Genomic DNA, 141,373 nt, shown 5'->3' with positions numbered 1-141,373 from the left:
GACTCCATCCGAAACAACCAGGTAGGATAGTTTGTTTCATCAAGAAGAATGTTTGGTAGGAAAACTGTGGTTGATTGAGTGGTATGAATCTGATTTGGAAGAGTAGATGTAGTCATGGTTGTAGGTTGTACACACTAAGGTTTCAATGTATGGATCTAAGTGTAGGCAAGTGTATTAGCAAAGTTATAGCTTAAATTGCAAAGTTAGGGTTTCTCAAGGAAACTTGTGGATCTGAACGAATCTATCAACTGTTATCAAGATTGCAAATATCAACATGCTCATTATGAAAAACCAAAGCTTCGAATTAAGAACAAGTATGAGTTGCAGCAGAATCACATAAACTTCGTCAAAAAAATTTGGACTAGAAAATCTTCAGAATCAAAGAACGAACTTATCTGAAACAAGAACAAGCTCAATCCGAGCTTTGATGCTCCAAGCTCAATCCGAGCATAGAGTAGTGAGATTTGATGCTCCAAGGTCGCAGCCTGAGCTTTGATACCATGAAAACTGAAAAGCAAGCTTGAAGATGAAGCAAAATAGAGTGAAAAGAGAGAAAGCTCTCTAACTGTATTATACCAAAATTGAGTTGTTGAGATCGTTACAGGGTTTATATAGTAGCTGGAGGATAAGAGGGATAAAGGACACGTGTCAGCTCATAACACATCCTGAGCTAATTACTAACAGAAACTTAATTAGTAGAAAACACGTGACTAATCCTAATTAACAGAAAACACACAAAAGAGGACTAATGAGTTGTGGTAATCATGCTATATGGTTAACACTTGTGATAACAATTACCCTACCCAACAATTCCAAATATATTCCAACAATCAAGGGTAATAATACTCAAAATTGGGTGACTCGAGAACCACAATCTAAGAAATCCAAATTGAAATAGAGATATGCAATGGGTAAATTCCACCATACTCATGCCATAAAAATAAAAAATAAAAAATAAAAAAGTAAGTCTTTCTCATTTCATTGCATATTCCAAGTAACTTGCTGCAGGAACATATATGAGTACGAGTACTTGGTTGGTTAAATAATAGTGCAATGGTAATTATCACAAATGAGTTGACGATGATCGATCTTCCTCCAATGGGATCCTCTTAAATTAAAACAAGAGCTACCCAACTTATTTAAGTATATATATGCTGGTGCAGGCACGCGTTTTCACGGCCGAACATATAGTAGAATTTGGAAATGCATACTTAATTCATAGATATGGAAAAGGCCGGGGCCTGCTTTTATTGGTTTGATTATACGAAGAGTTATGCAGTCGGATAGAGGGGATTGATAGCAAGGCCGCACATACCCTCTGGGGCATTAATGTTTCTACGAATTCTCATATATCCACTTTCACCCCAACGCTGCCCCCATGAGTTCTTTATTAACCAATAGGGGGTTCCATCTTCAATCGTCCCGTAGCCAATGACCGTGACGGCGTGGTCTTGCTCCGTCCCACAATTGCCGGAGAACACCCCACTGCCGTACATCTGAAACTCTTGTCCATAAGCAGAAATGGTAACCGATACTGGTTGCATGGCCACAGCCTTCTGTAGATCGTTTTCACTTCTGGAAGGGACGCGTTCATAGTTAGTGATCCGTGCTGCATGCTCACTTTCCTTGTTAGTATCGCATGTTCCCATGTCTGTTGCCTGGTACGGGTAAGTTTCTTCTCGAGCGAGTCCTCCGTTTTGTACTACGTAGGAATAGGCGTATTCTAAGTAACCACCCTTGCACCCAGTGTTCTGATGATTGCAGTCCACAAGTTGCTGCTCGGAGAGTGAGATCAATTGGCCTGTTTTGATTTTGGTTAGCCCTTCCACAGTTGCTGCTACTGCAAATGCCCAGCAAGCACCTACATGTATATATACAAAAGTTAGTAACAAGGGATAATATATCATCGATCAAGGAGGTTTGACGTATGCATGGCTTCATATATATGCATGGTGTGATTCACTTACCGCATTGACTTTGATACTTTATGGGGGTGACAGCTTGTTGTTCCCTCCAGTCCACGGTAGTTGGAATATCAGTAGCAGCCAAGCTTTGGTAGCTAAAATTGGATGACGTTGAACTTAAGCCGGGGGGGGTTCTGTATCCGGTATAATGTCTCCGGAATTCTTCGTTGGTCATATCCGCAAAGCTGTTGATGTTCAACTTGTAAGTCTTATTCCCTTCATTGTTGAACTTCTCCACGTATTCGACATTCTTCCTGAAGATGCCGAAACGCCTTTCCTTCTCAGCCGCATTGGGGTAAACGCGTCCATGCTTTGCCATCCATTGCTCATGTTTTTCTGCAATGGAAGATTCGTACAATGCATCGGATGTGGCTTGAGAAGCCAAATTCCCTAAGATGATGAATATGGCACTGATCACATGGTTTCTTTTGAAATCCATTGTTCGATCACAAAGCAGTACTGAATTACTGTAACAATGGTTTCAAATTTTAGCTGTGTAGAAGCAAGCATACTATCGTGGGATTTATATAGGGGATAACCATCTGTCTAGCTATGTGTAATTTTGACGAATGTAATTCTAGATTGATAATTGGGAACGAGGTTTCCGCCCTACCGTCCAAAGTTGATATCTTTTTTCTTAGTCCAACTTGGCAACTTCTGCGTGAAAACTCAAGCGAAAAAAACTTCCGTGTGAAAACTAGTACCAATGACTTCAAATTGATGGCGTCTTGGCATTGATTTGCGCAAAATATTCTGACGACCCTACAGGCTACAGGTCTTCCACCAATGAAGTAGTCCTTACTTCATTACCTTTTTTACGTGGAATTGTTGCTTGTTCATCAAACTTCAACATCCATAATTAACTATAAGATTCTTGATGCGATTTTGAGTTTTCGTGGTGGTGCAAGACGTTTTTGAGTTAGACGTCGCTGCTAGCTGTCAAAGTCCCCAAGGTAATGAATATGGCAATAAACACAAGGTTAATGCGTTGAAAAGCCATTGTTCACAATTTTAGTACCGGACTACCGGAGGCCGGGTTACGTACGTACCTTTGTAACAATGGCTTGTTTTATGAAGTGATTGGCAAGCAACCTGTGAAGAAGAGAGTATTATAGTTTACATATGAGAAACCTAGCGTGTGAGCAAGTTGATGTTTTCGTTTCTTATGTGGAAAATTGGCACAAATTTCTGTATACTTCTAAACATACAAGTGATGTCTTTTCAATAAGTACAAATTAAAGTCCAAATTTCTGTGCTCAATTTCTAAAGACTTGGAAGTTGATGTACTCCTGCTAATCAAGACTTGGCGTCTAGTACGTGACTATCTATATATTGCCTGTAATTCGGTTTAGTGACTGCCTCTTGGTGCTTCTGGAGAATGTGAGCTCCATATTTTGTTATTGCGCTTTTAGCGTTAGTTATATATATATATATATATATATATATATATATATATATATATATATATATATCTGTGTGTGTGTGTCCATATATATATATATATAGGATTTTGCTCAGGAACGGAGGTCCGTTCCTTAACTAAGGAACAAATTTCCATATTTTGATCATTTTTTATTATATATATATTTGCATTTTAACCGTTCAGTTTTTAGGTCCTAATGTATAGATCACTTTTGCAAAATTTCAGTCAATTTGATGATTGTTAAGGTATCCAAAACTACAATTTACATGAACGAATCAAATCTGTCCAACCTGAACCGTTCGTGTTTATAATAGTAAATTGCAATTTTGGATGCCTTAACGATCATCAATTTAGCTGAAATTTTGCAGAAATGATCTATACATTAGGACATAAAAAATGAACGGTTAAGATGTGAATATGTGGCGAAAAGTGGTCAAATATGGAAATATGTTCCTTAGCTAAGGAATGGACGTCTGTTCCTTAGACTGACTCTGTGTGTGTGTGTGTGTGTGTGTTTGGCTCGACCAAGTTTGGCTAGCAAATAGTCTTTTTTACAAATGTGTGCGCCATGCCAGCACCGTGGGGTGTGATCATCGGGGCGTCCTTTAACATGACTTTTTCTTCAAACGCTGCAGACGAGGAGAGCACTAACCTCATTACAGGGTTCTTTCTTCTGCCTTACGGATAAGGACTTTTGTTGTGATCTTCTGAATCACCGAATCGATACTCAACATTGTAGGTTGAGCGATACTCAACATTGTAGGTTGGGCAAAGCAATCACCGGAAAGTAAGAGAAAGCACAGGGTTTGCTAAAGCATAATCTTTAGCTTCGCTGGGTTGTTGGGGCGTTACCCTAGTTTCATTGATTTCAACAAGATTGAAGGCCGGTTGTTCCATAGAGACTTTGAGTAATCTGAGAGATTAGTTGATTGAGACATTGCCGTTGTTTACCCTTGAAACCTGGTATATATACCTAGGGTTTCTGTAGTTCCTTGCCATAGAAGAATTATTGAATGAATATTCCTAATTGGTTTCTGCCACTTAAATCCTATAAGGGCTCGTTTTCCTCATGGACTCTAGAATGGGCGAAGTTGTAACCCAAAACCATAGCAGACTTATTTTTTTGCCTCAGGTATCGGCCCGCTACGCTTAATCCTCTGAAGGATATTGCCAAAAATACTTTGGGCTCAAACAATATATATATATATATATATATATATATATATATATTGTCAATGGCTCCTTTTAGTGTTGTAATCCTACTTGTAACACTTCCATTCCATGCAAGGATTCAAATTTCAATTTCGGTACTTCAAATTTAAGGAAATTTGGGAGAATTAAAGTTTTGATTTTGGTGAAAGTTTCCGTTAAAAATAAATAAAAAATCATATTAATTGTATTTATAAAATTATATTTTTAAATGAAACGTACTTTGACTACTTTCACATAGACTAAAATATCTTATAATAAACCTATTTACAATGTAACATCTCTAAAGTTGTATATCCATAATAGAATTATGATATTTAATATGGATGAATAATTAAGTGGTAAGTTGCTAAACTAAAATTATCATCTATGCGACTATATGTAATTATAAATGCGTTGTATGAATGTATTTAATTCTTTTGTGATGGCTACAAACCCCATGTGAGGCTTGGCCATCACGTCTTTTTCACTAATAATTATAAAATTGTTTAAGGACATCTAATTTATGTGTCTGGCCCAAACTCTAGTGAATTGTTCAAGTTGTAATAGGGTTGGCTTGGGGAGGAAATGAGGGGCGGAAGCTTGAGGAAGAAACGGTGGTGATGGTGATGTTGTTCATGGCAAGCTAGAACTAAAAGATTTGTGTGGCCGTAACATTGGAATTTGGTGCACAATTACTTTGAAGAAATAGTGAGGTATTATTGTTTTGGTATATGAAAGATAACCGGGCATACAAAAAGTAAAAGAAGATGATGCGAGTACTTGTAAGACAATATTTTGCAACTCCTACATTTTTCTTTTTTATTCCTTCGATAGAAGGGAAGATAAGATTGAAATCATACAACATACAGGTATCACAAAGCAAAGAACAAATACAGAAACTAGAATGTAACAGAAAATACTGTGATAACGTGGAGTGCTTGTGCCACATTAAAAAAACAGAGACCTGGTTTGGGCATTTTCAACCATTATTAATTGATTTTGATTGTGAATCTCTAATTACTTCATTATGGCATCAGAGTTAGTTTGCTCACGTTTGAATACTCAATAACCAAACGTACTTCAGGTTACTAAATATAAATTGTTCACGTGTATGCCTTAAAACTCATCATACGTAAAAGGACATGCGAGAATGTAGATTGTTATCCATATTTCACTATGCCAATAACCTCATCAGACGACAGAGCTCAGACGACAGACAGGTTGGTTTCTGTCGTCTGATATAATTTAACGACAGACAGTGTAAAAACTGTCGTCTGAATATAGCAACATACCATGGTAAGTTAGTTTTGAGAATTAAGTTTATTTTCAAACAACAGTTATCTGTCGTCTCGTCAAAGAAGATAAATTGATTTCGTTTTGGGTCGTAGCTTCTTTTTTTTGTTTGTATTCAGACAACATATATCTGTCGTCTTGTCAAAGGAGTAAATTGGCTTTGGATTTTGTTGGAACTATTTTTAATGATTTCTCTCTCCCCGACAAATTTATCAAACCAAAAAGAATGGTTTCGCGCTGCACAATTTTCAGATTCCCTCCTCATCCAATTTTCAGATTCCCTCCTCACCCATTCTTTGTCTGACCAATAAAAAAGATAGAACACTATTCCCTCATCTCTAGAAAAACACTCGGCTCACTCGCGTTTTGCTCTCTCTCTCTCTCCTCAAATCTCTTCTTTCTCTCCTCCCAAATCCTTCCTCTTCCTCGCCTTCTCCATTATCGATATCGCCATGACCTTGGCTTCACTATCGGCCTCTTCACTATCCTCCGACACGCACGTATCCGGATAACACTGTGTTCAACCTTATCGCCAAGCACCATCGCTGGGACGACCTCCACCACTTCGACTGTAACCTTGTGAAAGGCAAGATCTCATACTCGATTCAGCGGGCGTTGACAAGCAGCCTCTCAGCTGTGCGCGAATCCAGTTGCCCAATCTTTGGTATCCATCTGATTTAGGGTTTCTAATCCATGTTATAGAATTTTTTTTTTATTCAAACTTGTATGATAATTTCAGTTGTTTGGATTCCAAATTTGATTTATGGGTTTCGTCATTCTTGTTTCTTATTCTTAAATTGAGGTCTGATTCATTCAATTTTGACTTGAGATGGCTTGTTTTCAAGATTTTTTCAGTTTGCAGTTTTGCTTTAAAATGAAGCTTTTTTAGCCATCTTCTGTAGGTATTCTAAATTTCCTTCTATGTTATTTATTTATTCATGTAAAAATTCACTTTTCATATTATTTATTTGCACATTGAAAAGGGTAGTGAACCCAACTCTCTATGCTCAACGATATGGGTATACTGAATGTGAAGTAAGGTTATTGTTCTTCAATGAAATGAATTTGATTTGAAGTGGCCTTCAAATCTGGGTTCTTGTACCGTCTTTTCTATTTCTTTTTTTTAGGTTTCACTTTTTCGGTTGGGTTGGTTGGATCTTTTTGTACAAGTTCAATCAATATTTGCAAAGATCCTGGTAATATTAGTGTTTTATTTTTATTGTCTGTGAATTTATGCCAGTAATAGAGATTTTGGTGCTTTGCAATCACAAAGTTGTAGAGTCCAAGAGAGACCACCCATGGTTGATATTGTTGGGTTGATGATTGATATATGATTCTTTTTAAACCGCAGGATCATGTGGCACAGCAGAAATCTTCAAATAAAAGTGAACCGTATGACATTGCTATTGTTGGAGGAGGCCTGGTTGGCATGGCCCTAGCTAGTTCCTTGGGTAGTTGGTCTTTTGTGTATGTTTTCATCACTTCAGTTGTTTTGTGTGTTGTGTAGTCTATTGTGTTAGATTTGGTAGGCAAGTTGTTCTAATAATCTAGTTGTACTTATGGTTAATATCATCTCACAACTTCATGCTCGTGAATTTTTGGCCTATATGTGCTTGTCTTTGAGATTCTAATGTGTATTCTGACATTTAGAGTGGATAGACTGATGAACTGGTAACAATTACTTTTGTTGCGCAGTTTGTTATCTGCAGATTTCTACAGTGACATACTAATATATGTGTAAGTCTTGGTTCTCACGATTACTTTCGAGCATAGTGTATATGTATGCTTATTCTGGATATGAAACAATTTATTTTTATCTTCTCAGCGATTCTGTGTACTTAGTGGACAATTGCCCCCATGATGACTCTTCCTCGGATGCTCTGTTGTGGTAAATTATTTATGTTATTAGTTTATTTTGGTTTAGTACAGATTTTGCTGCACTGGTGCTTACTAGATTCATGCTCGCTACGTGGTTTATTTGTTGTAGTGACATGATCATTAATTCAAATATGACTAACAAAAAAAGGTCTTGACCATTTTCATTTGAAGCATGTAGGAGCAGTTACATGTTGTAATGATAAATTGATGTAGTAGTAATAAATTCATGTGGTCCATAGCAGTCTACTTGTTTTATAGCAAGAGGAATATATGTTGGTTGATCCACTCTATTATATGGGACACTGCAGGTCAGGAACGTTACCATAGCCGGGCTCCCATGTATTACCACTGTGCAGCTGCAGCTGTTGGTCTATGATATCACAAGCAAACAAGGGTACTAAATTGCTGTGTCCTAAATACGAACCCTACTTCTGGTCAAATGCAAACAAGGGTACTTTTCTATTCTCATTGCTGAGAATTGGTATTCAAGTTTATGAATTTCCTGCAAGGAAGGTAAAGTTTTCAATCAACATCTCAATTTGCCCAGATAAATTCTTTATCAGTAATTTCTTATTTAGATTTCATGCCTTTGTTGTTTAAGTTTACAACTTTGCCATTAATGCTGTGGATTTTAGTTTCCAAATGAAATCCCAGATCCATGTTAATCAAGTTTCTAGATCTTTGGTTAACTTGGTAGCTTAATTTTGCAGTAATGGCTCCTGGGAATTTTGCAGCTTGAATCTTCTATTGCATATTGTAAGTATCTTGTAATTTCAGTTTCGTTATTTGCTTGATTATTGGGATTTTAGGATTATTGTATCCATCAAATCATCAATTGGGTGACTGTTTGAGGGATTTGGGTTATGCCTTATTAAATCTTGGGTGATATTCAATTGCGTAATGGTAGTGGGTATAAGCATCGAAGTCTCTATAGGTTCAAATTTTAATTGTAATCAATTTGTTTTAGGGCATTGAGGATTTGAGTAGATAATTGGAAGAGGGTCTGATTGTAATCAACTTGGTTTCTGTTCAAATTTTGTTTGTAGTTGTTTTGCAATTCAGGAATTAGCTCTCGGTAATCTCTGTCTTCTAATTTATATTATGATATATGAATTCAGGAATTAAAATTGTGTAATTCTTCACAAAACTGTGTAATTTTTATTATGATATATGAATCCAGGAATTAAAAGTAGCGTAATCACTGATTTGTTCTTCTCACTCTTGTAGCTGGATTTGCACTTGGTTATGTTTACGGTGGCTTGGTAAGTTTATATACCCAATTGGTTCATGATTTATCAACTAAAATTTTTTAGATCATGAAGATATGCACTTTCAGAACTACTTTTCTACAACTGGAGTAAATATATATCTTTTGTACTATATCTATGGTGCCAGATAGTGTTTCTTTGATGGTTGACATACTCTTGCTAAACTATTATCTAAAGGTACTAAATGATTACCACTATTTTTCTTTGACTCGATGAAGTCGTTTTTATTTTACCTCGGAATAAGTATTTGCCTTCTTCATTTCTTCAACATGACTTTGTTTTCAGGCAAGTTCTGGAGGTGGTAGCTAGTTGTGACAGTGACATAGTTCAGCTGAGATTTTGGTAAGACTTTGGTAACAGCTATTCGATATATGTGATTTTGGATTTGAGCTGTTCACATTTGCATTCTAAAGCACAAATATTTATAAATTGATCCACATGGTGGTGGCTTCTTGGTCAGTGTGTGTCTTCTTGGTGGACTAATGGCTCTGGGATACACAATTGCTACTATCCTTAAAAGAAGCAGTCATGTATTCTTCAATGATGGTTTGGACATGGGTTTACATGAGGAAGGATGATGGAGATTACACAGCAACAAACACATTACTTTCTCACCCCATTCTCAGAGAGGTAAGAAGGCACTTGACCTTGAGCGTGGAGGGTTTTTTGCCCAACTAAATGAACGGCTTTTGCTGCTATTATCGATCATTTTAACCCTAGCAGAGTAGTCAATTTCAGGCTGGATTGATTTTACTTTGTTGAAAATTTGGAACAATGGATGTAGTTTGGTCGCTTGGTGGCTGATTGAAGTGGTAGTACAATTTTTGCAGTGTTTATCAATGGATATGTTGTTAGTGGTTTCCAGGTTTTTGATGAATATATGGTACAAAGCGATTTCCAGTTTCTATATGAATGGTATATTGTGGTTTATATTTCCAAGTTCTGATGAATGTATGGTACATCATTGTGGTTTCCAGGTTTCTGAATGTATGTTGCTTCATTAAAAAAAGAACAATATATTGAAGCCAAATTCTGTGGTTGTAAACCAAATCACACAACATATAAAGCATAACAACTGAACATCGAACAACAGAATTCAAGCAAAATTCTGTTGTCTGAAACAACCATAATCCATAGATAACTCACCGTAGATGTTGTTTTAATAAAGTTCACACAACAGATTTGCTAAAGAAACTCAAAATTCTACACATTCAGACGACATTTTATTGTCGTCTCACATTAAAACAGACAATAGATTATTTGTAAAGTCTGTTGCTAGAGTTTGACGACAACAACATTTGACTGTCGTTTTATTTTATATCTAACCACATATACTTACACTTTGTGCATATTTAGGCACACTCAGACGACAGATTTTTTTTAGGTGTCTGTCGTCTGAGTCACCTTCTGACGTCGGGCATTGACCGACGTCTGAACGCCAATCAGATATCAGCTTAATAGACGACAGATTTTCTTCATATCAGACGACAGTCAATGTCTGTCGTCTGATGGGTTTGTTGGCATAGTGTTTGAAAAGTTAAATCTGCAATAAAATTCAAGGTTTGGGTCTCTCTAACTATTGTCAATTGATTATGGACGTGTTTCTTGCACGTAATTTACTATAACCTAAGTAATTTTTCTTTGAAAAGAAAAAATCTAATAAGTGAGATTCAACTAGTTTGAGCTTAAATGCTCGATTTTAGGTAATAATGCATGTGTCGATCTGTAATAAGGTTAAGCTCTTCTCATATTAAGCTCAATATGCTCAAGCTAACCCTCTCCTTTAAATCTTCTGGATCTGCCTTGCTTATGAGCGTTCGAGTATGCAAGCACCATTTGTGTCAACTATCAAAGTATGAATGGCAATTGACAAACTGATCACCTCCTTGTGTCACTACTAGAATTTTCCTCATATACATCGGCCAGAAACCGATGTAAAAAAAAATTTGTACACATGTGTTAGTGGGTGATCTAAAAGACATATAATAATAAACATCGGATTATGTTCTAGAATCTAGGGGTCGTCAACGGGCCGGGCCTTGCTATATTTTTAAATAATTGCGGGTCTGGCCGGGCCGGGCTTTATTAAAAATCAAAGGATCCAAGCCCGTCCATATAATGCGGGCTTTTTCGGGCCGGGACGGGCTTGGCCTTGTGGGCTTTTTTGGGCCGGGCCTTGCGGGCTTTATTTATAAATAAATATTTAAAGACACAAGTATTTTTTTTTTTTAATCAAGCTTTGGAAATTCAATGGATAAATGATAATGATCAAATACAACCAAAGATAACAGATCTATATAACTATATTGTACCCAAAAAAATCTATATTTATATATAGATACTAATTTATTGATAAATAAATTTTTAAAGACACTAATTTTTTATAAATCTATATTTATATATCATACACATCAAAAAGCAACCCCTATCAATTCAAAGAAAATGTAAAAACCGACTGTTGGATGAGTTTATTACAATAAATTATGAGTATGGTAAAAAATTTAGCCAATTTCACCATATTTTCGAATCCGATCGGATTGGTCAACCGTAGTCACTTATATGTTTTATTAGTTGACAGATGGTGTGGCAACCGCGAAACGTGCTTATTTTTTCACATCACGTTTGTATATATTCAATCGATGGATGTGCGTGGACATAAGATAAAAAAAATTAATTTTAATTACAAACACATTGGACTATACTAATTTTATTCCTAAAGTTGTATGACTTGTACATTGCATTTAAATGGTTTAAGTTCATTCTAAAGCAACCATGAAGTGGAAAATGAATTCGGAGAAACCAACCGATTGATGGAGAGATTGTAATGTTTTATGGTGGTTGTAGAAAATCCAGCCAATTTGGTTCTCGTTACGAATTCGATCAACTAGGTCAAACGTAGTTACTCTTATAAACCTATATTTATATATCATACATTCCAAAGAGCAACCCCTATCAATTCAAAGAAAATGGAAAAACCGACCGTTGGATGAGTTTATTACAATAAATTATGAGTGTGGTAAAAAATTTAGCCAATTTCACCATATTTTCGAATCCGATCGGATTGGTCAACCGTAGTCACTTAAATGTTTTATTGGTTGACCGATGCCGTGACAACCGCGAAACGTGCTTATTTTTTCACATCACGTTTGTATATATTCAAATATTCAATCGATGGATGTGTGTGGACATAAGATAAAAAAAAATTAATTTTAATTACAAACACATTGGACAATACCAATTTTATTCCTAAAGTTGTATGACTTATACATTGCATTTAAATTGTTTAAGTTCATTCTAAAGCAACCATGAAGTGGAAAATGAATTCGGAGAAACCAACAGCTCGATGGAGAGATTGTAATGTTTTATGGTGGTTGTAGAAAATCCAGCCAATTTGGTTCTCGTTTCGAATTAAAACCTATATTTATATATCATACACTCCAAAGAGCAACCCCTATCAATTCAAAGAAAATGGAAAAACCGACCATTGGATGAGTTTATTACAATAAATTATGAGTGTGGTAAAAAATTTAGCCAATTTCACCTTATTTTCGAATCCGATCGGATTGGTCAACCGTAGCCACTTATATGTTTTATTGGTTGACCGTTGGCGTGACAACCGCAAAACGTGCTTATTTTTTCACATCACATTTGTATATATTCCATCGATGGATGTGCGTGAACATAAGATAAAAAAAATTAATTTTAATTACAAATACATTGGACTATACCAATTTTATTCCTAATGTTGTATGACTTGTACATTGCATTTAAATTGTTTAAGTTCATTCTAAAGTAACCATGAAGTGGAAAATGAATTTGGAGAAACCAACCACTCGATGGAGAGATTGTAATGTTTTATGGTGGTTGTAGAAAATCCAGCCAATTTGGTTCTCGTTTCGAATTCGATCAACTAGGTCAAACGTAGTTACTCTTATAAACCTATATTTATATATCATACACTTCAAAGAGCAACCCCTATCAATTCAAAGAAAATGGAAAAACCGACCGTTGGATGAGTTTATTACAATAAATTATGAGTGTGGTAAAAAATTTAGCCAATTTCACCATATTTTCGAATCCGATCGGATTGGTCAACCGGAGTCACTTATATGTTTTATTGGTTGACCGATGACGTGACAACCGCAAAACGTGCTTATTTTTTCACATCACGTTTGTATATATTCCATCGATGGATGTGAGTGGACATAAGATAAAAAAAATTAATTTTTGTTACAAACACATTGGTCTATACCAATTTTATTCCTAAAGTTGTATGACTTATACATTGCATTTAAATTGTTTAGGTTCATTCTAAAGCAACCATGAAGTGGAAAATGAATTTGGAGAAACCAACCACTCGATGGAGAGATTGTAATGTTTTATGGTGATTGTAGAAAATCTAGCCAATTTGGTTCTTGTTTCGAATTCGATCAACTAGGTCAAACGTAGTTACTCTTATAAACCTATATCATACACTCCAAAGAGCAACCCCTATCAATTCAAAGAAAATGAAAAAACCGACCGTTGGATGAGTTTATTACAATAAATTATGAGTGTGGTAAAAAATTTAGCCAATTTCACCATATTTTCGAATCCGATCGGATTGGTCAACCGATATGTAGAATATATATATGCACATTAGCACATATTTTATATAGAAGTATAAGAACTTCCACACACACACACACACATATAGTCATATATATATATATATATATATATATATAACACACACACACATATAGATATATATTTGTGTGTGTGTTTATATATATATGTGTGTGTTTATAAATATATATATACACACACATATAGATAAATATTTGTGTGTGTGTTTATATATATGTGTGTGTGTGTGTGTATATATTTATAAACACACACACACACACACATATATATATCTATATATATGTGTGTGTGTGTGTTTATATATATATAACACACACACACACATATATATAAACACACACACAAATATATATATCTATATGTGTGTGTGTGTGTGTGTGTATATATATATATATAGACACATATAGATATATATATATATATTTGTGTGTGTTATATAAATAAATATATATATATATATCTATATATATATTTATTTATATAACACACACACATATCTACATATATATATATATATATAAACACACACACACACACACACACACACACACATATATATATATATATATAATATTTTACGGGCTTTTACGGGCCGGGCCGGGTTTTTGCTGGCTTTTTGCGGGCCGGCCCACTACCCACGGAGGCGGGCTTTTGCGGGCTTTTTAACGGGCCGGGCCGGGCTTTTAGCCCTCAGGGCCGGCGGGCCTCCATCGGCCCACTTGATCCGCAGGCTTTTTGATGAAGCCTACTAGATTCGATGTTAAACTGCTATTATGATCACAAATTTGTGTTTTTAGATATTGTTAAACCTTCATATTTATGCATTTAATGCTTAACGAAATATAAGTCCAACAACACTAGTATTCATTTTAACATCGTTACTCATTCTAGAAACGGTGTGTTATATTCTCTTACATATCAGTGTTTTTGAAGTTTGCATGCTGTTTATAAGTTTTACGGGTACTTGCCATATATCACACTATTTAAGATTGAATCTACATTCTTTTGTATTACACGACCGATGTTCATTAATCTATTAAATATCGTTTCCTTTTATGAAGCGATGTCCATTTTTCTATTAAACATCAGTTTTTGAGGTTGTCACCGATGTTCATACTTATACTAGACATCGTTTTTCATTTAATAAATCGATGTCCATTGGATTGTTTTACATCGTTTCTTACTTATTAAGTCGATGTCCATTGAGTTGTTTTACATCGTTTCTTACTTAATTAATAACTCAATGTCCATTGTGTTGTGTTACATTGTTTCTTACTTAATAATTCAATGTGCACTGAATAAAGAAACATCGATTTTTGTTTCCAATCTGATGTATCATCTCTTTAATGACATCGTTGTTGTAGTTTAATACTGATTTAAAATACGCGTATATACATCATGTCCTTTATAAATTCAAAATTGGTAAGATACCAATATGAACTCATTTCAATTACAAACCAACAATCACAATTGTAACACCATCCAAAGGTTTTGCAAAATTATAAGCATCAAAATACCTAAAACTACTAAGCTTCTTGTTGAACTTAAAGAGTTATACACAAAGCTAGTGACCAAAACTTCTGATCGAATCATATGTGTGGTAATAACTACCATCCTCCTTGCTTGTAACATTCCTCACCAAAAGACAGGTTGAAAGACTTGCACATATAAAGACACGTTCAAATTTATTTTAGGATCCACGCTAGAACACTTCTAGCTGGAGCAGCCCCATTCTAATGCTCCTGCATAATATGTATATATCAATTAGATGGAATTTAATTTTTCTAGCTGGAGGTTTAGCCATTGTTTCATAGTACAAGAAAATGATTACCAACTCACATAAATAATTGTTTGACACCAATTTTAACTTTCAAGTATGCAATGCCTGACAATGGTACTGCTTGAACTCTTAAATAAGTAAATTCTACATCTTAGAGGTTATGTAGCACAATTTCAATTTAGCAAGAAAATATATCAATATAAATTTGCTCCAATTAAACAAGACCATAAAACTTATAACTATAGACTCACCTTGAGTAAGAGACAGTTGGAAGTAATTCCTTTATAGCTTGGTGAAACTTGTGTGTTAATGACAACTAATTAGAAGGCCAGCTTAAAAGGCGTATTCATAATAGTAGCTAGTAAGCATAAGCAAAGACTGGTAATATTGTTATTTATGTATCAAGTAACCAACCACCAACTAGTTAAATAGAGATACAGAACAATAATAGAACATCATTAAATTCAGAACACTAACACAGTGACTAAATTGAGAACCCTTTTTGTAAAGAAATAATCTACATTGAACAAGAAAGAATGTTTGAAATTGTAAGGCAAGTACTGAAGAGAGCATTGCTCTTCAATTAATCAAGTAATCTACAAACCAAGTAGCTTAGTAATAGTTTCACTTTTTCTTGCGTCCATATATATAAACCTTGTATGTCTTATCATATACCTGCACATCAGGCTGAAGTATAAGATGATGATACCTTGATTATGATACTAGGGACGGTAAGTACGTAGAGGACAAATTGTCCCAGTCAACCTTCTTCATGTTGAAATTCCCAGCTCTGGCAATAGTAACTGGGGCAAAAGGGCCAAACTGGTAGCTCTTTGTATTTTCTTTCGAGTCCTCTGAATTGTTCCTATCAACCTTACGTACTATGCTCTCACGTTGCCGTACTATACTCTCACGTTGCCGTACTATACTCTCATGTTGCTTTTGTTTCTGAGCTTCCAATTTCCCAGCAGTAGAAGATTCTACTTTGCCTCTCTTACAACGTTTGTGATAACTGTTCCAAAGGCTCTTTTTCTAGACTCGTCTGAAGCTGAGCTCGTAGCATCTTTTCCTCTCAATCCCAACCATTTATCTGTAGGCTTCCTTGTATCTACTGCGTGGGTCTACATATTTTTGAACAAGGGGCACAGTTTAGCTTGGCAGTACATTATACTAGCTGTTTAAGAGATTATGAATTCTAATATTTCTCTATCACAAATTCTACAAGTTTTACCTTTTCAATAAGATTCATGGAGGACGAAACATTTGCAATATCATAAATCCGCCTTACTTTAGCTGCTTCATCAAGTAGAGAAAAGGCAAGAGTTTCAGCTCCTTAAGTAATATGTCAAAAAGATTCAAGAATAAACAAAAGCAAGTATAGATTTCTTACTTCTCATTACATATGCATTGTGTGCATCCCCAAGTAATAACCTTGCAGCTTCATCAAGGGAGATGGATTCTACCTACAAAATTAGATTACTACCATAGTCATCTAAATAAAAAGAAAGAAGTAAATAAGTGGCAGTGGAAACAAAATTGGACATATTTGTCACTAGAAACAGAGGCACAGGTTCTTAAGAGCATATAATACAACTATAGTCCGCTGGTTTGCATGTTGCCAAACTCCACCACTCTGCTCTTCCCCAGCAGTTGAAACAGTAGCCCTGGACTTAACAGCACAAACAACACCACCGCTATCACCACCGGTCCCCAATCTGCCATTACTACTACTGCAGTCTACTTCTTGATCACTTCTTCTGTGTATAGTTGATCAGTTTGTGTGTGTAGTGAAGTTGTCAACTTAGGAACTAAGACTTAATGTTTCTCTCTAGCTAAGCTAGCAAGTTATATATACTGAATCTAAAAGTACAAGGAAAAATGTGTTGGCAATTGAGATACGGAAGGAATATGAAAAAGAGAGAGCAATCATAGTATTAGTGTAGTAGAAGAAATCTTCAACTGAAATAGTATAAATGTGTGTGAACAAATAGTCGGTGGCTTGTGGTGGGATGCAAAAGACACATGGGTCAAAGTAACATGGTCTTGAAAATGAACCCTTTAAAGTTTAATTAACAGGCGTTGAGAGTCCTTATAATTTAGACAACGTTACACACAGAGTTAACTAATCACTCTTTGTAATAATCCTCTGTTATGTTCTTCAAATGAACCATATAATGGTACCAAAAAGAATCAACATCTTTCTACATTCCCTTTTCTCAGATCATTTGAGACTCAAAATTCAAAGCACTAACAATAAAGATATACCAGTTTTCGAGTTTCCTGAAGATTTGGGATTGACACCGGGGTTCTCATTCTGACTCCCGGTTGCATGACCACTCTCATCACCTTCCTCATCATCTGAACCCTGCGAACACTCTCATCACCTTCCTCCTCTGTAACCAACGTAACATGTGGCTCGATAGCCTCAAGTGACTTGAGTCCTTTCCGAAAGAAGTTCAACTGAATACAAAAATAGAAGAGTTTCTGGAGTGTTAGTTTTGCATCAAACTATTAGAAGAACCGGAGGTGATGACTTTTAAACTTGTTGGAGATAGAAAGAAAACCTGAGCAGCATGGTGGCGAGCTGCTTGTGTTAGAATACTTTGGGCTTGCCCTTGCTTCAGGGACTTCAACCGGAAAACACACAATGTAGCTTCCTCATCATATTCCTCACGAGCTACTTGCAGTTGCTGCAAAGTAAAGCTTTTGCCCTTCCCACGTTTTGATTTGCCTTTTTCTTTCTGTTGTGCTACTTGCAGTTGCTACCTCTCTGAAGATACTGTGCCAAACCATATTCAGAAAATTTTTACTTCAAATAGGTAAAAAAAGAAAAGAAAAGAAAAAGTTAAAAGAGAAAGGAATACACCGTTTCTCATCACATTATCGCTTCATTTCCTACATCATAGAACAAGAAAGGGACATCTAGTTACTTACAAGCCAATGAACAGAAGGGAACAAATAATAAGTAGGTGTAGAGAACTGGGACCTCCAGGAAGGCAACAACTCTAAGGTGAAAAAGGGCACATTAGGCATTCCTTGACTTTTAAAGCCTACATTTTCATATTACCAGTTAAAGCGTTTGAAAAGTACATAGCCAAGCATCGACCTAGCAGATGGCACATTATGCTCACTGCTTATTTGGCATGCCTAGCTCATCACTATGCTAATCAATTAGTGAAGGACCTGGAAGATCCCACCAAGTTAAATGGTGGCTTATGCAAGTCAAACAAGGTTTTGGTGCAGGTGTGGATCCACTAGACACAAAAAAAAAATCCTTTTGATTTGTAACACATACAGAGTACTTAATGCACAGCAGAAATACCTATCATAAAATTTGAATAATCTGTGTTGCTTTTTGACAAGCATCTCTTTTTATTTGGGCATAGTACGGAAACAAATGAGAGAACGATCACAAATTTTGAGTTTATTATAGTTATGGACAACCAAACATCAACTACCAACAAAAAATTATTACAAAATTGAACTGCAATATGAGGAATCTACCATAATATATTCCAGAAAATCTAATAAAATACTGAAACCAAATCGTATTGTGCTATTCACCCCAAGAGAATCACACATATTCTGCTTCTAAAACCCAAAATATGCCCTCAATATATAGACCAACCCCAAAAGCCACTCTCCGTGTAAACCCCACAAAACCCAAGACCTCATTCATCAAATCTACAGAGCTAAGCAACTATATCACACACTTGCAATTTGAAATAAAATAAACCCAGTTCCAGACTGAAAGCAATCAACCAAAACCAAGTCTAGAAACCAAAACCGAGCAAAGAGACCAATAAACACACAAACTTGGCAAGCACAACTCACCAAAATTTGAAGCTTTAAGCTTCGGACTATCAGAAAAAGAACAGAGCAAAACAGTATCACAAACCCAAAAGAACGAGGCTTTATACAAGCATTGAGTCCTTGAGAACCAAACCCACCACCAAAAAACAAAAGTAAACCCAAAACCTAAAAACACCCACCAAATACTTGGAAGAAAATTAAGAAACAAAAGCAGATCGGTGATTTTTTTTTTTTTTTTTGAATAAGCAGATCGGTGAATTAAGGACTCACAAATCCTTCGAAAACATGCATTGAACAAACTCGTGAATTACCTATGAAAGAAAAGCTCAAATTTTCTCCAAATCACCGGCCTCAAACTCGGATTATGTTCACCGTCTTCAAGCAGAGGAGCTGGTCCGACGCAGAAAAGAAGGAGGACGAGGAGGGTCGGGTTCTGGTTGGAGCTGGAGAACGAAGAGGAGGACGGTATTAGTCGAAAGAGGAGAAAGGGAGGTTTGGTTGAATAGTGTTAGGGCAAGTTGAAGTCAATGTTAGTCCAAATATGTCCAAGTGTGGGAATGAGTTTTTCCTTCCCCGCGCTTCTTAAATTTTTTTTAACTTAGCCGCTCAACGTTTTTCTGAAAATTCAAACGAAAATTTTGTCACCAGCTAATTTCAAAACCGATGTCAGTTATATGCATACAAATCGGTTTTTGAGGTATCGATGTTAATAACATTGTTTTACATCGCTTGTATTTCTCACCGATTTAATTGTCATGATGTCTATGAGCATAATTCTAGTAGTGTGTATAAGAGCAACTTGTACCTCAATGTCGGTGAGATCTTCTTTCGAATTCAGGGACGCCAAAAATTGTGGATATAGGACTTCCACTGAGACTATCAGTAGTCCAGTACCATGAACACTCCGGTCCTTTCAAGAATCCACGAGCGCGATACCTTGTCATTACGATGAGATTTGTGGAGTCCACGAATTTGACTGGTTACATGACATGTCATTAATTCTAGAATTCGATTTGACGTCTCCATTACCAGGATTCATAAATTCCAGAGGACATTTCTGATAGCAAACATTGAAGGAAAACCTGTATACATGAGTAGATCACTTCTGAAAATTTATTCCAAATCGCTAATCGTTAAGGTACCGAACTAAATCAAATTAATGAACGAATTAAATCTGTTAAACATGAAACATGAATAGTTCATGTTGTAACTAATAAATTGTTATTATGAATGTCTTAACTATTTTTAATTTGGCTGAAAAATTGTATAAATGATCTACACATAAATATATAAATATTTAACAGTTGATTTGCATAAATATGATCGAAAAGCGGGTCTAACACAAAAGTTGTCAACTAGTCCTCATTTTATCCAATTAGAATAAACTCCCTATTATATAATAATAAAAAAGTATTATGCAGTCACACAAGCTATTACTATTTATCTAATGATTCTACATATATAATGGCATAAACCCAACTGGGTTCACAAGAAGTGACAAGAGAAAGTGCAGATTTGCTTTAGTAGATATCCTCTTCAGACATTAGAACATGCTTGGATCATGTCTACACAAATGGAAGCGGGGCGGCGAGCAATGACACCAAATGTGTGCCACGGTGGAAAATATGGGTATGTATATTTCCAAACTCAAGGGTTTTCTTTATAGGGTTGACTTTTGAGGAACAGTAAGAGATAAGTGAATTTGATGACTGAAATCAAATGCACACTTCTAAGTTGTCATCTTTTAGTTTTGAAATTTAATGCATATGACTAAAATTTATCCGACCTTTGTAGTCACTTAAAAATTGTCTCTTAGATGAACACTCTTGTTATACATTTTTATTTAAGTCAACTTGTCCACATTGGAATAAACTTCGACGTATTTGGATTTTTAATCCAACATGCAATAAACTTTAGGTTTTAAGATTTTTTTTCCATACAATGTGGGGTGGGGCTCTAATGAAGACCATTAAAATGAGAATTTTTTTAATTAACAATTGTGAGACCCATTTTTTGATCACATTTCGGAAATCAACTGTTAGATGTTTATATATTCATAAGTAGATCATTTTTGTAATTTTTCAATCAAATTGAAAATCTTTTAGGCATTCATAATCATATTTTATCATTTATGAATATGAAATGTTCAGATATGACAGATTTGTTTGTCCATTGATTTGATCTAATTTAGTACCTTAATGATACGCAATTTGGAAGAAATTTTTGAAAGTGATCTACTTATGCTTACCTAAACATCTAACGATTTATTTGCTGAATTGTAATAAAAAAAGAGAGTCACACAACCGTTGATTAGAAAGTCCTCGTTTAAAAACCTCATAAGAGTCTCTCCTGTACAATATGATCCAATGCTCTCCTTTAAAAATAATAAAAATAATAAAAATAATAAAAATAATAATAATAATAATAATAATAATAATAATAAAAAAAAAAAATAATAATAATAATAATAATAATAAAATAAAAAACTGATCTTGTCACCTTCACACCCAAAAGATCTTGTTGCTCAACCATGGAGGAACCTATGAATACCCTCGTCGCATACCAGCGAGACCAAGGCTCGCGTAGGCATGGAGGTGCAGTCGGACGACGAGGGAGAGTGAGGAAGACGAGGAAGGCAAATTAAGGTCTCGCTTGAGGCGCGTTCAGTTTAGGTCTTACTATCCAAGTTGCATGCTTAGTGGGAACCATAGGTGAAATTTATGACAGAATTTTGTGCTTTGTTGATTGAAGAAAGATTATCGAAATTGATACATGGAAGCTACATCACGTGATTGTAATGGTTGCAGATATGTTCATACTTGAGGTTCTTTCCAAATAAGAATATCTGAATGAATCACTGCATAGCCCGAAGGATCATAAATCGTATTTTTATTGATATCGGTAGCTATAATACTGGCTCTTGTACCAAAAAATGAAAAGAGAAATCAACGAAAAAGAAAAAGTACAATAAAGGAAAAAGACATTTTTTATCATATCAGTTATAGTAACGTTTCAACTTAAATACGGTATTTGTGACAAATGCCTTATTCTTTCCACTGTCCCAAGATTACCATTAAAAAGAGCCCGCTAACTATTTTTGACGATCATGGAAGCAATCTTTGAATCTGAAAAACCGTTAAACAAGTTGGATTGCATTGAGCATTTGAGCATTTGAGCTTGTACTTGGAGAGCTAAATTGCTTGCAACATCAGTTTAGCTCCCATGTTGGGTTTGCCATTATTTTCTTTCGAGTATCAAAAAAAGAAAAAAAAGAAAAGAGAAATAAAAAAAAAAAAGAAAAAGGCAAAGACTGGTCATTGGTAATAGCAAAAACGCTGTCGTTTCCCGTTCAACGGGAAAAGCCAACGACACTAGTTATATAAGCACCATTGTTGCTTCTGGGTTCTGTGTCTGTTCGACGTTTAGCATCTCTCTCTGGCCGAGAGATTCTTTGCGTGTCTCAAGCAATCCCAGCAAACTGTAAATCACTTCTCTTCAAATTACTTATTATATTTTTTATTCTTCAGTCCCAATCATATCTTTCACTGCAAAACCCTAAGATTCTTTCTCAAATTTTTAATCTTTTTACAGGTTTAAGGTGGGCTAGGGTTTAGGGTCTTGAATCGGATTGGCAGATATTAGAGTAAATTCCCAGGTACCCAATTGATATCTTTTCCCTTAATTTAGCAATGTTTGGTTGCTGAGAATTGTCAGGATCCGAAAGGAATTTAATTTGATCCCACAGTTGAAACTGTATTAATCTGAATTCAAGAACGAACATGGATTTTTTGATTTTGCTTTTTATCCTAAGGGTTTTCATTTTTTGCTTGCGTTTTTGTTTGGGATTGCAAAAATGGTAATTTTCAAGGCGGTTGTTCACTTTTTTTTTTTTTTTTGATAAGGGTTTGTTGATTTTAAAGTGGAAAATAAAGTGGCTTTTACCTGTTGCTTTGTGAAGAACACTAGGCTTTGTTGTGAAGTTAATTGTTTCGTGAATGCCAACTCGACAATGATTGTTTTTACAAGGTGCTTAGGTGGATTATATTGATGCACTAAGCATGGGATTTGATAATGAGTGCATACTGAACATCCAATCTCTTGCGGGAGAGTACTTTTGCCCGGTCTGTCGTCTTCTTGTCTACCCAAATGAAGCATTGCAATCACAGTGCACTCATCTATACTGTAAGCCCTGTTTGACATACGTCGTGAGCACTACCAAAGCGTGTCCATACGATGGCTACTTAGTGACAGAAGCCGATGCGAAGGTTCTGTGATCTATAACTGTGGTTGTAACTAAAACCTTTGATCTTTGTTGTGTGTTGGTTGATAAGTTTTTTTACTGTGACTTGATTGTGCAGCCCCTCGTTGAATCAAATAAAGCGCTCGCTGAAACCATAGGGAAAATAGCAGTTCATTGCCTGTATCACAGGAGTGGGTGCACATGGCAGGGGCCTTTATCTGATTGCACATCTCATTGTTCTGGTTGTGCCTTTGGAAATTCTCCTGTAGTCTGCAACAGGTGTGGAATCCAAATTGTGCATCGTCAAGTGCAGGAACACGCACAAAGTTGCCCTGTGAGCATTCCTTCTTTTCCTATTTTGCTTCAATTTTCTTACCGAAGGTATGAATTGTTCTCTAAAATTTGGAGTTTTGATATTAGTTTTGTTTTTTGCTAAATGATAGGGTGTGCAGCCCCAAGCACAGCAGGCAGAGGGTGTTCCAGACACTTCAGCCTCTGGCACAGCTGCTACTGCCAATCAGAACCAGGCTGCCACTCAGACAGGTACAGTGACGTCTCAGACACAGGCTCCCCAAACTGCAAGTGCCACTATACCTGGAGCTGATTCGAATTCTCAGGCTCAAGCTGTTGTTCAAGTTGCTGCTCCGACTGCTGACCAGTGGTATCAGCAACAATATCAGCAGTACTACCAGCAGTATCCTGGATATGATCCATACCAACAACAGTATCAGCAGTACTATCCCTATCAGCAGCCAGCAATTCCACAACCACAGCAGCCTTTGCAGGCTAATCCACCCTATGGGACTGTTCAGCCTCAACCGCAGGCATACCTGCAACCTCCGCTCCTACCTCAACCTCAACCTCAACCACAGACCCAACCATCTCAATCTCAAGCTCAACCCCAACCACAAGTTCAGCCCCCAATTATGCAGGCTCCTATGGCTGCTCATACTCAAAACCAGACATCAGTCAATCAACAGCTTCAACTTCAGCCTGCTATGGCACCACATTCACAAATTCAGGCACAGTCTTACCCATCAGCTCATGGGCAGGCTCAACTTCCACCTCAAGCATATTTCCAAGTCCAAATGCCTCAATATCAGCAGCCACAAGTTCAGCAGCTTACACAGTCCCAGCTTCAACAGAATCCCCAACTTCACCCGTCTCAGCCCATGAATGCTACAGTCCAGTCCCAGGCACAGCTCCCATCATCTAATTCATTGACTGGCAATCATTTGTTCCCTCAATCTCACCTTCCTCAACCAGTGCTTTCAGCAGCCTCCCAACAACGTACTATGCAGGTGCAATCTCAAGGAGTGCCCAACTCTCAGTCGCAAAACCATGTTCAGACTCAGATTCAGTTCCCTCAGCAACCCCTTTTGCGACCACCCCCGTTTCAAACAATAGTTCCAAACCAGCAGCAGACAGCCTTGTTGCCTTCACCTAACGTTATCTCTGCACAACAGCCTCCAGTTCACTCCTTTGCTCAACAATCTGGAATTCCTGTTCTCCAGCGCCCTGCAATGCAGCCAGTCCAACAGCTAAATCCTCAGCAATATTTCCACATACAACAGACACCCCCCACATTGTCGCAATTACGTCCCCAGGGCCAATCTCAATCATTCTCACAACATATTCGTGCCTCGAACCAGTCTCAGCAGAATGTTGTATCGTCTCAGGGCATGCAACATATTCAGCCCTCAAATCTTGTGGGACGACCTATGATGCCAAGTCATGGTGTACTACCTCAGCCATATGCACAAACAGTAGGAGGAGTTCTGCCAAGACCAATGTATCCTGCTCTAAACCATCAATCTACAAATCAGAATAATATAGGCAGAACCAACAACCAAGTGCAACTGGGAGCAAATTCAAGACCAACAATGACCGCAAGGCCAGCAGAGAAAGAAGCTGAGTTACCTGCTAATAATGTTGCACAGAATTTGGGTGTATTGTCTGCTGTAGGTGCTGATTCCGAGGTTAAAACTGTGAAATCTGAGGTGGATATGAAGTCCATTGATGTTGGAAATAAACCTTCTTCTGAAGATAGAAGTTATCAGGGTAATACATCTGCCAAAGAGATTCCGGAGTCTAGGGGGATGTTGGGGGCGAATGGAGAGTCTGAAAGTAAGCCAACATTGAAGGAAGAGGGTGTAAATAGTACTTTGGAGGATTCAAGTAATGATAAATTGGGTGAACTTGTAGCTGAAGGTGCAAAAGATGTTCCCAGCAGTGGCATGAAACAGGGGGAGCGTAAAGAAATGCCATCAGAAGAAGCACAACTTCATGGAGTAAAGGATCAAAAATTGCAAAAAGATGCTAGTGGCACCGAGGAGGGTTCCCAAAGTGTTTCTACTTCTTCAGCTCCTATAGGTCAAGTACAAGCTGGCGGCTTGATGCAACCTTCATATCCTGGTTCTGCTATACTCCAGCAAAGGCCAGGTGCACCTCCTTCGTTACAAGTGCCTTCTTCAGGGCCTCCACATCATATACCGGGTTCTGGACAACCCTTAATTCATGCAAGGCCTCAGGGACCTGGACATGTGCCTGGGCAGGCTTCTCATCTATCTGAGCATTTTCAATCACCTAGGGGAAACCTGGGATTTGCAGCATCATCTGCAAGTGCAAGTCAGCATGGGCCTTATAACCAAAGCCATGCGCCTCCTCATCCAGGGGCACCCAGAGGTCCACCATTTGGAGCACCCCCTAGTGCTTTTGATTTTCATGGGGTATAATGGCCCGAGCAGCACCCCATGGCCATGAAGGTCAGAGGGGTCAGCAGCGGCCGGCTTTTCAGATGGAACAGGGAGCAACTGGACAGTCATCCTCAAACATGCTCAGAATGAATGGAAATCCAGGCTTCGAATCCTTATCAACTCCTGGGTTGAGGGATGAAAGATTTAAGGCTTTGCCGGATGGGAGATTGAATCCCTTCCCAGGAGACCCAACTCGTGTGATTAATCGATTAGGGTTTGAAGATGATCTCAAGCAATTCCCTAGGCCTTCTTATCTGGATTCTGAGCCTCTTCCAAAATTAGGGAGTTACTCCTCTAGAGCCTTCGATAGGAGACCTCTTGGAGTCAGTTATGATACTCGTCTAAATTCAGATCCTGCAGCTGGCTCTGCTCCAAGGTTCCTGTCTCCCTATGGTCATGGTGGATTAATTCATGCCAACGATACAGGTGGTCACCCAGATTTTGGTGGACAGCGCCTTATGGATGGTTTGGCTCGACGAAGTCCAATCAGAGATTACCCTGGCATCCCATCTCGTGGATTTAGGGGATTTGGCCCTGATGATTTTGATGGCAGGGATTTCCATCGATTTGGTGATCCGCTTGGCAGGGAATTCCATGAGAATAGGTTTCCTAATATGCAGAGTCATTTTCATAGGGGTGAGTTTGAGGGTCCTGGTAATATGCGAATGGATGATCGTATGAGGAACGATTTGATTGGTCAAGGTGGTCACCCTGGTCATCTGCGGAGGGGAGATCATTTGGGTCCTCATAACTTGCCTGGTCATTTGCATTTGCGAGAGCATGTGGGTTTTGGTGTCCATCCTCGACATGCAGGGCCTGGGAGCTTTGAATCATTTATTGGCAACAGGGCAAGTCATCCACGTCTTGGCGAGCCTGGATTTAGGAGCAGCTTTTCACTGCAGAGATTTCCAAATGATGGAACTTATACAGTTAAGTATTTACTTCAAGTCATTGGTATGTTTTGAATGTTATTTCTGTGAAGTGATACATGACTGTATTAATATTGTATGTATTTAAAAGGTCATTGGCTGTATTGTATTTGCTGTTTCCTTCAATATTTTGACACAATGATATTATCAGGGAGAGCTAGAGTCTTTTGATCACTCAAGGAAAAGGAAACCAGCCAGCATGGGATGGTGTCGTATCTGTAAAGTTGACTGCGAAACAGTTGAGGGCTTGGATGTGCATTCACAAACAAGGGAGCACCAGAGAATGGCTATGGAAATGGTACAAAGTATCAAGCAGAATGCCAAAAAGCAGAAATTGTAAGCTTTCTGTGCATCTTTTTTTCATTTTTCGATTACCTCTCTCTCTCTCTCTCTAATCTTGTTTTGCTTTATATTGCAGAACCTCTGGTGATCAGTCCTCGGTAGAGGATGCAAACAAGTCAAAGATTTCCAGTTTTGAGAGCCGGGTTGAAAAGCATTGATTGATGATGGTGTGTTGCAAGTGTGGATCTTTTTGGTTGCATTTGGGTGGGGTCCTGTTAGTTTCTTTGGTTTTATTGCGATAGCAATATAGGTGATGCACCCTTCCATGCCTCTTTTTTCTTCTTTCGGGGTGGTTTATGCTAGCTTTGTCCTTTCAGGTTGCTGCCATGTTAATGGAGATGGTATTTGGAACTGAAGTTCAATGGCAGTTAAGTTTGTTGGTTTTTGACTTTCCAGCATTCTATTTTATCACTAGGATTGTTTGTGTTAACATTAGCATTATAAATTCAGAAGTTTCATATTGCTGTTACTTTCTTTTCCATATGGTGGTTGAGATGGCACTTGATTTATAGAGATTAAGATCTATGATTTACATCGTCTTATATGCTAAGTTCATTCAGGTGTTTAGGGCAACCATGTCACTTGTTTATTTATTATATTTTCCTCGACTTGGCTTAGCTAGTGGTTTTCTTCTGGGTTTAGAATCATCAGTGGTCACAATACTGCCCTTGTTTTTCACTCGAATGACGTTGAACCAACTAGTTAGGAGCTTGTCTTAATTGGAGAGTTCTTACTTCCTGAATCTACATATTCCTACACTTTTGCATCCCGTTTAAACCTAGTTTTTGTATTTCTTACTTGGAGCTTTTGTATTACACTGGAATAAACAGCCCGCGTAATTGTTCATTCTTTTTTCTTATAGAAAACGTAGCTGAGACGCATCAACTTATTGGCATCTTTCTTTTTGTCCAACTCGTTTATCAATCTGTTACTTTTGTTTCTTAGACTTATTATGTTGAAAAGGTGGAAATGTTCTTAATGTAATGATTTTTAGAATGAGTGGATTCTGGAACGTTCGTGACCTTTGACTATTTTAATGAGAAGTCGAGATGATGGAAGATGGTAAAACCTCTCATGAATCCATGAATACTTAGCATGATAACTTTGCAGGTGCTAGGCATTATCGCTAAACATTAAAACTCCCTATAATGTACTAAGCTTCTTCTTTATGGTATATAACTTTGTACTATCACCATTATTGACATTACATTAACAACATTGCCTATCAAGTTTTAATGTTTAGGCTGGCTGACTTGCTATCATGCATATTGTAAGTAGAGATATTCAGATATATATATATATATATATATATATATTTAATTAATCAACTTGATATTTGGTATTTAACTTGTACAAAATAGAATTGACCATTTAAAGTAGATTAGTTATAAGTCATGTTATATTGTAATTGAAGAGATAAAAGAGGTTCTGTAAAGGGGATAAAAGTCGGCAACTAATAATTGTCAATATCTAGTAAGGAGTTGTTGCGAAGTCAATTATTGGAGAACATCTAAACTATGTAGATTATAGGGAATTTTGCACGTTAAATCCCCAAAAAAGTGAGGAAGAGTTTAAGGAGTTGGTGTATTCTAGAGACTGTTCCCGATTTCACTTGTACTACAGCACTGTATTCCATTTTGTTATCTATATAAGTTGCCTGTGAATCAACATTTCTTTTGCTCATAAATTGCACTATCAAACAGATATCGGTTCTACTTGTCTGAAGGTGGTGAACACAATTTAACTATATAAACCGTGAATGATAATTAATTCTTCAGCTTAGTTGTTGTGCTGACTAGTGATATTGGATAGGGAGGGTGCCTTCAACATAGGATTAATCAATTCTACTTTTTCTAGGGCAGACATATAAGCTGCTGTCTAGTTGCTGTAATCCACACTAGATAGAAAAAAGAGATGCATGCATAAACAAGAAAGAGAAAGCAAGCAATAGGAATGGAGTTAGGTAGTGGATAGAGGAGTTATCGGGCAATGAAGCCCGATAATAGGCTAATAGCAATTTGATTTTTCTGCCACTAAAAAATTCTCTTAATAGGGTATGTACAGCAACCCATACATCCGAGCCGTAAGGATACATAAACAAAAGAGAGATAGAAAGCAATAGGATCATAATTAAACTGTTGTTAAAAAAGTTATACGGCAAAGAAACCTGATAATAGCAATATGATTTATCTGTGATTGAGAAACTCTCTTAATAGGTTATGTATATACTAGGTTACAGCAACCCTTGCATCGTAGCCCTAAGGATTACTTAAATAAAAGTCTTTTATCAGTCCTCACATGGCCTTCTCATGATCATTCAAAACAAAGTGGGAGATAATTATCAGCTACCAATTAACATAAAACATAAAACATAAAAATCAACCAAGACAAATAACATTTAGCTGAAAAGTGAACCCAAATAACATTTAGCTGAAAAGTGAACCCAAACCAGCTAGAACCTAAACCAAGTTTGCTACCTGGCTCCTTGTAAATCCTCCTGCTTCTTAGCTCGTAAGTGGAGGTTATTAGGTTTACATACAGTGAAGGCGTCCTGAGATACAGTTCCATATGGAGTTCTATTTTTAAGTTGATGATATTTGCCTTTGCTGCTGACTTGAGCATCAATTTCATTAAACTATCATATCATTATTAAGCTTCTTTCATTGATTTTATCGTTAATTTATTTTTTGGTGCACTTTTTTTTTATTTTTTATTAATAGATCTTTTCAATTCGACCCGTCTTTTTTCGGCGAAGCAGACTTCATAAGGGCTGAAAGTTAGCAGAAAGGTTTACTCTGTCATCTGTTTTTTATGTGGTAAGATTGTTTTCAATCTACAGAATTTGTTTCTGCAAAATTTGCTTCTTAGTATTGATTTTAGTAATTTGGTGATATGTTAGGGATTCTATCTGTTTCTACATATTTATGATTGAGTATACTGCTTTCCATCCCGCTCTAGGATAATGTCGGAAACCTAGTAGGCTTTTAACTCCTGTCTATCATCACTAGTCATACTAGATACTAGCTTTGAGAAGTGATAGGTCCGTTTGATTCTAGGATGTCTTTGATGGTTAGGAATCAAGATACCTCTTAACACGTTTTTGTAGTGAGTGTTTGAAGGCCATTTCTCTTGGATTATTTCAATTATGTTGTTTTTGTTGCTTGGATGATGTCTCTATGTCAGTCTTTTAACCTATATGCAATCTTATGCTCTTTTGCTTTGACTGCAAATTCACTATCTTGGACTATGCAATCTTCTTGATTATTAACATCTTGAATGATATAAAACAACACCAAACAGATTGGTTTGTGCAATATCTTGGTCTAGGCAATCCTAAATTCTAGATTATCAATGCCTTAGATATTATGAATTAATGGGTTAAGGGAACCTAGATCCCCAACGCTAAATATTTCGTGAAAAATTCAAAATTTTTATTAGGCCATTTGTTTCTAATATAAGAAGGTAAATTGCTTCAAATCACATCATAATAATAATGGCTATAAACTTTGCCTTGGAGTTTTGAAAGAATCACTTATCAAAGAGTGATACATGTCAATAGATCTCAAATTGAAATGTAGAATCTCTAGACCCCAAATTTAACAATAGAATCTTGGTTCGAAACCTTTCCTTGCTGCTTGTTACATATAATGCTCGTCTTGATGCTGAACTTTTTTGTTGTTGCAAATATTCATATTGTGTGTGATTATGGGGGAGCCTTTCTTGGTGTTGGCATCCTATTCTGAAACTCTAATTATGATTATTTTGTTTACCGAGTTTGTGGTCCTTAGATCATTTATTTATTATTTTTGTATGGTGTTTATGTGTAGACCTGTGACTAATGTTTCGATATCCAAATAGTCCCATTATCAGCCATTAAAAAAATGTTAAAAATAATGTTAGTATAGGAGATAAGCCTCATGGTTAAAATCCTTGATGGATCGTACTGAGTGGCCGATCAATAGCCCAAATGAGAAGAACACTTTTTATGATCATTCTCTTAAGGACAATACTCAAGGAAAAGAGATGAGGTGAACACTAGATTATTCAATAAGTTCCGGATGAAGTACACGGAGGGTTGAGGGGTAGAGATCTTTAAAAAGTTCAAACCTATGACTAGAAAATTATTGGCAATGAACAAAGTGGATAAATAATATTTATAAAGACTACATAGGGATGCAGTAGCTGATACCATGGTTAATGGTTTACATGGGTTGGGTGGACATAGTGACTGATTGATTCCTTACTGTTAACGTCAAAATATAGATTGCTTACTGTTTCAGCAAGTGTAGCTAGCTTATTCTTCAAGGGTGTCTGTGGGTGGTCTCGGCGGGTCTTGGCGAGCTGTAATGAGATGGTTCAGCTGTGGATGTTCCTTACCTTCGAAACTTAATCCCTGTCAAGGCCCGCGCTTCTGCTGCTGCTTTAATACAATCATTTGAATCTGTATGTTTGTATGCATGTATGGAAATGATGTAATTGTGGCCTTCAACGACGGGCTTACTAGCAGTATCTCCATGAGATAAAACTTTTGAGTAAATAAATGAAATTATTGCGGAAACAATGTATCTAATTTTATTTATTGGCCTTTTTTCTTTTACACAAAAGGGTGGCAAGAATTGCCTTTTACCCTCCAATTGGCTTACTCACTAGGACACTCGAAAGGTCGGTATTTCAAAGAGATTAGTAATTTTTGTAGTTTAATTAGTCTGCTGAATTTAACAAATAAAAAGTGCACTTGCCGGCATGGATTAGAAGTTAAACAATTGCGAGGCGCTATCATATCTTATGTTGCTACTCTTGAGTCAAAATATGGTGAGAGTGACTCATTAGGGATCTATTCCGGTTGAGTGGGTACTGAGAACGAGTCCAAACCCTTGGTAAGTATTTGAGATGAAAACTCCTTCCACCAAATGCACCATTGCATTTTTAATCTCTTGACTAAGAACGAGTGTCAATAATTTTTTTAAAAAGATCGATAAGTTGACTCATTTCTGACTCACTAAATTCACGCATTTTCTTTCCGACTTTGCATCTCGAGCCAATATAGCGAAAACCCAACGACTCAATTTTTACCTGGATAAAAACTCAAATGACCGAATTTTTACCTCAGTAATAAGGCTGGAAGTGGTTGGGTTTAGAATCTTTTATAGAATGCGACCTCTACGCAAAACCCCCCTGTCCTGCTGCGCTGTACCAGATCAGAGGCCTCGCTTTTTCCCCACGGAGCACGAGGTTTGTACAGGCTTTTAATCTCGTCGCCAAACCAGATCGGCGGGGGCAATTCCGTCCTTTTCCCCCCATCCCCAATCCGGATCGTAGACCAGTGGGTCAAATTGAGTCCAGCTGTCTCCGTAAATTCTAAAAATTCAAAATCGCCCTAGAGAGCGCAGAGCGCCCCCCAACAAACCGTTCGTTCCCTCCCCACCAGACCTGACGTGGGGCACATCCAACCGTCCATTATCCCCTGGCATTTCAAAATTACACAGAAGCAAAACCCCAATATTAGAAAATTCAAATGGAGCCGTTATAGGGTTACAGCTCAGTCCCTCTATATAAGGCCCCCCTCTTCCCCTTCGACCCTACTCAAGTCTCTCATTTTTCGCCCTAGTCTCCTCTCGCTCTCTCTTTCTCTCTCTAGATTTTCCGATTTCTCTCTTTCTCTCTCTACGAAAATGCGAGAGATTCTTCACATTCAGGGAGGCCAATGCGGCAACCAGATCGGAGCCAAGTTCTGGGAGGTCGTCTGCGCCGAGCACGGCATCGACCCAACCGGAAGATACACCGGCGACTCCGAGCTTCAGCTTGAGAGGGTGAACGTCTACTACAACGAAGCCAGCGGCGGGAGGTATGTTCCACGCGCCGTCCTCATGGATCTGGAGCCTGGGACCATGGACAGCGTCAGATCTGGACTCTACGGTCAGATCTTCCGTCCTGACAACTTCGTCTTCGGTCAGTCCGGTGCGGGAAACAACTGGGCCAAAGGTCACTACACCGAGGGGGCTGAGTTGATCGATTCGGTTCTTGATGTGGTGCGAAAGGAGGCCGAGAACTGTGATTGCTTGCAAGGTATGAATCCGTTCTAACCAAACCCTAGTTCTTCTTAGTTTACGTGTAAATCGAGTTGTGTTATATGGATTTGGTATATTAGAGAGTTTTGGTGAATAGAGATTGAAGAAAACCCTAATATTAGTGAAATGAAATGTAAATGCGGTGAAATTTTGGGGATCTGTTAATTTAAGTGTTTTGTTAGTTGATTGTGGTTCATTTTCATCAAAATTAAGTGGAAGTGAAGTGAAATTGTTCATTTACATTGAAATGATGTAAAAATGAAGTCAAACTTTGGGGATCTGTGTATTTAAGTGGAAATGAAGTGATATTTGGTGGATCTGATGATTGAAGTTATTGGTTATTTGGTGCAGGGTTCCAGGTGTGCCATTCTTTGGGTGGTGGTACTGGATCTGGAATGGGAACACTTCTGATTTCAAAGATTAGGGAGGAGTACCCAGATCGGATGATGATGACTTTCTCTGTGTTCCCATCTCCCAAGGTCTCAGATACTGTTGTGGAGCCTTACAATGCTACTTTGTCTGTTCATCAGCTTGTAGAGAATGCAGATGAGTGTATGGTGCTTGACAATGAGGCTCTCTATGACATTTGCTTCCGCACGCTTAAACTCACTACCCCCAGCTGTAAGTTCATTCTCAATCTCTACTTGGTTGTGGTTAATTATTGTGAAACTATTTGTATGCTCGAGTAACTGTGAATCTGAATTTGTGCCATCAATGTTCATGATTGATTTGTTCGATTAATTCTGTAAAAATTTGTGAATATATGCTTGATGTAATCTGGATCCAAGTGTGAGTTATAAAATATTGTTTGTACATTGGTCACTTTATTAGTTGCATAGTGGTCCCATCATGCTACTGAAATTTGATGGGAAGAGAATATAATTTTTCATTTTAACCCTTTTGCTACCTGAAGGATTCATTTGTCAAGGGAGCAGTTAATAATAATTTGGATTATTTCTGTTTTGTGAAGCATGATTTGGTTGTGTGTGCCTTTGATTCCACATGGTCTGTCTCTTGTTACTACTGAAGTTGAAATAGTTGTTTTCTTATTGAGTTGAAACAAGTTTCTGTGAGCAATGAATGCTGAAACTCTTTTCTGAATGGTCTCAATGATGTACTTTGTTTGGCTCGAGGTATAATTTGGTCGATCATGTGCTTAGTTCTGTGCAAGTTTAAAAATGAAGCTGAAATTGTTGTTTTCTTATTGAGTCGAAACAAGTTTCTGTGAGCAATGAATGCTGAAAAACTCTTTTCTGAATGATCAGTTGAGAATAATGTGTGCATGATGGTGGTTGTGTAAATTTTAGAGTTGACATCTTGAAAGGAATATGAAAGCTGACTACATTTTCTCTCTACTGTCATTTACAGTTGGTGATTTGAATCACTTGATCTCTGCAACAATGTCTGGAGTTACATGCTGCCTAAGGTTCCCTGGACAGCTTAACTCTGATTTGCGCAAGCTTGCTGTTAACCTCATCCCCTTCCCTCGTCTTCACTTTTTCATGGTCGGTTTTGCTCCTCTGACCTCAAGAGGGTCTCAGCAGTACAGAGCTTTGACTGTCCCAGAACTCACCCAGCAAATGTGGGATTCCAAGAACATGATGTGTGCTGCTGATCCCCGACATGGAAGGTACCTCACAGCATCAGCCATGTTCCGTGGTAAGATGAGCACCAAGGAAGTGGATGACCAGATGATGAATGTGCAGAACAAGAACTCTTCCTACTTTGTTGAGTGGATCCCCAACAACGTCAAGTCAACAGTCTGTGACATCCCACCAACTGGTCTCAAGATGGCATCAACTTTCATTGGAAACTCTACATCCATTCAAGAGATGTTCAGGAGGGTGAGTGAGCAGTTCACTGCTATGTTCAGGAGGAAGGCTTTCTTGCATTGGTACACTGGTGAAGGCATGGACGAGATGGAATTCACTGAAGCTGAGAGCAACATGAATGATCTGGTGTCAGAATATCAGCAGTACCAGGATGCCACCGCTGATGAGGACGAGTATGAAGATGAACAGGGAGAGTATGAGGAGGAAATGTAATTCTATCAAGCCCCTTCTTTTAATATCAAACTTCTAGTAGTAATCTTTTGTTTAGTATGCGAATGAATGCTGGTTGAGTTGAGGGGACAACTTTGAACATCAACTTCCAGTTGCTGCTTTTGCTGTAACTTGCTTATTTCGACATTGTGGTATTGAGATTTGCTTATCTAGCAGCTTTGATATGATCTTTACTGGTTTGTGACTTTGTGCAGCTTTTGGTTTTTACTTGTTCCTCTTTTGGTATCTGTTTAGCTGGCTTGCTTATATTTTCCCATTCTTATGATTTGTGCTTCTGCTTAAAATGAAATCAAATGTACTTGCTTCCCTTCACATTCCTATCAAATGTAATTCACTGCTTCTGGTTCTAATCATCTAGTGTGATGAGAAGAGTCACTTGTTTCTGATTTAACCCACTCACTCTAGATAACCGCAATCGCACCAATCTCTAGATTAGATCCAAGTCATCTAACATTGGGTTAAGAAATTATACACGAGCTTGTACTTGGAACTCCAAAAATCGCAAGCCCTACTGGAATTTTCTATGTTCTAATCTGAAATTTGACATAACAAAAAATTGGAGGCCTGTAGGGTTGAAATTTACAATCCCAATTTGCTAGTGTACCACCCATACAAGTTGCCTTCTCTAGGTTTATCTTTTCGCCCCATCTCCCTCTTCCCTCATCTATCTTTTGCTTTAACAGACTCATTTCTTTCTAAAATATGCTCGGACCTCTCAAATATACTCCCAATAGAGGATTCATTGTTTAAGTAAAAAAAATAAAAAAGCTTAACATATGAGTTTCAATTTTTACGTCTTTGTCAAAATTTAAACGTTTAGTTACCGTTCGTTCCCTGGCACATCTCTTTATCAAGATATTTCTAGTATTTTAATACATTAGGTTTGAAATGTTCTATAATCTTCAAGGAAATTATTAGACATGATTGCCAAAAATAATTAATAACAAAGATGTGACACAAAGAACCCTCCCTAATAAACATTGGGGTCCACATTTTGTAATTTCTCTAGTTCCTTCATTTGGCTGGTGCATGGTCTATTACCCCACCCGATCACAAACGCAACGAAAATATCTTAATTAGGGACAGTATTGCACAAAAAGAATAGCATACGGGGTTAATACCAAAATAACAAAACTCACGGGGTCATTCCGAAATAATACTAAACCCCTTAAACCATTTTCGCCTCCTCCCAAAATCAAATCGGAGCCGTAAGCTGGAGAGTCGAAAATGGCGAGCAGTCTCGCACAGAGGGCATTGACGGATCGAACAGTAGGGTTATTGAGGTTCACGTCGAGCTTCGTCAGAAGCTTCAGCACCGCTTCGCCAAACCCTACTGACGCCGCCGCCGCCGGTTCTTCTCCTCCGGTGGCCACTAAGCCGAAGAAGAGAAAGAAGAAGAACCTGTTCGAGGTGGCACAGTATCTGCCCAATTGGGGACTTGGGTACCACATGGCTAAGAGCCACTGGGTCGGCGTCTCGTATCAGATCACCAAAATCAATCTTTACAAGGTTTGTTTTATTGCTGGGTTTTGAGATACGATTGGGGTTGCGATTGTTTTGAATTTGATTGATTGGGTGTAATGTGGGAGTGTAAGTTGGTTTTCCCTTTTTTTTTTTTTTGATTGTTCAAGGGTTTAGGGTTTATGCTGGTTTTTCAATTTTGACAGGATGGTAAGCATGGAAAGGCATGGGGAGTCGTTCATAAGGAAGGTGGGTTTTACATTTCATGGAATTGGCCTTTTTTTTTTTTTTTTTTTTTTTTGTGTGCTCAGTTTTAGTTTTATTTGCATTATTAGATAGGATTGGTTTCGATACTTATTCATTTAAAAGTGTCTAGTGTGAAGAAGTGACTCAAGGGAATTATAATTGTCTACCAGTTGGTTGGTTTTGTTAGTGGAAGTAGCAGGGTCTACTCGATTAGGCTTACTACTCTGATCAATGTTTGTTTTCTGATGGGTTGTTCATGTCATTTTGATCCTCTATGCACCATTTGTGTGGTGGTGGCTGAATTTTGATAATTCACTTGTGGTATCGCTTAATAATTACGTTTGTTTGGAACAACGTGTCCTGAATGGTTGGGAATTGGTGCGTCTAGGTTTTGGTCCAAAGAATTGTTTAGGAAAATGGTTAGATATACTTGCATAGGAGATTGAACATGCATCTTCCTGGTCAGAGTATGTTGAACTGTGATTGTGTGCATGCAACCTAGCTTTAATTATAGGTGAGAACTTTGTAATTGATAATGTGATATTGACCCTCTATCTACCTCCCTAAGTGCTTGAACATATAGATGTGATGCATATATACATGGATTACCTATATAAGAGGTTCCTTCTTTTTAGAGTCTTGATTCTTTATTTCTTTTAAAACTGTGTAGACTTGTAGTTGTGAAAAATCAGAACTGCTCAAATAATGTTCTCTATTTTTTTTTTTTTTCTGGGTTAGGCTTTGCTATGAAGTTAATATAGTAGAATATGTTGCAGGCTTGCCAGCTGCAGATGCTCCCAAGAAAATAAGTGGAGTCCACAAGCGTGGTTGGAGGTACATTCCAAGCTTATCTAAGTCGACTGAAAGTGTTCCAAGTATGACTAAACCAACAGAAACTGCTCCAGCAACACCTGAAGTTCAACCAGCTTGATGCATTTCCTCCTTTTTAGGGATTGTGTTGCCTGATTTGTAATTCTCTGATGTTATTTTGAATTTCTTAGTTGTACCTCCATTGGGAGAATTTTGCTCAAATATGGTAGTTCTTAATTTCAAAAATCAGTTTGACTAGATTTGATACTCCACTGTAACATCCTTGTGTATTGAAGTTAGAATAAACTTTTCACTTTTTGGAATTTCAGCAATTCAAATGGAATTTTTATCAAGAAAAAGATTGAGCATGACTGAGTTTGCTTTCTGTGTTCCCTGTATTCTTCTTGCATATTATTTGAAAAATCTGCTTGCATTTCAGAGTGGTTGTTTTGTCAAAACCATGTTAGCAGCCTTGATTTTGGAAGTTGCTCTTTTGGCTTTCCTCCCCCCTTCCCCCTTTTAAGGGGAAAAAGGTACAATTAGTCTTCTGGTATGCATTCAACTAGGACACTGTCTGATTATCTTTTGAAATTAAGGTTGCTTCTATTGTATTGATAGTTGTGTTCATGTAGAACATATTTTTATTTATTTTTTGATTCACATGTAGGACATATATTGGCACGGTAAGATAATGGTATTGTGTGATGTGACAGTGGCTTGCAGTTTCTTGTATCTGATACAGTAACTCGATTTTATTTGATGCTCTGTTGCAATTTTGGCTCATATCTCTTGTAACTTTGACAAGGCTAGTGAAGATGGGTAAATTGATTCTGTTAACTTGCATCCATCTTTCAACATCCAACATCAATTTGACATGGACACCCGTCAATTCAGTTTGTTTAGTTTCACTTTCAGATAGCATAGTTGCTGATGTTGAATGATCGATGTGAGTTAACAGAATCAAAATTACCGTTCTATGCTGCAATCATGTGGGATTCTGTTGTTTTCCGTCTATCACAATGAGGACCTTCCTTTTAGGACTTCAGATATGCATATGTATGATGATTCTATCCAGGGTGGCTGCTTATGCTGGATAGTAAGTTTTGAGTATTGATGTTTTCTGTTTAGTTTACTGTCGTTTTCAGACCTTCCATTTAGCACTTCAGATATGCATATGTATGATGATTCCATCCAGGGTGGCTGCTTATGCTGGATAGTATTTTCTGTTTAGTTTACTGTTGTTTTCGGATCTAGGATGAGCTTGTGTAGGTGATTGTATCCTGGGTGGCTGTTCATGCTGGTTAGCAACTTGGGGTAGTAACATTTTCTGTTTAAGTTCAAATACAGTCATTTTCATGCTCTGTGGCAATACCATGACATGTCATTATTCAAAGGCTTGTTACTCACTCCTAGCTGCTCTGTGCAACTGATAATCTGCTTGAAAATCTTTCTAAGCAGAAGTTCGTAGTACTGATCATGTCATGCTTTCTATGTCAAATCCTTCATGGGGCTGACCCTCTGATCGTGTTATGATAATTCAGGTTTTATGTGCTTGCTTGTTCTGACATATAACCAAATGACAATGAGATTGTGAAGGAATATTCGCCTGAAAGATTCATAAACCCTCATAACAGAAGTCTATTATTTGGTGATGGATAATTTTTCTACCGCGAGTATAATGCAGTTCCTTCTTTAATAATTTTTTTTTGCAGATGGTTATCGTTTAAATCTCTGCAGATTTAGTTGGTCCCTGTTTACCTATAAAAACTTGAAAGCAGACCAACCCTTGTGGCAATGATGCCAGATTATCTTACACCTATAAAATCATCCGAATAAACATTCAATAGTGGAAGATGGTCCTCATTGTTATTGTGATTTATAACTCGAAGAGCATGATTATCTGTAATAAGCCAATTATACTAATATTCTGTGAGAGATCAAATCAGAATTGTAAGAAAAAGAAGAAAAGAAAGAGGTTCTTGTTCCAAATGCTTAAATTCCAGTTCTATCATGTCAAGTAGATAAAAGCATTCAACGTTTTCGCTCTGGTTCTTGTTTTATGTAGGTGTATTTTTGCTAGGTTAAGAACTTAAGATATATCATTATCTTGTTTGCTTATAACTGATTGAAAGAGAACATGTATATTTATAGTAATAAAATGTGGTACCCCGAGGCTCACATTGGTTATCTTTTGGTCTATACCGACACTATGGATTTGTTGTCTGGTACTGTATTGTGGTTTATTTGAATTTTCTGATCCACATGCATTAAAATACAAATCAACTTAAAATAAAAAACATAAAGAAGAAAAGAAAGATGAGCAATTATTTCTATTTTCATTCTCTATTACATTGAAGTGGAGTTTGCATTTTTTTTGGTTATACTAGGATATCTCCTGCCCGTAGGCAAGGACTAATCCCTGGAGCCGGATTGGACCCCATTTTGAGAGGAAGCTTAAACACTCCAACGGAGAAAAATATCTTATCAGTTGTCACTGTATTAAATGTTAGTTTCCGAAACAAGCGAAATTAAAGTCGGTCTTTCAAGTTTCAACATCATAGAGACGTAGGGTAAAATGCTACAAAATTAGTAACTAATTGATATAAGTGAAGGTTTTGGAAAGGGTCACACACAAAAAATTCTTTCTTTTCTTGTGTCAGTATCAATGTGCCCACCCACAACTGGTAGCCATTAAAGACCTTGCAAGTCTTTCATTGTTTGACCTTTAATATTTCCCTGTACTCTGAGTTCTACCCTACCAGCCTCCTCATAATTCGTTCTATTATCTTTTCTGCTAAGCAGTCACCTCTTTCTTTTCTTTGTTTCTTGCATTTTTCTTTTTCCACAACAACATTGCTCGAAAACTGACATACATGTTTACACACAAAGACAGTGATAGAGGTTGTGATCGAGACACTTTTAGACACAGACATTGATTTTTACATTAAAACACAGAAATCAAATGCCACCTACTCCATAACCCCACCCGCATTATTCTCTTCACTTCAAGACCCCAAATGCTCTTCTTCTTCTTCTCCACTCAGATTTTCTGTCTGGGTTTTCACCAATGATGTTGGCTGTTGTTGAAGCTGCGCAGAGTCACAGGCATTCTGTGAGTGACGTGTCCGTTTCGGATGAGTCCACGTTTGATTCTTGTGGGTCGGATTGTTGTTCTTTGGAGGGTGTGGATTTGGAGAGTGGGGTTTTGGAGCTGAAGAATAAGGTGGTGGTGCATTTGAGTAAGGTTGAGAGAATTTGTAGAATTTGCCACTTGGGTTTTGAGGGTGGTGGGTTGGACTCTTCTGGGCTTCCAATTGACTTGGGATGTTCTTGCAAGGGTGATTTGGGTGCTGCTCATAAGCAATGTGCTGAGACTTGGTTCAAGATCAAGGGTGATACGTGAGTAAAGTTCTTGTCTTTATGTTAAATTCTTGGTTTTTGTTGCGGATTCTAGACACCCATTTGCCCCTAATGAAGGGATTTGGCTTGTTTTTGGTGGAAATTTACTTCAATCATGAACCTTAGGACTATGTTTAACTTTCTTTAGCTGAATTCTCAGTAGTCTCTGCATTGTGCATTTACTTACTAAACCATGATCTTACTATAAGAACCCTTTAGTTTTAAAGAATAATACCAAAAAATATCAGAACCTTGCTAGTCGTCTCTGAGTTTAGCTTATTCAAATGCATACTAGTTTAGTAGTTTCCTTTCATGTAATACTCACCATTGTTCTTGCTCTTTTGCTACTTACTAGCAAGTTGAATGAGATGGAACTAATGTAGAATAGAAGGCATATCATAGCTATCTAGAAGAAGAAGAATCTTGTGGTCACTATTTGACCCATCCAACCTAAAGATATGGATCCTTATGAGTAGTTTTCATATCCACGTGATTAGTTTTTAGTGCAGACTGGAAAGTATGGGGTCCAATGCAAACTAATTGACTTGTCTATATGCTAGAGTGGAGCTCCATTAGCTGTCAAGAATTCTCTGCTCATATAACTCTCTGCCAGTGTTTAAAAGCTTCTGTTTTGTACTGGTCTGTCCCTGTTTCGTATAAAGAACTAAATGTCATGAATCATGATGCATTGAAGTTCAGAAGTTGAGTTTGCTTATGACAATGAAGAGATAGCTATATGTGGAGTTCCCCTTTTGCTTTCTTACTTATAACTGGGCAAGTGATAACTTTGCTGAAACGCTTAGATCTTGCATACTATATCATCTCCAGAAGAGAGGGAGGCACTGTTTGGTTAAGAAATCAAACTGAACAGATCAACTTAACATGAACTGCTGACAAACAAGAGAATGCTACTTTTAATGTGCCGAGTTGATGGATGAAGAGAAAACATCCAAATTCTGATAACAGGAAATGTAGCTTAATAGGCTTGCATGACTTGAAAACACCATAAGGTAACCTTTAAATGGAGATGGTTAAGACTTGCTTTATTAGGTATTATATCTGTTATGTACATGAATAACCAAGATTGAGTAATGGATATGCAGAGAAGGCATGCCAATTATTGTTTATTTTGGCCATTGTGCATGCTAATGGACTGACATGTTGATGACAGCACATTGATAGTTTTGTTGAATCACTTTTAGTATTTATAGCCCTCATCTTTACTGTTGAGTTTGTGTTGTTGACTATACAATCTACTATTGCTTGTGACTATGCCCATTGTATAAATCACCATAACCTGCCCTCTAAATCTTGCTTTCTTATCTCAATCGGTCTAGATTGCATAACCGACTCCATTGAATTCATATTCTTGCTACATTGCATACCTGACTCCATTGAATTCATATTCTACATAGTTTTGCTTCTATAGTTAACAAAAGTAGTTTCGTTTATTTTCAAGAATCTGCGAGATCTGTGGTGTCGTTGCATTTAACATAGTTGGTGAGCAGATCAACGAGGCAAATGGAGCCATCGCCCCAACATCCCCTTCAACACAACCAGCAGCATCTGTGATCATGGTTGAAACCCAAACCATGTGGCATGGCCGCCGCATTATGAATTTCCTGCTTGCTTGCATGATCATTGCCTTTGTTATTTCATGGCTTTTCCACTTCAAAATACTATAATGAACACCACTAGGGAAAACAAAAAGGGCTTTCCTGTATAAGTTAGAGCCCCAGTTCTCTTGGTGCTTGTACTTCTACTTTGTCTCTTTACCCATTCCAACTTGGCCCTACATTCATGTTTTGAGGGCCAATTCCAAATTTGTAGGTTATGTAATGTAAAGGGTTCTGCCTGACTATCAAATAACAAGTTATATTATTTTTGTAGTAGTGGGTAAGAGGCCAAGAACCTGTTTTCCATCTTCATTCACCCAATGATGAGCTCAGCTAATTTGGGCATGTAATGTTATACTTGTCTGTACAGGTGACCCCTTCATTGATTTTAAAGGTAAATTAAAGCATCTAATTCCATACGTTACTCATCAATCATAAGAATCTCTCACAGCTCTGCGTGTATTAGTGATAAACAATTATGTCTATCCATCACCCATCATCCTTTGTTCACAAGATTAATACTACTCTTCACAAGATTGTGACATTTAGTTTTATATACATCCAGTTTTGTCAAATAAATGGTATCTCATATTTACCGTAGAGCCGAGCGACCATATAATGATTTGATCTAGTAACATAAGTCTGTTTGTGTATCAGAATATAATAAAAATTAAAAGAAAAAAATTAAAGTAAAAAGTAGAAAACAAAAGAGGCAAATATGAGCGGAAACTGACCATGCAAGTTGAATGAATGTGAATTGGATAAGATCTAACACTCGCGGATGATCGAGTGAAAAACAGCTTATGAAAAGATCTTTATTTAAGGGCAAAATACTGTTTAGTCCCTGTAGTTATAGGGTCTCGACGTTTCAGTCTCTGACGTTTCAATTTCATCTAAAAACTCCCTAAACTCTTAAATTTCACCCAATTGGTCCTTGCCTTTAACTTTCCGTCAAAAACTTCGTCATCTTGCTGATGTGGCACTCTTTCTACAGTAAAATAACTATTTTACCCTCACTGACCAAAAAAAAGAAGAAGGGCAAAATACTATTTAGTCCCTGTAGTTATAGGGTCTCAACGTTTCAGTCCCTGACGTTTCAATTTCATCTAAAAACTCCCTAAACTCTTAAATTTCACTCAATTGGTCCTTACCGTCAACTTTCCGTTAAAAACTCCGTCATCTTGCTGACGTGGCACTCTTTTTATTTATTTATTTATTTGTTCTCTTTTATTTTATTTTATTATATTTCTTTCTCTTTTCTTTTTACCTCTTCTTCCTCTTCCACCTCTCTCCTCTTCGGTAGACTTGTAAATGGACCGGATTTGGATCGGATCGACCTAAATCCAAATCCGTTTACTAAAGAAAAAATTCAATCCAAACCCGCTTCGTTAACCCCGTGGATCATTGATAGCTCGATCTAAATCCGTATCCGCCGGATTAACGGATACCCAATCCGCTAATCCGACCCGTTTATTAATTTCAAATGTTTTAAAATTTTTTATAGTAATATTAAATTTATATCATGATACCTCATAAGATATTAATAAAATATTAAAACAACATGAACAGTATCACAAAAAGTAGAATTACATTATCAAAATTCTTAATGCTTCTTGGAATCTTGGGTGATGGACTGTTGTCCCTTAGATTGCTGCAAAAAAGGGTGATTGGGAGGGGTGGTGGTGCTTGCTGGCATGACGGAGATGATGGATGGATGGTGGAATGGCCAGCACTTGCTCGGAGCGGCGGGCACGCCAACAATGGTGGGCCGGCAAGGTTTTGGCTTGTGAGATGGTGGCGCGAAGATCACAATAGTCTGCACTCTTAGCTTGGGTTTGCAGTGAAGACGAGGACGGAGACGAGAGAGGGGAAGAAGAAGAGGTTAAAAGAAAAGAGAGTAATAAAAAATAAAAAGAGAGAGAGAGAGAGAAGAGAGAGAGTTAAAAAAAAAAGAGGTAAAAAAAAAAGAAAGAGAAAGGAGAGTTAAAGAGAGAGAGAGAGAGAAAGGAGAGTTAAAAAAAAAAGAGAGAGAGAAAGGAGAGTTAAAAAAAAAGAGAGAGAGAGAAAGGAGAGTTAAAAAAAAAAGAGAGAGAGAAAAGAGAGGTAAAAAGAAAGAGAAAGGAAAGTTAAAAAGAGAGAGAGAGAGAGAGAAAGGAGAGTTAAAAAAAAAAAAAGAGAGAGAGAAAAGAAAGTTTAGAAAAAAGAGTTAACAAAAATAGGAGGAAAAAAAAAGAACAAATTAAAAAATTGAGAAAAAAGAGTAAAAAAAAAAAAAAGGAGAAAAAAGAGTAAAAAAAACAGAGATTCTTTTTTTTTTGTCAATGAGGGTAAAATTGTCATTTTACTATAGAATGAGTGCCACGTCAGCAAGATGACGGAGTTTTTGACGGAAAGTTAACGACAATGACCAATTGGGTGAAATTTAAGAGTTTAGGGAGTTTTTAGATGAAATTGAAACGTCAGGGACTGAAACGTCGAGACCCTATAACTACGGGGACTAAACAGTATTTTGCCATTTATTTAAATTTGGGTCCTTGACCCAAAGCATCAAAATACACTAAAACTATCTCACTTACCCAGCAACAAAATTTTATTTCCACTAACACAATTAAAGATAAATTGACAATTTTACCCTCTATCTAATTAATGAATTACAAATGCCCCTCTCATATATATATATATATATATATATATATATATATATATATCTCTCTCTCTCTCTCTCTCACACGCTTTCGGTCAGCGCACCGCCTTCACCTCCGGATGACGATGACGTCGACGGCGGTGATATATCAGTGAAGGTGCAGATCCACGACGACCTCAAACACTGCTTCGTCGTTTCGCAGCAAAAAGAAGCAGAATCGCGCGGCGACGACGGCCAGGAGTTTATGGTCGACAAGCTCTGCAGGCTCTGCAGGCTCTGAGTGGAGGAGCTCCGACGGGAGGTCCACCGTTGCGACGTTTCGATCGTGTAAAAACTCGCCATCCCTCTTTGGATTGAGATCTGACTGTTCTTAGAGATCTGAGAGTGTGGGTTTGTATGTGTCTTTTGTGTGTTACAGGTCGTTGGAGCTGAAGGTGAAGAGGATGGAGGAGGAGGACAGAGACCAGAGCTTGAAGGCGGCGGAGGCGGAGCAGCCGGCTTAGGCCTCGTCTCTTTTTCTACATGTGCAGGGATTACAGTTGCTAATTCGTTTCGTTTTGATTACCGAGTCTTCGATTGATTGAAGGATCTGTAGTACAAGCTGTGCTCGTGGCTAGCAATCATCTTTTGTGCTCAGTCACTGGTGAATATGAAGAGCATTGAAAACACAAGCAGAAATTTAGCATCTATGGTCATGATGGTTTAGCATTTTCTACATTTATTTGTGATTTAATGATAATTACTTCAGGTTGACTAATGAGAATGAAAGAAAAAAAGAGAAAAAAAAAATTATTGGGTGGAAATAGATGGCTATTGGGGGCAATAGCCGTCTATTGGAGGATAATAGATATTTTGAATTGATGTAATCTGTTTTTTTTTTTTTTGTAATCAAAGTTTTATTTGTCTAAATTTAGGGAGATTAGTTTTCATTCTGGCGACTGAAAGTCCTATTGAGGGGCAATAGACGTCTATTGGGGGGCAATAGACTTCTACTGGGGGGGGGATTATTGGGGTAATAGACTTCTATTGGGGAGTAATAAATGTCTATTGGGGCAATAAACCTTTCCGGTGAGATTTTCAGAAAATTCCGGTGGGAGGCGGGCGGCCGCTAGAATCCGGCGACCGGTGATAGGAATCCGGAGGTCGGTGACTGGAATCCGGCGACCTGTGACAGGGCTCCGGCGAAGTCTCCTATGGTTTCTCTCTCTAAGTAACAAAGGGGTGAGGGTAAAATAGTATTAAAAAAAATTAAAAAACAAAAAAAAATCTTAATGGGGTATTAGGGAAAACCTACTTATAATGTTTTGAATAAGAGATAATTAAAAAAACTTAATGGGATAAGTGAGAAAAAAATCTTTAAAAATAGGGTAGATGGACAAAACCCTTTTAAATTATGTCCTGTCTCAAAGTGTGCTAACACTTTGATCACTATGTTTTTATTTATTAAAAAGAAAAGAAAAAAAGAGGCAATAAATCATGTGGGCCTCAGGCCTGTGTGCACTAAAAGGGCAAAAGAGAGAGGGGCATAAATAATAAAAGAAAAAATAATAATCAAATAACAGCGACTTGCTTTCCCGTCTACTCATATACACCCTAGATTCACTCCTAAAACCCTAAATCGGGTATATACCTCAATTACAACACTTCGGCTACAAACCAGAAATCTAAACCCCTCTAAATCCAGAGATACCAATCAGAACAGTTCGTATTCCATCTCACCCAGTAAGCTGCTGAAACCCTTTTCTGCCATTCTGTTCACTTTTGGGTTTGTTTTGAAGGACTGTGTGTGAATTAATTTGGGGTTTTTTCAGGGTCCAATGGCTGCTAACAATGTTCCAGTGGGTTTGGACAAGGAACAGGTACATACCCTTTTCTTCATTGCTTTTAGTTTCTGTATCTCTGAATGTGAACAAGAATTCAGTGTGTCAAAGATTGGATTTTGGGCAAGTTTTGGGATTTTGTGATTGAAATTCTTAGTGGGTGTTGGGAATCTGTGTTTTCTGTGAATTTGGGTGCAATTAATTTTGGCATATTGTCTAATTGGTCAGTGATGACTGGGGTTTGATCTTAATGAAACAAAGGCATTTCCTGAGAGTTTAGAAGGCAACAAGATGGTTCATTTTTAATCTTGGGGGTGGATTGGTCCCTTTTGCTATTGAGTTGTTGTCCTGGAACTCATGCATTTTAAATAATTGTGTGCAGATTTTTGGTATGGCAGAGAAGGAGATGGAGTACAGGGTTGAGTTATTTAACAAGTAAGTTTTCTGCATTGTATTTTAGTTGATGTCACAAACTAGTAATTTGGTTTTTGCAAGGTAGTATTTGAATTTGATTTCTTTTCAATCTCAGCTCCAATGGTTTGAGCAATTAGTTCAGGTGCTTTGCCATTCACATTGTCTTCCATTCATTCATTTATTTTGGCTTTTCACCCTTGCTTACTTCTGTTGCTATTAGATCTCTTACTTTATTTGATGAGCATACCTGATCGTTATACTATTTGCTTCAATAATACTTTCTGTACCTACACTTCTAACATCTTTGGTTCAGTCTGTGAGCATTGGAGTCCTTTTTCGCTGTTCTGTTATATACTTGCACTGAGCAAATCTATTATGTTTTGATTGTTCTTTGCTCCTGCAGTTAACCAGGTTTTGCTTATCCGTTTGCGTATTTGCTTTGTTTCAGGCTTACCCACACATGCTTCAACAAGTGTGTTGAGAAGAAGTATGTGAACTTTGTTTTTTTCTCCTGATTTTATGGACCTTTCTGAAAGGTTTCAACATATTTTGTTTTGGATAATCAGTTCATACTGACATTAATAAACAAGTTGCCTTGTACAACCAGGTACAAGGAGTCTGAGCTAAATATGGGTGAAAACAGTTGCATTGATCGTTGTGTCTCAAAGTACTGGCAGGTAAGCTATCGAGGTGTTTTCTTATGGATTATTGGTTTAATTTACAGCAAATTCGTACTTGCCCTTCAAGTATTTATATTTCTTCATTCATTCCTTATATTGGAATTTATCTTCAAACATTTGTTATCATCAAGTTGCAAGACTCTTGGGATCGCCATTTATTGTCATAGTAAAGTGTTTTCAAGCGTAACTGTTTTTTTTTTTGGTTGTAATGAAGTGATTCTTCTGGTTGACAATTCAGCCACAAAAGAAAGTAATAAGCCCCCTGCATATATTAACTTCATACACTTCACACTTTTTGCTGCTGCATCTATGCTTATGCACAAATCTAAGCTTCTTTTGTGTCTAAATGAAAAACTATTGTTTGCAGGTGACTAATCTAGTTGGCCAGCTGCTTGGTGCCGGTAGGCCTCCTATGTAAGATTTGGGCCTAGTCTACTAGGGGCACACTCTTCATTCGATAATTGCTTGGCTGGGATTGGGGGATGTGGGACTGTAATTGTTCTCTTGTTATGTCTCTTTTGTTGTTGGGGCAGTTTTTGAGGTATGCTGATGTTTTAGTTCCGTGATAGAATTGGAAATTAGTCTTCTGTTTCCTGAAATAATTGTTATTGTTTTTGACTGTCCTGTTGCACTTTAAAGTGTTTGGATGCTGCTCCTATTTTGGCAGTAATGTTAATCAGAACTAGTACCAAGAATTATTTCTAGCTTTTATTGGTTCAGCTCTGCCCATCCAAGTTTGTAGTTAATAATACCCTGCTTTCTTGCCGGATTGTAGGAGTACCAAGTTATATTTTGTATGGTTCTCCCATTTATCTCATATAGACCATTTAAACGTTTTGGTTTCCAAGGATTTTCCACTGTAAGTTCAAATCTTTGCGCAGGGAAAACTGATCAAGAAAAGAGAAGAAAAAAAAAGAAAAAAGAACTTGCCCTCATATTTTCATTTTGGTAATAGGCACCAAGTTATTTATCATAATTGTGATATGGTATTTTGTATCATTTACGGTTTACCACATAACTCGGTGTTGAGTTACGGTATCAAAATTTAAGAATTAATTTCAAATCTCTTGCTTTCTGTTTGGTCCTTGGAGTGAAACTGTTGTCTGTTGAGAACCGCTTTGCTAATTCTATTTGGATGGGAAACACAATACTAAAGCAGTCAAGAATCAGAGTATTGATCTGAAATAGGTATTTTACAATTTTGAGCTGGAGCATTATACATAAAGAAATGAAACATTTCCTTTTTTGAAGCCTTTAATCCGAGAAACTTTGATTCTGTTGAAACCAATATAGATTATATCATCGTCCCATGATGAAATTTATTTGGCTGAAAAAAAGTCATGAAAACACGTACCCTTGATTATAAACATTCAAAGAGCAATTGAAGATCAAGGAAAACGATTATTGTTCCCTTATTCTTATTCCCGTACGTAGGGAGCTGTTAAAAAGATAAAAACAGGTACTGGAAGAGAAAATTGTTTAAAAAAAAAAGAGAAGTACACGGGGAGAAAAAGTAGACGAAGAACAGAAGTTGATGAAGTAGACACAGTAGTGATGGTACGTACTAGCCACTAGCCAGCTAGTGTTGAAAGAACCAAGCCTTTCGATCAATCTTCGGCTCCCATCATCTTCCTAAACATGGTCACAAATTCAATGACCTTCTCTGCCTCTGGAATGACCTTGGCTACACTCTCCCTCTGCCAGCTCCTCTTGATCCAAGCTGAGAATTTGGGGCAATGATCTTCAAGCTTGAAGCTCCCGAACTTCTCATAAGCAGGAAACCAACTCGTCATGGCAATGCCTATGATGTCGACGAAACCGAAGGTATCACCATTAAAGAAATCCTTATCTCCCAAAGCCTTCTCTAGAGTCTTTATAATCTCAATGAAGTCCTTCTTACCAACCTCTACTGCTTCTCCTTTGCTCATGAAGATGGCTTTGCCCGCATCAAACACCTTCATGTGTATACAAGCGCTTCTTGAAGTTAGACACACAAGTATGAAATAAATAATCTAGGACTATATCCTAGGAAGTGTTTTTGCTCGGTATTCTTGGAGACGAAAAGACAGCAATTTTGTTGTTGAGAAAGCACTTGCTAGGCACTTCCCCAAAAAGCACTACAAGCTAATGACCTCAATAACAGTATTTCATCTTTTGTCATCGACCAAATTAACTCAATACAAAAGCCGCATTTGGTTACATTTTAAAGCACTTTTAGAACTGTAAAACATGCTAAAGACGATTCACATTATTAAAGAATGGCACAAACCTTTTTGTCAATGTAGTCAGCCCAAAACCTTGCTTGAGCTCGACCGTAGGCACAAGGTGGGAGCAATGGTGAGGAAGACCAGGATTCATCGATGTAGGCAACTATGATGGCGGACTCGGACACAGGTTTCCCATTGTGGAGCAACACAGGCACCTTGCCATGGGGGTTTGATGTAAGTAGAAGTTCACTCTTGCCTCCAAACAAATCCTCAGCCTGGCTTTCGTATGCAACACCCTTTTCTTCCAAAGCAATTTTCACCCTCATGCAGAAAGGGCTAATCCAACAGTCCAAAAGAATAACCTCTGCCTTCGACATCTTTGGTACGTACACTTCTCTCTCTATCTCTTCTGTACTTCTTCTTCGGTTTGTGATATCAAATGAGAAAGATGTAGAAATTTATAGGGAAATGAAGTCCGATGTTTTTCATGCCTTCGATATTTTCTTATTGTGGCCGTGGAAGAGAGTCTATGCTCTTCTTGTGAATTTCATAGTACGTTTAATACTATGTCGACTTGTTTTGTGTGGTTTGAGCTTTGGAGACAACTATGGTCACACTAAGGCTTTGTCTTATAATGTGGAGTATCTATTAACCTTCTGGCGCGCGGGAAAAGAAAAGAATATCTGTCAGCCGGCTGATTGAGTACAATACCTGCCTTTTACAATGCTTCCAAACTCATTCCGCCAAAAAATTAGCTGCAGTTTCGTTACTTGAAGAAACGTACTCGAAAAATCAAATTGTTTGAATGATCTGGTTCTTCCACAGATCGAATAGGGGTTTAACTAGTTGCATTGTCATCATATACATACCAATTACTATCACCATCGAAATAAGTCAAATACAGCGACTTAATTTCCTTCACTCTCCAACTTTAGTGCCTTGAATTGGCAATTAAGTGTAGAGTGGAGTAACTGCTTGTACCGGATTTCTCAGATGCAGTTTCCATCTTTCCATATTTTTCATGAAGGCAACCGAGTTGTAGATGCTTTGGCAAATCAAGGGATAATTTCATCAGGTTTGACATGGTGGGACTTGCCACCGGATTCTGTTCTCTCCTTTTGTAATACTAATTGGTTGGGGCTTTCCAACTTCGCTTTTGTTAGTTTTATTTGCTACTTGCCAGTTGTAGGTTTTTTAGTTTGTTTCGGCGGGATAAGTTTTATGTCTCTCTTGCTCTGGTGTACTTTTTTTTCTTTTCAATAAATTTCCCTCACGCTGTCGGGGTTTACGTGGGGGAAAAAAAAATCAGACTATACACAAGAATTTCACACTTCGAAACTTATAATGACGCGCAATGATACTTTGAATCATATTACTTCCACAAGGTTATGTCAAAGAAGGGAATTTCCATGTGTAGTTTCTTGTTTTTTTTTTATCTCTTTTAAAGTCCAAAGCCTCTCATTAATAATGCTATTCAAAAGCAGGAAGACATTTTTTGGCCACTCTTAACCTTAACAGTAACAATATGAACATCTTGGTGATAACTAAACATTAACGGGCATATTGATGGAACATAAGCCAACTATTAATTAATTTCGGATCCCTCCACAAAATTTATAGTACCGCAAATCATAGAACTTTTATAGTCCAAAAGTTGAGAAGCCTAGAAACTTAAATCATATAGTACCATTATCTGAAATTCTGAATATACCAGAGGAAACAAACAAGTAATTCGACTTTTGTTCAACTCCAGACTCCTAGAAGCCAAGACCAAAGAAAGAGGGAATTGGCAAAACTATATAGTGGTTTAGACGAAAGAAGGGGATTGTTGAAACACCTACACACTATCAGCTCTTTTGTTTTGAATGGCTTCCAACAATGCGCCTTCTTTCAGCATTTCCTGCGCATCATTATCCATCCCTAGGATCTTTAGGGCAACAGATTGAAGATAGAAGGCAGTGGGCCATACATGGTGTAGTTCGAGGGCTTTCATACAATCTACAAGAGCTTCTTTTGCCCTGTCAGTGATCAAGTAACAAAAGCAACGTCTAACAAACACGGTTTGCTGTTTTCTGGGTTCTTTCTGGGCTTCTGTGCCTGGTTGTCCTCTTGTATCTTTATAGCAAAAAAAAAAAAAAAACAAACACGGTTTGCGATTCCAAGCTCCAACGTACTATCAATGAACTGCAATTAAACGCAAGAAATGATGAAATCAAAACAGAAAAGATTTCACAGCTCCTTTACAGGATTCAGTGATTGAATATTTGATTTGAGTCCTATACAGTGAGCATTGCCTCAAGTATACAGTAAAAGATATGCTTCAGAAAGAACATAATAGTCAATAGCCATATTCTATCCTCCTCTCTATTGATGCCCTATGCAATATCAGGCCGGTGATTATCATTGTTAAACATTTGAGTCATGAGAAGTCGTAACTTTTTATTTGTAGGAAATTAGGAATGCCATGACAAAATATTATGTCAGCAATGCTTTCAACTACATTAACTTGATTACAGAAGCTATGATGAAAATAGTTTCTATCGTTAAATCCCTTACTTCAGTATAGGGACCTATTGCTTTCCCGAAGTCTTTATCTCTAAAAGCAGCATCTCCCTGATGCCTAGAATTTAGTGCCTTCTTCATTGCATCTGTCCACAAATCGAAAGAAGGCTGCAAGGGCAGTGCAATAATCAACATTCACCATAGAAAGTGTGATAATAAACATGGATCGATGAGACTTAAAGTTGAAGAACTCAAAAAAAAAAGAAAAAAAGGGGTAATAGTTGCAATATATATAGAAAAGCTAATCCTTTCTCACTTGGCAGGTGTCACAAAGTAGAGATTATCAACATTTACTATAGAAAGAGTGATTATAAACATAGATCAGTCTTAAAATTGAAGAACTAAAGAAAAAAGGGTAATAGTTGCAATATAGAAAAGGCGAAAAGCTAATCTTTATTTTCTCACTTGGCAGATGTCATCAAGTAGAGAATATATGTAAGTGTTAGGATTGAGGGCAACTAACTTCCTTCTTAACGTCAGCCTTGTATCCAGTCATCTTCAATATTTCATGAATTGCAGTAGGATCCAATTTCGAGCAAGCTTCACCCAGAGGTGACAACTGTTTCGGAGGCACATTCCCATGTGGAATATCCATCAAAACGTGTGATGGAACCTGCAAAAACACTACATGAGATGATATACGGGAACCTTCCTGGTACCTTAATGCAGCAGTAATGCAAATCGTCTTTGCAAAATAGAGGCAGATAAATCAAATTCCAAGGCATACACGAGCATGATCAGTACTATAGGATTCACAAAGTTGGGAACTTGGGATACCTCTGTTTCTCTCTGAAGAGGAATGAGGGCAGTCACAAGAGACTTAGGATTTGGTCTCTTACAAGGATCAAACTGCAGGCATTGTGAAGCTAACCGCAGCAGCTCAGTTCCATCATCATTTGAGAAATGACCCACCAAGCTTGAGTCCATCAGCATCAGGAAATTTTGATCGCGTATTAGTTCAACAGCCTTCCAGAAAAGAAAGTCCAAAATTTAGTTAGAGACTTCTTAATATGATAGATTGGTTTAAAAGAAATTGTATTTAAACCCAAATCATGAATATTTAAAGCAATTATTTGATCAGGAAATGGTGAGAGTGAGCAACTTAGCTTAAAGGAAAGGAAAGTTACATGGTTTGCTGGGGTATGCCTGCCTCTAAGCAGATCAAGCAGTAAGGTCCCAAAGTTGTAAATCAAACTTTCTGGCATCACTCTTCCTGCCAAATCGAAAGATATATCCATTATTCACCATTAAGCTAGTCATCCTATCCGAATGCCTCAACTGAGGTCCCTTGGAATTCATTTTAGTCTCAGCAAGATGAAATATACAATAAATACGGTAGCCCTCTCGTTTTCAAAACTCATATAAGGCATGTAGGCCTCTAGGAGGTAGTCTAAGCTATATGCAAAAGCAAGGTAAAACATGTAGGCATCCCAAGTTCCCAACTAGGAGGTAGTCAAATACTTTTTCCATCCAGTGATTCTGTGTAAAAGACAACTTTTGCTAAACAACCAAGCACAGTTTTTCACTCTGGAGCTAGATGACGGTTTAGAATATAGATGGGAAGACACCATAGATAAGAGTAATAAGACAATCTATGACTCATATAATTGACTTTTGCTCTGTATTTGCTGAAGCAAAAATGATTGTAATATACCTGTCCGTGTGTATTCTGGAGGGTACGTAAGCCGGGGTGGAGCTATAGCTCTTGCCATCTCTGCTATTCTTCATAAGGCCAAAGCAGGACAGTCTGGGGTTTCCATTCTGTCAAGTGCAGACTGAGTACTGTGAGGAACATACGGCGAACAAAAGACTTACCTACAAGGCTACAACTCTACTAGTCTACATTGTAAAGAGAAAAAGGCCCCAATTACGTGATCAAACAGGACTCTAGAAGAATTAAGATCGTAGTACAACGGCCGTCCTTTGCTGCTGCAATACACCAAAGCTTGTGCCAGATGCAGAGCCACTCGCAACCTTATAGCCCCTTCCCATCCCCATGGGTGGGACTCCCCTAGACAAGTTCAATACAAGTTATACTTTATTTATTTATTTTTATTTAATTTTTTTTTTTGGAGAATGTGAACCTATCACTTTATAGGGCACAATTTTTAAATTTTATCTGGGCTTACGAAACCTCAGAGCCAGCCTGCCACAAGTGAGTCTCACGGACTATATGTGGAGGTGAACTTACTATGGAACAGATGCTTGGAGAGAGTTTGATTAGGCATGAACTCTGCCACAAGCAATCTCTCATTTCCATGACAGCAACACCCAATCAAATTTGCCAGAAGCTCGTTGTTTAGCCTCCCGACAGCTGTAGCCTCCTCCTGTACGTATATCACCACACCCATTATTTTCATTTTTCAACTCGATTGTTTTCTTAAAAAGATCACACGCACACGAAACAAAAAGAGGAAATTAAGCAAACTTATCCATACAAGAAATTGGTACGAATCGGGCCAAGCTGAATATGTGAAACGTTTGACAGCCACCCAACGGCCGTCTTTGAGCTTGCCTCTGTACACCACATTGGGAGATTTCTCTCCATTTGCCGAAACAATGTTCTCCGGCAAGAAGTCCTCCGTGGCAGCTTCTAGGTCGCTCATGGTGAACTTAGGCAGCGAGTAGTACATCACGTCGCTCCCATTCTCTGCATGCATCTTAGGATGGGTAAAAAATAGTTGGAATTTTCAACAGTGAACACGTGCAGCAGTAAGTAAAGTAAAGTAAAGCCTCACCTAGCTCTGCCGGGGAGTCGTTTGGATTGGATGGCCGAAAGCAAAGAGAGAATATTCCGGCACCCACTAATGTGGCAGATAAATCAAATTCTTACAGAGAGATTGTATATGCGTGTTGTTCCTCTCCCTCTCCCTCTCCGAAAAAGTTTGGCACTCTTTCCAGTGGAGTGAGTGATAAAAGGGGTGGCACTTCTAGAAAAACAGCTGGTCCTTTCATGCGGATGCATTCTGTGTAAATACATTGAAATACACACGGAAATCTGTGTGTATAGGCAGAGTCACACAGTACAACGTACCACAGATTCGGACTGATGATGCTTCATGGAGAAATAAAAAAAGTAAATAACACTAGGCATGCTGAATCATCACTCGCATACTGTCCAAAACATGATGTACGTTATTCCAAGCACCTTATATATGATGATGCACTTTGTGATATGATTACAGAATAGAAAACAAAACAAAAATTTGACTTCCGAGACCAGCATTTTGATCTTTTGGTGCTGCATGCAGAGATCGATCGCATAGTGGGAATTCAGCTTTATATCTTTTGTCTTTCAAGGATAGAGTTTCCAACGCGTCATCATACAGCCGTAGGCTCTTCAGGGCAGCTGCTATAGTAAGGTTGAAGACTAGAAGGCAGTCGACGACTCAGGCCAGGCGCTGTAGTACCTAGTTTGGGCATGCATAGCATCTCCAAGAGTTTCTTGTGCCATATTGCTCACCAAGTAAAACAAGCGATGCAACGTCTAGCATATATATACGAAGTTGGCTGGCGATTCTATGGTGAAGTAACAATTTGATTAGACTTTTTCTTTATAATCTTTGTTGAAATATAAAATTAAGCAGGAATACATACTTGCATATGCCTTCCTCTTCCATCTAAAGTTGCAATCAATCTCTATCTTCATCATATGATATAGCATACTTAGCTAATGTGATACAACCTTAAGTCCTTAACTATCCAACAGTTCATCTCTGTGTTCGTCATTCTTGGCATAACTCAATAAGTAAACACTAATGGGTGTATTGATGCATCAAAATCTATAGTACAAAAGGTGATATGATCCAAGGACAGATTAGAAACTCAGAAAAACCCAAACTATATAGTACCATTATATGAGTATACAAGTGGAAACAAAACAAGTAGTTTGAATTTTGCTCAACACATATAAAAATTGGAAAACTAGATACGAGTTTGAATGAAAGAAGGGGGAATTTAGACTTATACAATCTGAGCTCTTTTGTTTTTCATGGCTTCCAATGATGCACCTTCTTTCAGAATATCCTTTGCATCATTATCCATCCCTAGGATCTTTAGGGCAGCAGCTTGAAGATAGAAGGCAGTCGGCCATAAATGGTGTAGTACTAGGGCATTCATACTATCTTTAAGAGCTTCTTCTGCCCTGTCAGTCATCAAGTAACACAAGCAACGTCTAACATACACGGTTCGGGATTCCAAGCTCCCACTATTAATGAACTGCAATGAAAAGTAAGAAAGATGAAATCAAAACAGGAAAACAGGTTTGAGAAAGAACTCTAAAATATGGAATTATGTTCATTCCTACTGTCAATCTGTGTCATATGCATAGCATTTGGTTGGTCAAGCTAATAAGTTCAAAGGCTTAAAAAGTGAGTTATGAGAAGCCATAACTTCCTATTTGTAGGACAGCTATGACAAAAGATTATATCAGTAATGATTTCAAATAGATCAGTGCATTTGATGGTAGAACCTATGAGGAAAAAAGTTCTATTTCTGAATTAGTGACCCTTACTTTTGTGTAACAACCTATTGCAGTACCAAAGTCTTTAGCTCTAAATGCAGCATCTCCCTGCTTCCTGGAATTTAGTGCTTGCTGCATTGGATCAGTCCACATATCGAAAGAAGGCTGCAAGGTGACTTAAATGTAAGGGCAGTGCAATGTAATAGAAAATGGAACATAACAATGGAGACCAAAATTTAAATAAAAATAAATAAAGAGAGAGAGTAATGGCTGCAAGATAGAAAATGGATCGAGAATACAGAATATAGTAGTGTTAGGATTGAGAGTAACTAACTTCCTTTTCAGCCTCAGATTCAACATCAGCCTTGTATCCAGCCATCTCCAGTACTTTATGTATCGCAGTAAGATCCAATCTTGAGCAAGCTTCACCTAAAGGTGACAATTGCTTTGGAGGCACATTTCCATGTGGAATATCCATCAAAACGAATGATGGAACCTGCTACGAAACCACTACATTAGATATATATACACCTTCAGGGTGTTCTACTTATAGCAATAATGCAAATCACATTTACAAAATATAGGAAAAATAAATCAAATTCCGCAGCATACACTAAAGCATGATCGATCATTACAGAATAAATATATGAAGTTGGATACCTCTGTTTCTTTCTGAAGAGGAATGAGGGTAGTCACAAGAGACTTATGATTTGGTCTCTTACAAGGATCAAACTGCAAGCATTGTGAAGCTAACCGCAACAGCTCATTTCCATCATCTTTTGAGAAATGATCCACCAAGCATGAGTCCAAATGCATCAGGAAACCTTTGTCGTGTATGAGATCTACTGCCTTCCAGAAAGAAAGTTGAAAAGTAATTAGCTAGCTTCTTCATATGAGAAACTGGTAATTTGATGTCATTGTAATAATTAACAATCCAAATTATAAGCATTTAAAAAAAATTATTTAATCATGAAATGCTGAAACTGAGAGAAAACCAGATAGCTTATAGGAAAAGGAAAGTTACATGGCTTGGGTGGGTATGACTGCTACTGAGCAGATCAAGCAATAAGGTCCCAAAGCTATAAATCAAACTTTCTGGTGTAACTCTTCCTGCCAAAGAGAAGGATATATTTTAGTCAGATAAGACTATTGCCTTGAGAAATGTGTTGGGACTTGTGCATAAGAATATGGAACATCAAGCCATTTGTTCAATCGGAATGCTACTCTGACCTCACTTAGTTCTTAGTAAGATGAACAATATCAAATAAATACAGTATCCCTTTTGTGTTCAAAACTCATGATGCAAACAAATTTAGAATCTCCCATGACCTTTTCTTTAAGGGAATAAGAATATTTGCAAAACAAATCATGACTGAGCTTTGGTAAACATGTAGGCTTCCCAACAGGCCAAAACTCGAGGAGGATCAGTCAAATGACCTTGATCACTTAGATGAAAATGCATCTAAATGAACCTCAACAACTCATTAGTGGAGGTCTGATTAGCATCATTTTTTTTTTCATCCAGAGATTGCTTTCCAAAACAAGTTTTAAATTTGGAGCAAGATGAAGTTTAGAATTTGTATGGGAAGACGCCACGAAACTGCGTGTAAGTGATAAAACTGAATTCTGTTTTGTATTGGCTGAGGCAATGACTAATATACCTGTCCTGGTGTATTCTGGAGGGTAAGCTAGGTTGGAGCTGTAGCTCTTGCCATCTTTGCTACTCTTCATAAGGCCAAAGCAGGATAGTCTGGGATTTCCATTCTGTCAAGTGCAGACTGAGTACTGTGAGGAACATACAGCGAACAAAAGACTATGTACAAGGCTACAACTCGACAAGTACTCTAGATGAAAAAGAGAAAAAGGCCCCAATTACCTGATCAAACAGGACTCTAGAGGCATTAAGATCATGGTACAATGGCCGCCCTTTGCTACTGCAATACACCAAAGCTTGTGCTAGATACAGAGCCACTCGCAACCTCATAGTCCCTTTCATGGGGTGGGACTCCCCTACACAAATTTATAAGTTTGCTAGGTTACTACAAGAAAGACAAATCAAACTCTCAACATAACTGAGTTAATTAACACCATTTTCATCATACACATGATGCTACCAGTACAAACTTAAAGCCAAATTAATTGAGAAACACAGTAGAAGAATTTTATTAGTGGAGGTGAGCTTACTATGGAACAGATGTTTAGAGAGAGTTTGATTAGGCATGAACTCAGCCACAAGCAATCTCTCATTGCCTTCACAGCAACACCCTATCAAATTCGCCAAACGTTTGTTTCTCAGCTGCCCCACAGCTCTAGCCTCAGCCTATATATAACCAAACACTTATTTTTCTCATACAAAAATTGCAAATTGAACTTTTTGCAAGAAAAAGAAGTTAAATTTAGCCAACAGATATACATACAAGAAATTGGAGGGAATCAGGCCAAGCCGAGTACTTGAAGCGCTTAATGGCGATCCAACGGCCATCTTCGAGCATGCCTCTGTAGACAACATTTGGAGCTTTCTCCCCGTCGTCGGAAACAATGTTCTCCGGCAAGAATCCCTCTGTGGCAGCTTTAAGTTGGTTCAAGCTGAACTCAGGCAGCGAGTAACTTTCCTTGCTTAAGTTCTCTGCATGTTACAACAAGTCAAAAAGGGTTCAACTGTAAAGGGAAAGAATTGAAAAGACCAAAACAGAACAGTAACTAAACTCTCACCTAATTCCGACGAGTCGTTGAGATTGGATATCGTATTTGATGGCCGGAAGCAAAGAGAGAATCCGGCACCCATTTCTATCTCTATAAAAGCGAAGAGAGTGATATGGTTTGAGGCGTTTGGCTCTCTTTCAACTCCCACTACCTCCAAAAACGCAGAGAGAGTGAGAAGGTTTGAGGCTCTTGGCAAATGACCGGAAATTTCTATGTGTAAGTTTAGTACGAAGGTTCGGAGTTGAAAAATGGAAAGGATTTCGCTAAGAAGGTTCAAAGGAGTTGAAACGCAGAAGCACATGCAAAGTCAAGGCGGGCCTTCCTGCAAAGTCTCCATCATAAGTCAACGTAGTCTTACGCGCTAATACCATATTACTCTTAAGGGTTTTTTGCACCAACAGTGTCTGGACACTCAGGTGATTGACAATATGATACCCGAACTTACAAAGTTATCAAAATGATACCCAGACTCAATTTTTCGTATCAACGTCGTACCTGCTGTCAATCTCCGTCACATTTCCGTCAATCTAATCACGTGCTATGCACGTGACTCGTTAAATGAGGCTAAAAAGTCCGATTTGCCCTAAATTTCTTTTTTCTTTATTTATTATTATTATTATTATATTTATTTATTTATTTATTTTTTTTTTAAGAATACTCAATTCCTTAAATTATCTCTCTCTTTAAGGTAACCAGTTTTGTATTCGAGGAGGATCCATCTCTTCGAAGGGCACTTCTCTCAACTCTAGTGATTTGTCTTCTACCCACTCACTTCTTCAATTTCGGTTAATTATGCTAGTAGAAGTGATCAAAGCAATGGGAAATGACCAAAATAGACTAAATCACCGACGTGCATAGTAGCCACACACGGTGGCCGAACCTGCAACACACAGTGGCCGAACTTGCAAAAAATCCCAATTTCTCCAAATCTCAACCAAACTGAAATTCAAGTGTAGAAGCATGTAGAGCTCGACAAGTAGACCAATTTTGATATCTCAATTGAAATCGAAGGTCGCCGGAAAAGGAAGAAAACTCACCGTGAAATCCCTACACCATCTCTCCTTCGATTCTCACTCATGCTTCGTTGTTGGGACAATCCGACACCACAAGGACGTCCACGACGTCAAGAGGAAGCTACGGCCACCGGTTGAAGGTCTCGAATTAAACGGCCGGAATCTAGAAAGCTCGCCGGAAATCCATGAAGCTTCTCCCCTTCGATTCTCCTTCCTCACTTCGCGACTTGACAAACGAACACCACCAGGTCAGTAACCGCCTCACCATTCCCTAAAAGACCCGAAGCCGGCGTCATGGGTTCAAAAAAGATAACCTCTTTCCCCTCCTCGCCGCAGTTCAACCTCGACTTGCCGGAACTCATGTTCGTCCCTGGCCCAGTTCCGGTCTTCTCAGCCCTAGGTTTGGGCGTTCGAGACCAACCTGACCACCGCTGCAGCAACCTGATCCACCACTGCGGCAACCCAACCCGATCCACACTCGCAGTCAGCGAGTCGACAAAGAAAACGCAAAAAACCTCTCCCCACCGATTGGGATCTTTTTTTCTTATTTTTTGAGAATCACCGATTGGGATCTTTGGTTAATAAACAAAGTAAAAAAAAATTCAGTTTTATTTTTAATTTTGAATTTATTCATTTAGGATTTAATAGAGGGGAAAAGACTTTTTTGCCCTCATTATAGGACTCACGTGTCTCGCATGTGGTCAAAATTGACGGAAACGTGACGGAAATTGATAGCAGGTATGACGTTGATACGAAAAATTAAATTTGGGTATCATTTTGATAACTTTGTAAGTTCGGGTATCATATTGTCAGTCACCTGAGTGTCCAGACACTGTTGGTGCAAAAAACCCTACTCTTAAATATCTTCCATGAATAATATAGAAACTTCCTTCTCCAAATTGAAATCTACTATGGTAATTCTTCATTGAGAAGTGAAAAAGTAAATAACACTAGGCATGTAGAATTGTAGATGCATAACTGACAATACAATAGAGCCCAAAAATTATTTGTTTGGTCCCGTATTGCTATAGTTTTGGACAATGGAGATATATATATATATATATATATATTTTTTTTTTCCTCCCCTTTCCAATACAATGGTGTTTTTATGTTTAATAGTAAAGATGAGGGACTTCAATTTGAATGTTCTCAGTGAATGTTGTATTGTAAGAGTGGTTCGATTCATACCTCCACATTTAGCATGTAGACTTCCTCAAATTTTTGTAAACATTTATATCCCATTATGCCCTTCGAAAAAATTGAAAGAGAAAAATCAAAACTATTGAGTTGTCTTCCGTCTTTATCTTCTTCTTTGATTCTCCTACTCCTTCTCTCTCTTTGTTTCTTCTCTCACTATTTGTGTCTTGTTGTGATTTATGGGAAGCTGGTATTTAATTGTTTATGCCTATTATATTTCCAAGTTTGGAGGATGCTTCATTGCAGACTTGAATTTTATGACAATTACAGAATTGCAATTTGCAATTGCTAAAACCACATAGCAGAATACGTATGGTATAAAACTTGATATAGTACAAAAGGATCGAGCTTTAACCTTTCTAATGGCAAATAGAAATATAGACCCCTGCAACAAACTTTACCCTTTCTATACGCGAAGAAAGGGAGAATTTCCCAAATCTAAAATCAAAACCCCATCCTTATATCTCAAATCTCAACTCCTACTATAAAAAATTGGAACAATAACTCTTCAACTAAAGAGAGTGAGAGAAACAAAGAGAGAAAGAGTAATGAGAAAGTCTGTAAGAGAGGGGAAGAAGAAGAGATGGAAAACGACACTAGTACAAAAATTGAATCAGACGACGGCTAAAAACTGTCGTATGATACGGAGCTGATTGTCGTATATCTTGCTGCCGTCTGATGAAACATGATTTAGAGAACCGTCGTCTGAAGAACTCGATCCATGTTGACAACATTAACTGTTGTGTGAACGTTACTCAGACAACAGGCAACTTAAAAACCCGTTGTGTGATTGTGATTCAGAAGTCTTTTTTTATTTTTTATTTTTATTTTTTTATAACCGTTGTGTGACTGTTATTCACACAATAGTTTTTTCATAGCATCCGTGATCTGTTTTGCATTCAGACGACAGTTTTAATTTTGAGGCTATTGTAAATATTGTGTACATATGACAGTTTTGTGTGATTATTGTTGTACTAAAAGAATGATTCAATGCATTATATATGCTGGAAGCGGAATCAAAAATGTCCAAATTAACAGTAATTGATCAATATATAGAAGAAATTGTTATAATTCAATCCACATCATGCACCAAAATGGATTGTGTAAATGTAATCTTTTATCCACAAAAGAAGTACATCTAATAGTACTCTTCTAGCAATATACATCCATAAATTTACATAAAAGAGTAGCTTTGCAAGCTTTGCTGCTCTCATGGCCTCATTGGAGTCTAGTTTTGGAAGCTTCCAAGCACTAATTCTGTAGGAGCTTTTTGCTCTCTTTCTGTAGGACCTTTTTGCACTTGCTTTCATTTACTTTGCTCTTTGTACCCTGAGAATCTGTAATATCAACACAGAAAAACCAAAGTTAGCTTAATAAAGCTATTTGGTAATACCCATTGCTGACCAGATACAAAAGACTCCACTTTAGTCATTAACGGTGCAGGAAAGTGTTGAGCTTGAAGCTTGTCAAGCAGAGGAGTATCGAGCCAACGATTTGACCAAAACATGATAGATTTACCATCTCCTACAAGCCATCTGGAATTCTGGAAAATTAGTGGAAGAATAGCCTTTAAACCATGCCAAATTGAAGAACCAAAATATCTATACTTCATTTGACGACAAATAGAGAAATGAGTGCATGCAAAAGAGCTCCATAAGGATACAGATGTGAAAACATTCCAGCCTAAACTTAGAAGACAACAGTGTTATTGGATTTAAGATCACGTAAACCAAGGCCAGCTTCTTCCTTAGGAGCACAGACTTGCCGCCAAGAAAAGGTGACAATCTTTTTAATAGCCAAGTTCCCAAACCAAATATAATTACGAGCACAAGCAGACAAGTGTTTGAAGAGAGATGAGGGCCAAAGGTAAATCCACCTATTCACCAAAATGACCAAATCTTTACTCTTGCAGAAAGCTTTGCTGACTTTAGGATGATAGCAACCAAGTATATGAATCCAGTAGAAAATCCAAATTGTGTCAAAACCTGAAAGAGAAAATCCAGTAGAAACACATTGTCAATTGATTTATTACAGCCTTAGGTACTTCAAATATTTGAACTAATGATTTATATTAATTTTGACATATATATATATATATAAATATGAAAGCAGGAAAAAGAAGTTTGAATCTTGATTGGTCATCGAGATTTGATATATGCTTGGGCGTGGCTAAAGGTTTGACTTATCTCCATGAGGAATCAAGGGTACGAATTGTACACAGATGTGAAGGCTAGTAATATTCTGCTTGACTCTAATCTCGTCCCAAAAAAATATCAGATTTCGGTTTGGCCAAGCTTTATGATGATAAAAAGACCCACATCAGTACTCTTATTGCGGGAACAATGTATGTGAGATCTTTACTTTGTCACCTTGACTATTTTTCTTTTGAAATATTAATGGTTTAGCATTTCCTTTTTGTTGTACAAATATGTTCAGCCATGACAAGTAATCGACGTTATTATTGTCAATTATAATGCAGTGGGTATCTTGCACCGGAATAAGCCATGTGTGGACGCCTGACAGAGAAGACTGATGTGTTTGCCCTTGGTGTTCTTGCTCTAGAAATTGTCAGTGGTAGGCCAAATTCTGATCAGAGCTTGGAAGGCGAGATGATTTATCTTCTCGAATGGGTAATAACTTTATTTATGTACCTCTTGAAATTTTCAATTTACTCTTGATATGTCCATTGTTTTAGTGATTCTGCCTCTAAAACTTAGGTTCATGAGTTCATCATAATGTGTATCGCTAGCTTCTTGTTATCTACAGCGTAGTTTCACATGTTCTTGCTTCTTAGGCTTGGCACTTGCATGAAAACAAACGCGAAGTTGAACTTGAGGTGGATGCAAATATTTATGGATCCGCCAAAAAGACGCTTACTCATAGGAGATTAGATGTCTATCATGGAAACGTAAGTCGCTCGTTTACATATTGATCACACATGCCTCAAATTTATGAAATTTGTTTAATACACTTGTTGCCTCCTTTCCTACATCATTGATCATATTGTTGTTTTGGTATAGTGCTATGCGTATGTATAATGCTGAACAAAATAGGCAAGGCCGGAGTTCAATCCAATGGAAAAATTTGGCTGTAAGCAGTTTCACCACTTATACTCTCCAGAAAACAGTATTTCATTATTGATTCATTTACTTGTCTTTGGGGCATTCCTCCCCAAACTAGCAATAAGGAGTGCTGGTACTTTATCATGCGATACATGAGAGATATCATTGAGGATAAAGATTTGTCATTGTTTCCTTCCAAGGTATCAACATAGCTATAATTATAGTCACTGGACTCAATTTCTCATAACTTTGTTATTATGTCCATGCCTTATTCACCAAAATGATTAAGTAATCCCTTTGATATAATAAATCAATTTCAGTGGGAGAGGAGAGGCAGCAGCCAATACACCCAAGCGGATATTGATCAAGTGCGAAATGACTGGGGGAAGTTTGTTGTCAACACATATGTGCATGAGCCATGAAGTAGCGCGCTTGTTGTTGGTACATTTTTGCTAAGGAAAGCATCTTTTTTGTGCTTCTCTGCTGGTAAATTGTCATGCACCATGTGTGGCATGTTTTGAAACAATACATATATATATATATATGTATCAGCTTTTTGACGTCCCAGTAGATGGGCATGCACTAGAATGCTTTTCTTGCTTAAAATGTTGGCTTCAATGATTAGTGGTTTGCAATGTTTATAGTTGATGGTTTGCAATGGTTATATTTGATGCACTACTGTTCATTTGGTAAATGGACCAAATAGATGCACAATTTAATTCAGGAATGAGATGTTCAAATGATTAGTCAACAAATTGTATATAATGACAACCGCCCGTTGTCTGAATGGCCAAAATTGAGACAAACATACAATGCAATCATTCATATCACACATCCGTTTTTAACAAACCACTGTCTTCTAATTCATACTCACACAATAGAAGCAATTGAACTCTGTTGTCCAAAAACTAAATCATACAACAATTGCAATTGAACTCCGTTGTCCCAAATGTTGATCATACAACAAATATAGTCCAAGCACTGAAGTTTGAGGATCAATCAGACAACACAAAAAATAAAAGTATGTTGTCTGATATGCTTAACATACAACAGCTTGAAACCAAGCACTGTTGTCTGAATGCAGCGGTTCAACTGCTGCGCAGATGCGCATGACATCTGCCGAGTCATCTGTCGAGCCATCACACAACAGTTATAACACATACCCGTTGCCTGTTTGTTTCTCAGACAACTGTGTTCCACCATTGTCTAAATTTTAAACACACAACGACTCGCTCTACAACGGTGGCACTCCAAATCACACAATAGTTTTTGTCTGTCGTCTGATAAGTTTTTTGGCATAGTAATGGCTGTGACCTTTCCTTCAAACCGTTCCGTCAAGGTTCAAAGGATTTTCTCCACAATCTGGAGTTCTTTGATAACCTCCCCATTGACCTTCATTTGGTTGACAATGGCCAATGTTCTTGCAAAGTAATCGGAGATACTTTCTTTTTTCTCCATCTGAAGAAGCTCGAAATGTCATCGTAGAGTCTGCAATCTCACCTTTTTCACTTTATCTCTTCCTACAAAGGTATTGATAAGACAATCCCAGGCCTCCTTCGATGTGGTAACATGTGCAATCTTCTCATAGATTTCAAAATAAATTGCTCCATAAATATACATCAGGGCTCTGCTATCTTTCTTCCTGTTTCGAATCAGTTCCTCCCTCTGATTTTGTGTGAGATTTGCTTGGTCTCCTGGATCTGTAAATCCATTGATCACCACCTCTGTATACTCCATTATTTTGAAGAAGAGCTCCATCTGCGATCTCCAGTGCTGGAAGTTCCCTTTCCCATCAAATTTACCAACTGGGCATTGAGGAAAATCATTCCCTCGGTTCGCCATCGATCGCTACACCTGCTTTACTATACTTGCTCTCTCTGTACCTGCTCTACTGTACCAGCTCTGATTCCAGATGTAGAAACAATACACAAATCACACCAGCAAATCTATCACACACACACAAAGTCAAGAGTACTGGAGCAACAAGGGAACATATCATTAATCACTCTCTTACACCCTTTACAGCCAAAAGTACAAGAGGCACAACCATATATAATAGTTGTGCATCAACAACTAATAGTTTAAGGCAAGAGCTGCTCTAAACCCAAAGATCCAGCATGCTAAAGTATTTTACGCCAAAAAGGACAGCAGCCTAGAATAGTCCACCTAGAGCCACTCCAAACAACAGTACCACACTAAAGTACTTAACTAGGTAACTATTACAATAGGAGAGGCAATTATTTAAATAAGGCTTGGTTTACTTTTCCAACAGAATAGCCGTCCCCGAGTTACCTCTACTTGTGATAATAGTGGACATGACTGTGGCCAGATTGGGTTGTTTTGAGGATGATCCCGATTACATTAGTAGGACTAGAAGTGAAATTAGGGAATCCATTGAAACTTCAATATACTATAGTTTTGCTCATAACACAAATAACGCTACTCCGGCAACTACATCATCAATTGAGCATTTGGAGAAAGTGAGGCTCTATGGTTTGGAAGAAGCTACTCTCAGACAAAACCCCTGCTGTGCTATTTGTTTGCAGGATTTTACAAAAGGTCCTGAAGTGCTAATTACCTGTTTGCCTTGCAAACACTATTATCATTTAGCTTGTATTATCAAGAGCCTGAAAATCCGTCACACGTGTCCCTTGTGCTGATACCCAATGCTTATAATTGTTGAAGTGTCGGGTAAAACTCGAGAAGTTTTTGTATGTCGCTATATATAGATATGAATCATATGATGCACGTATGTGTTTTTTTTTTATGAGAATGATGCATGTTTGTTTCAATTGCTAATGTGTGAGAGATACATTATTTATTGGAGGATGTTCAACCCTAGCCGTCTTAAAGTTTCCAAGTTATTCAAGATTGATATATATATATATATATATATATATATATGTAGGCATTTATTAATGCTAAATGAACTACTTTTCTAGGTACCATATGTAGCACATTTTATGTGGCAACTGATATGACATATAATGAAATATTTTAATAGATTGAATTTTATGCTACATCAACTACATAAAATAGGATGCAGGTTGTACTTAAAATGATGGTTCATGTAACATTATTCTTAGACGCTTTATGGCTCATATAGGTTTTGAATGGAAACTCTATTTCTTATTTTTCCTTGCCACTTTCTTTAAGTACGAGGCTTAACAGGCAGTACCAATGCTAAACCCTAGCTGCCATGGGGTAGGGCTCCAACATCAGCATCTAGCGCCGATCCTAAGAGGGATTATCCTCCCCGCAATTGGAGGATGTTATGCAGCCTTCCAATATGGACCGGTTTTGACGAACACTAGTATGAAATTGTACAAGTATGGATTTGGATCTATCTTCCACTCTATGGGCATGTCATCGGGCTACAGCGAGTTCTCGAATAGTTTTGTGGAAATAGGTTAGAAGATCCGAATTGCTCTGTACGCCTGAAGGCCCTGAGTGAATTTGGGGCTTTTGATGGCTCATTGGATTCAAGGCGAACATTGCTGATGATTGGTGTCCGATAACTCGGAGAGCGCAGTATAACTTGTGCAGATCGGAGGGGGAGACTGAATTTGCAGAGGGTAATCATGTTGGTCTGGAGGTGGGTGGCGACCGATTCTGGTTGGATGACGACATAAAGGCCTGATGTTCAAAGCAGAGTGCTGAAATGTCTCGTACTTCGATCTGTAGAGGCGGTGGATTGCTCTGTGCTCCTGTTTGGGGGTGCAGCATAAAGAATATTTGAGATAGCGGACTAGGTTGTGATCGCTGGTGATGCAGATGGAGGGCCAAATCAATTAGTGAGGTTTGGGTGCCCAAAACATTTGGGATTGTTTGTTGGTTTATGGCCTAAGTGTAGACCAATCAAATGGGCTCTAGTTTCATGAGATTTCTTATTTGGGATCCCCGAGGAGTATTAATCCAATAACTGCGCATATGTTTATCATAGGTCTGAACGTAGCCGATTTATTATGTGTTTATTTTCATAGTTTATAGGCTCGCTTTTGAATAAGTCAGCACTAGTTGTCTAATAGGTGGTACTAACATGCCACATCCTAGACTTGCCCATATATATGGCAAGGGAATGTATGTATCTGTGTCATTTTGGCTTGAATGAGACTTGATTAATTGTATGATTCAAAAAAAAAAAAAAAATTTGAATGGACGTTTGACAACTTCAATTTCTAATGTACTTAGCCAAATTTAAACTCAATCCAATGTGACTACTTCTAGCATTAAACCTCGAGGAGTGTAACTACATCAAAGAGTCAAAAGAAAAGTCACAATACTCAAATATCTTTTATTTGCTAGGGTTTTTGCCTTGCTATCTTCCTTCCCTCTTTGTCATTGTTTTTACTTAGATTGAAAGGTCTAGATAGAAGCGATATAGAGAGAATTAGGGATAGTGCAGACACGAGATGTATAGTGGTTCACCTTCATGTTGGAAGACTACGTCCATTTGATTATGTTTCACTATGTTTGGGCCTTGAGGCCCTATTAGAGACGATGTTAGGAGGGAGGTACCTTTTATAACTAAGAAGGAACCTCCCTCCTTTTACATGTTTTCCAATGTGAGATGCAAGTATACTATTCAAATGCCATATTGGCAAGACTGGGACGGTGGCCGAGCTAGGGTCGACCCTAGCTACCCTAATTTTTAGGGCTTAGGGTCAGGTCAAGGCTGGTCTAGTCAAAGTTAATAAAATTTAGAACTGAGCCGGGCCGGGTCAGGCCAGGGTTAAATATGCTAGCCCTTACCTGCCCGAAAGTCCCGAGTTGCTAGAATTGAAAGAGCCAAATAGGGCCAAAAATGGCCTTATTTTGTTTAACAAAAAGAAATACATTATTATTATTATTTTTTTCAAAATGTGGCTCAATGGTTATATAGGTAATCCAAGACTAAATTTTTTTTTGTTGATCATATTTAATATATATATATATATATATATATATATATATATAGACACATACAGTCCTTCTTGGCTAAGGATGTCCTTACCCTTAGCTTAAGAACGGATTTCAAGTTTTTGACCACTTTTTTTTATCACATATTCACATCTTAACCGTTCAGTTTTTAGATCCTAATGTATAGATCATCTTTCCAAAATTTCAGCCAAATTGATGATCGTTAAGGCATTCGAACTGCAATTTACAATAATGAACACAAACGGTTCCGGTTCGACAGATTCAGTTCGTTCATTTGTTTAATCGAGTTCGATACCTTAACGGTTATCAATTTGGCTGAAAATTTGTAGAAGTGATCTATAGACTAGGATCTAAAAACTGAACGGTTAAGAACTTAAGATGTGAATATGTGATCGAAAAGTAGTCTAAAACTGAAAATCCGTTCCTAAGGCTAAGGTGAGGATATTTATAAATATTAGTTAAGGTGGTTATATTCAATTAACTATCTCTCTAAATCTCCCAAAATTAATTGTTGTTTAACTAAGAAAATAAAAATTAAAGAAAATAAGCTTATGAAATCAACTACAAAGAAAGAGATAAGTTGTATGTTATAGAAAAAATAGAAACATATTTAAAAAATATAAAATTATTTGAGCTTAATTGGGTAGGCTTAAAAGGCCGACCCTGACTTCATTTGCATGGCCTATATCCTACCATATTTGAGAAAGGGCCGCGGTAGGCGGGCTTAGGGCTAAAGGGCCAAATAATGACCCCGACATGACCATACAACTGGATGGCTTATGAACAACAAATAACATTCTAGCTCCACTACCAACTTATACAGTACCGATCAGACTCTTCTGACCGGCCTCTATCGGATTGACTACCGATCATTCGAAACCGACAAAAGCGACGAGTTTGGTTTTGGACCGAACCCGAAACCCTTTACTACATATGGGCCTTTTTTAATTTACTGCAGATGGGCCTTGATTAATTTAGTGGCCCAACAAATGCTCATTAGAAACAATTTCAAAAAAGAAAAAAGAAAAGAAAAGAAAAGGGTACTTTGCTAATTCTATTCTATATATACATTCTATACACACACACACACTTGCAAATGCATTCTGCAATTCTTCATCCCTCTCTCCCCCACTTTCCCCCTTCTCATTGTCTTTATATCTTTCAGAAGAGAAGAGAAGAAAAGAACCATCTTCTCTATTTCCCATCCATCTAGACATGAGATTCACAAAGTGGATGATATCCTTCAATCAGGGAGGATACCTTACTATTGATCTCATTAGTACAAGGGGGAGAAGATTTCTATCAACTAGACCCAGATGCAGATATCTTTGTTTCATTGATTTTGCACTAACCAATTTAGGGTTGAACATGAGTTTTCATCTCTTATTCTTTCATTTTACTTTTTATCCCTTACACAAAACAACCCATACATTTTGCATCATGTATTGTGCATTATACCAACTTAAAACGGGACGGGCCATTCGCAAAGCTTCAGCGCATCTATATAAACTAAACACACTGGGCTTAGTTAATTTCCCAGAAATCTTGAATCTCGCATTTTCCCCTTGTCATTTCTTCTCTCTCCTTTACAGTCCTCCCTCACTACTCCGATTCGATATTTCTCACCTCACCTGAAAAATCAACAATGTCGAGCCACAACGAGGTTATGATAGAATTAATGCTTTCCTACTTCATCCGCGAAGTTCGCTAAAGTGCGTTTGCGAGATGAGGTCACTGCGGAGAAAAGTTCGCGAAGTAAATTCGCCGTGAATGTTTGCTAAAAGTACGTTCGCGAGATGACGTCACTGTGGGGAAAACTAAGTCGAAGCTCTCTAAGAAGTAGTGTTCGCGAATAATAGTTCGCGGAATAACTAAGTCTGTTCGTGAAGGTTGAGTCTGTTTGCTGTCGTGAAACTTGCTGCGGTGAAAGTCTTAGCTGTGGTGAAAGATATTTTACAGCAATTTGCATTACTGTTTGCTCCACTCAAAATTAATGTATATATTTTGTATCTAAAGTTCTTTTAATCTAGTTTAATATGCTTTTATCTTCAATATTTTATAGGTTAATCTTGTACCCTATATAAGAGAAGAGATAATTGATGTAAAAGCAGAACAAGTTCAGAAACTCAAGTACACAAGTTTGCTAAGTTAAGTTGATCCGTTCATGCTTCATTTTCTACTGTAAATTAATCAAATCAACAAGTTGTGGTTTTGATTGTATTTTCTTCAAATACAAAGTAGAAGCAATCAAAATTTTACATAAACATTCAACAGGTTAGAGTTGTGTCTTTGATATTCAATTTTTTAGGGTTTATGAGTTTTCTACGAGATCCGTGTTGTTCGATTTAGCGTTTAACTGTTCTTCTCGATCTTGCATCTTTCAGGTTATGAACGCTGTATCTGTTTCCGGTTCAACTTCTAACGATGGATCTGGTCCCTCATCAACTACTGCCAAATCTTCTTGTGAAGAAAAAAAGAGGTTAGTGGTTCAATTTTCTTGGGTTCAATTTCTTAGGGTTTATGAGTTTTCTTTGCGTTCTTGCATTTGTACGTGTTGTTCGATTTAGCGTCTAACTGTTCTTCACGATCTTGCATCTTGCAGGTTATGAACGCCGTATCTGTTTCCGGTTCAACTTCTGACGATGGATCTGTTCCCTCATCAACTGCCGCCACATCTTCTTGTGAAAAAAAAAAAAAAGGTTAGTGGTTCAATTTTTTGGGTTCTAATTGCAATTTATGTGTTGATTACATTTTTCTGGCTTGTGACATCAATTGATTTACAGTTAGGAATTCTAGTTGACCATGTTGTTAATTTATTTAGATTTCTATGAATCTAGATTGCGACACATTTAGATTACAGATGACCTCAAGGAACTGCTACCCCCATGTTCATAGGATGTGTTTTGGGTTTCCAAAGATTTGTTTATCATTTGTTCTTTTCCATTCTTCATGTTCTGCTCTCATTGTTTCAGTTTCAGTGATTTTCATATGTATATGTTCTTATTTGATACTTCTTTATTCACTAGTAAGAATGTTCAACTGTTATTGTTGCAGGTCATAGAGGTTTGTTCTCTCCTGTGCAATCTGAAGATAGTACTGGAGAGAATGAGGACTCCCAAGATGATGATGTCTCTGCTGAGGACTCCCAAGATGATGATGTCTCAGCTGAGGACTTTGGTGAAATTCCTGCAAGTATACATGGTGGATGTAGTATAGTAATGGAAGAAAACGGGTTGTCGTTCCCACGAGGATATTAGTTCAATTCACAATATGAAAACCTAATTTAACTAAACTAAAAGAACACACAAAACAAGAAACACAAATCAACTAAGACACACACAATGACTCAAACTAGGACTTATGATTTTCACGGTTTTGAAAGAGTTATGATAATGGAAAAATTACTTGAAAACAGAAACTTAAAAAGTAAATCTAAATAAATTGAAATTGAAAAGAGTCTATAATGATTAAAAGTGTGATGATGCTGAGCCTAGGGTGTCGGAATCAACCACTAGCAATCTTATCTACGTTTTGAACCAACCAATGGATTCTTTCATTTCTTTTAGATAACAATTCCTGTATCTAAGTTCAGGTACGAAACTTAGACCATAGTTTTCCTTAAGTGTATGATTCTCTCCAGGAATGGCAGAGGTTGTATATCCCAACATGCAGTCTATCCAGATACGGCATAAATTTAACATATAGGACTCATTACGTTCTAGAAAACAAGGGAATCATGCAAACCATTACTTCAGGTACAACAATAATGTAATTCACAATTATTTATCTCATAAAGCTAATTTGAATTATATTGTAGGTACGCCTCAAATTCATCTTCTGATAACTAGATGCAAAGCCCTAAAGGTCGTGAATCAATAGAATTTTAACATAAGCAACAATTCAAACAGAGAATAAGAATTTATCAAAAAGAAACTATTAACCCATCAATTGAATATCAAACATGTAAACAATCATGCTAGGGCCTCATCCTAGCCCTAGAAAAGAGGTTTAGAAAAATAAAACTAAATAAAACATAGGAAAAACATAAAAAGAATGGAAAGGGAAAAGAAGGGGAAGATGGGTGAGTCGTCTCCGCTCCTTAGGCGTCTTCAATGTGCTCCCGAGACGACCTCTTCATGTGAAATATCTTTTGTAGAAGGAGGAATACATGTATTCTTGAATCCTCATCTGAATTAACTTCCTTGAAACATTAGGATTGATGATCTTGTGCCATGGAACTTGAGTTCTCCACGAATGTTTGTAAATTCCCGAGCAGGTTTCCTGTCTGACCTATCTTCACTCAAACAATCATAACTTTCTCTAGAAGTATTGAAATCAAGATTTATAAAATTCTACAGAAGGTAGACATCCGTACTTTCCATGCATATAAGGCTCATTGTCTGATTCAATCTGGATGACTCCCAGTAATTCGGCGAAATTAGACATTCTGCACAGGCAGATTCTGGTGACTTAGGATTGCAAAGCATGTTTCAATCATTTTAGCTCATACTGGCTTCTTTTCTTCTCTTTATAGACAAACCTATAGAAACACTAAATTAACATAAATGGCTCAAAATAAGGAGAACTGAACATAAATACTACGATTAAAAGGCATAAAAATATAGGAAAATATGAGCACATCAGACTCCCAAGATGTCATCTTGGGACTGCTGCCTCCATGCTCTGAGGAGGTTTGTTGTAGCGTCGAATCTAAGAATCAGTCCCTTGTTTGGATGTTTAAAAAAATTAATTTTATTCTTCAATTTCAGTTCTATCTTTGCAGGTAAAGCTAAGGGCTTTTGTCAAACATATTCTGACTCTTCTGGTTGATGCACCGGAGCAGGAAGTGGTGAAGTCACAGAAGGGAATGCAAGTCGAAGCCGTTCCTAATGAGGCTTTTTACGCACGAGGGGTCCTTGGAGATCGACCAAGGACATACCCATTGACCAGCTGGGGACTCCTTGATGCTCTCATGTCACAAGTCATCATGCTATGTGGTGTCGCGCAAATTTCGAGATTTCTGGAGAGTGGCCGTTCAACGATCCATTTCCATAGCTAAAAGGTTCAGTTTAGATTTAATGCGTTTCTGCAATGTATATACCATGTTACCTACTTGAATATCAGTCTATATGTACTTAACTATGACAGTTGGCTAATTTGAGTTGTGTTTTTTTTATCATACAACAGGGAATGTGCCAAGGCCTTGGTTGGCTTTCACTTGGAAGGCTGCCGAAAGTGGTCTACTGTTGATTGGAAATACTCAATACCTGAATATGGTGCTGTTACTGGTCTCACTCCTGCCATAAGTTCACTCTTCATCTTGAATGTCCTTTTGCGTAGTGGTTTACTTTTTGTAGACAATACACCCACCTGAATATGTACTGTTGGTGTTTCAATTCTTTGATTGGGCAAGAAGTTTTTGAAAACCCTATATTCTATAGTAGTTAGTCTCTTATAGTGTCTATATTGAAACTCCATATTGCTGTACTCTTCTGGAAAGTGAGAGTATGCACTGTTTTGCTGTATAGTGTTTTGGGTGTACAAGAAGATTGGTTTGGAAACTGATAGCATGTACTTGTTTGCTGTCTAGCCTCATTCATCAGTGATATAGATTCTTACATATCAATATAGATTGTGCATCTCTACTTGTCTCTTTTGGTGATACATTGGTTTCTGTATCATGAGTGGTGTGTGCAAGCCTTCTAATCCTTACTGAATTTTGTTTACTAGCTTACTCAACATTATTTACTTGGGAGCTAGTACCAAATCTAACCAGGTAGGGACAATTGAATCTAAAGCAGATTTTATTTTCTCCTGAAGTAGATTTTATTTTCTATGCCTTTGAGACCTTACAACTGTACCCTCCATTTTAATTAAACACATGCGTCGCTTGCTTTTCTTGGAAACCTCCGCATAGATCGATGAGCAAAATTTTGAAATGTTCGAGACCACCCAACACATAATAAGTACCCTTCTCAACACCAAGGGAAGAATAAAACTCAAACTTGATTTTTTTTTTGAATGAGAGAGGAAAATTCCCCCCAAATTTATTAATAAAAGAAGAAAGAAGAAAGACTAACTAGATAGGGGGGGGGGGACATGAACCTAACCCCTAAAGTTGAAAGACATCTGACCAAACAACCAAGCAAAAAACTACCGAAAGTTAAAATTAGGAAGCTCCATAAAATCTCTATTGCAAAAAGAAGCAACAAAATCTGGGGGCGAGTCCCACCAAACCATAGTATCTGAAGTGAGACCAAAGTTTGCAAGAGCATCTGCAACTTGATTCCCTTCCCGAAATATATGAGAATAAAACTCAAACTTGATTAGATTTGCTTTCAGAAACCAAATCGTTGCTGTGTTCTTTGAGCCATCATGCATGAGTGACACTTGTACTCTCTGGCTTGTATACATAAAACCAATTGCTTTCAGGTGATATCATCCCCAAGCAATCAGATTTCTGGGACCATTTTATGTTGAGAGTTACTCAGAGCACATTCTAGCAAACAAAGATGAGCGGTGATTAAACTTTGTTTGCATCTCTATTTCAGAGTTGAGCGGTGATTAGACTTTGTTTGTTCCTTGCCCTTCCTGTTCATCAGCCATGAACTGGAAACTTTATCTTTCTGTGGACGATTCTCAAGGTGGAGGTTTGTTTGTAAAACAGTGAGCCAGGGTTATAATTACTGTTGATTTACAAGTGATACCATTGAATGCAGCTATCATTTCCTTGTTTACCAAGGTTGGAGCCACGAATAGCAATACCACTGAGGAGCTAATTTTCAGTATTGGAGTCGAGCAGGTAATTTTTTTTTATTATGCAACACTTTTTGTTACTACTATACCTGTGACATGGCATGGTTTCTGATGTTAAAGTATTTTCCAGGTTTTGAATTTGCTTGTGAGATCATTTGTATCAAAAATGCCTTTCACTGAAATTCCGCTGAAGCCTAAATCTGTACTAAATTAGATGGTGTGAATTTCAGTCAGGAAAATGTATTGAATCTCAAATGTTGGGGGCCTCGATAAATGAGGAAAAGAGAAACGGTCTCTGTCAAGCTCATAGTGAGTAAATCAATGAATGTGGTTTGCTATGCAGAAGTGAGCGCGAGAGGATTTTGTTACTTGACTCTTCTCCACTTGGGTTTATATTAAAGCAGATGCTGGATTCCCCTTGGAAAGGATGCGTTGATCAGTTGTGCAAGGGTGTCCTGGATTTAATGAGCAAACTTGCTGTGCAATCCCAAACTTGTTCCTGCTTTCAGCTATGAGAACAATCTTTTAGGAATTGAGGAGGCCGTGTGCTCTAGGTTTTCTGATCGTATGTTGAATGCTGATAGATCCACTATCCCGTCCAACCTGCCCTTGGAGGCACTTGAAGTTAGATTTTTGGTTTCAGATCCCATGTTGATGAAGATAGTTGGGGGAATTTTAAAAGAATGAGCAATTTTTTAGTATCTGACAATTTGGATGTAAGGCCCATATATCCAATCTTGCGACTGTCTGTTCTTACTGATATGAAGGTACATGGATTCCAGGACTAGCTAGGAATGTTGACTACCCGCAGTGGAAAATGGTGTTTTTTTTTTTTTTTTGCCCCCTACTTCACCAAAAATCAGTAAAGCATAGCTCTTCTTTTAATTTTTTTTCTTTTGTAAAACTACTTTGACCCTGCATTTTGTGGGTGATGTGTGCTGTAAGAATGATCCTTATAAAGTTCGGTTTCGGAAATATTTATTGGAAATGCACACTTTGGAATCACGGTTGTGGTGTATGCAGTTCAAATGTGTATTCTACAGTCTACTAATCCTTAAATAACCTTGTTTACTTGGTAATATTTGACCAAGGATTCGGCTGTTATATATGTTTGATTTACTTTAACCACCTAGCTAGTACCAAATTTTGACCGGGCAGTCGACTCAATTTAACCTTTGTTGATCGAACACTTGAATGTCCAGTATTTTCTGTTGAATTTGATTTTTCTTTTCTATGTCTTTGGCAGTTTGGCCTTTCATCACTATCCATTTTAATTATATACAATGCGTGCGAGGTGGTTAGTTTTTCCCAGCAATTAGACGCTGCAATCTCTCTTGGAAACCTAAGAAGACACCCACGTTCCCAACCGAATTCATAATCTTGCATAAATAGATGAGCTGACTTTTGAAACTTTCGAGAACACCCCCAAATTTAAACAAACCAGATGGTCGAACACAAAAGTGGGCATCTAATCAAAAAGTGAAGGAAGAAAAAAAAAATTCACTTGAAAAGATTTACTTTTAGAAACCAAATCTTTGCTGTGTTCTTCACTTCTTTGTGCCCCCATGCATGAGTGACACTTCATACTCTCTGGCTCGTATAGATACAACCAATCAGATTTCCGGATCATTGTATGTTCCTTACTATAAATTAAGTGATTCATAGCACATTGCAGCAAAAAACTATGGTAACATTGTTTTAGGAACTTACCAAGAGGTAATGTCTTGTTTTTTTGTTTGTTATGAATTTCAATATTGGAGTTTCTGCATTGGTAACATTGCAAGTTGCTCATATCAACATAAATGGCTCATTCTTGATCCAAGCGTTTACTTTTATTTCTATTTGTTTACGGAATTTGCAGTAACTAAACAAAATTACTTTCTTCTGCTGCTTATAGTGTAGTCCTTTTGAAATTTTGATAAAGCTAAAATGGTGGTCAGCAAATCAAGGAAGATGGTTTGTTTTGCAGAAGCAGGGGAAGATTTTGTTGATTTACCCTTCAGTTTCCTGACTCTTCATGATACTCGGATTCATATTAAAACATATGCGATTTTTCATGGAAAGATGTATGTTGTAGGGTGTCCATGAATATATTGATGATGAGCAATACTAGAAGTCAAATGACCACATTAAATTCTACTGAGTCCCAAATTTTGTCCTGCATGGCTTTCCTACAAGAACCATATTTCGGGAATTAAGGAGGGCTCCGAGGCCTTATGCTTATTGTCGTCCTAATGGTGTAGAGGAGATGCTGCTTACTGATAAAACCCTCATCCCTTCTAAGGTGATGTACACATGCCATCTCAAATTGGTGAATGATAGAAGTTCTCACAGTAACCAAAAAGCTGATTATAAGGCCTATATCTCCTGTTATTAGCTTGTCGTGGGTTTTGCGTCTACTAGTGGCATCTATTGCTGGTGATTCTGCTTTAACTGATGTTTTTATAAGGCAGCCTAAGAAAGAACAGTAAAGAGATTTTCATTATCTGATTACACAAGGATGATGCTTAGGTTTCTACAGACCGGAATCTCCGAGATGAATATGTAGTGTGCTTTGCATTTTCTTATGTTCTTGAGCTATGGCCTCCATTGAAAGTTGCCTTTGGTTTACTTGTAGCCTAAGCCTAGTGCTGCATTTAGGCTAGTGTGGAGGAGGAACAGGTTTGTCAATATGCTAAATTTGTAATGCACGCTTTATATAGCTTGCCAAGTTTACATCTGCATTAATCTTCATTAATATCACAACAAATTGTACAATTTGTGTCTCTCTTAAGTAGTCAACCTCACTTTCCGGGAACAAAGTTTGTTGCATATGACCAAGCATTGTTGTTAACAGGGTCAGCCAAGTGGTCAGCGAGGTTTTCGATTGGTCCCTTTCCGGTGACAATGGCTTGCACGAAAAATCCGAACATGGAAAACATGGCTAATCTCCCATTCTTTAGCTCCTTCACCTTGAGTTCTGCAAATGCCTCTGGATCTTCAGCAAGTCCTAATGGATCAAAGCTCCCACCAGGGTACAATGGGTCTACCACCTCACCAAGAGGCCCACCGGCAATTCTATAGCCTTCAACCGCACCCATCAAGATGACCTGCGTGGCCCAAATTGCCAAAATGCTTTGGGCATGGACTAAGCTCGGGTTTCCCAAGTAATCTAACCCACCCTCGCTAAATATCTGGGCTCCAGCCTTGAACCAAACAGCTTCACCGAACTTGACTCCATTGCGGGCTAGGAGATGCTGATAGCCCAGCAGTGTCCCAACCGTAGTCCCCGGGAAACTCTCCTGTGAGGTAAGATGGAGCCTCACCGGAGAATGGGCCCAAGTACTTAACACGGTCCGCACCATACCAAGGGCTGCCAGAGGACACATTTTTCGACTTGGCTGCAGTTTTGCGCATGGTGACTCGGCCCTCACCAAGGAGATTAGATGTGGAGGGACTGAGCTTCACAGCTTGGCCAGCTAGAGAAGGGGAGGAGAGAGCCATTACTGAAGAAGCCATTTGAGAGAAAATGAAACTGTAGTGAGTGTTTTTATCTGATAGACAAGTGCTGAAGGCTTCTTGTTTGTGTTTAGGAAAATGTTGGTGGGTATATATAGAGGTTTGGTAAAGGGGTCATTATCTTTCTCAGATCTTCATCTATTTTCTCATTGGAGAAAATGAAGTTTAAAGATTTTCTCAATGGATCTCCTTCCTTAATCTCATCATATCCATGCCAGTTGGCTTCGCAGATTCACTAGATAATGAGTTTTGGGTTTTCTATGCTTTCATTTCCAGCCAGTAGTACTCTGTGCAATATGAGAGGACTGACTTGCTTCATTTCCAGTTGGCTTCATATGCTCCACTAGTCTCCCTTCAATGACAGGAAAGAGAAAAGGGAGAGAAAAATATAAATCAATTGTTGAATCATCTTGAATATTTTATTTGCCCTTATATCTTAGCCAATAGATTTTGGATTTGGTTGAGAATTTGGAAAAAAAAAAAACTAGGATATGCTGCTGTTCCAACAAAGAGCCGGGTGAGTTCTATATCTGCAGCCTAAATTCTATGGCCCAATTACAACTTTTGGTACCCTGTAGTTTGGACTTTGGGCCAAGCTTTTGAACCCAGTTCATTACCTGTTTCGATTATCTACTGCGTACTAACTACTTCATTACTCTCCCTTAAGTACCTAACCCAAACAATAACCAGAGTCCTAGGTTTTCACAGAAATCAGAATCTACAATGCCGCTCGTTTCTTGTTCGTTAAGTAGTTGTTTTTTTTTTTTCCAGACCAAAAAAAAAAAGAGTAGCTTTTTTGTAGACCCAGAAAGAAAAGCCACTTCTTCCCTTTTGAAAAGCTCAAAAAGCTACCCCATGACATAGACGGACCTTTCCGGACTCATGGTCTTGTTCTTCTTCAACTTGTTTTGCTATCAGCTGAACCTCTAATCATTTCTTGGGAAATTTCATCCAAAAAAAGGTTAGATCTTCACATTCCACTTTTTCTTTTTTTGAAATGTCACTGTGATTTAAATTACTAGTTATACCTGGAGTTAAATTGTTACTCATTAGGTGATCTAGAAACCATATTGTTTAGTTTTCTCATGGCTTATCAACAGAAGGAGAATATGGAAAAGGAGCGCTACCACTTGGTAATGCAGCTATCTATACTTTATTTATCATTGGACAAAAATTCATGTGTAGCTTCATGATCAGATTCTCCTGAGCGTGTAACTATACCTGAATTTCCTGGCGAAATGAAATTTTTATTTATTGGCATAGCATTTGATTCTCAAACCCCTTGAGCTAGAATAAGGTTAGAAAAGAGTGGTCATGGTAGCTGAAAAGCAATACTAGTTTGTATGTTCATACTGAAATTGCAGGTATTAATCTCCAGTTCTCCACAATGATTCAGGATCACAGTGTCATATCAAGCAAGCTCCGCCTATTTTATGAACACTTAATTCTGCATACTCTATCGCTCTTTGGTTTTGTGTTTAAGTAGGGCGGAATTTAACATCCGAGTGGAGTTAAGAGGCTTTAGTTAACAGAAGTTTCCATTCGACCATTATATTGTCCAGTTTGCATGCTGAATTTGCACAAATAATAGCAGATAACAAAGGCCGAACATGGCTAATAAATCCATGAATAGTATTAGCTTCAAGGTTTCAACTTTCTTACTGGAGGGGTTAGGTTCATGTCCCCCCCTATCTAGTTAGTCTTTCTTCTTTCTTCTTTTATTAATAAATTTGGGGGTAATTTTCCTCTCTCATTCGACAAAAAAAAAAAAAGGCGTTGGTGGACAAGGGGAACAACAAAGTTATCTTCATAGAAACTGATAATGATTTTGTTGATGTACAAGGGGAGCAATAAAGTTTCCTGACCGTTCCACTCGGGTTATTTTAATCGAGAATAGCTCGTCCTCTTTGAAAGGAAGCATTGAGAAGCTATACAAGAGTGTTCAAGATTTTGTTCATGGTTGATTATACACAAGAGAGTTGAATCTTGCGATTCATCACAAATCTCACAAGGCATCAATAGGATAAATAAATTGGGTACGAGAGGGGTTGAAAACGAAGGTAGTATGTATGGTTTCCAATTCACTGTATAATTAATCATATGATCTTCTCAAAAAAAAAAAAAAATCATATGATTCCATATGGATATTCCAATTAATCGTAGTTCTATTTGCATATTCCAATTAATCGTAGTTCTATATGCATATTCCGAGCTTTTATGATTTTCCTGGTTTATTTCTTTTACAATTACAATTAGCCAGACGGGTAGGGTTATGGTATGTTAATATTTCTCATATATCTACTATTTTTACTATTTTAATGACTCATGTTATCACTTTGACAACTAATATTTACTATTTGAGGACTCATTTTCCCACTTTAAGGCAATTGTATGCATGTCATACGTTAACACATTGTAAATTTCCCCAAGCAAGTTGAGAAACCTTTTAATTTTCTTATTTTGTTTATGATCTCAATTGTTTTGTTCCATTTTAGTAGTTTAAAATATGTAATTACAACTATACTTCCATGTCATCGTAGATTCAGCACAAAATTGACATTGTGGCATATGCCACATCATTTTGTATTAAATTTTGGTGTAAAATTTAATATCTCTAGCACTACTCTGAAAAGATATATATATATATATATATATATATATATACACACACACACACACACACACATATATATATAAGCCAAAATGAAGAAAATCATTTAATGAATCTATCTTGGATGTTTTATTTTGTCTTTGAGAAAAATTTACATACAGTACCCCAAATGAAAGTCATTCATCACTTAGGTACATCAATTTCAAAAACTATCATATTGGTACCCCAACATTAAAACTCAAACCACTTTTAGTACCCGTCGTCTATAACGGTGTCAAACTTCTATTTCTCAAGGGATAATTTCGTCTCTCCACATTTTAACTCTTTTTTTTTCTTCAACTCAAAAACTAATTTCTTAACCTCCCACAATTATTGAGGTGAATTTCATACTGTAATCGTAATAGAGAGAAAAACAATCCCCAGAGAGAACAAAAATCGACCACTTAAGCTTGGGGACTGTAAGCTCACATTCCTTCTCTCTCTCTTTTTAATTTCCTTTCTGGGTTTTGATCAAATTTCATTAATTTCACAAAGATTCCATCTTTGGGGTTCTTGGAAAGGTTCTTTCACCCAAAGGGTTCTTCTCACTTTGGAGGAGAAGAAAGTACCTTACAAGCTCCACCTCATAAACTTGGCTGACAAGCCCCAATGGTATTTCTCAAAGTTTTGAACTTTTAATTCATCTCACACAGAGATCCAAATGCATGATCATTCATTTGAATATGCTTTTTGGATCATTTGAGCAATTGGGTTTTTGATTTATAGGTTTACATAAGTGAATCCAGAGGGAAAGGTGCCTGTGGTGATTCTCATGTGGATAAGCAACGGCACTGACCCTTAATTTTATAAACCAAAACCCAAAACAACAGCTCTCTCTGTTTTGTTTTCTTCGTCTTCACAGTTTCAATAGCAAGAATCGCAGAACATGGCAACTGCAAAATCCATATGTTTTGCTTGATATATGGAGTCCTGCAGGTTATCCATTCTCTGTTCCAATCTCAGCCTTGGTTCGGGTCTTGCCCCGACCCAACAAATCCCCGTTTCCAGGTCCAATTGTGATGCTAACCAACAACCTAGTGATTCCAACTAGGGAAGTGACAAAAACGACTGCGTTTTCTGCAAAATCATACACGGTGAATCCCCTGCTTTCAAGGTAGAAATTCGGCGGACTATCAGACCAAAAAAAAAAACCTCCCACATACTAACTTCGCATCACTCTTCTTTGAGCAATTGCTTTGAAATTGCTGTTCTATTTCTGGGTTATTTGGTGACATGGATGGATGGAGAGAGAGAGAGAGAGTGTGTGTGTGTGTTTTGCGAGACCAGGAAGGGAAGAACACAAAAATAATAAAAAAAACTTATTGCCAAAGAAAAAAGGAAAAAGAAAAACTGAGAAGATGAAAAGACGAAATTGCCCATGAAATAGTTTACTTGGTAATGGAGTTGTCGCCGTCAAAGACGGCAGGTACTAAAAGTAGTTCGAATTTTAATGTTAGGATACTAATATGATAGTTTTTGAAATTGATGTACTAAAGTGTTAAATTACTTTATTTGGGGTACCATTTATAAAATTTTCTCTTTGTCTTTATATCTTAGCCAATAGAACTTTCCCACTTGATATTTGGTTGTGAATTTGAACATTAAAATGATTTAAATTCAAAAAGAGAGAGAGAGAGAGAGAGAGAGATAAAATAAAAAAAAAAAAAAAATCTAATGGTATGCCACTATTCCAACAAAGAACAGGGTGATTACTCCGTTGAGTCCATTCTATATATGCAGCCTAAATTTTATGGCCCAATGACAATTGTTGGTATCTGTAGTTTGGACTATGGACCAAGCTTTTGAACCCAGCTCATCACTTGTATCGATTATCTACTAACTAGTCAAATTAAGTCAAATATTCAAGGGTTAATTACATATAAGTGCATCTTTAAATGTTTTTTTTGTCATAAGGCTACCAACTAGTTTTTTCCCTCATAAGGCCACTAGATTTTAAAATGTGTTATATTTTGGATATAAAAATCTAACATATTTACATAAATGCCACTAGAATAAAAAAAGTCAACAATCACTCTCTCTCTTCTCTCCGGCGAGGTCTCCGGTCAACTCCGGCGGGACTCTGGCCAACCTCCGACCAACTCCGGCGAGTCTCCGGCCAACTTCCCGACCAACTCCGGCGAGTCTCCGGCCAACTTCCGGCAAACTCCGGCGACCAAAAAGCTACTATCACTAGCAATAAAAGCTACTGTCACTAGCAACAAAAGCTACGCCAGTGAGGTTTCCGGCGAGGTCACAAAAACTACTATCACCAACAACAAAAGCTACTGTCATAAACAAAAGCAACGATGGTGAAATTTCCAACGAGATCACAAAAGCTATTGTCACCAGCAACAAAAGCTATTGTCACCGACACAAAAAGATACTCTAACCAACAACAAATGGCTACTGTCACCATCACCAGTAACAAAAGCTACTCTTACCATCACCAAAAGCTACTATCAAGCAAAACAGAAACTATACTAGTCAACATCAAAACCTACTCTCACAAAAACCAAAAGTACTACCAAGTAGAAAAAAAACTACTTTCACAGACTAAGAAAGCTATTCTCAAAGTCTAACAAAGCTATGAAAATGAAAAACTACTTCTATAGTTTTAAAAATCTACTACCATAGTTGTGAAAATATATTACAATGGATGTAGAAAGCTACTGTTACTGTGCTAAAAAGCCATTATAATAAAAGCTACTAACATCAGCTTAAAAAGACACTAACAGAGACATAAAAAGCTACTATCACTTCGTTGAAAAACCATTATAACAGTTATAAAGAGCTACTAACGTGAATTTTGATTAAACACGAAATTATTCATATTGACATATCTAGTCAATCCCACCAGCTTAATCACTTACTAATCAAAGAAACAAATATTCCAATATCAATCTTTCTCTTTCAAGGTCAGAACAAGTAGCTTATCTTCAAGGTCAAAACAAGTAGCTTTCTGTGCATAGAACATGGAGAAATCATTCAACATATGCATAGAACATGGAGAAATCATTCAACATATGCTCAACATATACTCAAATTCACACCAAAAAACGACGTCGTTCGGGAGAGGGGCTTACGAGACGGAGCGGATTCGAACCAGACCTCGCCGTAATCTCTCAGATCACCTCGCTGTAATCGACGTCGAACCAACAGTTCGATCTCACGAAACAAATGCCTCTGAACTCGCTCCTCCACACCTTGGAAAACGCTGTATCCGGCGGAGATCACAGTGCTGGGAACTGAGGGAGAGACCATTGGTCATCGCCGTTAAACATCATTTTTCGTCGGTCCAAATCGCCGGAGCCTAGCTCCAGATCCACGACCTCAACTCGCATACCAGATCCACGACCCTAGCTCGCATACTAGATCTTGTGGACGACAAGGATGACGATCTGGTCGCTGCGGAAGATGGAGGAGACTCTGACCGTGGTCGATGAAGCCATTCCCTCCGGTGATGCACAACACCTCCGGGCAGCCCGACGACCAATTCGAACAGTGGAGAGGCTCGATCAGTCTCTCCCCGCTTGTGGAGAACCAGATGCTTCGGGGAACTAGATGCTTCGAGCCAGGTTCTAAATCCACTCGCCGTTTGACGATCGGTACTTCGCCGGCGAGATCGTGAGGTCCTCAACGTTGTCAGGTCAGTTTGTGAAGGGGAGGGAGGGAGGGGGAGAGAGAGAGATATGAGAACGCGATCTGTTTAGCTCTATCGTAGAAGAGAGAGAAAGGGGGTTGAGGGCAAAATAGGAACAACACAAAAAGAAGCTGATGGTTTTAGGCTCTAAAGTAGCCTTATGTGTACAAAAAAGTTTAAGTGGCTTTATGACTAATTAAAGTCTTAAAATGACACTTATATGTAATTTGTTAAATATTCAAATGGACGAGTAATTCTCACAAATATTTCTCTTTATGTCCATGAGATTCTAATCATCTTCATTTTGCTCCATATATAAATGATACAATTTTCGATTGAATTGGTTTTCAATTTAGGGTATGTGAAAAGTGAAAACTTTTGAGTAGGGTTATATTGTATATATGTTCTATAGTGTACAATATCTGATGGTAATCAATCTCACAACTTTTTCTGTGTATTTGAAAGGGAATATATATATATAGGTCTCCCACTATGTCTACGTTGATTCATCAATCTTAATTTCATCAATATGGGGATATGATCTCCCTTCTCCATTACTTTGATTCAATACAAAAGATTCAGAATCAAATAGTAGCAATGAGCCTCTGCCAAATGAGGTCCCTCTGCAGCTGGCTGATATGATGATCTGGAGTCTGGACTTCTTAAATCTGTGGGTTTGGAACCACCACGTCCACATGTTGCCGCTACAGATACATGGTCTGATGATAAACCTAAGCCTATGTCCCGAGGAGGCCAGGCAAAGAAAAAGCAGACCTGAAAGTAGCTACTCCACAGAAGAAGAAAAAGCCAGCCCCAGACCCAAACAAGTGGGTTCCACTAGCTTTCAGGGAAAGGAAGAAGCTCATCAGAAATAATTTCATCAAGTTAATGGTTAAGTTAATGTTTTATTTCTCATCAGGTCAATAAATTTACTAAAGTTGTAGATGTAGAGAGAATTATCAGGAGTAAAACTGAATGTAATTGTAGCATAACTTATCACTATTAATTTTGTTATATTTTTTAAGTTTACATGATAATTTGTCCGATAGAAAAATTAAAAAAGAAGATATTCATACCATAATCTGGTAAATCGGTGATTCGATTATTGGAATTTGAAATAGAAGTTCTCTCATAATTTACTTTAAAAGAGTTTGTGTGATTTGCTGATGAAAAGAATAAAAAATATATAGATGTTAGCCCCATAAACAGAAAAAATATTGAAAATTGTTCTTCAAAGAGATAAAAACCTTAAATGTCTGAGTAAGAAACAAAGAGAAGTTCATGTGCTTTGGAGAAATGATATATCTTACAATAGGGAAAATGTCATGGGATTGAAAGAACTTCACAATATCCCAACATATGTAGTGTTTGCCAAGGATTGGATGAGGTCTCAGAACTCTTTTAGTTTGCAATGTCTTGGATTGTTTGTTTCTATTGGTTGACTTTGCAAACAATCCTAATTCTTATATAGTGGATAATAGTGAGGATTATGGTTAGATTATGTAAATTCAATTAAAATCATATCCGTTATTTAGATTTTTTTTAATTACATTTAATTAATTGTACAAAAATAGCTAGACACGATTTCATCTTATTGAATGTGTGAATATGATGGTATTGATCGACCATGTAATTGATGATTCGTTTTCTTTTATTGCTTGATTATGCAATCAATTCTAATTCATATATAGTGAATTACACTGAGAATTACAGTTACATTGTGCAAATTGTCAAAGGAAAAATATATTATGTGCCTTCGTCAAACCGACTGACTGAGAGGAAATCAAGGAATCAGCCATTACCATCAATCAGCAAGGATTACGGATCAATCAGTATTTAATGTAATTGATATTTCCGTTGTACTTCTATCCCTATATATAAAGGGGCTTTGAAATGAAATAAGTAAACCAATTCCAATTCCAATTCCATTTTACTTTTACACGTTATCAGCACTCTCAGAGCCAAAAGCCAAGAAAAAAAAACCTAGTTTTTCTAGTTTCTTTCTTCTTTCCGTCGAAAAAAACCAAAAAACCTAGAAGGAAAAAAAAAAACTTTTCTCTTCTACCGCCACCCTACCAAAAAAAAATTTCTTCCTTCTACCGCTAGCCCACACGGGCCTCCAAGCTCCAGCCCAACCCATCTGTACCGGCGCTGCATCGACCAGCCAAGAGCACAGACCGGCCCTGTTTGGTCTCCATCTCCCTTGTAGCAGACTGGCCTTTGTCACTTCCCCAAGTTGCTAGCACCCATCACCTCGTCTGCCCGCCTCCAGCGCACTGATATCTCTGCAGATCGACAGACCAGAAGAGAACCCTTGCAGATTCAAACACCGGACAACCTATATGACGACCTCCGTTCGTTTTCAGTCGATCCATACTCGCCTCCTGCAGCCACGACGTCTTTTCCTGCTGTCGTCCCTCGAGCTAGACCCATCTCCATCAGAAGACCTCCAGATCAGAAGTAGAAGCAGGCTTTAGGCGCTCGACCCAGACCTCGAGAACTCCGGCAGAGTTTGCCAGATTTTCCAACACCATATCGTACTTAACTGACGACCCAAAAAGAAAAAAGAAGAGAGAAAAAAAAAAGAACAAGAAGAAAAAAAAAGAGAGAGAAGAAAAAAATAAGGAAAAAAGAGGACCCGACCCAAAAAGAAAAAAGGGGCCCTGCAACCCAGAAAGAAAAGGAAAAAAAAAAAAAAAGGCCCCGTGGCACATTGCTGAAAGGAGAGAGGAAGTGGACCAGTTTTTCTCAAGCAAAAAAAAAAAAAACATTGCTATGCACGCTTGCATCAATACGCGTGTGCTCTAGGATTGTTTTATTTTTTCCAAACCAAGTATGTTCTCTTTTATTTATTTAATTTCATACTATGGTATATTTAATTATTTATTTGAGCATGCTTTATATTTTATTGTTTATGTTTTTATCATGAACTTTTGAGCATGTTTAGTTAGATAATATTGACTTTTTTAAGCATGTCTTGTTATTTATGTTTTCTATAATTATCTTTAAGCATGATTATATATTTTACTGTTTATATTTTTGCAAAAATTTCAAGCATGTTCTTTGAATTTTATTTACGTTTATTTATTTTACGCAAGATATATTATTGCAATTATTATGTGTAACATATATTTTGTTGTATATTTGTGAAATTTGAACATGCCATATACTTTATTTTTATATATGCTATGTTCTATTTATTATTACATGTGCTATGGTTATTTTTAGAATGCAGCATATAAACTCCATTTTGCCATGATAAAGAAAATTCATGTGCATTATACATACACACTTACCGTGATAATGCATTTTCACATAGCATCGAAAAATGTGACCGTTATGAATCTTGGTCTAGAAATCTAATTCACAATTTTGGAAAATAATTTACGTGAATGTCTTTATGACTGCGTAATTTATATCTTCTCTCTTATTTATGTAGATGGTTAATCCAACTGAACCTGAATTTGACATTTTGGACTCCGAAGGACTTGAGTATACCACTGTTGGGTTTCCGATGTAGAAACTTCTTTTGTAGCAAAAGACTACACTGCCATCATTACCGACCCCAAAGACGATGAACCGTCTACTAATAAGGTGAAAGCAAATGTCTTAATGTTTCTGAGGCGACATATTGAAGACACTCAAAGAACTGTGGGATGCCCTTACGGGACGTTTTTGGGAACATTCATGACACCTTGCTCCCAGAACTGACCATTCAGTGGAATGAAATCCGCTTACTTGACTACAAAATGGTCAATGACTTCAACAAGGACATGTTGCGCCTAAAAGCACGTCTCAATTTCTGTGGAAAGGAACTCACAGAAGATGATATGATCCAGAAGACTCTTTCTACTTTTCCTACTTCAACACTTATCCTAGCGAACCAGTACAGGCTGGAATATGATAACAAAAGAATCACAACATTCAATAAGCTGATCAACCTACTGCAAGTGGGGGAGAGGCATAATGAGGTTCTCTTGAACAATAATGTCAGGCCCACTGGGACAAAGAAAATTCATGAGGCTAATTATGGAAAAATGAAAGGTGGAAAGAACCCCAAAGCAAAGTGAGTTGGACGTGCTGATCCCTACCCACATGGCAACAATGCACCACGTGACAAGGGACGTGGGGTCGTGGTATGGGCCGTGGAGGCCCTCCCCCTGTATGGCATAGAGATGGTGGTGCTGGCCCTAGTGATCATGGAAACAAGGTGATAGGGCACCTAAGAACCCTTCTATCAAACAAAAAAGAGTTGATAAATTAGATTTCTGAACAAAGACCTTGATTGGATTATTGTTGGCTTACTAATAAATTTTGGATTTTGTTCTGAAGCATTGAATTTATTCAATTTTATTTACTACATGCATGGTTCGAAATAGCACTATAAAGATGTAAAGCAATACATTTAGAAAAAGGAAAAATTATTTGAATGAAAAGAATATCATTCTACGCAAATAGAAATACTCTAAAGAATATGAGTTATATTTTCTAAATACCTCCCATTTATTTGTAGGAATGAATCTAGGAGAACTTGAGTGCTTAGTTGATAGTGGGACTACCCACACAATATTAAGGAATAGGCAATTATTCATTGAATTAATAGCCTATAATTCCTCTGTGACACGATGATTGGATCATCACAAGTAATAAAAGGGCGAGGAACTGCCAAATTTTTGCTGCCTAATGGCATAACATTTCAAGTCACAGACTCTCTATATGCACCAAGAGCTAATCGAATCTTGTTAAGTTTCAAAGATATTCGGGCCAACGGTTATCATGTAGAAACACACTGTGAGAATGGAACTGAATAACTTTATATTACCTCTAATGAATGCGGAAGGAAACGCATTTTAGAGAAACTTATGAGTCAATCTAGTGGACTATACCTCACTACGATTCGGATTATTGAATCCTATGCTGTCACCAACAATGAAATGTGGGCCACTGACTCATACAGGCTTAATTTGGCATGACCGTCTAGGGCACCCTGGTCGTGATATGTTAATTCGTATTTAAAACAACTCACACGGACATCCCTTCTTTCGAGTGAAAAATCAAATGAGACAAAATTTCGTCACACTGCAAGGTGTCAATCCTAGTACTGCTCAATTGCAGTCATTGCCTTTTGAAGTACCAGAAGCACTACCTCCCTGCCATTATGTCTCATTGACTATTTCAAAGGCACATCACTCGTTTTACAAAACCTGCTCTTTAGCAAAAATAGGATCGAGACCTTCCGATGCTAAAGATACAACAAAAAATTCCATTCTTAAAAAGGATACAAGGAGATATCTGTGGACCTATCCATCCAGAATGCGGACCATTCAAGTACTTTATGGTTCTGGTGGATGCTTCGACACGCTGGTCACATGTCGCTTTATTGTCCACAAGAAATGCTGGATTTGTAAAACTCCTAGCACTGATTATACATTTAAGGGCTCACCACCCTGATCACCCTATCAAGTCTATAAGGCTTGATAACGCTGGAGAGTTTACATCAAAAGCATTTGATGATTATTGCATGTCTATTGGGATCGATGTAGAGCATCATGTACCCCATGTGCATACACAAAATGGTCTCACAGAAGCCACCATCAAAAGGCTATAGATGGTGGCTAGGGCATTAGTTATGCGCACCAACTTGCCTATATCTGCCTGGGGTTATATAATATTGCACGCAGCTTTACTTATTCGTTTCAGACCCACTACTAGCCAACCATTTTCTGCGTACAAGTTGGTAACTGGATATGAGCCTGACATTTCACACTTATGCATATTTGGTTGCGCAGTATATGTGCCTATTGCGCCCCCATAGAGCACTAAAATTGGTTCTCAGAGACGATTAAGTATTTATGTTGGATACGAATCCCCAACAATTATCCGCTATTTGGAACCCTTGACAGGCGATCTCTTTACCTCTAGATTTTAGGATTGTCACTTTGATGAGACAGTCTTCCCGTCGTTAGGGGAGATAGGAAAAAGGATTTTCCAAGGGAACGACAGGAATTGTCATGGTGTGTCCCCACTCTGTCTCATTTTGATCCCCGCACTTCACAATGTGAAAGTGAAGTGAAAAGAATAATCGATATTCAGAACATAGCAGATTCGATGCCGAATGCGTTTACTGATATCACAAAAGTGACGAGATCACATATACCACTACAAATGTGCCTGCAAGGTTAGAAGTCCCCAATAAGGAGCACGGTGCCACAGATAGAGGCACTGTAACCACACTTAGTGGAGGTGTGGTTGAGGCCGTGGCTCCCCAAAGGAAGAGAGGGAGGCCACTTGGTTCGATTGACACTCCCAAGGAAGAAGAGGATGAATAAGGCACAAACCGATCCATTAATCATCAATGTAGAGAATCTCTCTCATGAGATTGTCTCTGATTATAGTTATGTTAATGAATCAATACTGGAGGATGCTCCGATGTTTGAAATGATTCCAGAGAACAAAAAAATCTCAATGGATTATGAGAGTGTGTATGAGTTGATAGAAAGATCTTCCATACACATTGATGATGTATTTGCATACAATGTTGCTCAAGAAATTACAGAGCACGATGATATCGAACCATGCTATGTTGCAGAATGTCAACAAAGAGCAGATTGGCCTAAATGGAAAGAAGCAATCTAGGCAGAATTAGATTCTTTGACAAAGAGACAAGTATTTGGTTTGGTAGTGCTAAACCCCACCAAGTGTAAAGCTTGTAGGATATAAATGGATCTTTGTCAGAAAACGTAATGGGAAGAATGAAGTCCTGAGGTACAAGTCTCGCCTTGTGGCGCAAGGTTTCTCACAACGGCCTGGAATTAACTACGAGGAGACATACTCTCCCGTAATGGATGTTATAACGTTCTGCTACTTAGTTAGCTTAGTAGTTTCCGAAGGACTAGAAATGCAGCTCATGGATGTGGTTACTGCATATCTCTATGGAGATCTTGATTAAGATATATATATATATATATATATATATATATATGAAAGTGCCTGATGGCCTTACATTACCCAAGTCAAGTGACTCTAAACCACGGAGTGCATTTGCAATTAGGTTGAAACGCTCACTTTACGGGTTAAAAGAATCCGGACAAATGTGTGTATCCGTCTAAGTGACTACTTGATTGGGAAGGGATATAAGAATGATGAATTATGCCCCTGCGTATTCATAAAGAAAACAAGTTCCGGATTTGCAATTGTAGCTGTATATGTCGATGATATGAACATAATAGGTACTCTTGATGAAATAAGAGAAACCGCGAGCTACTTGAAATCCGAATTTGAGATAAAGGATCTTGGGAAAACTCAATTCTGTCTAGGCCTTGAACTAGAAAACCGAGTTTGTGGAATACTAATCCACCAGTCTGCGTATGTCCAAAAAATGCTCAGGCGATTTAACATGGACAAAGCGCATCCTGCTAGCACTCCCTTGATCGATCGAACTTTGGATGTAAGGAAATATCTATTTTGTCCAAAGGAAGATGACGAAGAGGTTTTGGGAGCTGAAATTCCCTATCTAAGTGCAATAAGCGCATTATTGTACTTAGCTCAATGTACTCGACCAGACATTGCATTCTGAATGAACTTGTTAGCTAGATTTAGCTCAGCGCCAATGCAGCGTCACTGGAATGGTATCAAGAACATTTTCTGATACCTAAAAGGAACCATTGACTTGAGACTGTTCTTTCCCTATAGAGAGATAAGAGGAACTGCATATAGAACTGTAATCCCTAAAGGAAATGTTGATGGTGAAAGCGCCACTCACTACACCGAAATGCCAAATGACATTTTGGTTGGTTTTGCTGATGCTAGGTACCTCTCTGACCCACATAAAAGTCATTCCCAAACTGGTTATGTATTTATCATTGGGAACATGACGATATCTTGGAGATCAACCAAGAAAACCCTTGTGGCTACCTCCTCGAACCACTCAGAGATCATTACTCTACATGAGGTGGTTCGTGAGTGTATATGGTTAAGAGCTATCATTACACATATTCGAGGGACTAGTGGTTTGAGTTCTACCACTGAAGAGCCTACTTGCATCTCTGAAGATAATGCAGCTTGCATCGAACAAATGAAGCTAGAATATATCAAGGGGTGATAATACAAAACATATATTGCCAAAGTTTTCCTACAATCAGCAACAACAGATCCTCTTCAAGATTCAAGTGAATCAAGTAAGGTTTGAGGAGAATGTGGCAGATTTGTTCACCAAATCACTGCCTAAGGCCACATTTGAGAAACATGTGAAAAACATAGGAATGCGAAGACTTTCCAAGCTCCCTTGATTAATGTAAAGATCAGGGGGAGGTGTAGACGTCAGGGGGAGTCTAACACACACATGTCATCCTCAAATGTAAAAGGTGCGTTGTGCTCTTTTCCTTCAACCAATGTGTATTTTTTGTCCCACAGGGTTTTTATTGTTACTTGGCAAGGTTTTTAGTGAGGCAACAACTCATGCACCATTTCGTCTTTGACTTGGCACAAGGGGGAGTGTTAAAGGAAAAACATATTATGTGCCTTCGTCAAAGCGACTGACGGAGAGGGAATTAAGGAATCAGCGATTACCATCAATCAGCAAGGATTACGGATCAATTGGTATTTAATGTAATTGATATTTCCGTTGTAATTCTATCCCTATATATAAAGAAGCTGTGAAATGAAATAAGTAAACTAATTCCAATTCCATTTTATTTTTACACAAATGCAATTATAATCGTATCCGCTATTGAGATATTTTATCAAATCACATTTAAAAATTGAACAAAAGTGGCTAGATACAATTTATTCATGTTGAATTTGTGAAGGCATATCGTTATTGACCACTTGACCATTCTTTTTATTCTATTGCTTGACTTGATTATAGACTTCTAATTCATAAATAGTACATTTTAGGGAGATTCACCATAACCTTGAAAATATAATTATCATTAAATCCGCTATTGAGATACTTTTCCAATTATAATCGTATCCGTTATTGAGATATTTTATCAAATCATGTTTAAGAATTGGAAAAAAGTAGCTATATACGATTTCTTCATATTGAATTTGTGAATGCGTATGGTTATTGATCTTTCTTTTTATTTTATTACTTGAACTAAGTATAGAATTCTAATTCATACATAGTAAGCGAGATTCACGATAACCTTGAAAATATAATTATCATTATAGCCGCTTCACAATTTTAAGTTTATCAATCATATTTTATGAATTTTACAAAAGCATCCAATTACTTTTTCAATCACATTTTTTTAGGGATGGGCACTTTATACCGAAAATGCGGTTACCTACCCGAACCGCACCAAAAAAGAGGTTCGGTAACCGCACCGAACTAAAACGGTGTCGTTTCATGGTCACACCGCACCGAACAGCAATAAAAGCAGGTCGGTTGCGGTTTCGGGTCATAAACCGCCCGATTTAAACCGACCCGCATCAAATTTGTTTTAATTACATTTTATTTATTTATTATTTCTCTATTGATGGAAATGTTGGTTTTTAATATATAAGAAATCCATTTTTGTTTAGGTTTTCAGTTTGTAATAAGTTGCTATGTTTGCTTGATCATTGATATATATAATATATATATATATATATATATATATATATATATATGGGTTTGTTAAGTGTTCAAATATGGTCTTTCTGCAAGTTGCTTGATATTTGGGTGACATTTGCCAATTTGTGTGAACTCTAAATGCATTCAAAATTTATTTATGCCTTATTGAAACTGTTAGGTAAAAATAAGCATGATTTTGGCCCTCTCTTTCTAGTTGAAATTAATAAATTGGTCCAAACCGAAACCGACCCGCACCGCACCGAAAAATGGTATAACCGAAATAATTGGTTCATCCCTTTTGTAAAGCGGTTGCGGTTTGACATATAGGCCAACCGAAAAAAGCGGTTTGGACCTTAAACCGAACCGAACCGCACCACGCCCACCCTTACATTTTTCCATGTATCCTGGTGAAGTGGTGATTAGAAGCCATGCCATCGACCTAAGAAGTCCAGGCTTCATGATCCTTATTTGGCCAACCAGGGAATCTAACCCCCAAAGGATATCAATCACATTGGCGGGCTGCCCCCATATTACTGCACAATTGGGGAAGTAAGCTTAACAATAAGCTTGAATACACAGATAAAGAATTACTAATCACAATTGGCATAACAATATCCAAGATATAGGGTATTTTTGAATTAATAATAATTTCATTGATAGAACTCATGCTAAGAAGGTCATTACATACCCACCCACTGCCTCATAAGAGCATCTTTAGCAATGCTAGCCATTTTTTAGTCAAATTTTAGTCAAAATAGCTAAAAAGTCATTTTAGCTAGCCACTTTAGAAATACGTCTGCATCAATGCTCTCTATTTTAGCTAGTTTTGAATTTATATTAATTTTTAAATGAAGATTAAATAGTTTAAATGTATTTAAAAATTACATAAAATAACTTAAAATGAATGTTTTAATTTATAGAGATCCTCATCTCGCTCTCTATATTTAGGAGCGAGATAGCTAAAAGTTATAATAGAGAGCCACTTAGGAGTCTAGTGCAGCTACTAAAATATATAAAAAGCTAAACATGCTCTCCAAAATAGCTAAGGAGTCAAAATAGAGAGTCTGCTAAAAATACTCTAACAATGGACAGAACAAGGATTCGTGATAAAAACCACAATAGTACATAGGATAGACAAACTATATTCGAACATATCGCCCACTTAAAAGCGAGCCTATAAGTTATGGGAAAAAACATAGCAAATAGACAAGCAAACTACACTCGTTAGTGATAGCTAAATTTATAAGCTATTGATTTTCCTTATTCTCCTGCAAATATGTCAATTGTAATATAGGGAAATAAGGGTCTCCCGCAGAGGATTAAATTAAACTAAAAGCTTCAACAAAAGTCACAAAACGTGACTGCAGTTCCTACTGAACAGCAGTCGAAAAACAAACTAAAATCCTAACCAAAACAACCCAGAAAAATATGAAAATTTACAGAGACGTACTAGACACACAAGGCGTCCAGCACACAAAATTTGGGAATTTTTGGATTTCGTTTACTATGAAAGTAAAATACGTGAAAACAGAGGACAGAAGGAGAAACGAAACTGAGACAGATTTGAGATTGGTTGATATCAAGATGATGAAACTAGCTAGGAAGGAAGTATCCACCCCCAACAATCACACACAACACTCTTTGTCCAATTTACTTCCAATTAACTTAGTTGAAGACGCTCAGATTGGCTCGGTACGCTTGAACACAACCTATTACTCTTTCTTACTTTGCACGCTAGGCAGGAAGTGCTCTACACCTAGACTATTCCCAAGCAATGCAACCTAAAGGTACGTTTATTAGATTAAACATGCAGAGATCGTTAAGTTTGAAAAGAGTTTGAGCAATCACTAGGCATCGCAAATAACTTAGAGCCTTGCTAAACCTAGGGTTTTGTTTACTTGCTAGTGAAAACTACCAATTACTTCTCTATACAATTTGAGGAATCCAACTATTGATCCAGGCATCAAACAATCAAAGTATTAGAACCCTAGCATGCATACTAAGTAGGCCTCCAAAGCACACAAACATAGAATTCATCAATGAGAAATCGGTAAACAAAACCTCAACTTTATTAATTGGAAAACAAATTGAATATCAAAGCATGTTATGGATCATGTCTAGGGGCTTCAACTGCCCCCTAACTACTGGAAATTTAGTTACACATAATTGGAATCAAAAACACAAAATAATGAAAAAGGGAGGAAGAAGAAGAGAAAGCGAGCTGCTGCAGATTGATCTCCTTTTATATGCTTAGAGGTTAGGAAATCCAAAACCTAAAAGAATTTAGGGTTCACGTGCTTAGGTGGAGTTTTCCTATTGGCGTTTGAACTTGATGACTTATTCTAACCATTCACATCGTGCCATTTGTCCATCATGAGTCGGAATATGAAGCACAAACTCGTCCTCGGGCTTCTTGGTGTGATTTGGGCCTCGAAACATAAATTCCCGTCCAACCTCAGATTCACACGCAGCCTGACCTCTTTGTACTAAATCGGCCATAACTTCTTCTAGAAAAATGATATTGATGAGCCGTAAAAAGATTCGGAAACTAGACATCCGAGGCTATCCATCAATATAAAGATAATTCTCTGGATCGTTCTGAGCTGGTCTCAGTGCTCTGTCGAAGTTAACTGATCTGCACAGGCAGATTTCCCGATTTTGCTTTTCAATCCCTCTTTTACTTCTTTTCTTCTTCTTTACTCCAAGATACCTATAAAACAAATAAACAAAGTAAATAACCAGAAAATACACTAAACTAACAAAGAAAGTATGGAGATTAACGCTATTAACAGAGCATAAATATGCTCTTATCAAATACCCCCACACTTAGACTTTGCTAGTCCCTAGCAAACAAAGAACTAACTAGAACAAAAGACACGGACCTAATATCTTCCAAACATCTCAGAGAACTTATAATGCCCACAAGTATGGTCAACAAAATTCACACAACCACATGTCAGAATTCATAACCTCACTTAAAAGCTAATTTATTTTGATAACCATAGTGCTAAGTTATAATACATGAACAATCAAACTAGTGCAGCAAAGGAGAACCAACTTATTCATGTGTCAAACAAGCGTCAACTCAATTTCTCACAAAGATGCTCTCAATTTCTTTTCACTCATGATTTTCTGACTTGATGTATAAGCATATATTTCACTCAAGTTATATGTGAGAGGAATGATATAATAAGACAAACAAATAGCTCACATATGATAACAAGAAAGAAAGGCTTTTTCTGAAATTTTTTTTTTTACATATGATCCCATGATTGGAATGCCAAAACTCGGACGAAAGGCCAGTGACACCATATGCTCACCCCTCCACACAAGTCTCCACAAATTGAATGCACAACTTCAAAGATAAAAAAGGTCTTTATTCAGGGTTGTAATGGGGCCCAGGGTTTTAGGTTAAAAGAAAGAAAAGATAGGGAATAACAAAAATCCTACAGAACCTAGTGGAGCACTAGAAGAACATAAGAGATAAAAGAATCTTGAAACTCTTCAAGGTAATCAATCTTCGAACATGAAGCAAATAATTTTTTTTTCCAAGGCCAGATGTCATCTTTTTGGGCCTTTGCTTCATTCTAACCATTCTTTTAACACTTGTGAAATAGGACAAAGACCACATTTTCTTGAACAGGCCTTCAATTCAAAATAAACTCCTTATTCACAAAAGGGGGACTAAAATCAATGCACACCTTTTTTTTCGCTTTTGCCGTATACTTTTTTCTTTCATTTTTTTTTCGTTTTCTTTTCGGCATACATATATATTTTTTTATGGACAAGTCTTACCCCCACACTTGCTTACAAAAGTACCTCAAACATAAATATATCTCTAAAAATATTTGCTCCACTAATTCCTTAGGATAGGGTAATGATACATCTATACTAAGCTTAGGGTTAGGGAATTTGTGGTGATGAAAACAAAAATCTTAATGTAGGCTCAAGGGGGTTAACTAGGGGATTGCACATCTTGTGTGCATAAAAGGGACACATGTTAATTTGGCTATGGTGGTAATCCTAGTGCCTTTATCCCTTCCCATCCATCATGCAATTCAACCATACGCTTCAAGAGGCTTTGGGGCAAGTTCTAGCATTTGTCCTTATAAAATATGCAAGTCGAATCCGAGTCTCAACCAAGATGAATAAAAGATGAGATCATGCAAAATCCTCGTCAAGAAAATAAGATGATTCTATACTAAGCACTCAGAAAAAAAATAGCACATATACAGGCTCAAAAGCTCACAAGGGTTTAAATCAAGTTTAACCTGTCATAGCATGCATCCATCAATTCTCAAGTGTTACATTAATCCAACCATCAATGTATAAAAATCAAGCACAATAATCATCAAAATCTATTAACAATTATTTGAAATCAAGAATCTAACACATGCCTGCAATCCTCTTTTGACCAAAATATAAATCCGAAAGTTCATGCTCATCATAGAGTTGGAAGACTCCTAAGACTCATTGAAAAATAAAACCTAAAACTAGACCTTTTTTTTTTTAATTTTTAATTTTAATTTTTTTTTATTTTTAACAAAGAATGACTCAAAAACAAATTGACAAATTTGTATTTCCCTCCCCCACACTTAAACTAGACATTGTCCTCAATGTATGGCAATATAACGCACAATGCACAAGGAAAGCATAGAGAAAGAAAATCCAAAAGAGGGCAAGTAGGAAGATAAGAAAGGTTATAGAAAAGCTCCCCCTTGTAGACCTTCCACTGCTCACGACCTTTGGAGAAGACCGAAATTAGACACCATCTTCAAGGCACAAGGCCTTGACTTCCAAAATGTAAGCTCCGTGCTATATGGACTCCAAAAGAAGTGATGATGGGGTGAAAAGGTGAGAAGGAAGGAAAATTGCACTTTCCAACCTCGCAATTTTGCGTCATGAGGCCAACTTCCAGCCCTTATAACTTCTGCAGGGACAGCCTGATGCAAGAGCTGCTACTGGGAGCTGAAAATTGGTGTTACAAGCTGTCCGTGCATATGTGGCACGTCTCCTAACTCCAAATAGATTGAAAATGGTAGCCCTGCAAAGTTAGAAGAAAAACGGAATTTTGCACAGAAAAGCTGAGAAAAGGACCTTTACCCATGCCAACCTCAATTCGGAAGGGTTACGGTGCTCCAATGGAGATGATGCTCTAGATAAATTTTGAAGTAGACATCTCAAGCTTTAAGTACATATAAGGTTTGTCCTCATTGGACCCCCGAAAGTATTTCCTGTTTTGCCTTTTATATGACCCAACTGCGCAAGTTCCTGTTTTGCTGGACTGACCTTACTGTACTCAAAGTGGAACTGGAAACGCATAAGAACTCCGAATCCAGTTCTGTAAAAACATACAAAAACTAGACTAAGAGATCTTTCTATGCATATATGGTACGTCTGCTGGTTCCATCGGAGCTAAAAACGGCAGCCATCCAAAGTTGACTGCTGCACAGCCGGCACTCTGTTTTCGAGCAGGAAAGTGCAACTTCCGAGCCTTTCTTAATGGGTACACCTGCACACTCACAAAACACATTAAAACGAACTAACAAGAATCAAATTAAAAACGAAAAAGTTTGGGTTGCCTCCCAACAAGCGCTTGTTTTAACGTCTTCAGCCAGACGGTACCACCAACAATTAGGCAAAGGTAAAGAAGCCTCCTTTCGAAGACTTCGCAAGAAATTTTGCCGTTTTCTTCATGAATGATTTTTTATTTGGATCAGGTGGATATGGGGGATCACCACTTGAAGTTCTCTTCAATGGAGGCTCAGTGAAACCACTTGAGGAAGGAGATTTGGTCAGAAGATAGCCCTTGCTTGGCTTAAAATCCCCACGAAGCCACCTATCATCAACACTCACACTCTCTATATTAGCTAAAGGAACAAATTCATTCCAGAATATAGACTTACCTTCATGACATGGAATTGCTTGTTTAGCAGCCATGGTTTCATTTGGACTCTTATGCATGGTTGTAGCCACCTCTTCCTCGACAATTGGTGGAGAATGACCATTGCTTGCCATTGCTAACAACTCCGAATCGCCAAGATCCCTTGCCTTGACTTTAGGTGATGTCCAAGTTCTAAGAAATCGAACATCTTCTCTTATTTGCCCACCATCACCTAAAAGATCTTGCTCATTAATTTGAGGCTTCAAGGGTTCAAACACCTTGAACGTCACTGTCTCCCCAAAAACCTCCATACTCAAAGTGCCTCTGAACACATCAATGTTGGTGTGAGCTGTGGCCATGAATGGGCGCCCCAAAATTAATGGTAATGATGTAGGCATAGGCGCTTCCTCCATCTCAAGAACAAAGAAATCTGCAGGCAAAATTAATCCATCCACACGTACTAGTACATCTTCAATTACTCCCCTAGGATAGACTATTGAGCGATCAGCTAGCTCAATGATCACCTTTGTCTCCTTTAGCTCACCTAGTTTAAGAGTTGAAAACACAGAATATGGCATTAAATTAATTGAAGCTCCTAAATCCAGTAAAGCATGATCAAACCTCTGTGCACCTATGGTGCATGGAATCGTGAAGCGTCCGGGATCCTTAAGTTTAGGTGGAAGCTTTCTTTGAAGAACAGCTGAAACTTCTTCACTAAGGGCCACTATCTCATTCCCATTGAACTTTTTCTTTTTGGTGCATAGCTCCTTAAGGAATTTGGCATACTGAGGTACTTGCTTGATGGCATCCAGAAGAGGGATGTTCACTTGGACTTTACGGAAAGTTTCCAAGACATCCTTCTCTTCTTGTTCTTTCTTAGAGCTCATGAACCTGCGAGGAAAAGGAATACATGAAGTAACCAACTTAGAAGGAGTAGGATCTTTTACCTTTGGAGGGGAAAAAACATGAACATTTTGATCAGCCCTCCTGAGATCGATCGTTTTTTCACCAGCGATGATTTTCTTTTCCTCCTTCGTATTTCTTTGCTCCTCCTTCTCTTCTTGATCTTTCTTGGATGTTCTTTGGTGCCCAGAGACTTCTTCCAATTGTCTACCACTCCTTAAAGTGATTGAATTGAGCTCAGCTATGCTCCCATCCTTAGGATTTTGAATGGTTGTGCTAGGGAGGGTGCCAGGAGGTCTAGTTTGCATCACCGTTGCAAGTTGCCCAACTTGCCTTTCCAAGTTCTTGATAGCTTGTCCATGTTGCTGAGCTAAGGCATCTTGCTTTTGAAACTGAATCTCAGTCCTTTGGATGAAAGCTGCGGTGTCGTTTTGGAAAGATGCGGTGTCCTTTTGGAAAGATGCGGTGTTCAGAGTCATCTCCTTCACTAGTTCTTCCAAGGACTTGCTTGAGGATTGTTGAGGAGGAGTTTGTTGATAGACTTGCTGCCTAGCCCCTTGTTGGAATCCAAGTGGTCCATTGTAGACACCTTGAGTAGGTCGAACCACGTTGTCATTACCGCCCCAACGGAAGTTTGGGTGATCCTTCCATCCCGGATTGTACGTGTTCGAGTAAGGGTCATATTTGGGCCTTTGTTGCCCCATGTAATTCACCTGTTCATCAGACATAGCAGACATAGGACATCTATCAGTAGTATGATCAGAATAGGAACAAATAGAGCATACCTGAGGTGTTGCCTTAATGCCATTGCCTAAGGCATTCATTAACATGTCAATCTTTCTTTCCACAGCCACCATTTGGTTCCTTGAATCCACTTCATACACTCCTCGTCCTCTTGTACGTTTATCCCTTGTGTAGAATTGTCTATTGTTGTCGGCCAAATCATCAATCAGATTATATGCTTCTTGACCGGTTTTATTCATGAAAGTCCCTCCACATGCAGAATCAACGCTGCCCCTATTAGCTATGTCCAATCCATCATAGAAAAATTGGACAAGGTCATTCAGACTGAAGTTGTGATGGGGACACTTCCTCTGCAACTCCTGAAATTCCTCCCATGCTTCATATAGTGTATCTCCATCCTTTTGAGTGAAGTTTTGAATCTCCCTCCTTAGTCGTTTTGTCAGTTGAGCGGGGAAATATTGTTTCAAAAACTTCTTAACCATTTCATCCCAAGTTGTGATGATACCTGCAGGTAACGAGTACAACCAACGTTTTGCATCATCTTTTAAAGAAAAGGGAAATAGAAGTAACCTGAGTCCTTCTGGTTGGATGTTCTGAATGGTTTGCAGCTTGCAAATATCTAAGAATTCCCTAATGTGAACATTAGGATCCTCAGATGGCGTGCCAGAGTACTTAGGCAACGAGTTAAGGAGCTGCACAGGAATGGAGAAGGCTTGATTGCCAGGTGGTGTGTAAGCTATGCATGAGGGGGATTCCGAAGCTGTCGGAACAAAAGCATCCTTCAATGCCATGTCAAGTCTTGGGGGTTCCTCTTCGTCCTCGTGAATTGAATGCGCATGTGAGTTTGGTGGTGTGTTCTCCTCCTCCTCCCCTTTTGAGGAAGTAGAACCCGCCGTTGTGTCGTGAATTGGCAAACTAGTTCCCTTCGTTTGCTTCCTATTCGACTTGCAAGTGCATTCTATCTCTGAATCCAAGGGGGTAAGATTGCCTTGAGCAGTTTTACGAGTAAGCATACACCTGAAAACACAAACAAAGAAACACTAAGTAAGAAACTAAAACAGAAATCAAATTAAACAAACTAGTAGAAGCAATTAGAATAAAAGTAATCCCCGGCGACACGGCGCCAAAAATTGATAGCTAAATTTATAAGCTATTGATTTTCCTTATTCTCCTGCAAATATGTCAATTGTAATATAGGGAAATAAGGGTCTCCCGCAGAGGATTAAATTAAACTAAAAGCTTCAACAAAAGTCACAAAACGTGACTGCAGTTCCTACTGAACAGCAGTCGAAAAACAAACTAAAATCCTAACCAAAACAACCCAGAAAAATATGAAAATTTACAGAGACGTACTAGACACACAAGGCGTCCAGCACACAAAATTTGGGAATTTTTGGATTTCGTTTACTATGAAAGTAAAATACGTGAAAACAGAGGACAGAAGGAGAAACGAAACTGAGACAGATTTGAGATTGGTTGATATCAAGATGATGAAACTAGCTAGGAAGGAAGTATCCACCCCCAACAATCACACACAACACTCTTTGTCCAATTTACTTCCAATTAACTTAGTTGAAGACGCTCAGATTGGCTCGGTACGCTTGAACACAACCTATTACTCTTTCTTACTTTGCACGCTAGGCAGGAAGTGCTCTACACCTAGACTATTCCCAAGCAATGCAACCTAAAGGTACGTTTATTAGATTAAACATGCAGAGATCGTTAAGTTTGAAAAGAGTTTGAGCAATCACTAGGCATCGCAAATAACTTAGAGCCTTGCTAAACCTAGGGTTTTGTTTACTTGCTAGTGAAAACTACCAATTACTTCTCTATACAATTTGAGGAATCCAACTATTGATCCAGGCATCAAACAATCAAAGTATTAGAACCCTAGCATGCATACTAAGTAGGCCTCCAAAGCACACAAACATAGAATTCATCAATGAGAAATCGGTAAACAAAACCTCAACTTTATTAATTGGAAAACAAATTGAATATCAAAGCATGTTATGGATCATGTCTAGGGGCTTCAACTGCCCCCTAACTACTGGAAATTTAGTTACACATAATTGGAATCAAAAACACAAAATAATGAAAAAGGGAGGAAGAAGAAGAGAAAGCGAGCTGCTGCAGATTGATCTCCTTTTATATGCTTAGAGGTTAGGAAATCCAAAACCTAAAAGAATTTAGGGTTCACGTGCTTAGGTGGAGTTTTCCTATTGGCGTTTGAACTTGATGACTTATTCTAACCATTCACATCGTGCCATTTGTCCATCATGAGTCGGAATATGAAGCACAAACTCGTCCTCGGGCTTCTTGGTGTGATTTGGGCCTCGAAACATAAATTCCCGTCCAACCTCAGATTCACACGCAGCCTGACCTCTTTGTACTAAATCGGCCATAACTTCTTCTAGAAAAATGATATTGATGAGCCGTAAAAAGATTCGGAAACTAGACATCCGAGGCTATCCATCAATATAAAGATAATTCTCTGGATCGTTCTGAGCTGGTCTCAGTGCTCTGTCGAAGTTAACTGATCTGCACAGGCAGATTTCCCGATTTTGCTTTTCAATCCCTCTTTTACTTCTTTTCTTCTTCTTTACTCCAAGATACCTATAAAACAAATAAACAAAGTAAATAACCAGAAAATACACTAAACTAACAAAGAAAGTATGGAGATTAACGCTATTAACAGAGCATAAATATGCTCTTATCAGTTAGGGGTCATTAAGTAACCTAACCTAACAAGCATAGTACCCTGAAAAATAGGAAACTATGTAGCTAACACAAAACTAAAACTAAAATAGAGGCCACAGCCCAATAGCCCATAGTTTGCCCTAGCTCGAGCCCAACATTAAGCAACCCAACCCTTATCGCACTGTGCCAAGCTGTGAACTGTAAAACACAGCAGCCCCGCCACCACCACAAGAAACAACACCAGTTTCTGACTCTTTCAGTTTATTTTTTAACAATATTATCTACGGTTGAGTTTTTTGGATTCATTTTCTATTGTTGATGAATTCGATGTATGCATTTTTGGATTTGGGTATTAATTTGAACCATGACTTTACACAAGGATCCCTTGCAATACAAGAAACACGTACACATTTCATCAAATCAATTTATTTTCAAGTGTTTTTATTTCACTTCAGATTATAGAAATAAGACTTAGGGCTAAAGATTTTTTCTACAGGTACTATAAACCCCAATCCCTAATTAATATGCAAACATGTTAAAGTCCATTTGGTCTAGTAATTGGATTCCAAGTTTCTGACAAACTGAATATATAAATTTTGTGCTGACTCAACAACGACATGAAACCTTTAGACATTTAAATGATGCTATTAATTTTTTTTTTTCCTCTTGTAGATTCAATGGAGATTTGCAGTCAAATATATCCCTTCTCCTGCTTTAATACGGATTGGACCAAAAAGCCTTAGACTCCCTGTGATGCAACTCTGAACAAGATTATGTTAAAAATCTTTGGTGTACTGATTGGTCGATAAACAAGTCATGTTCGTAGAATCTGATGATTTCGTTGACGTTCTCTTCAGTTTCTTGACATTAGCCATTGGTACCATTATATTATGCCTGGTAAGTCAAATCTCATAGACAGAATTGACTAAACCAAGTTTAAACAAAAGGAGGAAAACACCTATAGACATTTAACTTTGCCGTATCTTATATCTTCCAAGGATGCGCCAACTTATAGAGTTTCTGACATATCAGTGTACAGCTATAGGCTCTCTACGACAGCTGCCTTAAGATAAAAGGCAATGAGCCATTCAGGCTGTAGTAGTTGCGCATGCATTGCATCTCCAAGAGCTTCTTGTGCCATGCATTAAGTAACAAAAACAACGTCTAGCATACAAAGTTGGCAATTCTATGGTCCCATGAACTGCATACCAAAACCAAGAAAGGACTTAAGACATACACCTAGAAGTAAGGTGATAAAGTAGTAATCAGTCCTTTCTTAACAGCTTACATTAGATAGCTAGTATAACATGTCTAAACTTGTGTAACTATATAAGCTATCACATACCAAAACTATTATCTAATCCTATATACTATCTATATATATGTCACATATAAAGTAGTAATCAGATAGTCTGTGAGACTAGCTAGCAGTCTATAAGGGGTTATCTTTAAATCATAAGAGGTTAGGCCATCTCCAATAAGAGAGCCAAATTAATTGGGCAGGGTGGGTTGAGAGAGCTGCATATAGCTCTTTCGGGGACTTTTTAGTTCTGATGAGACCCAGCACAAAATGGCTGAAGGAAAGTAGAATTAGGCTGATTGTTTTCTCCTTTGAAACAAATCAAATACCACAAATATATTACCTTTGGAATCCAAAGGTGATGCCTAATTAATAGGCACATTCTACATTCATTTGGGCTGTTGTCATTTAATGTGTTTGATTGGCTTAACTAATAGGCACATACATGCAATATATATGTTTAGTTGTGCAACGCTAATATATACATATAATATATGTCTCAAAAATTAATTTTAGTGTGCATAAAAATATTATTATAATAAAATAAAAATCATAAATTTGGAAAGCATAATGTAAAACCATAAAATATTGGAAATGGCTAAAATTTAGCATTGCCTTACTGGAGATGGTTCATAAGTAATTTAATAAAAATAAATAAATTCAGGGGCTAAAATATAGCTCTGGCCCCAATACACCTCTACCTTAATGGAGATATTCTTACTTATTGAAAATCATGACTTTATGTTCGCAAGACAAAATACGTACCTTATGTTGATTTGAAAATCGTCTTAGTCGAGATAGCCAAGAGATCAAGGAACAACTGTCCTTGTTGATCAATAGATTGCAGGTACATGGTCGAGAGGCCAAGTGTCCAATTGTAGATGTATTACTCGTGATTTTGACTTCATCGAGTGATTACAAGCCAAGGAATGAACAATCTCAACTGAAGGTCTGATGCCTTGGAGACAAGGACTTTCGGGTTGTTCAATGGATGAGATGAATGGTGATCGGTAACCAAACAATTACATTAAAACTACTCCTAATGCAAAAACTAGAGTGTGATAATAGAAGAGCGAAGAAGTAAACTCTAGACTAAGAGCGGGAAAGTAAAGAGGAACAAAATAATTTGCAAGAATTAAAAGAGTGGTAATGTAAAGAGCGAAAAAAGCAAATGGCTTGAAAAAACAACTACCAACTATTACCAAAAGTAGCAAAGGAAGCAATTGAAATCATACTAGGTTACAAGGAAAGAACTAGTAGAACAAACAACTAAGAAATTGAAGAGATAACCTAACTAATCTGGAGTTAAGAAAAATGAAAGGAAACCCATGATGGAGTTTTTGACTGGAGTTGTGTGTGTCTCTCTTGATCTATCATTGCTTCTTTTTTTATTTTATTTTTTTGAGAAAATAGATAACTTCATTACTTATCTATGGCCAGAAGGCACGTACATCAGATACTGTCTCATACCAAAAAAATTAAATGGCACAAGCCTCCAAGAAAAACACAAGTGACCCTCACTGTTAACACATACGCTCACTAGCTTATTGAGCCTAAACAACAAGAAATCAAGTCCTCACTACTAACCCCTCTTTGAAAAGTAAACCTAGTCGCCTAGAGACCTCAATTGGTGTACAACTAGAGTAAACTAAGAAGAAAGTAATAGAAGACCCAATTTCAAGTGGTAGGCAAGAGACCAGGAAAGAGGCTTTCCTTTGCCCTTATCTCTAGGGCTAGAATCTGAACCTCCAATTGCAGTTACTGGGCCGTTGACTCTTGTTCTTACTTCCGGCAGTCTACCTGTCTTCTTCTTCAAAGTGACAAGAGACACATCATTGTCATCCTCGATCAAAGGTTTGCCAAGTAGAAAATATTGGGAAGTTCTGCACACAGGACCACTGCCAATTTTTCCCAGATCTAGGGCGCTACCACCCGCTGTGAGAGCAAGAGGAGCACCAAAGCTTGCTGTGACGGCATCTATGGAGGCCATGGAGAGGAGGAAGCGATAGCAAGAGGTTAGGGTGTCGTAGAAGACTAGGTTGAGAGAAATACTCTCCTAGGGTTTTGTGTATATTTTTTCCTTTTGTGACTTGGTTTTTTCTCAAGACTTGATATCTATCATTGCTTCTTTACATAGAGGCTGAAGTGGTTTAGTCATTCTTCCATGCAACTGCCTTTACTTCAATCCAATTGACGTACCCAGTTTAATTGGTGCATTAGAATACTTCAACAAATAGGAGTGTAGTTCTCATGTGACAAGTGGCTTGTCAATTATCATGCGTCAATCTTCCAACATCTTGTAATGTTATACATACTTCGCATCTCCAACAGTTTAGGTACCTTCATAGCTAAAAATAAAATATAAGTAGTTTACTTGTTGAGTTCTGCTCTAGCAGACTATCTAAATCTAAAGTTAAGTTTAAGTTTTAGTTAAATTATCTCTCCTCTTTAGCTAAATATAGCTAGGGTTTTTAGTTAAAGTTAAATTTAGCTTTTGTTTAGCTCTGTTGCGATCAAACTTAGCCTAAAATTAGTTAAATTTTAAAAAAAAATTTGAAGTAAGTATTCTGTTGGAGATGCTCCTAACATTGATCAATTAGTTAATTAACAAATATGGTTTGGTTGTTGTTTTTTTTACTTTCAAAATTCAAAATCGGTTCAATACCGAACCAAATTATCTATGAAATGGATTGGTTTGGTTTCTCTTATGCTTAAACCGCGGAACCCGAATAGACGGGTATGTTTAAAATATAAGATAAAAACGTTTTTTTTATATATGCACATAATAAATATATATTCATTTGTTCGGTTTGTTCTAAGTAAGTTTTAAATATCCAGTTATAAACTACTATATTGACTTTAAGTCCCAAAGGCATAAAACCTTAGTATATAATCACTACAATTTTTTTAATCCTCTCACATCACATATCTAATCTCTCAATCTCTCATTCTTTGACCTTTAATACTATCATATTAAACTAGTACTGATGGATAAGTCATTAAATAAGTGAATCACTTTGAATCTAATTTAGATTTTAGTTTTTGACTATATGTTTTGGAATTTTAATTATTGAATTTTAAATTTAGATAATTTAACATAATTTCAATTATTGAGATTGAATTTTTTCATAAATAGTAGGTTAATATTATATAGGTGAAAACCGCCTAACCGACCGAACCAAACCATCTTTGATTGGATTGGATTGGGTCGGATTAAGCTTCTTCTTTTTTATGACTAGTTCTCCAAAATGCCTAAACCGCTCACTTTAGCATAGAGATGGTTTGGAGTGAAAACCGATCCAACCCAATCCTTGTGCAACCCTAAAATTAACCAATAATTATTTTGATAGAATGTATTAATTTGTATCTATAACAATTAAGAAAGAATTTTGTATAAGGTTTTGTAGAAAACAATAGGGAAAGTTTTGAACTTTTTAAGCTTGTTTCTAAATTTTAACAGTATGATTGTGTATAATCATCTTTTATTTTTGGACCCCCCACCCCCCCCCCCCCCCCCCCCCGGCGCCGCCGCCCCTAGGTTTTAAATCCTGGTTCCGCCACTGATTAACATTGCACCACGTCTTTGCTGAAAGTCCTAACTAATCCAAGAAGCCAAAGTTCTTTATCTTTCATATCTCTCTCTCTTTGTTTGGATATGTATATACCACACTAGCCAATTCTAACCCAAACTCCTAGATTGTTGCGTGGAGTTATCACATACGAGAGGCACTTCTAACATGCTTCCTCTAACCTCTTCAGATAAAGATGGTTATAATTAGAAGATTATTAATAATTATTAGGAGTCTCCCTCCAATGGCTATGACTTGACGAAATAGAGGTTGATAAACCGGGTGTAAACAGCTTCTTAATTGTAATCCCACCAGTAACCTAATAGTCTAACAGCTAACTATTTAGATTCTATAGTCTATACATATAGAAGCGGTTTCAGCCATATCAATAGCTTTCCAATATCACCATGTATATTCACTATGTATCTAGGATTTTGATGACAGAAGGCATGACAAAAATGTCCTATTTCTAAATGAGTGTAAGCCAAATAGCCACCTTTTTTTTTTCTTTTTTTTTTTTTAAAGAAGCAAGAAGATGACTAGCTCAACGTCCCCTCCCAAGAGGATATAAGGGATACAAGTAATAGTATAGGGATTTAAGAAAGGTTGTTGAACCCAAGAGGAATGGATGGTACAAGTAAACATTTCCACATATAGTTTTATACTTGAATTGTCCACAAATATCTTTGTGTATTAATTCTAACAGTTTCTTACTTTTGTTAGCATTTTTTTTTCCTTAGGTTTGTCATTTTACCTTTAAAGCATTTAATACAATCTTCAAGATCAATAAAGTCTAATTCTAGTAATGTTTTATTTTCCACAAGTATTTGCAATCTTTCTTTTGAAATGTAGTTAAGTCTCCTATGCCAAAGATGTGTTGATTTTTCATTATACAAGGTTCTTTTTACACCAGTAATAGTGCCGTTGCTTAAAGTATTATGAATGTTTTCAAGTAACACTTCTTGCTAAGATAATGAACAATTTACTTTCCAATAATCATTAAAAATAACACCATAACCAAAAGTAGAAGAATTCTATAAAATCAAAAGATTCTTAAAATTTTTTATTCCACTTGAGTCAAGTAAAAACAGCATCCAGACTTAACCAAAAGACTAACTGAAAGCAAATTCCTTTTAATTGAGCGAATATAATAAGAATTATCTAAAACCAGAAAATTTCCTCAACCCAAGTCTAATCTTAAAGGTTGTAGCATCCTTCACTGCAACTATCATTCCATTGCCAACACAGATGTTGACTTCATCACTTCTTGGCTTCCTCTTCCTTATGAATCCCTGCATAGAATTCGTATTGTGTAAGGGAGTGCCGGAATCTAACCAATATGAATGAAATTCAATATTAACAGTATAAACGGAATGAAAAAATGTCTAAAGAATTAATCCTACTCTTTTTCACCAACCATGCCTTAAATCCTGAACAGTCCTTCTTCATTTGTCTTACCTTTTTGCACAAGTAGTAGTACTTGAACTTAAAGGCTTATTGGTTTTGGCTACTGCAATATTTCCAGATGGCTCAGTAATGGTTTTGTTGGCCTTAAGTTTGTTATTCTTATTTCCACTTTGGCTTCTAAACCAGATTCACAGTAGTAGTAGGTTCCTTGTCCTTGTTAATCCTATCTTCCTCATCCACACAGATGAAAATAAGCTCATTTAGGGTCCACTTCTCCTTTGTGCAATGTAGCTGGTTCTTAACTAGCTAAAACTACTAGGCACGGAATGCAGTGCAATGTGCACCACATGATCATCTTTGACACCCATGTCCAACTCTCTACTCTCTGAGCCTGGTATTGTGGTCAATAAGTTTCAGGATGTACTCTCTGACCCCCCTAGGTGCCATTATACTTAAGCTTATGGACAACCTTGCTGCCTCTGCCTTATCACTCTTCTTAAATTTTCAGCTATGACCTCCATATAATTTGCAACCAGTAGAGGCTCTTCTACAGTACCCTTTGGTGTATTAGAAATGATAGTTCTCATAACATTTTTGGCTCTTTTGTTAGCCCTATGCCAGTCATTATAGTACTTTTCTCTTCAGCTGTACTATTTGCATCTAGCTCATAAGGTTCAACATCAGTAAAACACAGATCCATGTTCTCATGCATCATCATATAGAACTTTAAACCACTCTTTCAAGCCTTAAAGTTGGATCCAGTGAGCATCTGGATGTTATTCAAGTTCATATAGGTAATTCCTAGAGAGAAAAAGCAAAGAAAAATGTAAGATTAGTTTTAAAAGTTCTTAAAATAAGGTTTTGTTAAATAACATTTTGCACACTATGTTAATTCTTAAGCAGCTCAATAAACACATAAGATAAAACAGAACAATCCAAAACAAAACAATAGTATAAAGCAAAATAGAATGCAATCAATATACCCCAAAATTCTGAAGACAATATCAAGCAACACCTTTATAGCAGATGTTGGTATATATACCTCTCAGGCACAAATACCGGAAGCACAAGGCTCATATAGCTACCAAAGAGTAAGACACACCACTAAATGAGGGTCCCGATACCCCCCATGGGGCAATATCGAAAACCCAAACGTCCCACATTGGCAGCAAGGGAACTATATCTCCCCAAATCCTCTACAAATGGCTCGTCCCCAACATCTTAAAGAGATAATTGTTTACTATTGCTTTCTATTATCTTTATCTTATAACGATACTGACTTAGGCCTCAGAGCATTGAAGGCCCGCACACTCGGTCTTCCCTCCGACCTTTGTTTGTTTTACAGATAAACGAGACCGGGAGCGATAGTGACAAGACATCCCGTGATTCTGCTAGACTAGACCACCCATCTATTCAACAAAAATAGCAGAAGATAGGATATTCTGAAGTTTCTTAATCAGTATACCATGATAAGTGAATTTATGTTATCCAAAAACACAGTCAACATCTTTATGACAGAAGAAAAGTCTTTAAATATCCAAATATGAATTCAAAAACATGTGCAATGTTGTTTCACATTTTACACTATACAGTTCATAATTCTTTGGAAGACATAATTCATATAGTTTAAAAGGGACATATACAAGTCACTGGTCAACTTAAACTGAATGAATTTAAGCAAAAATCAACAGAGAATTACTTTGTGTAACATGTCCATTTATATTTACTAAAATTTTCAGACCAAGGTGAAGTTTCAGTTTTAATTTCAATTTAGAATACAACTTTTAATTGCTTATATGAAATTTTACCGGATCTGCAATTTTCTCAATGAAAACAGTAATCATGTACTAAGAGATAAACTTTTATTACATGAATTGTCATTCAATCACAAATACAAAACTTCAGTGTGCAAATTTCAATATATCATCTCATCAATATATATATATACACAGATATGCACACAATTGTTTCAATTTCACAAGATCACTAGTCAAACATAAAATGTAAATACCATCCAGTCACCATCACGCTAACGTAGACGCACGCCGGGAATGCTTCTAGTGTTCTTGTGCATAACAACAACCAAAACATGCTTTAAATCGAGAAAAAAAATTCCAGAAAAACCTAACCTTGAGTTCTTAAAATTCGCTGCAAAATTATTAACGAAAGCATAGCAACTGAATAAAAAACAGCAATCAATTCGACATCTTAATTCGCAGCATTTGGAGTCTTGAATTCCAAAAGGAGAGAACATCTTTGCACTTTTGATTCTAGACGGAACCCTAAAATCCCAAATCAATATGACCGTTGCAGAAACAACACTCTCTTTCTATAGTGCATTTTCAAAACCGCGTTTTAATATTAATGCTGTTGAGGGTTTGGGCCGAAAGATTTCTTAATAGCCAGAATGTGGCCTGTTACTTTAAGCAAGGTCCCCAAGGAGAAGGCGTCAAAAGATTTTTTTATTTTTTTATTTATTTATTCATTTTTACAAAAACAAAAATCCTAGTTCTTTCAAAAATATTGATTAACCAAAAACGATTTATGTTTTGCATGATGACAGACTGAAAAATCAAAATCATATAGCATTTTATATAATCATATCAGAAAGAGAAAGAACAAACAAGAAATTTTGACTTCTGTCTTAAGTACAGAAGCTCCTATAGATCAAAATAAATGAAAAGATACACCAAGACCAACATAAAGATTGTTACAATGAATCTTTTGGTGCTGTAGAGCAGAACTCAAATACCAAAGAGGGAATTAACAAAACTAGATACAGGTTTAAATAAAAGAAGAGGCGGGGGGGGGGGGGGGGGGGTGGAACACCTATATACATTCAGTTTTTATCTTTTTTTTCTTCCAAGGATGCGCCATCTTTTAGAGTTTCCTGCGCATCGTTGTCCATGCCTAGGCTCTTTAAGGCAGCCGCTTGAAGGTAGAAAGCAGTCGGCCATTCAGGGTTTATTACTAGGGCTTGCATGGCATCTCCAAGAGCTTCTTGTGCCATATCATTCATCAAATAGCACAAACAACGTCTAGCAAACACAGTTGGAGATATCATGGTCCCGCCATCAATGAACTGCAATCGAAGGCAACAAAATCCACCAAGGAGTAAGATGATCAGCATATCCATTCCAATTTATCTATTTCTGTCTTTCTTTTTTAGGTTATAATTTATCTTTCTACAATACCCCAGGTTACTAGGTAAAAGCTACATTTTAGGAGATGATCAAGTTCTTATATAACCGTACCACTACTCTTATTGTCTAATGTATTGTCTAGATGCATTTTTCTGTATCTGGATTTTGATAACAGAGCTTAGATGAACAATTAAAGTTTGTATTTCTGATGGGTGCCTTACTTCTGTGTAAGAATCTATGGCAGTAGCAAAATCTTTCGCTCGAAATGCAGCATCCCCATGTTTCTTGGAATTCAATGTCTCTTGTATTTGATTTGTCCACATTTGGAAAGAAAGCTGCAAGGTAACCTCAAAAGTAAGGGGAGTGCTTTAAGCAAAATTAAACTTAAAATGTTTTCTCATAAAAATATGAAAAGCATGAAAGGATGGCCCCCAGGAAACAAATAGTAACGGATGGGAGGCAGAACAGCAGTTTTTTTCCCTCCATTTCTAGATGTCCAAAAATTAATATATAGAGAAGTTAGAAAGGAGAATCACTAACATCATTTGCAACCCCCTCGTCATCCTTGTAAGCAACCTTCTCCAAGATTTCATGTATGGCAGTAAGATCTAATCTTGAGCAAGCGTCACCAAGAGGTGACAATGATGTCTGATTTGCAGGCACATCTCCATGCGGAATACCAAGCAAAACATAGGATGGAACCTGCTGTGAACAGTAGATCAGATGATGTAAATACCTTCATGATATTTGCAGCATTAATGTAAATCAGCTTTGCAAACAGATGCACAGCAGATCAAACACCAAGGTATTAAACTAACAATAATCATTACAGAATTAAAGAAAATTGGGCACACCTCTGTTTCCTTTTGAAGAGGAATAAGGGCAGTCACAAGAGACTTGGCATTTGGCCTCTCACGAGGTTCATACTGCAAACACCGTGATGCTAACCGTACCAGCTCAGTTCCATCATCATTTGAGAAATGACCTTCCAAGCATGAGTCCATCAGCATTAAAAAGTTTTTGCCGCGTATCAGGTCAAGTGCCTTAGAGAAACAAAAGTTAACAAGTATTTAGTAATCATCCTAATATGAAAATCAGGTATAAACAGAATGAAATTAAGATTATCATATAGCCAATTATATTATCAGGAATGACAAGAATGCGACACAACCAAATAAGTTTAATATAGAGCAGATCTAAAGACACGGGTTACTTTTGTAGGCTACAATTTTACACTTGGTGTCCAGAAAAATATCAGTGTAAACATCCACAAAACATGTTAAAGAAAAGAGAAGTTACATGGCTTGGGGGGATATGTTTGCCACTGAGCAGATCAAGCAATAGGGTCCCAAAGCTGTAAACCAAACTTTCTGGGATCACTCTTCCTGCCAGAGAAATGATATTAACATTCAGATCAACTAAAAACTTTTTCACCTCAAGAAATGTGTTCATAACTCATCCATACAAATACTAAAGCATTCCCTTTTGCGAATGAGAATACTACCTCTACCAGTGAGTCTGAAGTCCCTTCTAATGCATTTAATCGTCATAAGTTAATAAAAATAAAAAATAAAAAATAAAAAAAAATTACAAAAAATTGGAAATCCATTTACCAACAAATCGTAATCAATACACTTACCAAAAAGATAGCAACGAATGCAGTAGCACAACTAAAGAATTTATCGCCACGTGACGTGGTCAAAATTCATGCATTAAGAGATAGACGCATTAGGCACATTTGGTTAATGGGATTAAGAAGCATACAAGGGGAAGCATGATTGAGTTAGTCCAGGAATGCAAATGCTGCAGCCCAAAAGGCCACTCGCTACTATGGCAGGCCTTGCCAAATGATTAATAATTATCTTGTATAAAAGAATAACAAATGCATGTTTTCACTCTAGAATAGAATGCATTTGCAATTTAAGCATAGGACATTATAAAGGAAACTGGCCCTCTCATCATTATCCTTTGTGGGAAACAATGAAGATATCCTCTTTTCTTTACATTTCCCTCTCCTATCCCTCATTTCATACTCTCCCCTGCCAAACCTAGTGCAATTGTGCTAACATCGAATGCTGTTTGCCATTGTCTGACTAATGACGAAATTACCTGTCCTCAAGTATTCTGGAGGGGTGAAAGCCAGGTTGGTACTATAACTCTTTCCATCTTTGCTATTCTTCATCAGACCAAAGCAGGAGAGCCTGGGATTTCCATCCTGTCAAGTGCCAACTCAGTGTAAGTAACCGGCCAACAACAGATCACCCTTACTATTTCCAAAACACCAAAAATCCCCACGTACCTGATCAAACAGAACCCTATAAGCATTAAGATCATGGTACAATGCCTGCCCACTACTACTGCAATACTCCAAAGCTTGCGCAAGATACAAAGCCACTCGCAACCTCATTGCCCATTTCATCGGCTGAGTCTCCCCTGCACCAATTCAACCAATTCACTAAATTTCCAACTAAAAACTTCACAGAATCCCGCATTACCTCACAACAACCAAGCATTAAAACAAATCCCATTTTCGTCGAAAGTCAAAGAAATCGAAACAGACCAACACAGCAACATAAATAAATTAAAGAGAGGAAATTTACAGTGGAATAGATGCTTAGAGAGAGTTTCATTAGGCATGAATTCAGCCACAAGCAATCTGTCATCACCCTCACAGCAACACCCAATCAAATTCGCCAGACGCTCGTTCCTCAGCTGCCCCACAGCTCTAGCCTCCTCCTGAAAAAAAACCCAAAACCCAGTTTTCACACAAAAACCACAAAACCCAGAAAACCAAAGTTACCAACTTGAACCAAAAACTCACAAGAAATTGGCGCGAATCGGGCCAAGCCGATCGGTTGAACCGCTTAACGGCGATCCCACGGCCGTCTTCAAGAGTCCCCTTGTAGACGACATTGGGAGCTTTCTCTCCGTGCTCGGAGACCACGTTCTCCGACGAGAACCCCGACGTGGCGGCTTTTAACTGGTCCAAGCTGAACTCGACGAACCCAGGAAGCGAGTCCTTCTCGTTCTTCTTCCCATTCTCTACATAAAAGACGCCAACTTTAACACACTGAAACTCAAATTTAACAAAAAGAAGTGAAATTTTAAACCCAAGAAAAAAAAACCTTTGTCTGAAGAATCATTGAGATTGGATTTGATGTTAGAAGGCCAGAAGCAGAGAGATAGTTTGGAGCAGCGAGCTCCCATTGGCTGAGGAATGAATCCAATTCTAGTGAGAGAGAGAAACAGCTGAGAAAAAAGCTTTTGGAATGTCTCTGCTTTCTCTCTCTCTCTCTCTCTAAAAAGCTTTGTGCTGTTTTTCTTTCACTTTCTTGTTGCTGGGGACTAGTAGAGAGAGGGTTTGGAGGGAGTAGATAGGATTGGGAGAAAAATGAAAGAGGAGGGAGGGTTGGATAAATATAAACCAAGAGAGGCGTGGTTTCTTTTCTTTTGCTTTAATTTTGTTTGGAAAGCAAGGAAGGGAGAGGAAAACCCCAAAAGTGAGATACTTTTTGGATCCAGTGTTTTCTCTTGTTTTCGTGTTTCTGTCACTCCGTTCTTTTCCCCCCCGTTTCTGCATTTTTTTGCTCCTCGTTTTTCCTTTTTTGCTTTCTTTCTCTCTTTCTTTCTTTTTTGTTCTTCTCTTTTTTCTGCTTTCATTTTCCGTTTGATGTGCATGATTAGGAGGTGAAATGAGGGAGACCTTCACTAATTAAGATTCTTGTTTTTGAGAAAGTAGTGATACAGACATTTTCCTTTTTCACCCGAAATAGGATATTGTACCGTTATACAATATACCCTAAGTAGATTGTTGCTTTATTTTAAAGAGAACTGTGGTGGAGTCCCTCATGAGGTCAATTTAAATTACCCAAGAGCTTCATGAAAGTAAATTGTTCTTTATTTTTTTATATTTTTTACTAGCATGTGCGGTGAATAAAATTGTTAATTCGTTAGACTCTCACTTATGTCTCCTTTGAGGTTTCATATAATAAGGATCAATCTTTTTTTTTTCTTTAATATTGGATGAGAGATTTAAGTTCGAAACATCATCTACCATTATGGAGAGATATATTATTGGGGTAAAGCTATGGTATGTTAACATTTCTCATACATCAACTATTTTTACCCCTCTAAGGACTCATGTTATCACTTTGAAGACTAATATTACTATTTTCAGGACTCATACGGTAAACTAAGAAAATTTACCACTTTAAGGACTCATGTTACCACTTTGAGGACTAATATTACTATTTTGAGGACTCATGTGGTAACTAAGAAAATTTACCACTTTAAGGACTCATGTTACTACTTTGAGGACTGATATTACTATTTTGATGACTCATTTTACCACTTTTAAGGCAATTGTATGCATGTCATACGTTAACACATTGTAGAATTTTCCATATTATTGAACCAACTAGATTTTGATATTGATACGTTTTTTTTTATTTTTATAGTTTAATCAATTAATATATCGATGATTATACTTCTATCGTTACATAAAAAAATAAATAATAAAGTTTAGTTGTCTAATTACGACAAAATGTGATGCTCTAAAGTCTCAGTTAAGAAAATTACCTAATCAGTCTCCACCTATTCAGGGTAGTTCAATAGTTTTCATAAACAAATAACTTGATTGCCTCATCCCCTTCTTCATGTTCAACAGCCTCATTATAAAACTTGATTGCGTGACAAAAATGACTCACGAGTTTATCTATGGCTTTTAGAAGGGTCAACTCAAATTATGGAGATATCAATTCAACGGGGCATATTAGACTTCTTTCCTAATCAAATATTACATCAGACTTATATTTGATAAAGTTGTAGTTGACGATATAGTTTTCTGTCAATTAGCAAAAGCAAAACAGTGACTCGCTGTCATTTTCATAAACTATGGAGCCTAAGACTTCAACGGTAAGAATAAACAAATTAAGTGGCTGTATTTTAGCATGTCAAATTTGAAGCTGACTAGTACTCTACTAATTTGATACGTTAACCTATATCTGAAATGTACATAATTGCAACACAAAAGCTTTCCAGAAAGCCGCACATTCTAGTTAAAAATATAGTTTAAGTCAAATAAAGTTAACTCTCTTTTTCATCTTAAACGCGTTGCATTATTGTTGATATGATTACACCCTGTGTTAGATGAGTTGGACGATCAAGTATGCAGGTAAAGGGCATAGTTTCTGTGCACATAAACTATGAAGCTAAAGAAAACTGCAGTGGTTTAGCCAGACATGCCTAAAATGATGAAGAATGCAGTCGACCTGAGATCGCAGGATCTTCTTGGCCAACTTTTCCAGCTCTCTTATGCATAAAATAGCTGTTCAGCCTTGGTTTAATACTAATATGGCAAGGTTTCAGCATGGAGGGTGTGTATGTAAATTGCTCAACATGGGTCTCAAAAGGATTGTTCTTGGATTTGGGAAGCATGAATGTAAAGATAGCGACTTCTTTCTCCTATGAATAATGAAATGCACCTTATATTAATCCTATGCTATAGTATAACAAATGCACCTTATATTATGTACTTGCATATTTTTAAATGCATGACCATGTTAGTGTGTGGACCACATGCATGATATGTTCAAGAAAGGTGCCTTGACCAATGACCATTCATCCACTTCCCTATTATCATTTTCTTTTTTTGGTTGGTGAGGTCTCTAAGATAATCTTAAATTAACCAACCTAATATTACAATATAGAAGTGATTATAAGAGATTTAGTTAGACCTAAACTGAGATGAAGTCATAAGGAGTGGGTCAAAGATTCCATCAATTAGAAGAGATAAAGAATGTAATTCCTTTTGTATGTCGAAGAAGGTGTGAATGAGAGGATTATCTTGTATTTCATAATAAAGAGTTTGACATATTGTGTAGTTATCTATAAATCTCTAAATGATTATTTCGATTAAGTTCTTGTTCGTTTGAACATGCAATTCGGATTGAATAATCCTTGACCTGAATGGCAAAAGACAAAAGGGCTCATGGAAGTTTAAGGAATAATTAGACCAAAACACACACTGTGTGTGTGTTTAATTTTCAAAAGAAAAAGAAAAATAATCATTGGAGAAACATGGGGATTTTTGAAATTTTTTTTTTTCCTCTTTTGCTGTGGAACTGTGGAAGTGGGAAGTTATAGAGAGAGATTTTAGGTGGAAATAAATTAAAATTTTATTATGTTATTTTGTTTATTACGATTATGACCTCCATTTATTAAAAGATATTTTTAGATAATCTATAGTTTAAAGATTAAGTCGTCTTTTCGGGTCCACTTTGTCTAACAAAACATTTTCTCTTAATAATAGAATAGATAAGGGGAGTGAAATCCATACTCCCCATTTTACTATTCACACTCTATGTTTTCTTTTTTAGTAACTTAAATTTTGTCTTTTTATTAGAATTTTAACCAAAGAAAAAAGAGGAAATGATCATTTACCCAATTTTAGCTTAAAAATTGCCCACTTACCCAAACACTCTAAGAGATTGCCCACTTATCCAAACACTCTAAGAGATTATTTCCCTAATACCCAATTAGTATTTTTAATTCATTTTTATATATTTTTAGGATAATTTTGCCCTCTCCTTCTTTGTCACTTTGAGAAAGAAATCATTGGAGACCTTGCTTGACTCCGGTGGTGGACTCTAGCGACCGGTGACCCGACTCCGGCGACCAATGACCGGAATCCAGTGACCAATGACCGAAATCCGGCGATCGGTTACCGGAATCCGAAATCCGGCTACCGGACTGGTGACCGGATTCCGACGTCTGAATTTATTGCCCCCTAATAATACCTAGTAACCATATTATTGCCCCCCAGTAATCATATTATTGCCCCTCAATACTCATATTATTGCCCTCCAATGAATTGCATAAACTCCCAAAACTAAAATGAATACACTACATGCACAATTGATAAATTTATATGCATATTATTGCCCCCAATACTCATACTATTGCCCCCTAATAATCATATTATTTCTCCCCAATAATCAAATTATTGCACTCCAGTGAGTTGCATAAACTCCCAAAACCAAAATGAATACACCACAAGCACAATTGATCAATTTATATGTTTAATTCTACATGTTCACTTTTTTTTTTCCTTCCCCATTCTTGGAGCTCACAATTTACCAAGAAAAAAAAAATTGGGCCACCTAGAAAAGTAGGAAACGTTTCACCACCAACACCTGCTTGTACGCGAAAAAGAAACGTTTCACCGCTGACTTGATAGTCTGCATCGCCTGCAGCAGATCACCGCCTCCTAGATCCTTTGCCCGCCCATCGAGTCCACCTCCACTCCCAACATGTTCGATACCTTATGCTTCAAGTCCTTACACAGCTTGGTGATCTCCACCAGTCCCTTCGATCTAAAGCAAAACGACTCTGTATCGTCCACCGTTTTGATCTTCAACTGGTTCTTGAGCCGGAGAAAGTCCTTCGGGTCCATTAATAGGTGGAGGTCTTCGATTTCCGCAAGAAGCTTCCAGAAGTAACAGTCGGTGGCAGCCTTTTCGAAGTCATTGTACTCGACGCGACAGTTCACGCGCTTGGGCTCAAGGACCTACTTGGGCTCGATGGACTAGACGGTGGTGATGGTTGAGAAGCCACCAAGGGAGCTGTTGCCAGACCGACGACGGTGGTTTGGGTGAGGAGGCAGATTTGAGAGAGAGAGAGAGAGAGAGAGAGAGAGAGAGAGAGAGAGAGAGAGAGAGAGAGAGAGAGAGAGAGAGAGAGAGAGAGAGAGAGAGAGGGGTTTCAATTTCCTTCAATTTAATAATAGGGGGCAAAACTGTCAATAGATGTTAGATTGGATAAGTGATGTTAAAAAACTCTTAGTGGAGTAAGTGGACAATTTTTAAGCTGAAATTGGGTAAATAGTCACGGCCCGAAGAAAAAAAAGGAAGTGTGAATTTCATGTAACAATAAAGCTAAACTTGTGCTCTCATTGTAAACTTTCACAGTTGGTGAATCACACGAATAAGGACACTTTCAGCTTTCCTACTTGGTACAGTAGTGTGCCCGACTAGAGTAGAGTCCTTAACTGTGTAAGTCACGTGTCATACTTGATGACTACATGAAGAAATTTGGTATGAAAATTGAAATTTTACCAAAATACAGGAACCAAAAAATGGTTTTAACCCTTTACTATACACAGGAACAGATGATGAGCACATAATGACCTAAGATTCCACCAAGGGAGGACATTCACAAATTTGGAAAATTTCAACTCAAAACTGAATCCATGATATGGCCAGACCAAAACAAAGAAAGTTGAACACAGCTCTACCATTCTACTTTTTTACTGATCCTGGTTGTTCAGAACTGGAGGCAGCCTTTTGCATTTCACCAAAATAAAATCCCAGAATGGAGGTCCATGCACATATGCCATAATTTTTCTGTTGGATACTTTTGACATTGGTAGGGCTGAACAGAGTAGACATCATGTTAATACTAAGCAAAAAAGCAAACAAACAGTTCCTCAGATAATGCAGGAAACCAAAAGGGGCATGTGATGTGTAAACAATTGGTGTCTCCGTGAACAAAACCTCTGAAAAGAGAATATACATTGGAAAAAAAGGCATTTCAAGCAAATGGGTGGTGGTCCAAGTGGGTCATCAGACAAGAGGCATTATTAAATCTGCATAATGGGATCATGCCAGCCCTAATTGCCTAATGAGATATTACATGTTCCCTCCTCTAGTTACTATTCCCTTCATCATATTAAGCCATCATCCACACACCTATTTTCTGTGGATAAAATTTTAAGCAATGATCCCTAAACATGACAACCAGGTGCTCCAAGATAATGACTTGGATCTCAGCCATAATAACCACCACTTTTCTTGATTCATTTCTGTGCATACAATCTTCCCCAATTCATTTCTATGATTTGGATAATGAAGATGATGATGATCAGCACCAAGATGAAGATGATGATGACAGTAATGACAGTAATGACAATAATGATGATGACACATGTAAATGTAAGAAAGTGAACTGCGCCAATAAGATATGGGTGACAATGTGACATTCAACACTGAAATAGTGGAACTCCTAAGGGTGTTAAAAAAAGAACTCCATTCAATTTCCAGCAAATAATACAAATCAGGTTCACCAGCCTCACTCAACAAAAGAGATTGCATCTATTGAAAAAATTTAAGCGCATACCTAAGACTAACAGCAGCAAAGCCATCTTCAGCTTGTGCTGCTCATCTATTTACCATATACTGCTAAGTATGTTGATATCCCGAAGATGTCAGCTTCTCTGACCTACAATCCGGAGAAAAGCATCCACAAGACAAGACAAACTGGATAGGACTGAGAATATTTACTAATTTTTCAGACCCGTGTGCTGATGTCAGAAGAATTTCCATTCCGGAATTTTTCAAGCTCTTCTCTGTTTTTGCTGTCCCTATCCTTGGTACTCGTTGGTAGTAGCGGTGGAGATGTAGAACCCAAGGAACGATCAGGCAATTCTGTAAAGGAGAAAAAGATCAAGGCATATGTAGTTTCGACTATCCTAGAAAAAAAAGAAAATTATTTGCTAAGAAAATTCTTCTTTTGATCTAGATATAATTGCAACTGCATCAACTTTAGACATCATCATATATGACCGAAAAGGGAAATCCAGAGCAGACTTTTCATCCACATTGAAAAGGGAGAGAAGATTAATGAGATCGCATTTGCTAACCTGGCAATTTTTGGTCGACAAAGGAAACTACCAAATTTACAGTGTACCTGCATGGGAATAAATAACTTATGTTCTCAGTAAAGTGAAAGATATTATTCCAGACACAAATGTTTCAAGAGCATTACATAATCTATATCTTACCAGGCAACAACAACATCAACGGTGTAATGTTTACGAGATGCTATAATCAAGACACTTAGAATCACAGAAACCAACCAAGCAAACTGCTTGATGCACCTGAAATGATAAACCGCAAGAGAATAAAAATAATTAATTTTTATAATTGAGCACACATTCCATAGTGAGAAATAAAATGACTGACGATACGTACATCCTGAGAATAACTAAGAACTTATTTTCATGCAAGAATTCACCAAATCAACCCCACTTCAGAATTCAGATTGAGTAATAAAATGAGAACCAGACAGACCTGATAATAGGACCATAAAAAGAAGAGGCTCTATAATTGTTGTTACCTCCTTGTTCCATATTTCTGAAATGTGCGCACAAATACTAAAGTGAAAATCATGTGTGATGAAAAAATCAAATCACCACAGCCATACATAACACCTCGGGGAACTGCACACACATGTAAATAACATAAGTATCAAGCTGTTCTAATTTATGGAGATAATGAAGCATTAAGCCCAAGGAAAATGAAGCACTTAAACTAACAGTTGATTAAGAGCACTGCAAGTGCACTCTTTGGAGGGGGCAGCCTGGCAAGTTCTGAGCCCTGAAAGAGACAGTTGTACCTGATTGTAAAACATATTTAATTACAACTCAATGAATCTTGATTACCTCCAACTAACAACCAAAACAACAAATTTCTATGAAATTTACCTCGCGGCAATGATAGTTTGGACCAGGAAGCTGAGTAGCGTAGAAGGTGATGATCCGGAGAAACTGAGACACCTGACAAAATGAACACCCAAATATATTGTCAGAAAATATAGCAAAATACCATAGGATATTGTTAAACCATTGATCCAATACAATGCGAGAGCTAGTTCAAGTCAATAACATAGAAGCAAAGTTAGATTAGGGAAGTGCATGAAATCAAACATTTTTCTATTAAAGAGTATGACTGTATGAGTGCAATTCCCAGTCAGATGCTTCAAAAAAATGTAACAAGCTCAAGAATGAATCATATAAGCAAGTTACATAATCCAGGAATCATAAGCAGATAGGAGGCTCAAGGGGGTGTAACATTAAGTAAAAAGGAAACAGCAGAAGACTATGTGTGGTACATTTAAGGACATTACATCTATTTTCATCGCCATCAATATGATATTGCTTATTATGGGAAACACATGGGTGGAATTAAAGAATTTGTAATAGCATGTGGCGACAATATGGCTACTGATGAAATTGACACAGGATAAGAGCGAGTACAAACCCAAAAGAAAAAAGTTTTAGTGACAAGCATTAATGATATTTATGCTAAAAATTGAGTGTTTCCTGTATAGGGCTAAGACATATGCAGCTTTCATGATCGTACTTCCAGAAGATAGAGCAATAAGGAAGATCTTACAGGAGATGCATTGTTTAGACAAATAAGGTTGTATGCCAGCCTATCTAGAAAGCAAGGACAAAACTAGTGTATGTATCATCTTTACTTACAGCTAAATAAGCAAGTACCCTGCACCATATCAGAACTGTATAGATTTTTTTGCTCTGAAAAACAAACGGGTGAAATGTCCACTGCAACAGAATACAGACACAATATTAGCTCAACTCAGAATTTTACCAAACTTCTACAGGTAATTAGCTAGAAGCGGATATTGAAGCGATGAAAAACTGAATGAAGAACAAACACAAAAGACACGAGAGAGAAGTCCAGATAAATTTGAAGCAAATGATAATATTGGCACCCAGAAAGTCTTACCAAGATAAAAGAAAAAAATACAACAGCAAACAGAGTCTCACTCAGATAAGTTTTGTCTTGTCCAAGTTCCTATGATAACAGAAAAAAAAAAAAAAAAAGACAATAAATGAAGTGATGAGTGCTGCATTAAATATTGAAGCATCCCAATAAACCCTTGAAAGCATACACACCGGGAGTAAAAAGAAGCCAGCATCCTGAAGTATTGGTCCTGGCCGATGTAGATAATGAACTCCGTGCACAGCCAGTCCATGAAGATACTGTTTGATACAGAGAAAACCACCAGATAAGCATATAAAGATTTACAATTTATGCATCTTAGCATTATAGCAAATACCATAAAAGGCCCGTCTAGTAATAAATAAACAAACAAATAAAGGGATATAAAGGAAGAAAGGAAAAGCCAGCCAAGGCATTTTCGTCACACATCAAGCAGAACATTTCATTGGTGGCTTGGCTCAAACACTTTCGGAAAAATAAATGGGAATTAAATCAATACCATCTAGGCACTCGGTCCATACATTATGGTCACAAAAACTCTAATCCGATGAACAAATCACTCTGTGCCCAAAAGGTGATAACTTCAGCATCACACTAGTAAATTGAGAACAAGGAAATGCCTATATATGCTATAAGCCTATACCATCATTGGCATTCAATTAAAAAATAACCCCTTAGATACACAACAACAGCTACACCCAGCACTAGTTCTCAAAACCATCCTGCAACAAGTTGGCCATAATCAATTCAAACCTGATAAACTTATCAATTCATAAAATCCAAGTGTGACATGAACATTGTACATAAAATTAATTGCCAATACCGATTCACTGAATTGAAATCCAAATTGAATAAACAGACAAGAAAGAAATGAACCTGACAAATGAGACCAGCAAGAACAAACTTCCAATTCCCAGCAAGAAGCGAAGCTTCAGTTGACGACTCGTTGCATATTTTCCTCCACAACTTCACAATTCAATCAACAAAATCAACATTGGAATCGAAATTGAATGATACCAAAAAAAAAAAAAAAACAGATTGCGAACCTTAGGAGCCTCACGAGCAAAGTAAAACGGCATTTTGGGCAACGAGGTTAGAGCTCGTCATCAATCAGCAAAGCTCCCAATAAAACCGCTCTTTATTTGAATTCCAAACATATATGATCACAACCTCAACAGAAAAAAACAAAAACAAAAAAAAGGTTTGATTTTTGAAATCTAATCCGCCAACAGAATTTGAAATCCCAACGATACTGAGGAACGTTCGAAAGTGGGGGAAGTGAGAGGAAATCAAAATCAAACAGAGTCTGTCATAAATTTTGTTTCTTTTTCTCTCCGAGTTTTATTAGGGAAGAAGATGATGAGCAATGTGCATGAGTGATGACGTGTCAAACAAGCCTCGTTGGTGTTGAGAGTACGTGTTCACGTGATTAAGCTGAGATGGGTTTTTCTTTTTCGTTTTCTTTTTCCATTGTACTACTGCTCTATCCTTTTTTTTTAATTTTTTTTTTGGAATGAATTGTAGTACTCTATCTTACATTGAAACTTTACCTTCCAGATGGCAAATAATATTCATCGTATTCAAATGTCACTATCAATTGTAGAGGGATGAAAAAAATTGATAAGTTGTCAATCAATACCCGTGACTAACATCAATACCGATTTCGCATCCGTCACCCGCCTTATTAATTATATAAAAAACAAAACGGGGTCGTATGATGATGAGAAATATAACTAAACTAATAGCTCGCTGAAATATGCAACATTTGTAGGTTTTGATGAGGGAACCTAATTTCAGAAAATTTGGATTCAACCTAAAAATAAAAGGGAAAAAAAAGAGAAAGAGGTTAAGCTTTCACTAAACAAATCAAACAGATCCCAGATTTATTGTGTAAAGCTAACTCGGTCTCTGCTCTCTTGAGTAAAGCATGTACTGCATTCAAAAAGAAGCAAACTAGTTTTGCTTTCCTGGGCAGCGAAGAAAGCCAATTAGATACAGCCAACACCGCTTTGCTGTTAAGGCCTATTTCGGTCATCATTTTTCAACTTAAAAAAATGCAATTGGTAAAATGCACGTCAAATAAGTAACCAAGAAGCAATATAAATAGATTGAACGTTCCTCATATTTCCATTTCAAGGAGGGGCTTGCACCCAATTCTCCGGTTATTGTATTCAATGTTCTCCATGATGAGTATTACCATCTTAAATCGGAGTTTATTGAGATTTAAAAGATAACCTACTAGTTACTAGCTATATGCACATTTAAAATTGATGAAACAGTTCCTCTGACAATACATTCGATGCACTAGATATAACTTCTCTCAGAAAATCGAGTAAAGGCACCAACTGCAGATTTTGTACAATGCCAACCCGACCAACTGAAGATATATATTGTATCTATGAGATGCAGTCACAGTAAAACTAGACGCGCCCGGCTGGTGAAAGAGGAGGATACGAGGCATATCTTGCAGGAACTTCCCCTTCCATTTGATTCAGATCACTTATTCCATCATCTTGCACTGTTGCTTTGGTTTCCCGGAACTCTGAGAACTCGCATAGATTCCTACTATCTAACACTGCTATACAAATGGAGAATGCTTGTAAAACTGCGAGTGAAGAATTAAACTCAACTGAATAGATCCCATCCTTGAATGGGGCCAAACTTAAAGCAGGTTGGTTTTCTTGTAGTCCTCCCTGTGGATATGTAAAGCAGAAAAGCAACATCAGTTGAAGATTTTGAAGATTTTCAATAATGTGGAAAAAAATAAAATCAGCTGATATAAGGAGAGCACCATACCTGATGGCAAAGCTCGAACAGATCTGGGATTGAACAAACCTTCTGTGAAGTCAAATTCTCACTGGCTTGATTCTGGTTGTCCAATATCCGTAGTTTGCAACCCAAATCCCAACCCCCACAGTCACATGAGCCACCTGTACTCCAGCGTTCAATCAGAGATGATGGCCCTCCATTACTCGGAAGACTATGAGCACCACTTGGAAGTATGACCGTTGTGCTAATGGGGCCTTGACTACCAACAAAAGGCTTGCTCTGTACATCTTCCACAGAATAGGAGTGGCGTCTCACCTTTGACAAACACTCTACTGAACCAACCGCAGGCAAGTCACTATAGATATCCCTACGACGCCAATCTGTAGATGATGTCTGACTCCTCTTTTTCGGGATTTTGACAACAGTGGCTGCAAGTTCATCATTTGGCTGGAAGTCTGAGGTTTGACAGTCTGCCTGTCTAAGGTTTACTGAAAATAAAACAAACTCTCTCACGCTAAACTGATCCAGTATCAAATTGGGAAACTGTGAATCAGAAACCTTCATCTGAGCAACAACATTACGAATGTATTCATGAGCTTTGCCTTTACTTCCATGATTCAGCCAAGTTCCATTCTTTTTCTTGACTTCCCGCACGCTGAAGAATGTATAGATACAACTGCAGTCACCCTTTCCGGAGGTATTCAACTTCTTCATTGTGGCAGCAAGAATGTCAATGTCATTGTGGACTGCAAATGTGAACAGCGGCAGGCCATTTTTAACCGCAACTCGTAGAAGAGCTTGAACTGTTGAGGGCCTATTCTTCCTATCCTTAGAGAACTCACTAACATTGATTTTCCTACAACCAGTCATGCCTAGCTTTACTTTCCCTGGCTGCTCAGACAAAGATTCCACTCGCCCCTCAGATGATTTACAAGCCTTATTTGTTGATATGGAATCTTTCTCCAATGGCTCCGCTGAATGATGGCAGTTGGCTACCTTTGGCTTCAGCAGTGGATCCAGTAACCTCCTCAGCGGGCTGGACCTGGCTCTGCTAGTGGCATTAGAATTATCAGTGTCTGAAGTATCCAAGAAAGCAGAAGCCACGTTGTTCCCCAAACCAGGTCTAGCCTGGAAAGTTGTTGACCTAGGCTGTTGTACATCTGAAGAATCTTTAGAACCGGAAGTTTTACTCATCTTACCCACAGCAATGCTTAATCGGCGGAAAGGTGATGAGCTTCTTACTTTTTCAGCAGTTACTTTGCCTCGCTTTAATTCTGATCCTCTATGAGGCTCATATACAGTTGAAGATGTTGATACTCCCATTGTTTTTTTGTCTTCAACAATTTTGTCTCTGGATGGGCTCATTCTTGTTGAGGAACTTAGAGCCAACTGTGATGCTGAGCCAAGTGTATTACACTGAAAGCTGCCACTTGCTGCACCTGTGGACCCAAGTTGTTTTACCCTGAAGTGTTTATGATCAACTTCAGAAGGAAAACGGCAGGAGTGGGGGAGACCAGAATTGAGCTCTGCAAGACAGGCCTCCTTGGGTCTCTCTGGCAAGCTTCGTCGAGTTGTTTCTGCAGCTCTTTGACCAAGCAGTGTTTCTGAATCAGAAATGTCGGAAAGCCCTGAACCAGAATGATTTCTTTCAGGAAGATCTCTAGGCAAAAGCAGAACAACTTTACTGCAACCTTCAGGGGTATCTAGTTCAAAATTTTCTGAAAATGGCTGCTGCTTGTCTACTTTCTTTGGAAACTCACCATCTCGAGTGTTTTTCTTTACCCTTAAATTTGTTGCTGCCATCTCATACTGCAAGCCATTCCGCAAATGTCCTTTTTCTGGCTCAGTCTTTGGGTCTGAATCTTTTCTCTTGCACTGTGCCACCTTGATGTCTATATGATTGTTGCAGAAAGACTTATCTGGTCTAATGACTCCATTCAGGTTGTTACTCTGGTCAGCTTTAAGATCCTGAAACTTTCCAACACTTTCTCTAAACGAGTTGACAACTTCAGAAGGCCCTTCCAGTCGAGAAGTCATGAAATGAGATTGGAGGGAAGGACGGTGCATCCCAAGACGAGCAGGAGAACAGCTGTGACCTCTGCTAGAATGGGTTGATGATTCATCTGTGGAAAAGCATGAGGTTGTATTACTACTGGATGGTGAATACCGGCTACTTCTGTATGGCATCTGTTTATGGCTATACTGCCATTTTTCAAGGCGCCCCCAGTCAAGAACTCCAACATTTAAAGCTTTCTCCTGGAGGTTTTTTCCTCTCTCAAGATAACTTGGCAACTTTGACATATACTTGACGAGTTCATCGACTTCAGTTGTCTTTCTATTAATACGTTGCTTTTGGCGGTTCCCATCGGACATGGGTGAGACATCTTTAACATTTTTTGTAATTTCATGATGGAGATCAGCATAGGACAAACTAGGCTTGTCTGATTTGAACTTGGATTGTGGATTCAAACTTCGGTTTGCTTGGCGCAATGTGTTTCCACTTGTTCCTAGAGATTGTTGGTCATCGAAATTCCTTGTGGGCTCAAAACGCCCATCCATGATAGTATTTGCAATGTCCTTGTTTATCGCACCTGGAAAACCTTGCTACAAGGAAGCTCCATATGTTTCTTACTCAGCAGCACATAGGATTGATTCACAAAGATGCAGGCCAATCTGCACATAATATGAGGAAGAAATTGAATGCAAAACCCAATAAATTGAGTACTATTACAAGAGTTTCCAAAGATAAACGGAAGGTAATGCTACAACATATTTGCACCCAAAAAAAAAAACCAAGTAGGCTTTTCTTTTCTCACTAACTACATTGGCAGTTTGGAACTTTCACTTTGCACTAGTCAAAAGCAAAGTAATAAAGTCACATCCCTCTAAAAAAGGGTAAATGATTTAACAAGTGGAGGGTCTCACTCACACGTTAGCATTATTAGACGAGTTTATCGTGCATTAGGTTATCACAATAGAGATTCTATATTCCAGGAAATCAAATAAAAACTGAAAATCCATAATACCACAATTCATGAACTAATACAGTCAACTCCCATAAAGTAGATATAATCAGCATCCAAAAAGTATACATAAAGGAAACAGTACTTCATATGTCCAATGTAATAATACCTAAGCTCACGAATGTAAGCATCCAAGAAGATAAGCTCTCAGATATTCTTATGATCACAAGAAGAAAACCGCAGTCAGCCAGTACTATTCACCCTCTGCTCAAAACAAGCCAAACAACTGGGCAACTTTAGCTGCTTTCAAGAAACTGAATTTTAACTTGACGACATAAAATTGCGAAAATTCAGTGTCGACGCAGCTCAACTGCGCTAGGAACTAGGCAAACAGCATAACGTATCAATCAACACACAAATTGTACAGATGATGAAACAGACTCTCACGGCACCAAGTTGAAATCTGATGCAATAAGACAACCTGTTCCAGTATATGGACAAAGTGGGAAGAATACTTAAAATCTAAAGCCAGGAATTTAGTGGTCCTTCAAGAATCAAGATCCAATTTCAAAAAAATCCGAGATAAGGTAAAAACGACCTGTAGTCGTCACCGTCACCATCGCCCCTAAGCGTGTTATCACAGCTAACGGTAAAGACAAAGGTCGCCAGCTATTCAAAACCAGAGCAATCTCAAATTTCAAAATCTCCAAACAGTTCGGCTCCGTTTGGTTATAAACAAAACAAAACCCAAAAAGGAAGTATTTTCCTTTTCAGTTATCTCTAGCAGCCAAACAGTCTCAATTTGTCAAACTAGAAAACCAAAATCTAAAGAGAACACCAGTAAAAACTTACAGATTTACAATCCAAAAATAATTAACAGGAAACACAAGCTAATAAAGGAAGCAAAAAGCATTTCCTTTTTCATATCAGTCACAGTCACACTTTTTCCGGTCGCCGAACAGCCACTATGGACTTAAAAAGCATCAAATTCCGAGCACAAAATAAAACAAACACCAGCCAAATCACACGTTGCGAGCGAAATTTGAAGCGAAACAAACAGAAGATGATCGTTTTAGCAATTTCGACTCACCGGGGTGAAGCTGTGGTAATGCGGAGGAAGGAAACGCCGGAAACGGAAGCCTGGACGGCGTCGGAGACGGAGCAATGCGTGTCGGTGGCGGATTGGTCAAAGAAAGCAGTAAGTTAATCACAGAGATCAAAGAAGAAGCAGAATAATTAGGTCCGGCCTCGTAATCCGAAATGCTGGAGCCTCTTTGCTCTCTTCCACAAACTCCGAGGGGTTCTCAGAATCTCAAGCTCAGAGAGAGAGAGGAGAGAGAAACAGAAGAGTGTGTGTGAATGTGGGAGTGTGGGTTTTGATCTTTCTGGCTGGAGCTTATATTTAATATTGTTTTGTTGTGAGAGATGTACAAGCAGTCAAAGCAGGGAAGAGAGAGAGAGAAAAAGATGACCGGCAATCGTTGTCATCGGACGGCTGAGAGGAAGACCAGGATGATCCGGCGGTCAATGAGGAGAGAGAGAAAAACAGTACTCCACTGGGCCCCACCGTGTAAAGCCCCTGTATTTATTTTATTGTGATTTATTTAGTATATGAATATTCCAATGTCTAGAGTTTGAGACTTCGAGTCTCAATTCTCATCAGTTTGTGGCCCAATTCAGCTTCTTGCTTCTGGGGCGAGAGATTAATCTGGTTTTATTGAGATACTCTCGTAAAACTTGGTTCTAATACTAATTGAGTGAGTGTGTTACTAACTCGTTAACGTAATTGAAGTAACTTCTTACTTTATTCTCGATCAAAAAGAAAAATTTGTTTAAACACTGTGGAGGCACAAATGGAATGGGTCGGGTGGACCAATGAATCAGGTTGAGGACTTTGTGACGATTAAGGTTTGGTATTATACCCTGGTTGAGCCTTTTATTTTATTTTTGTTCAATAATTTTTTCATTTTCTTTTGTTCAAATCTTGGTTAACTTTTAGCTATTTTTGTATGATTCTCTGGAAAATGACGCAAATAACAACAAATGAATAGAGATCACTGATAAAGAATCCCAAATTAGACTAGTAGGTCTACTTATTACTTCCTACTTTCCGAGTGTTAGAAACTTAGAAAGATTAGGACTTTAGAAGGCTTGTGTTGTCTTTTAGCAATTTCAATATCATTTCAAAACGTAAAATCATGTTACCTATTTGACTGAAACGTACTAGGGGTAAGTGACAAAAAAAAATGTAGGTGAGAACTGAGAAGTGGCAAACACATATTTTACAAAAAAAAAATTAAGTGGCAAATACATATTTCATAAAAAACCGTTCAACAGTAGTGAAGACACCATTAGGAACTCCCAAATATGGGGAAACAAAAAATGGCTTCTAGAGTTCGAGTGGCTACTATCACATTAAATAGTCTAACTAATCTATTTTAAGAGCAACTCCAACAAATTCCCTATAATTTCTGTATTATATAGGGAAGCAAAAGTCAAAGGTTTAGTCTATTTTTCTTCTCTAACTCCAACAGATTCCCTATTTTACAACAATCTCTAAAATCTCCATATTCTTCCTTAAAATTTTAGAGTTTGTTGTAAATATAGGGAATTTGGTTTTCTCTTTCCTCACTTTTCCTAAAGTAGGGATCGTTATAGGGAATCTGTTGGAGTAAAATAGGCTTATTTTTCCCTAAAGTAGAGAAAAATCAAAATATAGGGAATCTGTTGGGGTTGCTGTAAAGTAACATTTAAAAGATTATGGCCTCTCTACAATTTTGGACATGATTTGAGCAACATTTCAAAGATTTCTCAAAGTAGCTCTTGGTTTAGCTTTTATATTTTTTGTGATGAGGCTTTCTCAGAATACCTCGTTTTCGTTCGGCAAAGTACGTCCTCGTTTAACTTTTACCTTTTTTTTTATGATAAGGCTTTCTCAAAGTAACTCCTAAGTTGTCCTTAACAAAAAAAAAAAAAAACAATAATATTTTTACCCCACCTTACGGTTGTCATCCATTTCATGATACCAATAAGATTTGAACTTATGACCTCCATGATTTCAAATAATCAACAAGTCATAGGTCACCGGCAAGTAGCCTCTAGTTTAACTTTTATCTTTATTGTGACAAATTTAATATAAAACAAAATAAGGAGCACCATTGAAGATGTTCTTAAGCTATCATTTGTGTATCTCTTTGTGTAGTATTCAAAAAAAGAATAAATTATATTTAGTGATTACAATTATAAAAAAAGGGATGGGGTTTCGTTTGGTACGCCATGCATTAATCCATTCCTATAGACCAGTTCCATATGATGATAGACAAACTTCGAGTAGTATTTAGTGGTTTGGCCATTGCATGAAGTCATTCACCGAGGTGTAACATAATGTGTATTTTCCTTTATTTAGTAAGTTTAGGGGATTAAGAATAAAAAAAACAAGTAAACGTACTCATCTTGCTATTAAAGGATAAAAGGAAAGTATCTAAACATAGAATTTACCTGAATTAACGAGATAGAAGACATGGATTAACGCTCATATTTTAGCAAAAAGTAACTAGGTACACAATAAAAATTTGGTCTAATTTCCCAAGATATCAAAGGATGTATTGTAGACTATTTATGTATCAAATGTGTGATAAGATCTTTGTTACAGTTGCAAACAACACAATTCACTATTTCACTTTTTTATCCCCAAAAAATTAGATGCACTAATAAAAGGGAGAAAAGAATATGCTTTTGATCCCGCGCCAAAGTTTAAAGCAATCTCTTTAAAATCCAAAGGGAATCAAGCAAAGGAGTAAAAGGATGAAAAGGATGAAAAGGGAAAAGGGAATTAAGGCTGCCATGAGAAAGAGGAACTCATAAAAAAATAGGAGCACAATGAAAAATTGAAAACGATGAAAAGGAAGCTTAGAGCTTTAAGTCTTGGCCTCATCATTGCAATGTTTGATCCAAAGATTGTTATGATTCTATGTTGAATTGATCGAATCATCCACGTATGCCCGTGTAAGAGCATCTCCAACAGTGATAGCTATCTTGATAGCTAAAAGTAGCTAAAATTGGAATATAGCTAGTTGAATATTGAGTTATGCTCCAGCAAATACCTAAATCTCAAGTTAAATTTAACTTTTAGTTAAATTCTCTCTCCTCTCTAGCTAAATATAGCTAGGTCTTTTAGCGAAAGCTAAATTTAGCTTTTGTTTAGCTAGTCTGCTGGAGATCAAACTTAGTCTAAAACTAGTTAAATTTCAAATTTTTTTTGAAATAAGTATTCTGTTGGAGATGCTCTAAGTCTTTGGTGGAATCCTAATTACCGTGATTCATGATTGTCTAATATGTAGTCTACGTGCACAAGTTGGAAATCAAATACACATAATTTACCTTTATTTTTTGAAGTAATGGTAATTTCATCGATAAAACTCATACCAAAAAGGCCATTACATATCCACCCGCTGTCTCACAATAAACAGAATAAGGCTTCATGGTGAAACCACAGTGATACATAGGATAGACGAACTATATTCGAACTTATCACTCACTTAAAAGCAAGCATATAAGCTATGGAAAAAACATAGCGAATAAACAAGCAAAACTATACTCGTTAAGGCTCATTAAGTAACATAACCTAAAAAGCATAGGGCCCTAAAACAATAGGGAATTATTTACCTAAAAGAAAAACTAAAAACTAAAAATAGAGGCCACAACCCAATAGCCCACAGTTTGCCCTGGCCCGAACCTAATAGCAAGCAGCCCAATCCAATCCCTGTCGCACTGTGCTAAGCCGCCAACAGTCTAACACAGCAGCCCTGCCACCGCCATGAGGAACACCACCACCATTGTCACCCGACACGGTCAACCGAAGCCCTCAGTGAAACCCAACAGGAGAAGACCTGACCCACCAGGATCGATCTCCACAGCACCAAGTCACCACCAAACAACTCCGCTGCTTACGCCTCCATCAAAGCCATCACCTATGCGTTGCCCTTGACCCACCATGTCGCCGTTGATCCCACATGTCGCAGTGCCCAACAGACCAAGATCCGACAGGGATGCCGTCAAACTCCAAGCTAAGAGACAAACTGAGAACAACTATCAGCAAGCCTTTGAGGCCTGTCTAGCAGTAGCCTTGACATCAGGCGACCAAGGCTGACATAAATGGAGGCCACCACTGGACGAGCGTCGTTCAAGTAAGCTAGAAGACGTGCTAGAGTTTTGGGAGAAAACTTTGAAGAGAGAGAGAGAGAGAGAGAGAGAGAGAGAGAGAGAGAGAGAGAGAGAGAGAGAGAGAGAGAGAGAGAGAGAGAGAGAGACCTTACCAGAGAATTTTGGGTCCTTGACTCAAAGCACCAAAATGAGCAAAAATTATCCCACTTAACCCAGCAACAGATTTTTGTTCCGACCTACACAATTTAACAGCAAATGACCATTTTGCCCTCAACTCAATTAATGAATTACAGCCACTGCCACTCTCTCTTTCTCCCCCCTCCAAAATTTTATTTCGGTGCCGAACATATCTAGCCACGGTCGAATAGGGCCTCGCTCACCCCCACTGCAGATTAGTCATCTCCGGTGAGATTCCCCTGTGCATCTCCAACTTACCTTTCCTCTGGACCCTTGACCTCATCAGAAATAAGCTCACCGGACCGCTCCCATTGTTAATCTCCACTCTTACAATAGCATCGATAGGCTCAGAATCGCCTCGTAGAAAATGTACGGACATATAGCTAACCTCGCTGGTCCTCATGTACTGCCCCAAGTAAAGCTACTTGACGCGCCGATCTTCAATCACCGGAGACTTGCCTTGACAAACTTTTGACGGTTTTCTTGCTGGAATTTCTAGAGCTGCGTGTAGACCTTGTAGAAGTAGGTGTCATACTCATGCCTAAACAAAGACGAAGATTCGAAATTGAGTATTTGTGAATCGATTTTGAAGAAGAAGAAGAAGAAGAAGAAATGAATGAGAGTACCTGTTGCGGTGGTAAACTGTCCTTATTGAAATTCACGACTCGGTTTCGATTTCGGAGTCGGATTTGGATTTGGACTCTGAAAGCTGTGCTGAAGTTGGGGTTGAGACAGAGACTCAAAGTAAGAGTAAGAGAAAATTAAGCATTGCTGGAATTGGATGGGGTTGCTGTAGATGCATTTGCATTGGAAGTACCATGAATCGGTCAAGAAAATGGTGAATGCCAAAACTTTTGATCAAGTCAAAAAAATTGCATTAGCACGTGATACGTCTAAAAGATGTACAACTTAAACCTTGCACTCAAATATCATCATTGGTAATATAGTGATCAAGTAAGGGTCATTACCCACTGAAGATTGTTCCTAAACTACTAAACAAATGTCACAAACTACTCTAAACCATGCTACTGAACAGTTAACGAAAATAAATTAATTAACTAACCTAGAATTGATGGAATTTTCTATAAATTTTACAAGACACTAAAGACACATTTGATAACACGCATACAAAATTTCAGAACAATCGGAGTTGATTTGGTATATGAAATAATTAACGTAAAACTGAACACAGAAAGATAACAAAGCAGAAACAGATTTTATAACTTTAAACTATTGACAGAAACAAAGCTAAGGACTCATTCTCCACCACCAAACACACTCAATCATATCAAATCTCAGTTATGGAATCTTAATTCTCAATTGAATTTACCCAAAGTTAACTCACAAGCTCGAATTAACCCATTACCCTTTCTTAGTTCCTCGTTAAGTGAATACAAGCTCACCACTTAATCTATTTCCGATTATGCAACCTAGACACAAGCTCGCTAAGTTTAACATATCAAAATCATTAAGCAATAAAAGGGTTTGGATAAATCTAGGGTCACAAGTACATTGGTAGTCTTGCTAAACCTAGGGTTTGAGTCACATGTAATTCAAGAAAACAATTTGCTACTCAATTAGGATCAACACACGACATATACGAATCTAGTGTTACTCCTAGCATTAGGACCCTAACCTATTCATTTAGCTGTGCACCTAAATAAACAAGCAAAGATTCATCTTGTAGACATGGTGAAACAAACACTCAATTGATAATATAGAAAACCAAAAACTGAATTATCATCAATATGAATTGAACATGTTTGGGGCTTTGAAATCGCCCCTAGCTACAAAAGTATTTAGATAGACATAGTCATGAACAAAACAAAAACTAGAAGAAAGGAAGAGGAAGAGATAGCGGCTAGTTGATGGCAGAAGATGTCGTTCTTTCTTTCTCTTGTGCGGCCCTCCCCGTCCAAACTGATCACGTCCCTCTTTATTTAGGGCTGGGCGTCCGGACCCGAAAGACCGAGGACCCGACCCGAACCGAGGAAAAAAGCCCGATTCGGTTCGGTTTTAGAATAGAAATTTTTGGTTCGGTCTAAAGCCCGACCCGAATTCATGTAATCGGTTCGGTCTCGGGTTCCATATTTTCAGGGCCCGAAAGCCCGAACCGACC

At 37.6% G+C, this 141,373-nt stretch overlaps 12 protein-coding genes, 1 non-coding gene and 2 pseudogenes across 35 annotated transcripts; 6 read left to right on the top strand and 9 right to left on the bottom strand.

Moving 5' to 3' along the window:
• Positions 1-868: 868 nt before the first annotated feature.
• On the bottom strand, positions 869-2,453 carry LOC112167430 (zingipain-2). The gene is made up of 2 exons (XM_024304447.2): positions 1,968-2,453; positions 869-1,861 (listed from the first exon to the last, which is right to left on the bottom strand). Exons 1-2 carry the CDS (start codon positions 2,401-2,403, stop codon positions 1,272-1,274), a joined length of 1,026 nt encoding a protein of 341 aa, XP_024160215.1. The 5' UTR covers positions 2,404-2,453; the 3' UTR covers positions 869-1,271.
• Positions 2,454-15,038: 12,585 nt separating this feature from the next.
• Positions 15,039-19,805, bottom strand: LOC112202054 (E2F transcription factor-like E2FE). Of its 9 annotated transcripts, XR_005800561.1 has the most exons (7): positions 19,551-19,793; positions 17,991-18,205; positions 17,692-17,886; positions 16,817-16,889; positions 16,658-16,719; positions 16,136-16,547; positions 15,039-15,388 (listed from the first exon to the last, which is right to left on the bottom strand). XR_005800561.1 is itself a non-coding variant. In XM_040507108.1 (6 exons), exons 3-6 carry the CDS (start codon positions 17,782-17,784, stop codon positions 16,407-16,409), a joined length of 372 nt encoding a protein of 123 aa, XP_040363042.1. In that variant the 5' UTR covers positions 17,785-17,886; positions 17,991-18,196; positions 19,551-19,801; the 3' UTR covers positions 15,789-16,406. The 9 variants fall into 9 exon arrangements, 3 of the variants coding, with proteins under 3 accessions (XP_040363042.1, XP_024198725.1, XP_040363043.1); XR_005800562.1 differs by lacking the exon at positions 15,039-15,388 and having other exon boundaries at positions 15,789-16,547; positions 17,991-18,321; XR_005800565.1 differs by lacking the exon at positions 15,039-15,388 and having other exon boundaries at positions 15,789-16,547; positions 16,658-16,722; positions 16,817-17,095.
• A 2,822-nt stretch (positions 19,806-22,627) lies between these two features.
• Positions 22,628-28,693, top strand: LOC112166905 (transcriptional regulator DEF1). Of its 9 annotated transcripts, none has more exons than XM_024303839.2 (9): positions 22,628-22,719; positions 22,831-22,894; positions 23,266-23,504; positions 23,598-23,813; positions 23,923-27,164; positions 27,316-27,500; positions 27,583-27,673; positions 27,824-27,873; positions 28,369-28,693. In XM_024303839.2, the coding sequence occupies exons 3-5, from the start codon at positions 23,298-23,300 to the stop codon at positions 26,212-26,214; spliced, it is 2,715 nt and encodes a 904-aa protein (XP_024159607.1). In that variant the 5' UTR covers positions 22,628-22,719; positions 22,831-22,894; positions 23,266-23,297; the 3' UTR covers positions 26,215-27,164; positions 27,316-27,500; positions 27,583-27,673; positions 27,824-27,873; positions 28,369-28,693. The 9 variants fall into 9 exon arrangements, with proteins under 9 accessions (XP_024159607.1, XP_024159605.1, XP_024159601.1 ...); XM_024303837.2 differs by having other exon boundaries at positions 27,583-27,710; XM_024303833.2 differs by having other exon boundaries at positions 27,583-27,873.
• A 4,386-nt stretch (positions 28,694-33,079) lies between these two features.
• LOC112168187 (tubulin beta chain) lies at positions 33,080-35,824 on the top strand. Its single transcript, XM_024305303.2, has 3 exons — positions 33,080-33,572; positions 33,926-34,195; positions 34,943-35,824. The coding sequence occupies exons 1-3, from the start codon at positions 33,179-33,181 to the stop codon at positions 35,617-35,619; spliced, it is 1,341 nt and encodes a 446-aa protein (XP_024161071.1). The 5' UTR covers positions 33,080-33,178; the 3' UTR covers positions 35,620-35,824.
• Positions 35,825-36,693: 869 nt separating this feature from the next.
• LOC112168189 lies at positions 36,694-38,513 on the top strand. Its single transcript, XM_024305306.2, has 3 exons — positions 36,694-37,146; positions 37,305-37,347; positions 38,121-38,513. The coding sequence occupies exons 1-3, from the start codon at positions 36,865-36,867 to the stop codon at positions 38,273-38,275; spliced, it is 480 nt and encodes a 159-aa protein (XP_024161074.1). The 5' UTR covers positions 36,694-36,864; the 3' UTR covers positions 38,276-38,513.
• Positions 38,514-40,985: 2,472 nt separating this feature from the next.
• On the top strand, positions 40,986-43,449 carry LOC112168188. 2 transcript variants are annotated; one of them, XM_024305305.2, is made up of 2 exons: positions 40,986-41,553; positions 43,062-43,449. In XM_024305305.2, exons 1-2 carry the CDS (start codon positions 41,222-41,224, stop codon positions 43,123-43,125), a joined length of 396 nt encoding a protein of 131 aa, XP_024161073.1. In that variant the 5' UTR covers positions 40,986-41,221; the 3' UTR covers positions 43,126-43,449. The 2 variants fall into 2 exon arrangements, with proteins under 2 accessions (XP_024161073.1, XP_024161072.1); XM_024305304.2 differs by having other exon boundaries at positions 41,012-41,553; positions 43,013-43,449.
• A 3,927-nt stretch (positions 43,450-47,376) lies between these two features.
• Positions 47,377-49,544, top strand: LOC112167414 (mitochondrial import inner membrane translocase subunit TIM10). The gene is made up of 6 exons (XM_024304429.2): positions 47,377-47,535; positions 47,625-47,672; positions 48,016-48,068; positions 48,496-48,534; positions 48,655-48,724; positions 49,095-49,544. The coding sequence occupies exons 2-6, from the start codon at positions 47,631-47,633 to the stop codon at positions 49,143-49,145; spliced, it is 255 nt and encodes an 84-aa protein (XP_024160197.1). The 5' UTR covers positions 47,377-47,535; positions 47,625-47,630; the 3' UTR covers positions 49,146-49,544.
• A 567-nt stretch (positions 49,545-50,111) lies between these two features.
• LOC112167413 (glutathione S-transferase U19) lies at positions 50,112-51,339 on the bottom strand. The gene is made up of 2 exons (XM_024304428.2): positions 50,997-51,339; positions 50,112-50,682 (listed from the first exon to the last, which is right to left on the bottom strand). Exons 1-2 carry the CDS (start codon positions 51,309-51,311, stop codon positions 50,335-50,337), a joined length of 663 nt encoding a protein of 220 aa, XP_024160196.1. The 5' UTR covers positions 51,312-51,339; the 3' UTR covers positions 50,112-50,334.
• A 1,277-nt stretch (positions 51,340-52,616) lies between these two features.
• Positions 52,617-56,105, bottom strand: LOC112167412 (annotated as a pseudogene).
• Positions 56,106-57,245: 1,140 nt separating this feature from the next.
• On the bottom strand, positions 57,246-60,941 carry LOC112166179 (serine/threonine-protein kinase BSK5). Of its 2 annotated transcripts, none has more exons than XM_024302953.2 (10): positions 60,671-60,941; positions 60,376-60,584; positions 60,143-60,278; positions 59,835-59,968; positions 59,620-59,722; positions 58,983-59,068; positions 58,619-58,807; positions 58,293-58,457; positions 58,010-58,123; positions 57,246-57,714 (listed from the first exon to the last, which is right to left on the bottom strand). In XM_024302953.2, exons 1-10 carry the CDS (start codon positions 60,741-60,743, stop codon positions 57,460-57,462), a joined length of 1,464 nt encoding a protein of 487 aa, XP_024158721.1. In that variant the 5' UTR covers positions 60,744-60,941; the 3' UTR covers positions 57,246-57,459. The 2 variants fall into 2 exon arrangements, with proteins under 2 accessions (XP_024158721.1, XP_024158722.1); XM_024302954.2 differs by having other exon boundaries at positions 57,247-57,714; positions 58,293-58,454; positions 60,671-60,939.
• Positions 60,942-80,287: 19,346 nt separating this feature from the next.
• LOC112166441 lies at positions 80,288-81,153 on the bottom strand (annotated as a pseudogene).
• Positions 81,154-104,811: 23,658 nt separating this feature from the next.
• On the top strand, positions 104,812-104,918 carry LOC112168511. The gene has a single exon (XR_002924273.1). It is a non-coding gene; the product is annotated as a small nucleolar RNA R71 (small nucleolar RNA).
• An 11,160-nt stretch (positions 104,919-116,078) lies between these two features.
• On the bottom strand, positions 116,079-120,151 carry LOC112166508 (serine/threonine-protein kinase BSK5). Of its 2 annotated transcripts, none has more exons than XM_024303375.2 (10): positions 119,726-120,151; positions 119,422-119,642; positions 119,201-119,336; positions 118,900-119,033; positions 118,710-118,815; positions 117,900-117,985; positions 117,455-117,643; positions 117,141-117,305; positions 116,822-116,935; positions 116,079-116,539 (listed from the first exon to the last, which is right to left on the bottom strand). In XM_024303375.2, exons 1-10 carry the CDS (start codon positions 119,805-119,807, stop codon positions 116,297-116,299), a joined length of 1,476 nt encoding a protein of 491 aa, XP_024159143.1. In that variant the 5' UTR covers positions 119,808-120,151; the 3' UTR covers positions 116,079-116,296. The 2 variants fall into 2 exon arrangements, with proteins under 2 accessions (XP_024159143.1, XP_024159144.1); XM_024303376.2 differs by having other exon boundaries at positions 116,297-116,539; positions 117,141-117,302; positions 119,726-120,150.
• A 4,514-nt stretch (positions 120,152-124,665) lies between these two features.
• On the bottom strand, positions 124,666-129,596 carry LOC112202289 (phosphatidylinositol:ceramide inositolphosphotransferase 3). Of its 3 annotated transcripts, XR_005800216.1 has the most exons (12): positions 129,229-129,592; positions 129,059-129,148; positions 128,356-128,442; positions 128,186-128,254; positions 127,921-128,001; positions 127,141-127,212; positions 126,973-127,033; positions 126,774-126,876; positions 126,439-126,534; positions 126,298-126,344; positions 125,775-126,082; positions 124,666-125,030 (listed from the first exon to the last, which is right to left on the bottom strand). XR_005800216.1 is itself a non-coding variant. In XM_024343229.2 (11 exons), exons 1-11 carry the CDS (start codon positions 129,259-129,261, stop codon positions 125,946-125,948), a joined length of 876 nt encoding a protein of 291 aa, XP_024198997.1. In that variant the 5' UTR covers positions 129,262-129,592; the 3' UTR covers positions 125,666-125,945. The 3 variants fall into 3 exon arrangements, 2 of the variants coding, with proteins under 2 accessions (XP_024198997.1, XP_024198998.1); XM_024343229.2 differs by lacking the exon at positions 124,666-125,030 and having other exon boundaries at positions 125,666-126,082; XM_024343230.2 differs by lacking the exons at positions 124,666-125,030; positions 128,186-128,254 and having other exon boundaries at positions 125,666-126,082; positions 129,229-129,596.
• A 690-nt stretch (positions 129,597-130,286) lies between these two features.
• LOC112164973 lies at positions 130,287-135,313 on the bottom strand. Of its 2 annotated transcripts, XM_024301344.2 has the most exons (4): positions 135,005-135,313; positions 134,084-134,178; positions 130,979-133,624; positions 130,287-130,875 (listed from the first exon to the last, which is right to left on the bottom strand). In XM_024301344.2, exons 3-4 carry the CDS (start codon positions 133,508-133,510, stop codon positions 130,603-130,605), a joined length of 2,805 nt encoding a protein of 934 aa, XP_024157112.1. In that variant the 5' UTR covers positions 133,511-133,624; positions 134,084-134,178; positions 135,005-135,313; the 3' UTR covers positions 130,287-130,602. The 2 variants fall into 2 exon arrangements, with proteins under 2 accessions (XP_024157112.1, XP_024157111.1); XM_024301343.2 differs by lacking the exon at positions 134,084-134,178 and having other exon boundaries at positions 135,005-135,312.
• Between the last annotated feature and the right edge of the window lie 6,060 nt (positions 135,314-141,373).

This window comes from Rosa chinensis, chromosome 5 (genome assembly GCF_002994745.2).
Source record: "Rosa chinensis cultivar Old Blush chromosome 5, RchiOBHm-V2, whole genome shotgun sequence".
Classification (NCBI taxonomy): Eukaryota; Viridiplantae; Streptophyta; class Magnoliopsida; order Rosales; family Rosaceae; genus Rosa; species Rosa chinensis.
Note: the sequence above shows the minus strand (reverse complement) of the source record. Positions and strands in the feature narration are given on the sequence as shown.

Excerpts from the sequence above, each read along its gene's own strand:
- LOC112166905 (XM_024303839.2), top strand. The coding sequence starts at position 23,298 with ATGGGATTTGATAATGAGTGCATACTGAACATCCAATCTCTTGCGGGA. Across the intron at positions 23,505-23,597 it reads TGACAGAAGCCGATGCGAAG|CCCCTCGTTGAATCAAATAA; the intron begins GTTCTGTGATCT and ends TTGATTGTGCAG. Across the intron at positions 23,814-23,922 it reads AACACGCACAAAGTTGCCCT|GGTGTGCAGCCCCAAGCACA; the intron begins GTGAGCATTCCT and ends GCTAAATGATAG.
- LOC112164973 (XM_024301344.2), bottom strand. The coding sequence starts at position 133,510 with ATGGATGGGCGTTTTGAGCCCACAAGGAATTTCGATGACCAACAATCT. Across the intron at positions 130,876-130,978 it reads TGTTCGAGCTTTGCCATCAG|GGAGGACTACAAGAAAACCA; the intron begins GTATGGTGCTCT and ends ACATATCCACAG.
- LOC112166179 (XM_024302953.2), bottom strand. The coding sequence starts at position 60,743 with ATGGGTGCCGGATTCTCTCTTTGCTTCCGGCCATCAAATACGATATCC. Across the intron at positions 59,723-59,834 it reads CTAGAGTCCTGTTTGATCAG|AATGGAAATCCCAGACTATC; the intron begins GTAATTGGGGCC and ends TGCACTTGACAG. Across the intron at positions 58,124-58,292 it reads AATCTGAGGCTGAAAAGGAA|CCTTCTTTCGATATGTGGAC; the intron begins GTTAGTTACTCT and ends GTCACCTTGCAG.
- LOC112167430 (XM_024304447.2), bottom strand. The coding sequence starts at position 2,403 with ATGGATTTCAAAAGAAACCATGTGATCAGTGCCATATTCATCATCTTA. Across the intron at positions 1,862-1,967 it reads AAAGTATCAAAGTCAATGCG|GTGCTTGCTGGGCATTTGCA; the intron begins GTAAGTGAATCA and ends ATATACATGTAG.
- LOC112167413 (XM_024304428.2), bottom strand. The coding sequence starts at position 51,311 with ATGTCGAAGGCAGAGGTTATTCTTTTGGACTGTTGGATTAGCCCTTTC. Across the intron at positions 50,683-50,996 it reads CTGACTACATTGACAAAAAG|GTGTTTGATGCGGGCAAAGC; the intron begins GTTTGTGCCATT and ends ATACACATGAAG.
- LOC112168189 (XM_024305306.2), top strand. The coding sequence starts at position 36,865 with ATGGCGAGCAGTCTCGCACAGAGGGCATTGACGGATCGAACAGTAGGG. Across the intron at positions 37,147-37,304 it reads CCAAAATCAATCTTTACAAG|GATGGTAAGCATGGAAAGGC; the intron begins GTTTGTTTTATT and ends CAATTTTGACAG. Across the intron at positions 37,348-38,120 it reads GGGAGTCGTTCATAAGGAAG|GCTTGCCAGCTGCAGATGCT; the intron begins GTGGGTTTTACA and ends AATATGTTGCAG.
- LOC112166508 (XM_024303375.2), bottom strand. The coding sequence starts at position 119,807 with ATGGGAGCTCGCTGCTCCAAACTATCTCTCTGCTTCTGGCCTTCTAAC. Across the intron at positions 118,816-118,899 it reads ATAGGGTTCTGTTTGATCAG|GATGGAAATCCCAGGCTCTC; the intron begins GTACGTGGGGAT and ends GGCACTTGACAG. Across the intron at positions 117,644-117,899 it reads AACATATCCCCCCAAGCCAT|GCACTTGACCTGATACGCGG; the intron begins GTAACTTCTCTT and ends TGTTTCTCTAAG.
- LOC112167414 (XM_024304429.2), top strand. The coding sequence starts at position 47,631 with ATGGCTGCTAACAATGTTCCAGTGGGTTTGGACAAGGAACAG. Across the intron at positions 48,069-48,495 it reads AGGGTTGAGTTATTTAACAA|GCTTACCCACACATGCTTCA; the intron begins GTAAGTTTTCTG and ends GCTTTGTTTCAG. Across the intron at positions 48,535-48,654 it reads AACAAGTGTGTTGAGAAGAA|GTACAAGGAGTCTGAGCTAA; the intron begins GTATGTGAACTT and ends TTGTACAACCAG.
- LOC112202054 (XM_040507108.1), bottom strand. The coding sequence starts at position 17,784 with ATGATGAGGAAGGTGATGAGAGTGGTCATGCAACCGGGAGTCAGAATG. Across the intron at positions 16,890-17,691 it reads TTCAGGAAACTCGAAAACTG|GTAGAATCCATCTCCCTTGA; the intron begins GTATATCTTTAT and ends CTAATTTTGTAG. Across the intron at positions 16,548-16,657 it reads CCATGAATCTTATTGAAAAG|ACCCACGCAGTAGATACAAG; the intron begins GTAAAACTTGTA and ends AAAAATATGTAG.
- LOC112202289 (XM_024343229.2), bottom strand. The coding sequence starts at position 129,261 with ATGCCGTTTTACTTTGCTCGTGAGGCTCCTAAG. Across the intron at positions 127,213-127,920 it reads GGGTACTTGCTTATTTAGCT|GTGTCTCAGTTTCTCCGGAT; the intron begins GTAAGTAAAGAT and ends TCATTTTGTCAG. Across the intron at positions 126,535-126,773 it reads CAGAAATATGGAACAAGGAG|GTGCATCAAGCAGTTTGCTT; the intron begins GTAACAACAATT and ends TTATCATTTCAG.
- LOC112168187 (XM_024305303.2), top strand. The coding sequence starts at position 33,179 with ATGCGAGAGATTCTTCACATTCAGGGAGGCCAATGCGGCAACCAGATC. Across the intron at positions 33,573-33,925 it reads GAACTGTGATTGCTTGCAAG|GGTTCCAGGTGTGCCATTCT; the intron begins GTATGAATCCGT and ends TATTTGGTGCAG. Across the intron at positions 34,196-34,942 it reads TAAACTCACTACCCCCAGCT|TTGGTGATTTGAATCACTTG; the intron begins GTAAGTTCATTC and ends TGTCATTTACAG.
- LOC112168188 (XM_024305304.2), top strand. The coding sequence starts at position 41,222 with ATGATGTTGGCTGTTGTTGAAGCTGCGCAGAGTCACAGGCATTCTGTG. Across the intron at positions 41,554-43,012 it reads TTCAAGATCAAGGGTGATAC|AATCTGCGAGATCTGTGGTG; the intron begins GTGAGTAAAGTT and ends TTTATTTTCAAG.